Genomic DNA, 121,896 nt, shown 5'->3' with positions numbered 1-121,896 from the left:
AGTGTTAGGAGAATACGTATTTTTGTTCCTTATGATATTACATAATCATAGAATATTAAAAAATGCTAAAAACATAACCATGATGTTTATATGTAATTTAATTCCATATCCTACTTTACTTTGTATCCAAGATTGAAACGCAGTTTTAATAAAAGAGGAAAAAGTACTTACACACTTTTACACGGATGTTGGTAATTAAAATTTCCCGCAACGATATCAGTTTCAGTTTCACCACCAGCAGATGTCACTTTATCCCTACATAAACCAATCCTTTTTTTATTTAGCCCAAGGCTTTTCCGATTACACATTCCGAATTTGTCAAACTCGTTTAAGTGGTTTAGTTAAATTAGTTTTTAAGTTTGAAGTTTAATATTTTTTATCAAACGTATGGTAAGCTCCATATTTTTGGTTTTAGCTACTTTAATACGATTTGTCATGTGTCATGTTTGAAAAGAAATTAATTACGTGAAACATTTTAGGGAAAGGCTGGGTTGTCAAGCCTTTGCATGTGTTTTGGTTTTTCATTGTTATTTATATTTAATTTCCTGCTAACCTGCTATAACCTTTGTTAAGAAAATAAGTAATTTTATTTTGAAAAGTTAATATATGTTAACTCTCTGGTAGGGGTATTTATATCTGAAATGGAAGAAGATGCACATACATGTTTGAAAGTGCTTTACGATTACAATTACATAGCCAAGGATGGAAGGGGAGTATCTATACAAAAGGGGGAAGAATTACTTTTAATTAGGAAAACTACTGATGACTGGTGGCAAGTTATCCGAGATGGTGAAACAAGGCCTTTTTTTGCACCCATGAATTATCTATCAGTTCTCCAGACTGGTGAACTGAGTACTACTAACGAAAGAAATGAAACTCAGAATAACGTTTCTGATGTTAATGCTAACAATAGGGATGAAAGTACCACCCTTTCCAATCAGAATGACACCATACTGTTCATATCAAATCCACTATATTCAACAATGTCAGACATTAAACCTAACCACAATTCAAACACCCACTCTGAGAAAAACCACTCCACTGAGAGTAGTATAGATGAACAAAACACCGTTGGAGTTACTGTTATTCATATTGCAGGTAAAAAAAAATAATAATTTTTTTTCCTTTCAATGTACCTTACTATAAAAAAATAAATATTTGCTAGGCCCCTCTGCTTCAACTATTAAAATACCAGAAGATGAAGGCAATCACAGTGATGATTCAAAAACTAACGAATCTATTGACGAGGATAATGAGTACGATGGTGAAGAAGAAAGTAATGATGATGATGGTACCAAATCTACTGACAGTGCTTATAATGAAAGGCTACAAAAAGTTGTTGAAGAAGAGGATGATGTTAATCTCAATCAGATAGAAGCTGTTAGAGACGACGACGCATTAACTGTAGGGAATTTTGGATGTAAAGTTTGCTTTTGAATTATATTTTTATTATTTTATTATTCACAGATTGATCAAGAAAGTCCAATTTATGCAAATTTTCCTTTGCTTACTTCTGCAACTCCACCCAAACCTGGTCCTAAAGACAGTCCTATAAAGGTTTTATTTAACTCTTGGTCAGAATATCTTGACAGTAGTGGAAGAAAGTTTTACTACAATCATCAAACTGAAGAAACCACTTGGAAACCTCCAAGAAGAATGCCCGATTGTTTTGTAAGTTTTTATGTTTGTTGGAAAGAATATTTTATTTATTCTAACCTATTTTTTGTATAGATGGATGATGACAGTGTTAATAGTCAAGATGCTTATCTATTAGAAAAAGAAGTCCCTGATAAACCCCTACCACCAACCCCTCCCAAAAAACCAAAACCCAAATTAGTTAGAAGTAGCAAAAAGTGGTCAAAGAACGAAAATTCTTACGATTATAACACTGCTAGCAGCAACGATAGCTTAGACCAGTACGTTACACCTCCATCAAGAAAATCACCGTCGCCCAATTTACCCAGAGGCTGGGGTAGGATTGAAGATGTCAATACTGGTGACATACGTTTCATAAATGACCTAACTAAAGAAAAGGTATTACACTTTGAAAGAGATTTTATCAGGAAATCAAAATTTTGTTTTTCTTAACCAGTGGTTGAGGTCTTTTGATGAGAGTGGTCGAATATATTACTACGCTGAAAATAGTAATGAATCTTTCTGGGAATTGCCCGATTTATCGCAGGTATATGAAATTTACGATTAGGAAATTGTTATATTCACAATTCTTGAGTTATAGCAATGTGTTGCATTCCACGCTTATTGTAAAAAAGCAAGCTTATTATGTTTAAAGGAAACAAGCACCAAGAAGAATGTAAGCAGTATTGAACCATGTCGAGAGGCACCCCAGCCACCAGCAGCGTTGGCAGTCGCACCCCCGCAGGTGCCTCGTCACCTAACTAGAGCCCCACTCATACCTTCCAGTTTAGCAGAACGCAAGCTTAAAACTTACTCTGTAATGGAGCCCTCCTTTCAACCTTCTCCCCCTAAGAGTGAAAAGGGGGGTAAGAGTGCTTCTTTACCTAGAGGCTTAGAGCCACCTTCCGAGGAGCCCCTTAAAAAGTGGCCAGAATTAAGAGATGGCTGTATGGTACGATCTGCTTTGACACTTTTAATTTTTTACACTAGACTAATTTAATTTTAAACTGCATGCTATCAATAAATTTTATATCCTTTTATAATTTTTTATAATATAAGTGCTCATTAACGTTATCTAGGTGATTACCAGACAAGGAACACTAAACAAAACTAGTCTCCTAGAAGCGGGGAAGCGTCTGAAAAAAAATTGGATGCAAGTCCACGTCACTCTAACTAATCTCTATCTACTTTTCTATAAAGACATGAAATCAGCGCAGCAGGTATGTTTTTACTAAGATTATAATTTAATTGATGTTTAACTAAGTTTTGTATTATTATTTTGATAGATAAACGGTGGTTGTAAGCCCGAAATAACCATAGATCTTGGAGGGGCAGCCATTGATTGGGCCCCAGATGTGTCTCGACGCAAACATGTCTTTCAGATCACTACAGTATTGAATAATCAAATCTTACTTCAAGATGAAAGTGCCCAAACAAGCAAAGAATGGTTCAATGCCATTCAATCAGTCATTAGTAAACTCGTATGTTCAAAATGATTAATATTATGAACAGTGTGTGTTCATTGTCTATTTTTCTATAGCCTTCAACTGCGAACTTGTCAATTGCCACTGCTAGTTCACCCAAAGAAAAATCAAAGAAAGGAAGTAGGTTATCTAGATCAAAGTCAACAAAGCGTAAGAAAAAGATTAAAAATCCTAATACTTATAGCTCGAGATATTATCCTCTTTTTTTTTTTTTGGGAAGTTTCTTAATAATTTTTCTAAAAAACTTAGAAAAAGGTCGTGAAAATTCTGTCAAAGGATCTGAGGGATCATCAAATGTTACAACTTCGGTCCTTTCAGCCGTACCGGATGAATTAGCTTGCACTAGCCCCACAGAACGAAAAAAACGTATTAGAGATAAGCTGCGAAATTTCTTCCTTCGAAGACCTTCTATGGAGAGCCTCAAAGAAAAAGGGATCATTAAGGATCAAACGGTTTTCGGTTGCAATTTGAAAAATCTTTGTCTCAGAGAAAAGACAACCATTCCGAGATTTGTAAAGTTATGCATTGAAGCTATTGAGAGAAAAGGTAAAAAGTTTGTTTACAATTGATATGCTTGTAACGCAACTACTTTCATTGCAGATATGTCCGCTGATGGTTTATATAGAGCTAGTGGGAATTTATCGCAGGTTCAAAAAATTAGATTCCAAGTAAATCAAGGTATAAATATTTTTGCAGGCAAAAACATTTGTGTGTAACTAACTGATACAATTTTATGGATTTACAAAGAGGATTATTCTGGCTTATCTATGGAAGAAGATGTGCATGTACTAACTGGAGCTTTAAAAATGTTTTTTCGAGAGATGGAAGAACCGCTTTTCCCCTTCAATATGTATCATAAATTTATAGAAGCCATGGGTAAAGATTTTTATTAATAATATTAAAGTACCCACAATTGTTTTTGTAATTTTTTACTATAAATTTATTTATTTTCCTCAGCTCAAAATGATAAAAACCTGAAATTAACATCCATTACGAAACTAATCAGAAGTCTTCCAAAACCTAATGGAGATACGTTAGAGTTCCTTCTAAAACATCTTGTTCAGTGAGATTATTTCAAAATTTTATACCACCGTTTATCTACTTTTTTATTTCCAAATACCTTTGTGTACTTTATAGGGTTACTCAATTATGCGACCAAAACCGAATGCATGTTCAAAATGTTGCGATTGTTTTTGGACCAACTTTACTTTGGCCTGAAGAAGAGTCCATTGATCTGGCTGTTGATATGATGCATCAAAATCAAATCATTGAGCTTCTTTTATTGGAATTCAATCACATTTATTCGCGGTAACAGTTTCTAGCTCAGTTTCTTTTTGCTGAACCAAATATAAATATCTATCTAGCTACAGTATATATTGACATTTATATTCGTAAGCGTCGCGAGTATTAGGGAAATGTGTCAGTCACCGCAATTTTTACTTTGTAAATAACAGAAGAAAATTTTATTTTGAAAAACTATCACCGAACAATAGTACAGAAAGAAATATAAATAAACCACAATTCCCATCCGGTAATTTTTTTATAGATTATACATTCCCCCATATATGATAGGATAAAAAAAACTGATATTTTTTTATTAAAGAACTTTTTCCTAAGCAATAGGATAGTATTTTTAAAGGATTTATTGTAATTTAGTTTAGGTGTATATTTTCTTAATTGCCAATCAAAAACTTTCACGGACAACTTATATATATTATATACCAACTTCTCTCCCTCTCCTTCCCTCTGTTTATCATCCTTGCCCCTACTTTATTTTTTATTAGTCCATTTATTAAAATTCTACTTTTAATTCCATCGGCTGCTAGAGAAGAATTATTATAATTCTTGCCTCGTTTTGGCGTTTATATCTATTTTTTATTCTTGAAAGAAATTTTATTGTTAAAAGATAAAACTAATTGTTATATTTTTTCCAGTCATTTTCTTGTACAAAATGTTATAAAAGTGTTGGAAAGGTCCAATTTAGGTTATGAATGAAACTGGAATATGTTTTGAACAAATAATAAATTGTGATAAAACATTTAACTGCTTGAGATTGTTTTATTGATAATCTTATCAGTCAAAGGTCAAGGTTGTAAAGTGAAAAATGTTTTATAGGATCAAACAGGCTCACTTCTGCTTGTTAATTATTTAAAATGTTTTTAAGAAAGATACCCAGTCTTACATTTAATATGTCTCGCAGTATTGCTAATTATATTGAAGGACCACATAATTTTGTAAATGGTGTTAAAGTATTAGCAGAAAGTAATGAGTTGATGCCACTTTATCAACCTGCTACTGGTAAGATTGTGACTAATAGCTTTACATAACAATACGTTTTCTCTAATTAATTTTTGTTTTCAGGAAGAATTGTTGGTAATGTAAGGTGTTCTGGGGAGAATGATGTCAATGCTGCGGTTTCTGCTGCTAAGGAAGCTCATTGTTCTTGGTCCAGTCTATCTGGCTTTGAACGAGGGAAATTCTTAAGTGCAGCAGCCAGTGTAATTAGAGTATGTAATAATTCTCGAACAATTTGGTTTTTAGGTCTGACTCTTGTTTGTAATAGGAAAGGTTAGAGCCGATAGCTCAGATTGAAGTATTAGACACTGGAAAACCTATTTGGGAAGCGAGGGTTGATATTGCAAGTTGCGCTGATGCTCTTGACTATTATAGCAGTGCTGGAACCACTTTTGAAGGTAATTACCAACACTTAAATAGTTGGTGTACTAATTAAACCTGGGATATTGGTATTAGGCTCTTATCATAAACTACCTAATGGTAGTTTTGCCCATGTTATTAACGAATCTTTGGGAGTGGTATGCGGAATTGGGGCTTGGAATTATCCTTTCCAAGTCATGTCATGGAAAGTGGCCCCTGCTTTGGCAGTTGGAAATACTTTTGTTTTTAAACCTTCTGAACATACACCCTTATCAGCTATAGCTTTAGCAGAAATATTCAGTGATGTTGGACTGCCACCTGGAGTTGTTAATGTTATTCAAGTAATATTTAAATATTTTCTTTTATATAGTATAAAAATCTTAATATAATTTTCCATAGGGCGATAGCAAAACTGGTGAACTTTTGTGTAAAAATGAACATGTTACCAAAGTTTCCTTCACTGGAAGTGTTAAAGTTGGCAAAGAAATCATGAAAATGTGTTCCGAAGGGATGAAACGAATCACTCTGGAACTAGGTGGAAAAAGTCCTTTGATAGTGTTTGAGGATTCCAATGTCATTGAAGCTGTGAAAGCTACTATAATGGGGAATTTCTTGACTCAGGGAGAAGTCTGTACTAATTGTACCCGTGTTTACGTTCATAGATCACTTTACGATCTATTTGTTGAAGAGTTGGTCACAGCAACTGAGAAATTAGTCATTGGAAATCCAACAGATAAAGATACTTGTGTTGGTGCTACGATTACTAAAGAACACGCTGGTAAAGTGTTAAGTTTTATTGAACAAGCAAAGAGAGAGGTTAGTTCATAATAACAGAAGTTTAATTGTTCTCTAAGAGATATTATATATTTCTTTTATTGTCATTTGTTATTAGGGGGCTTCAGTAAAAAGTGGAGGAGAAAGAGTGTTTTTAAACCATTCTGAACTAAAAGATGGCTTCTATCTGAGCCCGTGTGTCTTAACAAATTGCACCGACCAAATGACCATCGTTAAAGAAGAGGTGTTTGGTGCAGTTGTTAGTATTTTTTCATTTGACAATGAAGAAGAGGCTGTTTCTAGGGCCAATAATACACAGTTTGGTCTAGCAGCTGGAGTTATGACAAAGTAAATTATTATTTTTAAATTTAGTTGTCTGTGCTAAATTGTGTATTTTTTCAGGGATTTAAAAAGAGCTCATCGTGTAGCGTCTCGATTGCAATCGGGTATTGTTTGGATTAACAATTACAATATTTTCCCAATTGAAACCCCTTGTGGTGGCTTCAAACTTTCGGGTTTTGGGAGAGAAAATGGCCTATCTCCCTTAAAAGATTATTCTCAAACAAAAACAGTGTATGTTGAAATGAATGAAATTGACTGTCCAATTTTCAAGTGTTAAAATAATAAAAAAATTTGGGTTTAGATTGAAATAATTTAAATAGTTTTTGAATAAAATAAAAAATTTTGAAATTGGTTTCTAGTTTTCTCCGATAGACAGCAGCACTGCATCAGCGAAGATTTCATTTCAAATATTTTTTTCTTTTTTTAGACAGCGCCTGCGCGGTTAAATTTTGTTGACCAAAAAATCATTCGGGCAAAGTAAACGGAGCGGTTTGACGCCAGCATGTGTTTCGAAAGTGTGATACGAACTTGGAGTTATTTTTGACTGGATATTAACGGATTTATTGGTGATTAATAATAAAGGGGTTTATTTGTTAAATTCTATCAAGTTTCGGTAATAAATCCGGCCTCATATTCGTAGGCTTTTGGGTTTCTGTCGCGTTGTCCGTCGTGTTTAGTTCGAAATGGGGAACATCGAGTCCAGCCCATCCAAGGCTGATTCTTTGAGGAACAAACACCACGCACCCTTGGATAAGATGCCAATGCCTGAACCGAACGAGCTTGAAAGGAGATTTACAAAAGTTTTGGTACGCAATATTTTGTTATTCATACACTCGTATCTTGGCTTCCTATTATTAGTACGATTCGCATTAATAAAAATAAGCCTAACCAAAGATAATAATGTAGAAGTAAGCCTAACGTAGTAATAGTTTTAAACTTACACGTACGGGACAAGATTCTTTGAAAATATTGTATTTGTTCGTTCTACAAATTAAGGTGCTTTAAAATTATAGTGTTTATTTCCAAAATTCCAATGTATTATTTTGCTGGTCGAGTAATGATTGCAACGTTATTGAAAGGAAATAAGGGGAGCGGGTGATGAGGTAACTTCATAAAGTAATCGTCGCGGGGTTCCTTATGTTTTACAGGATATTTAGCTCGTGGGGAATTCTGTCGGGTAGATTCTGGTAAACTCGAAATTCTCGTTAATTGAATCGAAATTTAACGGGGAAATAACTTATTTACTCACTGAAACCGGTAAAATATTTTTAAGTTGCAAAAATCGCGGTTTCTTTTGAGTGTAGGTCAAAATAGGTGATAAATACGCGTGGGGGAGTCTCGGCACTCCCATGATCTCACGCGATTTTCAGCTCAAGGGGGCCCCCCTAACATCCGAAGAAGATCCGCCCCGAAGAATAGAATTCCCGCTGCTTGCCGAATGTATTTTGTCTCCAGAGGATTTCATTCTTCTAAGAAAGGCAAAGTTTAGTCAGGAGCCGCGCTTATCCTTCTTTGGGAGGGAATGGACCCTAGATCTACTCGCTCTCCTGGAGAATAGAAGAAGGGAAAAGTTCATTGTTTCTTCTTTTCCACCCTTTGCTTTCGGCGGCCCTTAGCTTTCAGTTTCTCAAAAGCTCCACACGAGAAGACTTCGTTTTCTAAATTACGTGAAGGAATTTTAATCTCCGTCCCTTTTATTCTCGCGCCGTAAAAGAAATTTAATTGACCAAACGCTTCACGGTCCTTCGTTTCGTACTAATAATTATAAAAGGCGTTTAGTTACCAGGGGTACGCGTATTTTAGTAACCAAATCAAAACTATAGCTTTATTATTTTTACAAAGCGAATTAAAGTTTAGTCGAAATGTAGAGAGTTGACAGCGCGCAACATCTGCCAACTTGACTGTTTGAAACGCTTGGAAGCGTGTTGGTAGGAAGGCTGCGTGCCATCGGGAACTAGACGAAAAACATTGACCTTTTTATCTATCTTGGCTCTCAGCGACCTTTCGCGTGACGCGTATCAGACACGAGCGGGGCTTTTTTTTCATTCGGGGGTCCCTCACTCTTCACCGTTTTCACGGACGATGGATTCCACGATTTCTCCACAATCGGCCTCCGTGACCCCGTATTCTCTCGCTTCTATTATTTCTACCAATATTTCTATTCGGAGATAAACACTGGGAACTATCGTGTACCGTTTGTTTTGGCATCTTCGTGAAAACATAACCAAGACTGAGGTGTCTCTGAAGGCTAAACGAAATTAAGTTAAGGTCCATGATGAAATCTTCTCTAGAAGCCATTGACGTATCAGTTAAAAGATTGCGTAATTCTTAGATGAGTCTTCGGGTTATTTCATAGAGCTAAGAAAAAAAGTAGAACGAGATCGGGTTTGCGATGCCCTCGTTTTCTAATTTCGTGGCGTAGTCCGTACTCACCCTTTAGGGACAGCCGTGAAAGATAGGCGAAAAGGTCAGACAGGTTAACGTCGAAAATAGGCCAACATTCCGAGTAAATTTTCCGCGCAATAACCCGAGGTAACGCCGTAGAATTTATTTTATTATTTCCTCGAAAAATCGGAAGTTTTTTGTAATTTTTTTTTCACAACGTGATTTATTCAATATATAACTTGCGTTGGTATTGATGCGTTTACGCGGCCTATCACGTATCTAGTTGGTTTAACCTAACCTAACTTCGCGGTTAACTCTAGCGAAAACGCAAACCACAAAACTATTCTCCGACAGTTATTAAACTTAGTTCGGCATATTTTAATGCCCAAGAGAGAGAGAGAGAGGGGGGGAGGGGGGTGAAAGAGAGGAAAAGGGTTTATGCTGGTAATGGCATTAAATGGCCCACGCAATTTTTGGCTCGTCGAACCACGAGCTCGAAACGCGTACAGTCGTTACGCGGCCAAACCGAGTACTCGGCGTATCCGCCTACAGCGACGCTTTTCCACTGATGGAACGGGTGAACCATTTGCGTATTTTCACGCGTTTCGAGATTTTTCGCTTCCAAGTCTTCCCATCCGCCCTCCGCTTTTCCAGTAGTCATTTGAAAGCAAATCCTATCAGGCAAAGTGCTTCCAGACGTTATCTTCTCAGGACATTTGACGAGAATGACGCGTTCCGCGACACGCTCTTTCCCTCCCGCTTGGTTTTGGTAGTACCGCGAAAGTGCGGAAATCCTGGTTCACTCGAAGGCTTTTACCAGTGGCTTTCCCTTTATCGAAGCCCCAGACAGACAGTCCCCGAGCGGGAGAGGCTTTTCTAAAGAAGTCCTCAGCCCTAGAATGTAAAGACATATCTCCTTAACGGCGAGGGACTCTCGTATTTATGGAGTTTTTCGATTTAGGAACCGCTCGCTATTTTAACATTACGTCTATGGCATTGGGAAAGCCGGAAATGCAAATATCCCTTTCGAAATAAATGGTCGAATGAAGGATGTATGTAGCAACGTTGCATTGCCTTTTGCGGAGTATTAAGGACGTGGTTTTTCCCGCTACGATTTCCCCGTAATTTATGTATTCTCTATGAAAGCCCCTTATTATCTTTATGCAGATGAGTTGTCGGAACGGCGCGTCCGGCGTAACGAAAGTGAAGCTAACTTCGGGTTCGGTGAGATTAAGGTGGAAAGTAGCGAGGTTAACTCGCATTCGGTGTTTCGTTTCGTATAATGACACGGTACGTGTGCAAAATGGTGTAAGACCGGCGGAACCGCGGATCCACGCCCAGTTGAGGCTTTGCGGTATTTCTTGTAATACAGGTAGTCCACCAGGGGCCCCTCCTTTCTTTTTACCACCCAAAGAGGGGATACATTTTGGAGGCTAATCTTCGGTAACTGTACCCGGGAATAATTGTCAGAAAATCACGGACGGATGCCCTTTCGCGATCCACGCCAAGTGCCGGTGTAAGCGGGTTCGACCGACTGCCAGTTTATTTATAGTCGAGTTGCCTGGCATTTATTTTTTTAAACCGGTTATAAAACGCGAACTCGCCTACGTTGATTTCTTATTAAGTAATTTGTCATTGGATATGAGTCAGGTATAAATTATAGAGCGAACGGGATTAAAAAAATTCAAGGCTGCGGGGAACTATACTGGTATACGATACGTGAATCATACGTATATTTCTTCCCCGCCGCAGTCGCCTACGTCGCGCTATAGTTACGACATAAATTGTCGGTCCACTCAAGTAGGAAATGTCAGAACGCGGTTTCTTCCCGTCTTTTTAGGGCTCTATTTTGAGCGTAATTTGTCAGCCAAAATGCCCCAAACGAGAGACCAGGAACTCGTCTTTGTGTCGAGCGGACGCGCCCTTCGCTGGTCGCGCGGAGCTTTGTACGCTGATTAACAATGTCAGCCTTTTTCTCTCTTCGTAATTTAGTTATTCGACGAGGACGCCCCACTCGTCACTGATTGTTATCCGCTCGGAATCCGCTATTCAAGAAGGCCATTCGCGCTGACTAGGACCCCTAAATTGATTTTTGATTCGACGTCGGTTGTCGTGCTAGGAATTAACCAAATCTCGTCCCTTAGATCGCTATTACGACCTCGACAACGAGTCCCAGTCTAGTATTTATAGTCGAGTTAACTAGCTAGCGTTGTGGAAGCTTCAAACCCGTTTTAAAGCGTCTATTTAAAAACCCATTTCCAAACCGTAAAATAGCGGTTAAGGACGACGAGGGAATTTATAATACGATACGCCCGTTACGCTAGAAATTACGTTAAAATGCGCGAGTTTAGAACGTACGATTTGTATAAATTACAAAATAAAAGTTGCTTGTTTTGTTGTCCCTGGTAGGCAACTTATTACCGCGCTTCGGTGATCATCGGGTTAAACGTTTCTACAAGCGTGCCCCTTTAATGTATTTTTCTCGTTATTTTATTTTTGCGCTTTTTTGTGTACGTGTGGGATTGTAATTTATCTTGATCAAGTTCACCTAGAAAACGCGCGTATGATGAACCCCCGTATCTGCTTTAATTTTCGCCCGTTCATTCCGAAATTGAGTTGGACCCAAATTACAGGTTAATCTGGTCGCTATTACGTTTCCGCCCGCAGGTGTCAATTGAATATAAGAAGTCCTCCTTGTGACGCGAATGATTTGATCGCGGCGGCTGCTTCCTCCCAGCTTGAAACTGGCGCCCAAAGGTTTGTCGCCCGCCGCCCAGGGGGCCAAGTGATACGCCGCGAGCGAGCAGAAGCTACTTTGAAGCTGCGCTTTACAATTCGTTTTTTTTTTTGGTTTTATTGAAGCGTAGCGAGCGAACTGTACGGAGTATCAACTGATTTGAATAAATTTGTAACATACCAAGAACAGCTTATAAAATCGTTTCTAAGCCCCAATTTTGAGGTCAAGTTCACTATATCTGAGATTTGAGAAATTTGATTAAAGCGCGCGCACGGGGACAGTCATTACCGTCAGCAAAAGTTGGATTTAGTCGCGTGTCAGTCATTACAGTGTGCTAAAATTGTATATTAATTATTGAAGTGAAGCGAAGGAATTAGATTTTAATGACATTTTTATCGTAACAATAATCTTGGACTAATTATTGATGAAACGTTTTGGTAAGAGGAGACAAATGGGTTATGAAAGTGAAACAAGTACGAGAAGGCAAATGACGTGGCTTGGTTCACGTTCAGGTGCTATCATTCCTAGAGGAGGTCGGCGTTTGGATAAGAATTAATCACTTTATCTTTTTTTTTTCACAACCGACGATTATCCAAAAAATGAAATTATTTAATGCATGTTAAATCCCTTTCTATCCGTGGAGAATATCTATAAATAAACAGTTAACCCGCAATTTTTATGGTTAATCGATCTTTTAGCGGTTAATTTATCTGTTTTGCCCACCTCTAGTCATTCCAATAGATAGTGGCTAATAAACGTTTTATATTCATTTGCAATCAAGAACGTACGAAATGAATTTTTAAATAGTATCATAATTATGTTAAATCAAGGCTCACAATGTGAAGCTAATGGAATTATACGTCCTCGTCGATCAGTCGATTTGCAAGAAATCTAACTAGAAGGCTCTGTAAACCTCGTTGACACCCAAAACAATTCTCAGTTAAGAAGCTCTAATGTACGCAGCGAGCGAACAGCTTCCAGGTAAAGATCTTCGCCATTTAAATTTAATTGATTGATTATTAAAAAGCTTTCATAAAAAAATTGGCATTTATTTCTTCGAAATAACGACAAATTATAGAATCGGAACATAAAATTGACTATTATAAACACTCGTTTCGTTTGTGGAGGTACTTATTTTGAAATTTGAGATCCAAAACGCGTTTTCGTCGATATTTTACCAACCTAATCTGATAGTTAGGATTGTCCCAACAAAACGTAGCTGGTCCTCAGTAGCTTAAGTAGTGTTTCGTCCATGTATACGAGGTAATACGAAACGTCCTGAAAAAACCAGAATTCTAAATAGTTTATTTAAAACTACTTATATCTTTAAAGCTAGCTTCGCTTCAGTTTCGGATCGCGAGAGACAACTTTATGTTCTTTTTAACTTTCTCGTTTTTGTCAGAAAATCGATGAAACTGTTTCGCTTCGAGAGAAAACCACGAAACTGAAACGCTCGCGTGTATAAACAAAAAATTACAAAGTTTAACGAAGTGTCAAGTTTCCGCTCTCTTTAATGGCATAGTGACGGGGACCATTTTTATTCCTATTCCAGTTTAGCGTATAAAAAGCGTAGCATCCAAACTCTAAAGTCTATATATACTTTCCGAGGGATATATTTCCATTTTTTGTTGTTATACACTCCATTAAGCGGTTAATCAGGCCTTGGACTTTTGAAACCAATACCGTGAAAATAATTAACGTTTAGTTGATCGACGAATATAATTGAATACCTTCCACGCCTCGGCTACGCCAATACGCAATTATAGCGTCGAGAAATATTACGGCGCCGATTCTATCATGCTAAGTTTGCTGGAATCGAAAGAATTTTATTCCAATTAGGCCTACTTTTTATCGTTTTAGCGTGATCAAGAATGTATTTATTTATAGCAATTAGGGATAATGTATGTTGAGACGACAGCGTGCGCCATGTTTTCTCCCGTCATCAGATGCGGGGGGACACGGCACCCACGTGCATTTGAACGCGTCTAAAGACAAACGATGACGAATCCAATGAGATTCAGGACCGATTTGATTGCATTTTAAGGTGAATAGCGATATAAATGAATGAATGTCAAGCCCGTAATCACTTTCTTGGAGCTTTAGATCCTGGGAGTTAGCGGTATAAGTAGATAAACGTTGATTATTTTTATAAGCGCCATTTGTTATTAGTTCGGGTATAGGACAACGAACTTTTTCCGGAGCTCCCTCTCTATTCGCGGGACTGCGTGGAATCTGAGAAAGTTAGCTTTTTTCCGTACGTCGCTCAACTGTTCAATCAAACGGAATCTGTTCCATTATTTTAGCTCTTGAATCCGCGGTACGTGTTCTTTTTCCCATTCGATACGGAGGCCCCCTACTCGATTCCTCCGTCCATACACGGCGTCTCTTTATTTAATATTCTCGGCGGAACCCTTATCGCCAGTTATTATTAACGCGCCGATAGAGCGACCGATAAAAAGTTAACTTCCATCTTGCTCTTTTTGTTTCTAGCTGAATTTGTTGCTACAAAGCTGTTAACATCCGCCTCTCTATCTCGCTCTATTCTCAATATAGAAATATAAATATATATTATCCAGAAATTTATTCGCGTTAACGGAGAATACGTAACGGCCACTATAGCCTCTGTTTTCGTGATTCCCGGAAAATATTCCGCTATTCAAAGAGAGCCTAAGATTGTAGATGAGTGCCCCCCCCCCCTACCGGAAGAAAGGGGAAAAGATTAAGAGAGTAAAAGTAATAGGGCGTGGATTTTCTTCCGGGAATCACGAGGCGACGAGGGTGCTGCCCAGCTATTCTCTATCAAACCCGACTATATTCTTGATCCAATTTATATAGGATGCCTTCGACCGCTTCGGGCTAATATAGGTGCGAAAATAACTTCTATTCCTTAACTTCCACTGGCAAAAGGAAGAGACGGCATTCGCGGGTTGTAAGGCGGATACAACTGATATTGTCGGAAACCACTTCAGCAGGAGACCGACTTTCAGGGGTAAAGGGGGAGTTGAGATAACGAAGGACCGTAATAACCTTCTTCTAGTTGGTGGGTTTATCGCTATACTTTACGAGAAACGGTAACATTAGAACTTTACGAGCCACCTCTTCTTTCGGACTTCATTCGATACCGAAAATAAATCGAGTAAACGAGACGGCGGGGCGGATCGGTGTCTCGCTAACGGCGTTTCCCCTTAATTTGATCCTTCCTCTTCGCTACTGGTTGCTATAGCAACGAGACTCCTCTTCCGTGCTAATTGGTTCGCCAAACAAGCGGCTTAAAAGGAATTCCCAGACATTAATCCTTTTCCACGAAATTGGCGTTTGTCCGCTCTTCGCGGTCTCCACTTCGGCACCCATCGCGCGGGTAAAAGCGTACTTTCGGAAGTTTCCTTTTGCCTATAAACTGCGAAGATTAAAATGCAAATGTTAAAATTGCGTCTTTTAGCGCAAATAATATTAATAATAATAATAAATGATAACGGGAACATCCTCTCCAAGGTCCACGATAGCGCCTACTGTCGCGCTAATAATCCCCAACCGCCCCCGCGCCCCTATTTACACGCCGTATGCTCGTCTATTTTTACCACTCTCTAATTGAGAGGGTTAATTTTCTCTCTTCTCCCTTATCCCGCGGACTTTTACCTCTAATGGCTTTCATATCTCAGCGCTCGTTACGTGGACGAAATAAAACCCTTTCTCCGAATTCGTTTTAAACATGGTTGTAAACTAGGCCTATTATAGCGCGCTCATTATTTTTACATTTCGCCTATTAAAAAAAGAACTGCTTTTCTTCTTGAAAATGAACGGCTATTTCCCGTAAGCGTAACAATTTCTTAATCGCAATAACAAAAATAAATATACCTACTCGTAATTAGAAGAGAAAGTAGCCATTTATGGGCAGAAAAGTTTGGCTCGATCGTGAATGAAAGGAGGTAAAAAGGGCTAAATTAGTTGGTTAAAGGAAAAGTTTTTAATATAAAAAAAACTCGAAATAATGGTAGGTTTACATTATTTTCGTACGTTGGCCCTGATTTCTGACTATGGGTGCGCTCGTAAATATGGCGGGGGTAAACGTCGCGGTTTGCGTCTTTTTCAACAAAGGGACTTATTACCAATGCGTGATTGATAAAGAAGCCAGTTGCTGAAAATAAAAATCTTTCGCCTGTCTAGTGTCAAGTTCAACTCGTTTCTAACGCGGCCCGAAGTTGAACAGCCGGACGTCCTCCTCCTCCTCCCCCTTTTCATTATCTACCCCCCCGCCCTCTGGTAGCTTCTATCCCCGCACGTCGTCTGCTCAACATTTTCTACTGTACAGCCACCCTCACTGAGTAATATTATTGTAATAACCCTTCCTTCCCTCTGCCCCCGCGATTCGAAAGTAGTTTGAGACTTCGAAATATTTGTGCTTACCACGAAATATTTATTCCGCGCCTTATTAAACTTTAAACAGGCGAATTTGTGATGGAAAACAGGATTGTTGACCTTTTTTTCTCCCATTTGACCGCAGTAACTCGTGTACGTGCCGATATCTAGAAATAAAACAACGCCGTATCGAAATTCGAAGGCGTCGCGTCGCGTTGTCGTTCCGTGATACAGCTTTCTCTAGGAAAGGGGAGCTCTCCATTTTTTGCTCGCAGCTAACCATTCGTTCGAATAGTATCTAGTGAGACAGCCGTCTCACTCGTTTCCAGATGTTCTCCCTTCGTCATATACATATTTCTTTTTAACTCAAATATTTTATTATTAGCTTGTGGAAGAGGAACACCCGGGACGGGAGTAGATTAATTTTGCGAGAAGGACGTTTTTGCGTCATTATACCGTGAAGTGTTATTGCCCCTTAATTGCTGATCTTTCGTACTTTTTATTTTACTCTAATAGATATAAAGATACGTATCTCTTAATATTCATAATAATTATTGTTATTTCAGCTTTGGGCTACTGTCTAGTAATGGGTGTTACGCGCGACTAATTAACTTTAACCTTATTTTCGTGGCTTTAAGAGTGTGATCTGCAATTTTAAAGCTTTCGGTTCGCCCTTCTATCCTTATAAACTTCTGACCATGGTCTAAATTAGTCGCGAATTTTTACGATAAGAACATGGCGTCATAAGAATAATATGTCGTTTTTTTCTGCCAATGTTATTAGGCCGTAGAAACTAAATTACACCCACTCTTGCGTGTCTGGAAAACGAAAATATACATGTATATGTACCGGTACGTGTCTTGTATAGGATTTTCTTTTATTTTTTAAGAAAGTTTTTCTTAGAGGGATCTCACCAGCGAGGCTCGCGAAACTTGCCCCCCCCCCCCCTCTTTACAGATCCGGTTACACCCTTTTTCTTTTGGGATTTTCTTTTAACGTTCATGACGTATTTGTACAGCACTGTAAAATTAATATTGTTATAATTGGTCATTTGACTCATTTTACGTATCAAATATATCGGTGTTAGTTTTATCATTATAAAATATATGTATTAAATTTTCGGCGCCTTTAGTGTTTGTCCCTCTGAAGACTAATTTTCGAGTTCTGTCTCTGAGAGAACGCCTTAATTAGCGGGCCTCCACTTTTTGCGATATAAAATTATTTTTCAACCAACGCAACTCTAAAGAATACGTATCTTTGGTCGGCAAGAATACTTGCAATAACTTCATTTTAAATGCGGAACCAACAGACACATTCTTATCAATCTGGCAAGAACACCTATCTTCATTTAAATAAGGGGAAAATTTCGAATAGTTATTTTTTAATACCAATTGAAAATATTCGAACTGATAAAGTTTAAATTGATTTATCTAATTTAGCGGGTATTTTTTTCATTTTATTTATAGGACTTATTAATCAAAGTAAATTATCGTGTTGGGAGAAAGTGGGGTGCAATTCACCTGTTCATAATGGAATATCATTATATAATCCAAAGGGGTTTGTTTTTAGGATAGTATTCTTTTTAGTGTCCGCCTTGAGCAGCATCTGGCGGAAAATATACATTTTCGCAGGGAGCATGATCTTGAGAGCCTCCCAATTTCGTTAAAAGTGTCGTCGCCCCTTCGAGAAACTCGGCCCCTTTCTGCGCCTCTTACTCAATCAACATCTTTTCTTTCTATCTTTAGCAATATTTTTTTAAAAAATTAATTATTTCATATTGGAAAAAGTTTGGAAAATTAATATATCTAACAAATTCGCATACACTTCACAAAAATACAATTATTCATTAAAATATTCACAAGGGGTGTATGTATTTCTAGGTTTATTATTTGATACTGTCTACAAACCGTTATTTCCTTATCCTGACAAATCCTTACAAAGTATATACCGGTAATAGAATGCAGACAAGTAACTTAAAACAGGGGCGTAGCCAGAAATAATTCAAGGGAGGGGTTCAAATAAAGTAAAATACCTAAGAAGGGGGTGAAATTTTAGTACAGCCAAAGACACGCCCAAGGGGGAAGGGGGTTTGGACACGGAAACCGTCCTCTTGTCTACGACACTGAGTTAAAAATTTAGGAAACTGTAAAATCTCAAATAATGAAAACAATGAGTATAGTTATTGCAAAGCTATACAAAGGCATTCTGTTAACGTGGTATTGAATTTAGAAATCTTATTAGGTAACTATAATTTAAGGTAGTGAATAAATGAAAAAATATAAAATTATTTTATCTATTGGTTAGAAGAATATTCCACTGCTGGTAATGTTAATCAGAGCCTTGTTTAATTTCTATGTGCATTTTTTCCAGGCTGCTGTGGACCTTCCACCCGATAAAGCCAAAGTATTGAAACAATATGACAATGAGAAAAAATGGGATATGATATGTGATCAGGTAGCTATTTTTATTTAAATTTAGATTTTCTTATTGCCATGCGATTAAAGTCTCAGTCCTTTTCCTTATTTTTAACGTTGAGATTAATCTGAGGATAAATTAAAATAGTGACTCAGTTTCTGAATTTCGTAGCTTGCACGTGGGTGTGGTTTATTTTCGTTGCCATGAACTGGTAACGAATTTTAGTCGGCAGAACGCCTATGGTGGTCACGTGATTATTTTATCGCAGTTAAATGTAATGGCGGCCGTTTTAAGACGGAGCTTAGCAGCTGCTGTAACCAGTGGCGGCTTAAGATGGCTGGATCCCCAGGGCGGCCTCCTCGCCCACCCCTGCCTAGTGATGGCCCGCCACCCTAGGGAACTTTTTGACAGGCAAATGGCACCCCTAGCTACCCTGACACCAGGGGCGGACCGCCCCAATCGCCCAACCCCTTACGCCGCCACTGGTTGTTACTGTAACATATGCCAATGACACGAGACGAGCAAAGAGATATGTTCTCTGGGTTATCTTTGTAGGAAATTTTGAACTTTAAATTGTTAACTGTTTAATTTTAATTGGCCTTATATTTTTTCATTTCCTATATTTAAAAATGTTATAAAGGTTGATATATAAATGCAACACTTAATTATCCACCGAAAACCAGTTTGAAATATGCTAAACAGATGGGAAGTAAAATCTTCCGTTAATTAAACCAGGGCCAACTTAGATCCACTCGCTTCCTTGCATAGAGGATGAGGAAGCGAGCGGATCTAAGTTGGCCATTATTAAACACTACAGCAATTATCCAACATAATTGATGTTGGATTATTTTGGCTATTTTTCAAATAATTTAAGAATTCTTCTCTATTAAGGAAAGGGTGATGGCAAAGGAGTTGCCTTCTTTTTATCTGAGAAAATTAAGGACATATCTTGATCCCAAGGCATCTCGGAGCTCTAGAGTGAGAAACTTTTCTTAAGAAATAAGTTTAAGCTTAAACTAATTAATTATCCTATAATGTTTTACTGTATTTTAATTTTTTTTGTAATTTTTTTTAACCAAATAGCACTTTTTTAAATTGAAAACCATTTTATAACTTTTTTAATAGAAATATGTTGAGTAATAATTATTTTTGAGAAAAATATATTGACCGGATTTCTTTTATATAGCTGATTCATAACTACGTGACTTTGGTAAGCACAAATGTACGTTCTGTTCTCGGTGAAAGTGTGAATCTAAAGTAAACGTATCGCACTTTAATGCAAATTTTTGCAGTGTTTATGCATGTTTGCAAATTTTTGTTATGGACCAAGAGTTAGATTTATAGTGTATGCAAATTGTGCCACCTACCCCAACTCACATTGCAACCTTGAATGGGAATAATCACCAACATTTTTCACCAAAATGATTTTTAATTTATTTCACATTTGTTGTTGTGGCTGTTTAAATACCAATACCATATATGTATGAACCATTATTACTGTTTAAATTAACAGAGGCGAAGGACTTTAGGGGACACAACATCGACACAGATGCTAAGGGAGCTGGAAATTTCTTTAAGGACCAATAATATAGAGTTAGTGTTGAATTTTGCTCTACAATTATAAAATTTGGACATGTAATCTGACAAACAACTTTTTGCTCTTATAGATGGGTGAAGGAATTTTTAAATGAAGAAAATAAAGGGCTAGATGTTTTGGTAGATTATCTATCATTCAGGCTTGTGATAATTAGGTAATTGTAATTCATATTATCATTTAGTTTAGTTTGGCATTAATTTTGACAACCACTCAGAGTTTGTCTCTGCTTGGGATGTACACTAATGCAAAATTAAAGTGATCTATTGTGGAATGTTTTAAGTCTTATATCTGAAGATTTAGAAACCATCATGATCATATATTTTAGATTTTTTTTAGTTATGATTCTAAAGTTTTTCATTAATTTTCAGACATGAAAGAGTGTCAAGTTCCAGTGAAAATGGTGAAGCAATAAATTCGAGTGTCAATAGCGGTGGCACTCTTGCCCGTCCTTCCTTAGATATGGGATCACCAAAAGCCCGTCAATCAGCCAAACATTTTGCTAAGTTAAACATGGGAGAAGCGAGAGATGACATTCATCTGTGTATCATGTGTCTACGAGCTATTATGAATAATAAGGTATTCCAAAAAGTTTGAAAATGGTGTGACAATCATTGACCAAGTTTGAGTTAAGCTTTATGGCTTTGCTCAAGACAGTAATCGATGCAAAAGCAACCAAAAACTAGTGCCAGTCTCGAGTGATTTTATTTATTCGTGCATGCATGCTGTCGGACAATTAAGTTGCATTTTTATGGAACTAATATTAATACCTTTCTTTACATATTAAAGTATGGATTCAATATGATGATTGAACATACCCAAGCTATCAATTGTATAGCACTGAGTTTAAATCATAAAAGTTTAAGGTAGCTATCTTCTTTTTATGTTAACAACCATTTAAATATCTTTGTAATGTTTCATCTTATTCACAGGACAAAAGCCCTTGTTCTAGAACTTTTAGCCGCAATTTGCTTAGTGAATGGTGGTCATGGAATCATCCTCAATGCCTTTGATAATTTCAAAGAGGAATGTGGGGAGAGGAGGAGATTTGAAACATTAATGCTGCATTTCCAAAATTTCGAGTTCTTCAACATTGATTTTATGGTACTGGCTCTTTACTGATTTTGGTATAAGTTTTAGTACCCTTTGATAACTAGCAAATATGGATTTTAGGTTGCGTGTATGCAATTTATTAACATTGTAGTTCATTCCGTGGAAGACATGAATTTTAGAGTTCATCTTCAATACGAATTCACTCAACTTGGTCTTGATGCCTACCTGGAGAGACTCCGCACGTGTGAAAGTGAAGAGTTGCAAGTTCAGATATCTGCCTATTTAGACAATGTATTTGATGTAGCAGCATTAATGGAAGATTCTGAAACGAAGAACAGCTTTATGGACCAAAATGCTGAACTAACGGAACAACTCTCTAGGGTGAGGAATGCCTTTAAAATTTTCATGGTATTTTTTTAAATTAATATTGTGTATAATATGAACAGGCTCACGAGCAGTATCAACAAATGGAGAATGAATTTATGGCACGACTGGTGGAGCTTGAAACTGAATTGGAAAATATTAGGAGGGAAAACGGTGAATTAAATGTATGTATTGCTTTATGACTTTTCTCTTTAGACATTTTTTTACATTATTTTTGTATATAGGAACTTAGATTAAGAACGGACGAAGAATTAAACACATTAAGAAAGGTAGTAACAATGAAGGAAGAAGAATCAAAACATAGGCAATCTCTCTTAGAATCTAAGATTCAAGAACTTGAGCATCTAAGTGCCAGTTTGCCTAGAGGATCAACAATAGCTTCTTTGGGCAACAAAGAGACCATTACCTACAAGCCCACAGCATCTGTTGCTGTTGCGCCTCCCCCACCCCCACCACCCCCACCACCTCCAATCAACGCTACTCCCTCATTACCACCACCACCACCTCCTCCAATGTTTATGATGAACAATAATTTGAAGAACATTGTGGCACCTCCTCCTCCTCCAGGTTTAATGCAATCGCCTCTTGATGGTAAATACAAACTGGTTTCAACTTGTTCTTATTATAATTGGGCTAATTTAATTATTTATTAAAGCTATGACAATTAAAAAGAAATTTCAAACAAAATATAAACTCCCTACCCTAAACTGGATTGCTCTAAAACCAAATCAAGTTAAAGGAACTATCTTCAGTGAACTAGACGAAGAAAAATTATACAACGTGAGTAGTTCTCATCTCTAACTAACTTCGAAGTGTTTGAGTATTTGATTAACAAGTTTCCTTCCTTTCCAGATAATTGACTTTGTTTCATTTGAAGAAAACTTTAAACTTGGAACCCAAGGTGCTTTTGCTGATCGCACAGATGACATAAACAGTAGCAAACGCTTTAAGGTACTTTTATCAATAATCTTTATATATTGAAAATTTCCTTTAAATCAAATTTAATATCTCAATAGGTACCTGAAAAAGTTACTTTATTAGAGCACAATCGTTTGCGAAATATGGCAATATCAAGAAGGAAAGTTGAACTACCCTGTGATAGTGTAGTGAGAGCCATGAATGCTTTGGATTTGAAAGTATTATCGCAAGATTATGTTGAAATTCTCTTGAGGATGATTCCAAATGATGCTGAAGTAAGTTTTATACTTTTTTTTTTTCATAGATTCTACCCTGAAATTAATCTATTTAATCTGGGCTAGCTCTTTGCACCTTAAATTGTTACAATAATTTTCTCAATTATCCAGTTATCTTCCCATACTATTCTTCATCATGATCACTCTGTCTTCTTCCCACTTTTGTTCCAGTCAATATATGAATTTCAGGAAATAAGGGTTTTTCAAAGGGTAGTTGCTTATATCACATTTACAATATTATAGATGAAAGCCTACAGAGAGTATGAGCGTGATAGAAAACCAGTTGATGCCTTAACAGATGAAGATAAGTTCCTATTACAAGTAATGGATAGATCATTGAAAATGTGAACAATGCTTTGGTTCTAAATAAAATTCCATTTCAGTTAACTAAAGTGGAAAGGCTCCAACAGAAACTCAACATTATGAGTTACATTGCAAGCTTTCAAGAGAATGTCCAACTTATAACCCCTGTAACAAAATTTCATTTTTAAACATACACATTTTATTACTCTTAATTTGGTCAATATATTTTTTTAGCAAATCAATGCTGTGATATCAGCTTCGAGATCTGTAAAAAATTCTAAAAAAATTAGGAAAATCCTAGAAGTGATTCTGGCATTTGGGAATTACATGAACAGTTCCAAAAGAGGTCCCGCGTATGGTTTTAAACTTCAGTCATTAGATATGGTAAACATTACATCTTTGCTGTCGTTTTTCCCTCGCTAATTCTCCTGTTTTATTATCAAATAGTTGGCTGACACAAAATCATCTGATCGTAAAATATCTCTTCTTCATTTCATTGTGGAAACTGTTAACCGTAAGATTCCTGAAATATCCAATTTTGATTCAGAGCTAAGGTTCTTGGAGAAAGCAGCTTCTGGTGTGTATAATTTATCTATGCTTTAGTAAGTCACATAGTGTGTTAATTAACTAAAATATTTTTGTTTGTAAAGTTTCCTTAGAAAATGTTATGACTGATATTCATGAGCTGGAGAAAGGCATGGAACTTTGCAAGAAAGAAATGGCTCTAAGGAAAGAAGCCAGAGATGGGAATGTATTGAAAGAGTTTTTAGCAACTTCTGAAGAAAAGTTAAAAAAATTACAAACTGACAATAAGCAAGCACAAGAATTGTATGCCGATTGTGTGGCCTATTTTGGTGAAAGTGCCAGAACAGTTCCTGCTAACACATTTTTCACAACATTCTTAAGATTTGCCAAAGCTTTCAAAGTACACGTTTTAAGAAAGTAGACGTTATCAGGGGTGCAAACCATGTTGTGACCCAGGAGCCTGGACACTACTTTTCCCCTAATGACCAATAAATAAAAATGAAGTCACCACAATACTTTAACATATTGCCCACCCCACAAATTTATTTTTGTTTGCGCTCCTGAATCCTGTATGAAATTTGGCCATGAACGGGATTATACAATTATTATATTACATTACAGCAAGCGGAGCAAGAGAATGAAGTTCGTAAGAAACAAGAAAAAGCTGCCCTTGAAGCTCAGAAAACACCTCCAGAAAATGTTGCCAAGAAAAATTCTTTAAATCAACAGAAAAATAATAATCAGGTTAGTTTCAATGCATTTGTTTTCCAAAATATACTTTGAACATTTTTTTTATTTTTACTTGTAGCAAGATGCGGTTATCAGTGAGTTAAAAAGCAAAACAAAGTTGGTGAAAGAGAAAAGGCTATTGAAGCAGGATGAAGTGTATAATGGTGCTTTAGAAGATATTCTTTTAGGTATAGAAAACATTCAATTTCCAGAACCTTATTGGTTGGGATTAATTTTATAAAGCCGTTCTAAACTATCCCAAGGTTTGAAAAATGAGCCATATCGTAGAGCAGATGCGGTTCGGAGAAGTCAGAGAAGAAAACAAGAAAATATAAGACTTTCTAGGACAATGGATGAAATGGAACTTTAAAGGTATATGTAAAGTAAACCGCTTGTACATACTATATACCAAGAGAATCATTTATTTTCATATTTAAAAAAAAGTTAGTTTACTGATAAGTGCCTATTTTATGCTAAATAGACTTTACTCCTATTTGTATATATTTTTATGAAGTTAATCGCCCAAAGGTGCCTTACAATTCAAACTTGAAAAGTTTCTGTTAAGAATTGCTATTTTTGGTGCTATAAATATAAACAATAGAACCAAATCATATAAGGTTTTATTTTTTAATTGTACATACATAAGTGCGTGCGCAACTGCACTTTTGGACAATCTAAACAAATTATATCTTAATATAAAACAAAAAAAGTGGTTGAAAATAATGATATGTTTGATAGAATTGAATTTGAAATATTGAAATAAGGAATTTTTGTAAAAAATATTAGTTTACTTGTGTTAAAAAATGAAATTCCATTTTATCCTTCAGTCAGCCAATTATTTTACCATGAACGCTGGTTATGTATATCAGAAAATGTTGTGAACCTATCATTTTGAACCTTCATACTTTTCAAAGCGTCATTATCTTGGGTCATCATTCTGTATTAAGGTTGGCCTGTTATTAAATATTCTAAGAATACTTTGCAAAATTCAGTGCAATATATAATTTGTTGTTTAAATAGTCCCTTTTAACCATTGTGTTCTTTTTTACAATATTTCATTAAAAATGTTTTTCAAGGGACCATTTTTCAAAATTTTCTTTGTTCATTTTAAAACAAAGTATATAAAACTTAAATACTAGTGCCAAAGGTCTTATCTGGAGTTAATCAAATTTACTTTTTTTAATATAATTTTTATTTCTGAAGTTTTAATTTATTTTGTAATAAAATCTTTTAATGTAATTAAAATATAACTCGAATAATAAGACCAATATTTTATAAGATAATAATGGCTTTGGCAAGTATGCAAATGTAGAAAACAAAGTTTTTGTTTATTTAAATAAAAAACTTATTTCAATGGAATTAATATTTGAAACTGGCGCGCAAAGTTGTGATTGGATCATGTCTGAAAAAACACGATCTCATTCCTTAGCTTTTACCTCTTATTAAGATATTACTTTTACTTTAGAGTCAAGTGACCAAAGTTATCGGACTGGCTTAAAATCCTCGTCTTTTTATGACGTCAGATATAGTTTCTCTTAAAAAATTAAGGGTGGAGCAAAGGGCGATAAGTTCTACGTCTACGGTGAAGATTTTGCCGCTAGGTGCCGCGCGCCGTGACGTGATGAGTCGGCTTTAGTTGTCTTCACTGTCGCCAAGCGGCCATATTTTTAGCCTGACTCTATTCTGGCGCTTTCACTACGCCTCGAACAATCTCTTTCCATCCGTTTGAGAAACGAATTAAAATTCATGAAAACTATCTTATTGCAAAATATAACTTATTAAAGATTTTCTAAGGAAGTTTTACGATATATTCGAAATAAAAATATAAAAGAATCGGCCCATCCAAATTTCTTTAATTTGGATAGGCTAGGCCTAACTCTGAGTCGCCATTTTGGCAATTTTTCTTCGTCAAAGTCCATTGACTCGATAGAGAATTATTATTCAAACGCTTTAAAGTTTTTAGTCGTACCTTTTGCCGAAGATTATGAAATTTGTTAACACCAGTTACTGGCAAAATACATTTAGCGGAGTTTTTAGATCGTGTTTTCTAGAAAGAGAAAATGGCGTACCGCGTTCCCCTTCCAGCGGTGCTACGAACGTAAACCCGGTGTGTTCTTCCTAGGGTTTCACCCTCGCCCCGTAACATCGTCACCGAGGCTCGACAGACTGTGATATCATTTTGTTAAAATTTAAGGTAAAATTATTTTATTTTTTTAAATGCCATATTCTAATAATTTTTTTTTAGTTTCCAAAATGCCTAGTTCAAGATCAGGAAAGAGTGATGGTAATAAAGTATCATCGCACGGTCGCTCAAAATCAAGGCAAAGTCGAAATACTGAGAAAAAGTCTGAGAAAGATTTAGACAACAAAACCTCCAGTAGGCCGGCCAGCACTCATCGAAGGCATAGGAAATCTGCCCATAAAAGTCACAGAAAAAAGAAAAGGGATAATGCAACTCCTCCTCCGCCTTTGCCAGTTGCATTAAAGCCCTTAGTTGAATATGATGATGTTAGCACGGATGAATCCCTATCTTTATCGGAGACAGATTCACCAATTGTACCTAGTCCACCACCAGTACGCCGTGTACCGACTCCTCCACCTTCAAGGGAAAGGAGTAAAAGTAAAAAGCACTCTAAGACGAGAGACTCTAGTCCCACTGTGTCATCTCAAGTGAAAAGTGTATCAAGGCGGAATAGGGATCGCAATGATAAACTTTCAGTTTCTGAAAGTGACATAAGAAATCGTGATCGAAACTCCTTGTCTCAAAGAATGATGAGGGACCCATTATTACCGCCAAGTGCCTATGGACCTCCTGAAGATGAATATGATCGCTTATATTACAGGGACCCTTACGATAGTTATCACAGTATGCATTCCATGCCCGAAAGTTATCTTGGTGCGAGAGACAGGGTAAGGTCTGTATGGCCACCAATGCGTGAAAGTGAAAGGCCAGCTCTCCCACGTAAAAGGCTGGCTAGTCCAAATGACGATTACTCTAAGAGTAGGAGGTCTCAATCACCAGATGCGCCTAGAGCATACAGAGCCAATCGAAGTCCATCAACACTTGCTAGTCCACATAAACATGGGAAAAGTAGAAGATTATCCCCGAGTGACACGAGAGAAAGAGAAAGACCTCGAGAACTTTCTACAAGTCCTAGCTCTGCTGCTAATAGCAGGTGGTCCAAAAGCCGAAGCAAAAGTCCTAAACATAGGTGAGATTTATTTTTAACCAGGAGATTTTGTGTAAAAGCTCCTTTTTGTAAACGTATTAGTTTTCTCAATTTAATTTATGAAAGTGGGCCCTTGCAGAAGTAATATGTAGATTTTGGGAAAAAAATTATTCAAAATTAAATTGTTTTAAAATGGTAGAAGTATATACTAAATAGTTATGGGAATGGCAAAATTGAAGATGTTAAAAATTTTTTAAGAGTTTCATGCCTACCTAATAAATTAATCCTGGAATTCTTACTTTAAAACTGTTGATCCCCTATTAATTTATCCAGATGTAAGTTTCTAATACAGTAACAAAGTAATTGCTTTTGTATTTCTCAAATTCGTTCCGTCCAATAATTTAAAAATACAACAAGTTCACTAATATATACTTTTATACCATGGCTATTTGACACCATGACAAATGCTTTAATACCTTCCCGTTTTGGGTAAAAAATATCACCTTAAATAGAAATTTCCTCATTGCCATATAAATAATGATCCTCCGACAGTTTTTGGTGCCACATTAAAGTTGTGCCTGCTAAAAATTATACCACCAATCGATAAGTCTGCTAAAAAATAAGTAATTTTTATCATTGGCTTAGTTTGGTGGTAATAATCGTTTGCCTTATTTTCTTTTAATTTTTCTAGTGTACTGCAATAATTTTTCCTTTGAAAATTAGGTGTATCCCATATCATTTTAAAATTAATAAGTAAAACAACTGAATATTTATTTAGTTATTTTTATAAAGTAACGTGGCTTTCTTATTTTAATGTGGTCTCTTTTATAATTCTATGAGCGAGTAATATAGGTTTTTCTAGCGCATGTTCAAATCGCTGGGTCTTGTGAAGTAAGAGCAACATTTTAACAAGTTGATCACAACTACTTTTTATTTTATAAAATCAACTATTCATCAAAACGTTAAGACTATTATTGGTTTTCAATAAACTGAAAAAATCTACTTAAATTATTTTTGATTCGAAGTAGGCAATGCAAGAGACAACCGTCTAATATGCTGATAAATATATATACCCATACAGGGGTAAGAAGTGCTATGTTTAGTGTGTCATACTTCTACTTTACTCATTTTCTAGTGTTAAGTTTTTTTTAATTAAGCCTAACTTTTACTTCTGGATCTTTCACCTAGAATTTCTGTTTAGCTATGTTTTTTTACGTATACAGTGATTTCAGTATCACGTGACACTCCGTCACCTATGCTTTTTCCCATAGAGAAAAAATCCCGCACAAAATGGCGGCCATAGCCAAAGCTACAAACTGAAACTACTCTATAGAGTACTTTTTCTAAATAGCAGACATTCCGTTAACCTAATATTATTGGCTGTAATTTATAACCCTTTTGCGTGAATGAAAATGGTATTCCTTTATCATACATTTTCAACTTCACAGATCAAAGAAATCCAGACGTTCAAGAAGTAAAAGCAGGGGAACCAACAACAAATCAAGAAGTAGATCCAAAAAACGACATTCAAGAACTCGATCAAGAAGTGCATCACGGTCGAAAAGTCCTTATTCGGGGAAGAGACGATCAGATCGTAGTCCAAGTGCTACTGTGAATGATGCACAATTTGCTTCCAGTTTGGCTGCCGAATTAATAAAACATCGAAGAGCCCGCGCTTTAACTAGACCCACTAAATCATCTTTTGGAGCAACTGTTGCTCTAGTGCAAGAAAAACAAAGGGCTCTTGAAAATCTTCAAACTGAAGAAGTTGTTGCGTCTGCTGCTGCAAGTGTTACCTCACCTGTTCCAAAAATAATTGAAATAGTGGCACTCTCCCCGAACAAAGAAGCCACAGCGGAAGGTCCCATGACCAGCAAAGAAGGAAAAACAGAACTTGTTACTGATCCAGTGCCTGTTGTAACCACTCCAGTCCCAGAGATAGTTTTGGACAGCCCTAGAGAGCCTCCATTGCCACCAGTTCCTCCCCTTCCTAATGACAATTTACCTCCTCCACCTCCAATGCCAGTCTTAACTCCAGCTGTAACCTCTTCTGAAACAGCAACAAATGAAGGAGGCCACGAGGTTACAGAGGAAGAACAAGCCCCAGTTATAGACATGATACAATCCCCTATTGACTCTAGTGAAATGATTGCGGAAATTGTAACAGACATCAAAGTTGATTCTCCTAAACCGGCAATAGTGCCAGTGAAAGTGACCACCCCTCCAGTTCCAACAACTCCAACGAATCAAACTGTGGTTGTAAAAACTGAAGCTCCAACTCCCCATACCCCTGCTGCACCACCTCCAAGACGTGGTATTAAAGAACTACCATTACCTCCTGGTATAAAAGAAGAAGATATTAGGTCACCTGAACCAGATGGTGATGTTGATTTCAAGTCATCTAATTTAAAAATGGAAGTAGGCAAGAAGCACAAAGGAAATCATTCTAAACTACTTTCAAAGCCTTATTCAGAATATAAGCTATTTAAAAGGCCAAGGTTTGTCTGTTCTAGTCAACTAACCTTACAGAGATGCTTTACATACTATCTAAATTGTTATGTTTCTTAGTGTAATCCACAAGGGAAATAAAACAGCTGAAAGAGTTTCTGGTTGGGGTGAAAGATGTGTCGAGGTTTTTGATATTATATCCCAAATTGGAGAGGGCACCTATGGTCAAGTTTACAAAGCTAAAGACAAAGATACAGGTTAGAAATAATAAATATGAAAACTAAAAGATAGCATGTTTTACTTATGCATTCTTTTATTAGGAGAATTGGTGGCTTTGAAAAAGGTTCGCCTGGAAAATGAAAAAGAAGGATTTCCAATAACAGCTGTTAGGGAAATCAAAATTTTGAGGCAATTAAATCATCCCAGCATAGTCAACCTAAAAGAAATAGTCACAGATAAACAAGATGCCTTAGATTTCAGAAAAGACAAAGGTACCTTTTGACTTATGATCTTGCTTTTAACTTGAGTTTGGAGACTCACATTAAATCTTGATGAACTAGGTGCTTTTTATTTGGTATTTGAGTACATGGACCATGATTTAATGGGTTTGCTCGAGTCTGGTCTAGTTGATTTTCGAGAGCACCACATTGCTTCTTTTATGAAACAACTCTTAGATGGTTTAAAGTATTGTCACAAAAAGAACTTCTTACATAGGGATATCAAGTGCTCAAATATATTAATGAATAATAGGTATGAAATTGCCGTACCCTAAGACATAGGAAAATGTTTTTAACCACCTATTTTATTCCACCTTTGTAGAGGTCAAATAAAGCTGGCTGATTTTGGTCTAGCCCGTCTCTTTAGTGCTGAAGATAAAAGCAGACCTTACACAAACAAAGTGATTACCTTGTGGTATCGGCCTCCTGAATTGTTACTAGGAGAAGAAAGATACGGGCCAGCAATTGATGTATGGAGTTGTGGGTATGTCTTCGTGAGATTTTAGTAACTTTTGTTATATTCTGCACTTTATTTTATATACTGAAAATTGGTTTCAGTTGTATTTTAGCTGAACTGTTTGTCAAAAAGCCAATATTTCAAGCAAATCAGGAAATGGCTCAGCTAGACACCATAAGCCGCCTGTGCGGTACTCCTTGTCCAGCAGTTTGGCCAAAAGTTATTCAACTACCTCATTGGCACACCTTTAAACCAAAGAAACAGTATCGTCGCAAAGTCAGAGAAGAGTTTTCATTGTAAATAAATCTTTTATTATGAATTAAAATTGAATAATTAATTTAAACCTCTTCTTTTTAGCATTCCAGGACCAGCATTGGATTTGTTAGATCAAATGCTAGAACTTGACCCAGAGAAAAGGATCACTGCTGACAATGCCATAAAATCACCGTGGTTAAAAGATGTTCATCCTGAAACTATGCCTCCACCAAGGTATATCTCTAAAAAGTCCATCAGCTAAAGCAAATAAGGGTCATAAAGTAAAAATTGTCTTACGTAGTTTGCCACATTGGCAAGACTGCCATGAAATGTGGTCTAAAAGGCGCAGACGGCAGATAAAGCTGGAACAAGAAACAGCTTCCACAGCTGGTAGCCAAGTTCCTGGCGAAGTTTTGCCTAATGTAACTACTAATCCAGCGCTAGCCGCGACTTTATCCGGCTCTAATCCGCCAGTGCGCCCAAAAGGAAAACTGCCCGATGGATGGTCAGATCCAGGTAGCATGTCCGATAAAGATGGTAGCAGGAGCACAGAATTGAAAGGTAAACTATAAAACATGAAAGGGGTACTAATTTAGTGATGACATAATTTGGATTTTAGATTCGAATAAAGATACTGCTGGTCCTTCCCGGGAACAGCCAAGCAAAAGCGAGGCAGCTGCTGTAAATGCTCAACAAATCAGCTCCCAACTGCATTCACTTCTAACTGCGGCACTGCAGACCAAACCAACAGTGACAATAAGCCAACTTGCTGGTCTTTTAAATTTCAAGGTAAATAAATTGTTGAACAATAAATGTATTTTTTGAAACGTTTGTAATAATGCAATAAATATTTAAGAGTGATCCAAACATTGCGACTCAGCTTCTGGAAAACTTGAAATCTCAAATTCGCTCCAGCACTTCCAATAATGCCCAGGGTAAAGGCAACGAAGATGATACGAAGGAAAACCAAGGAGCAGAACCTATGGATTTAGGGCTTAGTCCTCAACCTTCCCCTCTAGCTACTGCGCCAGTGACTTGTAGACAGAAGGAGGAAAATAATCCTTATGGTAAGTTTTAGGGATTATTATCAGCCGAAAGTAATATTTGAATGATAAATTAAGCCCACCAATTTAGGATAAGTTTTTGTTGTTTAAAACTTGAGAGTCATTGGTATTTTTCCTCTACAAGATGTGGATGAAACTTCAGCGAGACAAAGCCACTTTCAGCAGAGTGGTCGCCACTTTGGGCATTCTTCATCAGAGAAAATGAGACACGAGGCACACCAATCGAACTCTCTAAGGCCAATTCCTACCAAGAAATCACCACCACCTATGCATTATCGTCAACACCGCTCTGTTAGCAATGATGGAGATCGACAAAAATATTCCAAATCTTCTGGACAAGGAAGTGTCCTGCCTCCTCCTCCACTTCTACAGCAAAGACCTAATTCGCCTTTGTTACCATTACCAACCGAACTTCCCATAAGCCCAGAATTGGGCCACCCTTTAATGGATAACTCAGGACAAAGAAATTCCCTGGGAGATAAAAGGAGGTCTTACGTCCCGAAAGAACAAATAAAGCCATCGGGAGGATTATCACATCCAGGTATTGCTAATTTTGAATTTGATATGAATACCTTTCCTAGTACTAGTAACAACAACAGCAGCCCACCCTTGGCTGCGAGCTCTCCCCAAAAGGCTGGTAGCCCCTCAAATACAGGGTCTAAAGTTAAGGAATCTCTTCTACCCACCCCAGATAAGGTTCCTAGACTAGACTTCAATAGCTCCCGACATTCGCAAGATAAAAATAGAAAATTCAAAAAGGGTCCGCGAATGAGAGGAGGACATTATTCCGGTGGCTTTTAATTATTGATTACCTCCCTTTCATAATACAATATAAAGTTGAGAACTTGGCTGTAATGTTGTGTGTTTGGGTGTTACAAGGGGCGGTAATCTTTAGAAATGCCTAAGGTGTAGAAAGTGATTTAATATCAATTTGTAATAAATTAAGTTCATTTCAAAGCTAAAACTATTTACTTTTTGTAAATATTTGCGTAGAATTTCAGAGTTATAGTTTTATTATCTAGCTAGTTAATTCTTTCCCTTTGAGTTTAGTTCATGCCTTTTAGGAAAATTTCCAAGTTGGGAATATGGTAAGCCGTATTAGTTTCTATTTGTCAAGAACTAAACTAACCTATTCCTGGATATATTTTGAATGACTAAAATGAAATGTTTCGATTCAAGAGGTTTTTTTATTATTATATAATGACATATAGGTTGAAAATTCCAATCATGATTCTATTAACTGTATAATTTATCTTTGAGGTAATGTTTCGCGAATTAGAATGTTTGCATCGCGTACTATTTGTAGTCCAGTTCTTGGTTACGCGAGGAGACATTTGTATGAGTTTAGTAATTGCAGTAAACGAAGATGTTCATATCTTAAAACAACCTTTTCACTGAAAAAGTAAGACTTTTATACTTTTCTCCAACTTTGAAATTAAGTCTCAATTATTTAGCTTCTGTTAAATATTTAATAAATTAAGATATTATATGTCACTGTAAACTATCTGAATTGGTCATTAACATAAACCTGTATGGAAAGTGAATTTTGTTTGGGGTACAAAATACAACCATGGTTGACACTAAATTAGGCTTATTTCGCAACATAAGACATAAAAGATCTTCGATAATATTATCTCTTCAAACTCATCCATTTCTATGACATTTTAATGGTCCTCAACCCACAAATTAGCCCTTAAAAAAGTTTGAGTGCGTCGGGGGCGGGGGATGCGTTAGTTTCGTCAAAAGAGGGGGGGGGGGGAGCTGGTACATATTTCGGGGGGGGGGGGGAGGGGTCATGGTCAGGATAGGTACTCTTTCTTTTGGTTTATCGCCGTTAATATTTGCTATCATGATTCCCGGAATTATGGTTTCATTATGGTCCTCCCAAAAGATGATTTGAAGTACTAGCCGCTTCATGCAACTCTTACCTGAGTCTTGTAGGGGTCGAAACACGAGGCGCCAAGGGAGGGAACTACTTCAATATTCTCCTTTGATTGGCATTTTAATTCTTTATCTGGCGCCAGAATAATGTGGCAGCTAGGAGTAACAAACACAAGGAGAACGCAGCTAGCCTTTAAACACCCTAGCGCAGTGTTGTGTACAAATTTCATTCCTTTACGTTGAACGTTTTACGGGCGGGGGGAAGACAATTTCCGATTTTTTTCCCTTCTGACGGCAGCAGGCTCGAAAGCGTCTAACCAATGAAAACTGTACACAAAAAAATGCACGACTTTTGACGGGTTGCGTTCTCCTTGTGTGTGGTGCTGTGTTTGTTGCTCCTAGGTGCCAGGTTTATTATGATCAGAGCTGCGTTGGGAAGAAGGTTGTAAAAGGGCACCGATCCCTGGTCGGGAAGTGACTCCAAATTAAATATCAGTCTTATTTCTTATAAACCTTCGAGCTGTTAAGCTACTTTTTTACTGCTTAAAGATAATCAAGACGCTTAGTCAAAGAGGGGGGTGCCCCTAGAACGAAACTCCTGGTTACGTAACTGAAGGGAATATAACCTCGAACGCGTTCTTTATGGAAAACGTCAACAATTTTAGTGCATTTCTGCAACAAACCACTACTAAAAAAAAAAATTGGAGGTCGCGGTGAACATTGGGGCGATAGGAAATACTAGGAATATTATTAATTTCCTTTAAGGTACTTTCTACATCCCTGTTCCTAGTTCTTATCTTTCTAACAGGTTGAGAACAAGACACCGCCCTTGTTTATTCCTAGAACACTCCTTTGCTTCGAAATAAATATTCCGACAAAAATTAGCTAGTCAGGGATAGGACTTAATAAATTGTCCAAAAACACAATTATGGCAGATCATGATTTTATATATTCAAAAAACGCGCTGTTGATAGTGTCATCCAGCCACCGCCAGGCAAATTTAAGAATGGGCTAGACATTTTACAAAATTACCACGTATTTTTGATCAATAAAGAATTTTTTTTTGAGCTGGTCTTGCAAAAAATAAATAATTATTGCAAAATACTCTTTAATGCCATATGTATTAACATACTATATATTTCACAACATTTATGTTACATTGTTTTCCTTTCTCCTTATCAGGTATAATAAAGAAAAAAGATTGATACCTTCAAGAATTTGATTGATCTTCCTGTTTTAAAGAAGAATCTGGTTTTTCTAATGACTTAAATCGATTAAGTCGATTCTCAAGTTGAGACCATGGATTTGTCAACATGCTTGGCTCTATGTACATCTGGATATCGAAACAAGACTGTTTTTTCTTACTTGTAGAACCTCGCCACCTTCCTTGAGACTGGGTTGTCTGAAAATGAACATTTTAAAGATTCTCAAACTGATTGTCGCGTGTTTTAATGTATGAGAGTTAATATTATGAAGAGTGATGTACTAGAAAATGTGAACTTCCACTTTCAAGACTTCGTATTGTCGTTCAAGGTGAGATATATTTTTGAATTTAAACTACTTTAAGCTATAAGGAGGAAATTGCCTTTCAAATTCCATAACTTGAAAAATGTTTTGAATTAATGTTTTCTTGTACTGTTATTATGGTATATAATAATTTGATGCTAAATTAGAAATGTGTGTTATTAAAATTGTATATAACTTGTTCTATTACCCTTTGAAGCCTGTTTCCAGAGTTGTCAGTTAAGCTTAAATAATCAGAAACTCGGCCATAATTTGTTTGTGGACTGTGAAAATTTGGAGAACTTGACCATTGTGGGTTGAATGATTGGTTACTTTGACGATAGGGACTTCTGTTGTCATTATTAGGCCTTGGCGTTTGGTATGGTGGTAAATGAGAAGAAAACTGATTTCTAGGTGAAGATGAAAACTGTGGCGAATAATGACTTCGAAATCGCGGATTACCACGGTTCATTGTTTCAAAGTTTGTTTTATATGTTTAATGGAAAAGGTTTGACAATGAAGTCTCTATCAGACAACGTAGCAGATATTTTTCCTGGTTATCCTATGGAGGCTGGAGCAAAGCCGAAATTTTAGCGATTCTATGAACTAGCTGTCGATTTGTTTATTTAAGTAAATATCAAAGGAAAATATATTTGAGGGCGGATCAACAATTTTTTTTTAAATTTTCTTCGAAATTTTCCTCAATCCAAAGAAGCAGTGATATAAATTACTCTCAATTGTTAAAATTTAAGAGTCTGGTCGAGCTGCCAGATCTCTTACAAAATTTAGTCTGCTTCGGATGCTTCCAGTTGTCGAAGCTACAAAACGCGTTTTATATTTATTATTAGTTTAATATACTTCAAGTTTTTGATATCTCATGATTTATCTACGTTAAAAGCTTGGTAAGGTTTTAGATAAAATTTTAAACAAATTAAATTGTTTACAAATTTAGGTTTTAAGTGGTGTGTTTATTCAACTAGATTTCTTTCTAAGCCTTAGCAGCTTGGTTAAGGCCAAATTCTTAAACGTTTTGATTTTGGAAGTTGCCATGATATATTTAAAATTATAATATCATAGCTTTAAGAAAATGACCCCAACCTACAAAGGCATTATGTTCAGTAAATGCTTTACTCTTAAATTTATTAAATAGAGGAGGGTAGCTATGGAATTTAATTTTCTTATAAGGTATTTCACAAATGCATTTTTAAAATAATAATGCCTGTAAATCGTGGGCCTCTTATTTTGTTATTCTTAAAATAACTAAGTGAATTATATGCATAATATATTCAATATAGGCAAGGGGCATATGTCAGAGTTAAGTATAGAAATATGGGTGCAATAAATTAGATCAAGGAAACCTTTGAAATGTAGAGAAATTGTTTCTGGCCTTGGCTTCTTAAAATCAAATGCATGAAAAGTCATTTATAAGGTTTCATACAACAACTCACATTTTATCTTTAAAGAATGCCTGACCATATTGAAGAATGCAGTGTCTCATCCTTTTTGGAAGCTCTGCTGTTGGCATCCGAAAAAGCAGCAAATATTGCAAGATGCTGTCGAGCGGAAGAGGATTTATTTACATTGCTTGTGCAAGAGAAATCTGATGACCAAAAAAACTCACGTTTTATACATGATTTCAAAACTTTAGCTGATGTAGTAGTCCAAGAAACTGTAAAGCATGATTTGTGTACTAAAGTATGCATTATTTTATTATAGTCAAAATTATTTACAGTAATATCTCATGTTGTATAATTTTATAATTTAGTTTCCAGCTATTGGACCAAGAGTATATGGCGAAGAATCTAACATTTTTACCAACACATTGGGCGAGACTATTTGTGTCAAAATACTATCTTCCGAATCTGATACTGCAGCTCTTTTGTGTAAAGTTCTGGATGGAAATGAAAAAGTTGCCGCCTTGCTTGCTAAAACTATATTTACAAATGCCTTGAGTATTCATGATTTGACAGCTGTTAGTGGCATTTTGAATTTAACAGAACTTGGTATTTGGATTGATCCCATAGGTATATTAAATTTTTATTTATTTTGGGTCATTTATGTAATTAGTTGAATGTTTTAGACTCAACATCTGAGTACATTCGAGGAAACAGGGAAGAACCTGATTCTTCTGGAATGGTCAGAAACGGACTTCAATGTGCTTGTGTTTTAATTGGTGCTTACAATGTGACAACTGGTGCTCCGCAAATAGGAACCATCAACCAACCTTTTGCGGATTTTGATGAAGCCCAGCAAATGTGAGTTCATTTTAGGCTTTAAGTTGTGTTTTTCATTCAAAATTGGCATGGCTTATATGAAAGTACCCTCAGATAATTACCGGACTTTTGCTAAAATAAAGTGGTATATGAGCTTAGGTAGCAAGATGGGTCACTCTCCCAATGTTGCAAGATTTCTTTTAGGAATTAGCTTGATGTTGCTTACTTTTAAACAAAATGTATTTTCATTGTTGATTGAAAAGTGTTTTCTTTTTTACCCTGCCTTTTATAATTATTTACACCTTTATAAGTTGGACTGGCAGATGTTTTTGGGGAATTTCATCTCTCCGATGTCATTCTGTTTCTGATTTTGCTGATCAGTCCTCTGCAATTTGGCGACCCCAACGGACCGTGATGGTCAGTGCGAGCGAGTCAAATTCCCTACTCACTCGCCTCCGAGAACGCTACAGAGTTCTCCCTGTGGCAGGTGCTGGTTATAAGTTACTAGCAGTTGCTAGAGGTCAAGCCGACTTCTATCTGCTCTCCAAAGGCTCTACTTATCGATGGGACACTTGCGGCCCGCACGCTATTCTTAGGGCATTAGGGGATGAAGGTGACCAAGGGGGTGTAGTCAGTTTTCATAGAGTGATGCAAACGGAAGTGGATACAATACCCCAAAAAGTTGATTCTTTGCAATTATTTTACCATCAGGGAGAAGAGGAAACCTCAGATGGACATGTAAATAGATGGTGTAACTCTGAAGGTATTTTAGCTTACAATAGCCTAGAAGGGTTAATAGAGATTGTCACTTACCTGAAAGCGTCTTACCATAAATATTCTGAAATGGAAGAAACGGCCCTGTGAAGAAAGTTCTGTGACCCATAACTGAGTTTAAATACTCCTAGTCTTCATTTTACCATTTAGATTCCTTAAAGGTACAGATACCACTTCAGGTACCAATATGGCATTGTATTAGGACTATATCAATTGAAATTGAAGCCATTCATTAAAATGCTGATTTTAAGTTGTGGCAGTATTTTATGATGAACTCTGTAGACGAGGCATATTAAACCAGGTTTAGTAAATTAAGGTTAATTTTTTAATCAATATTTGTTTGCTTTATGATCGTCTGAAGAGGGTATAAGTTTCCTAAATATGTACCATATTACATATACCATATTATCTAGTCATAAAATGCTTATCATGTGGCAATACATTTTTTTAATCCCTACAAATTCATGGTGCTTCGTTACAAAACCAGCCTTATAAATCTATTGAATAGCCCATTTTATAGTTCTTTTAAATAATTTTGTGTCACCCAAAAAGTACTTATTTTTGTTAAAGTTTTTAACACTTTGTTTAAATTTCAAATGATGTTTTATGTAATTTATTTAGAAGCGAATTAAATATAAGTACTATGTTGCTTTTATAATAAAGCTTTTAAGATAATTTTACGGCATTTTGTGATTCCAACAATTTTAGTAATTTAATAAAGTGTTGTAAGGAAATTCAACAATGTTTTAAAACCCAATTTAAATTACAGGTTCACGTTGGAAATTAAAAAACTACCCTAAATATTTGTTTCAATATCCTTATAGGATTTCCCTAATTAAAATATTTGAACACAGTGATTTTTGAAATCACTAATAACAATGTCGTGTTTGTCCGTTATTGCTATTCCTGAAATCCAACTAAATTGACCACTGTTGGAACCTTTGCTACCAAAAGCCCGGACGAATCGACCATCCGGTCGGCATATCTGAACGCGTCCATTTCCACTGTCCCCTATAAAGACAAATCCCATGTTGTCTACAGCAACGCATTCTGGGTGGATGAATTGCCCCCTGCAGACTCCCTTTTGACCAAATGTTAGGATGTGGCCACCAGTCGGAGAAAAGACGTGTATTCTATGGTTGCCAAAATCGCACACGACTACTCTCTGTCCGTCGGGAGAGACTGCAATGCCTGCCAGTTCGTGGAACATACTTTGTTGTCGGAGTGAGCCGGCTTCAATTTGAGATCTAGTTCCAATTTCGACGACGAAAGTGCCGTTGTTATCCAGTACTTGTATTCTGTTGTTGCACGTGTCGCAGACGTAAATGCGGCCATTACGGTCGACAGAAATTGATTCGGGGCTTCGAAAATGTCCAGGTGATCGGCCCTTGCTTCCTATTTGCTTCAGGAATTTTCCGTCTCTTGCAAAGACGTGGATGCAGTGTTTCCATTTGTCAGTGACTAGTATATGTTTATCCACCGGGGATAAGGCGATTCCGAACGGACACAAAAACTCCCCTGGTTTTTGACCTCGACTTCCGAAGGAACGTTGTAAGCGACCCGTTTGAAAGTCGAAGACAAAAACGCGGTGATTGTCCATCGCCACGACGAAGATTTCGTGGGACCACGGTGATACCGCGATACCGGACGGTCTCTGGATCAAACCCGCTCCTAGTTTTCCCTTGGGAACGAAAGATTTGGATCTGTAGAGTCGGGAATGTCCATCGGCGGCTTCTTTTCCGTTGATCTGCGTCGGTGGCGATTCTTGGTTTTTGAGTTCGTCCTCCGTGCTGATTGAAACGTCGCTCCGCCTGTCTACGGTAACTACAAATGCCTCCGATTCGAAAGATAACTTGCTTTGTTCGATCGATGACACGTCGGAGAGTGTTTCGGCCGAATCGTGGTGGAGTTTCACGAAAAACGACATCTTTAAAATGCAATATACCGTTACTTTAGTTGCAAGTATTTTTTTTTTTTGCATGGTTTACCTTATCGCTAGTAGTAGCTATTGCTTCGTATTCTTTTTCCACGGCCAATTTTAATCTTTCATAGGTGGTTTGCAGTTTGTCGTTGGCCTCCGCGCATATAGTTCTTTCGTTTTCCAATTCTTTATCCACTTCTCCCAAGAGCCGAACTTCAGTATCTTTCAATTCTAGAATTTTTTTCTTAGTGGTAGAAGTTATTTCCTCTTTGATCGTTTGAGAGATTTGCTTTAAAGATAAAAATATTGTAAAACCACTTAAGAAATATCGAAATTATTGTTTAATAATGTCTCCTAACCTGGAATGAATCTAAGCGACTCTTTAGTTTACTTCGAGAAGCGTCGAGTCGTTCCGCTATTTGAGTTAACTGATTTTTTAGTTCGTCCAAATGTGTGTCAAGACAAACCGAACAGAAGCTGTGGTTGCAGTGCTCGCATTCCAGCGCGTCGCAAACAGTTTGACAAACGTAACATCGGAGAAATTCGTCTACGACTGCGTAATCTGAATCTGAACAATAAAAAAACGTATGTGTATATATAAACGCTGTATTGTCACCATATTGTTATCATACCCAAGAGATCTAGAATTGACTGTAAATAAATATTGACGGGAAAGTCAGCCGCTCCGTCTTTGGAGGAGGTGTGCTCGGAGCGACATTGCGGACATTTTAATTTCGCGCCTTCTACGGTGCAATTTTGCAGGCACATCAGGCAGAAGGAATGTTGACAAGGAAGCATTTTTGGCCGGTTCATTCGGTCGAAACATATCGAGCAAGTAACCAGATCCTTCAAGCTCTCGGTTCCTCTTCGACTTAGAGTCCTTAGAATTCGCTTTTTGCTAGTGGTGTCCGTTGCCGTAACCATGTGAGGAGACGGGGGTGATGTTTTTCGTTTCGGAACATCTTCGACGGTGTCAGCAGTACCAGCCGGCTGGTCCGTTTTCGGTTCGACCGTGGTAGACATCTCTCATTCCTACGAAATTCGAAAAGTCTTAACTACAACGAAATTCTGTTGTATGGAAATAAAAAGTGCTCCAAACACTACGCTCATTTTACTCTCTACTTAATTTGGTATTTTAGCCGTAGAAAGAGGTCAGAGAAAGTCTCAGACTTTACGTCTGTCTCTCGAAATCGGTCAAGCATTATTTGGTTGTCGGGTATCATTCTCCGGAGGCAACCGAGCGAATAGCTGGCCGTTTTACGCCGGTACACGCAATAACAACAATTGAAATGACCGTGAACTCTATTTTAATTCGTACCCCCGCTTTTATTCCGCCAGATCCGGTAAACAGGCAATTTACCTTCCCGATACGGTAATAAGTCAAGTCGTATACCCCTCTTAATTTCAAATTATTTCACCCCCAGACTGTAGCGCCGTTTATAAGAATGTTAACGTTAACTACTTACGAGTTTGCGGTAAAATCACTTTTCAAGTGGTCGCTACGATCGGACAGAAAATTGTTTGTTTGCCCTTAATTATAAAGTGGAAGTACATTCATTTACTCAAGAACAGTTGTTTGGACTTTGGAGAAGTGGTTCTTAGAAAGTATGACGCAATTTGAACACTCCTTTTGGATAAAACGGGTTTTCCGAAATGGGTACCATTATCTTTCTATCGCAAGATTTTATATTCTCAGAATGCGCTCATCTTTGACGCCTGTAAATCTCGTCCTAAATTTCCGCTTCTTCTTCCTTTCAAATATTTCGTCGCTTATAAAACACTAACGACTAACAGGGTACCGGTAGAGTTGTGCAACGTATTAATGAGAATACTGTCAAAGGTTTTGCGTCGTTTACTACCATAACACTTTGTGTTTTTAAATTCAGACTAGTTTACGTTACAACTTTTGTTTATACGAGTTTGCGGTTTGTAATTACTTCATTTTTTAATTTTTTTTGGAAACTTTTGACGATGCTCGTACATTATCTTTCTAACTGGTTTCCTGTTTCCACATTTTCCCCTTCCTTGTATATTTCGCACTCCCACCCTTGGTAAACCACTCCGCGAACTGCGTGGGTGTTCACTCCCTCTGAACCTACAACACCTCCTTTTAATTCTCCACTTTGCCGTTCGCTTTTGTGTTTCGCGTAGATTAAAATTGAACTGGTTAATTTCTAAAAATGTTAGGAACGCGAAATATTGCTAATTTTTCTGGAGCTTTTCACCTTGATACCCTGCGGCGTTAATTAGATTTTCACTTTTTTATACGTTCCATATTATTTGAATCGATTGGTTTTTAGCTGTCAAACCTAACCTTTGAAGTAACAGGAAAAGCGACTTCATCAGCCAGCGGTTTCTGTTCAAGGCGAAGTCCCAAAATACGATATTATATCGACTTGCATCATTTCTCTCGTGTATACAAATTTTCCGCTTTCTCGAGCAAATTAAATTTAAGGATTTTTTTGGCGTTTTAAAGATTGTAAAAACACTTACCTTTTGAAGCGAAGTTTTTTTTTAAACTTTAAATTTGTCAAGTTTTATCTCAAAGACGTCTCATCATCTCTATAAAAGGAGAAGTCGCGTCTCTTTCGAAAACCACTCGAAGACACTGCTTGAAAGGTGGAAGATGATTATTATCCCCTTTTCGCATCCTCATTTTTTCCCTCGTGGTAATCTCAAGGCTAACCGCTTTCCCTTTCGATTTTTATTGGAAAAGTCAGGGGTGAAAAACTAATAAATTTCTTTCGCTTTTCTACCCAACGCTAGCCGAAGTTGGGAAACAACGGGGTCCCACCATCGGGAGAAAGAGACCCCTTCCCAACCGCGAAAAAGAGAAAGTTTCTCCGATGCGCGGAACGCTGTATGGCGTCGCCCTTTTCCCGCGATAGATTTGACAGATCTACTTCAAAGCCCGAATCCCACCAAAAAACGTCGAACCCCGGTTTTCGCTGAAGGCGGTGAAACTGGTTTTTACCTAGTAACCTAAATCATTCCCGTCTGGTTTCTTATGGCAACCACGGGGTTTTGCTCATATTAGCGATCTTTAATCCGCACCCCGGTTAATTAGGCTTTATTTATTATAAGTATTATTTTATTTAAAGTTGGGTGTGTTTTGTAACTTGGTTTTTAAAACTTAATTAAAAAAATAACTATGTAGTCGGTACTGTTGCATTTTTTCTTAATCTTAAGATTGCATCGGTCATATTTTAAAAATCTCTGGATCTTGTTGATTACTTTGGTGATATAGGTCGTTCTCTTGGGTAACGTCTTCGTTCATATCTTCGCAGTGGTCCTCCTCTTTGACTACCGAGGCTTGTTGTAGGAGTCGTTTCATCTCTTCGTGTTTCTTACGTTGGAAAAAACCAAGCTGACGAAAAAAAAATTGGGGAACATTAGAAAAAAGGATTTAATTTAAGCCTTTCAGATAGTAACCTGTAGGAGTCCAACTGAAATGAGCCCCAACAGTAAAAAGCCAGCGCCCGCGCTAACCGCTATGATCCAATTTGCCAACGGTACTCTCGGAGGCGGTGCTTTCAATACAAAGATCATTGTTACCTACATCGACGTGATAAAACAAAAAGTATAATTATTTTCTATTCTGCGAGGTATTTGTTTTTCGCATGGTACTTGTCCTTGTTGGTTGGTTTCTAACGTATAAAAGCTATCGGTGATGTTATCAACTATCTCTACGGATCCTGACGAAATATAAGTCATATTTCGAGTTAATCCCTGTAAATAAACCGACCGTTGAATTGGTTTCGTAACCATTGAAATATGATTATTATCCTTTGTAAATAATTACGTAGGTTGTGTTGAGCGCGGTCATGTTGAGTTGCGCTTTTATTCTGATCGTAGTTTCATCGTCATCATAGAGGAAAGGGCCAACGATACAAGTCACAGTTAAACACTTCGCACGGTCGCAATCCTGAATAGTTCAAATTGCGTTTGGAATAAGTTACTTACGCGGATAATGGGGGTTTAAGGTAAGACTTTTCCCGCTAGGATCCCTAAACAAACAAATTAAGATAAGTATAAAAAACTCCTTTCAATCGCGTAGAAGACCGCTAGCGGGAAACGTCATAGCTCACATTCCCATTAGTGTTTTGGATAAACCCCTAACCATTTTTAAACTATTTCCCAGAGCTTGGGTCTCTCCGTTAATTGAGATGACGTCCGGGATAAACTCCAACTTAGGATCAAACTCGGATTTAATGTCCGATGTTCCGGAGTCTAAATCCAGATCGGACAAAGTGTCGTTTTCCAGGTTACCGACCAGAAGGCTCTTGCTGCTCATCTTGTCTTTCGAGTAGTCGCAAAAACCCTTAATTGGACTGTTTCCATCCCGAACCTATACCATTTATCGTGGATTATCAGCCCAGTACTTTGTGATTTATTTTATTTGTTGTTACCTCAACGCTCTCAATTATCACGAATTCCGTATTTGATTCCTTGTCTGCAAATGGAATTTCAAAAGTTGCTTTCACCCGATTGACCAGAGTTGGTCCTACCTTCTTCACCTAAAAATATTATTGTAGCGTGTCGTTAGTTTTGTGATTCGTTTTTCCCACAATTCCCAACTTGCATAGTACGCGTGATTCACTGGTAGAAAACTTTCAGATCCTCCGAAAATAGTTAAAGGGGTGTCTGAATAACTGTAATTAAAGTTGATAATCCATAAAATTGAAACCAACTCGATCTAAAAATGTATTACCCTGAAATGTTAACGCTAGCGAGAGCATCCAGTCGCACTTTTAACTCGGCGCTACAATCTTCGCGACTAATTTCGTGGCTCGTAGTTGTGACACGCGCCTCGATTTCTATGACTTTTTGCGTGTTGGCCAAAGGAGAGAAGTCCAATGGAACGATTATTTCTCGCACGGTGTTCTTTCCGATGGGATTTCCAACATTACACTCCAATAATTGTTGAATACCTTCGTTTCTATCAATCGCGTTATTTTCAAAGTTTGTACACCCTCTAGGCAATTTCGCCAAGCGCGTGTTTTTCGGAATAACGAAAGTCATCTTAGACAGGAAAGCTGGCTCTCCTTTGTTTTCCACCTTCACAAAGACGTCTACACTTCGGTTTTGACCAAGGATGACGCTACGTTCGTTATTGAACAATTTCAATTTAATGGACAAATCGGAAGTGCACACGTTGTCGACCCCGCAATCAGTCGGGAAAGGAATCTACGCAGTTTTTCAACAAAATTTATTTAAAGCGGTTAATAATTCTCGAACGGGTTGGCGTTGTACCTCGAGGCTTATTAGAGATGGCGTGTTCGGGTCTAGCACTGGGCAGTCCGAACAAAAATCTTCGCGGCCTTTTTGAACGGGCTCTTCAAGAGTGACTGCCATCTCCAAATAAACGGGGGTGACGTAGTCTTGGTTTTCGCTCTGCGTTCATATACGATAAATAAACTCCCACCATGGTAAGACCAAGAACGTTTTTAGGTTACTGCGTGTCGGTCCGCCAGAAGTTCTACCTGGGCCTGACTACTTTCTCATTAACCGAAATACGTTCTTGACGCGTCATTTTAAATTAAGATCTTTACGGTACCTCAATAACAAAAACTTGCAAATCGAAGCATTTACTCTTTTCTCTGGCAACAAGGAGTTCCCGCGTCCAATTCTTGAGCTTTTTAGAAATAGAAAACACCCCTCTGTCTAATCCGCTTCTGGCATCTACTTGAATGGTCACCGAGAAATCTGTTTCAGATAAGTTGATTGTTATCTCAATTTTAAATTATATTGTCTTGAAACAAAATACTCATGTATTCCGGAAGATGCTTTCCATCGGCGTATACACAACTCGTGATGTTGAAACAGATAACACTTTCCTCGTAACATTTTCTGTTCATATCCCTGTCTATCTGAGCTACGCTGGAATTTATGGAACCGCGCAACTGCAATATGGGGTGTGTCCGTAACAGGAAAACCGTGGCAGAATCGTAAGAGCCGATAAGCAAGTCCGGATAGCTGTTACCATCTATGTCCATGCCTTTGGCGATGCTGATTCCAAATCCTTTTGCATATTTATTGTATATACTTCCTGGTATTATCTTTAGAGTTAATTGATTTAGTTCTATTACTGTTTAGTAGTACTTCAGTAGAAGGTTTATCCAAAGCTTACTTGAACGTAATCGCTCCTCACTCCCTCCTTAAATCCGTGATAGATGTACACGGAACCGTGATCGTTTTCGTAAGGAGCTCCCACCGCTAGATCTAACAGACGCCAGTAATCAGTATTGCCTTTTATTTTTACCTTACATTTCTAATCGGTTATTCTCGAACCATTAAAACCGTCCAAATTGACGTCCCCGATGCAGGCTAGGACGGATCCGAAACGGGCGTTTGTTGTTTTTTGGCCCGTCAGAAAGTTTCTCCATTGTAAACTCTGTCCAATAAAATCCTTTTGGTATTTGAAGAATTAAGATGTTAAAAATTGCGTTATTACTATTCCATCGCTGGTATAAACGCTAGCTTGTCCTTCATCGCCGCCCTGTTCGCTGGAGAACAAAGGTGCTCCCACTATTAGGATGTGGAAATCGTCGCTGTCCGAAATCTTCATAGTTAACAAGGAAGAGCCGAAATAAGAGCCAAACTGTTCGCGATGGTAAAGCAAACGATTTGACTTTAGAATTATCTCTATTTTTTACTTTCGACTTAGGATAGCCTATTTAATGACCTGGTCTCCCATTAAGGTGTTTCCGGGTTCTAACAGTCGCACAAATTTTACTCCTCTTCCATTAAGTGGCGATACGTATACCTAAGAAGCGAAACTTATTCCGTTTTCAGTGGGCACGTATACTCTATGATATAACTTACTTTTCCGAAACCATTTGCTGATTTGGGGGCACCTAGAACGACTGACGGAGATTCATTACCTTCAAAGAAGTAACCGGTAGCGGTTGCGTATCCTGAAAACTTTGAATATTAAAATCGCGTGGCTTTTTAGCGTTATTCTACGTTTTTTTTTCTCGGTAAATACGATACCAGTGTAAATATCGAAGTCAGTTTCCGGCGGAATGAAAGCTGAAGGACTCTTTAGAAGCGAACTTCCCTTTTGGTTTTCGTAGAGTACTACTCCACCTGATATGTAAATACTGTTACATTATCCTTAAGATAGCCCCTGCCTTAAACCCTAAGCCGATAAGCTTAAATATAACGTATGCGGTCTGCTGGTCGCTCATTAACTTGAACAAATAAACTATTGGACCCGAATTTTGATTGCGCGCTTGGTCCTTTTAGAGGATCGCCGTGGTGTCCGCTACTGGACAGATTTACACCCAGATATTAAACAGGCGCGCAATATAAGCGCATAACCTTAGGACTAATATCTATAGTACGTCATCTAACATTGCACGTTGGGTAGGAGCCAAGGCCGTGTTTACTTAATTACGGGCTTTAGGCTAAAACCTACAAATGGGCCATAAAAATCATTCAAGCTATTTCTTACCATACAAACCACGACATTTGTCATTCGCGTCCGGGAAGAGAAGAGACAGTTCCCTTAACTTAAAGTAAACGAAAACCCGACTCCTTTCTGGGCGCTAGGCAATTGCCTACCTTGCCTAGTCAGTAACACGGCCTTGGTATCAGCGGGCGATGTAATTTGGAGAATGGGATTTTTTCTTGTGATTCAAGTCCATTAGTTTTAGTTTATAAACTTTGTGTGCCATGTTTCACCCTTGTAATATACCTATCCACTGGTAAAATCCCGGAGCTCCAATATACAGATCTTGCGTGTCCTTCATTTTCAATAATGATAATATAATTAAAAGCTATCAAGAGCGTCACATTTAGCAACGAACCTCATTAAATCTAACCGACATTCCACCCAAAGCAACTGCTGCGCCTATAATTCTTCTGGTGTATGTTGCTGTAGGGCTATCTGTAATTTCATAATTTTTAATTAGTTCTAGAATATCAAAAGCTACAGTCACACGACCGGTTAAAACGTTTCTGTAGTGTGTTTGAAAATTTGAGAACTATTTCCACGTTTAGTCTAAGTAAATCACACAGACTTAAAAACATCCGATTGGGGGTCTACCATTTTGTTCTGTAAAAACAGGGTTCTAAAATGCAGTCCAATAGGCTTTTTACCTTTACTGTAGTATCATCCAATCCGTCTTCTACCCTGGATTATCAAAAAGCTAGCTAGTTATGTCGTAACTTCTAAACGAACATTAATCCGCGTTGGTGTCGAACCCTCTTAACCCGCGCACGAATTGGTTCGAAACAAGTAAGTTTCCTACTTGTTTTATACCATGTGGACCGAAAGAGGTTAAGGCCTAGTTTTACTGGGCTTTAACTATAGTGTGACCGTAGCTAATATGATTGGCAATATTTTCGTACAACTATAGAACGGTAGAAGCTTTTGTACGTCGTTTTGGGAAGAGCTTCCTTTCGCCATAATGGTTTCCGATGAAATCCGATAACACACACCGACCATCGAATATAGTTCCATCGTAGTTTTATAGTAATCAGAATTCGGACTCATCCATCGATGTCCGCAAACCTACAAAGATCCGTGTCAACCGAATATATTGTACAATTGGATATTAGTTGGTTCTTACGACAGTGTCGAAAGGCTCTTTCGTTTGAGTATCAAGGGAGACCCCTAACCACATGCCGCGGCTACCGTCGATTTTATATTTTTTACCGCTCTCCTTGTCAACTCGCGTGTAATTTAAACCATCTGAAAATGAAATTTCAACTCGTTATTCTTCATTTTTCCCCCTTTTTTGCAAGTTCGCTCTTACAGGGCTCAACGACCACTTCCGTGCATTTTTCATTCCGAAAATTACACTTGTAAAGGACACCAGAGTCACTAACTATGGAATTTCCCTTCGGTGCAGTTATCAATACGCTGCTATAAGACAATTAAGCACGCTATCAACGTGTTAAAAGTCCCGGTAGTTTTGTTTTCGTGGTAGGCTCGAACAACCATCTTTACCACATCTACGTGGTTTTTGTTTTACAAATGGTACCTACCTGTTGTCCTTGCTGTTGAAATGGAAGCTAGTTGAGTAACCGAAATAAGTACCCTTTCCCTTTGGGTCTTCAAATTTTATAGCGTTGTTAGTATTAATATTAAAACCTAAAACGTTTACCGACTCCCAATAAATATATAATATCAAACATTTTATTCCCAGTAGTAACATCTTTCTGTCTATGGAATATTTAGCTTACTGCACCGTGAGGTTTATAATCTTTGACACTTTTTCAAATTGTTTTCAAGCCTGGAAAATAAAAAAATTGTAGATTCCGGAGAAAGAGGAAGTTTGCAACCGGAAGTAGCTCCCTTTCGCACTATAGTGCCTGTGTTAAATTCCCCCTACGCCAAATTCCCAATAATTTCATCCTTTAATGTATATTTTCGCAGCAGAATTTTTGTAGGGAATAAATTACGGCCGAGCCTGTTCCGTTTCATTTATGATAATAGTGCAACCCCCGTCGTCGCGCCGTGTTCGGGTGTCTTAATTCGAGAAGGATGACTCTCATTGCGATATGTTGTGGAACTATTCAGACTGAAAAAAGGCAAGGTTTTGAAAAGCAATATATACTAGTTAAAAATATCGAAAAAAGTCTTTATTGTCACACAATACGCTTTTTGGTATGGTAATTTGTTTCCTAGGAATGTTTTTTTTCATCACCTCTAAAAACTCCTCCATAGTTCGAGAAAATAGTTGTTTCCATTATGTACACTTTTTTTCATCTAAAAATAGCTTAATATGCGTATATACAGAGACAAAATAAATAGTTTTCGGCTAAACTAAACCACGTGCATTGCCACGATCGCGCCGGGAAAATATTAGCGCCTTTTCACGTGTTGGAGTTAGCGAAATTTATATAATCGAACTCGTCTTTGTCCGCGTTGCTATCGTTGTCGTTGTCGACCGATTTTTCACTAATTAGAGACGCTTCTTGCATCATTTTTTGCATATCTTCCCGTTGCTTCCGGCGGAAGAAACCCAACTGAAATGTAAAAAGATAAAATTTAGACGCCTGTTTTTCAGTGTCTTTAGAATCGTGTTTTACCTGTACGAGGGCCAGCAACAAGAGCGCGAGCAAGAGGAATCCGGCGCCGACGGCTACGGCGATAATCCAGTTGTCAATCGATCTTGTCGGTTGATGGGGAGAGATCAACGAGGTTACGGCCTAATGTGAAATTTGAGTTGAGATTTAAAGATAACGATAGCGGGAATATTATTAGAAGCCGATAATTGAAAATAATGGTTCAAGGCGTGAAAGTCCGTCATTTTCGGCGTGGAGACGCAGCAAAGAAGCGGGACTGCATGGTGTTTACTTTATTACATATACACCGAAAATGGCGGACTTTTTCGTAAATAACAATTAATCTTTTTCGGCGTAGTTTTGACTAGGATTATACTCACGTTATCGTTATCCGGTCTATGATCCGGTGGTTGGGGTTTATAGTTTGGATCGCGAATCCACACCTTTCCTTCCGTCACGAAAGTTATATTCCCCGTATCACCCTAAAAATTCGACCCGTTTAGTCAACTGTTTTCGAGGCGACATTATGACGCGGTATACTCACTAAAACCGTTTTTATCGCAGTCATGTTGGCTAAAGTTCTAATCTTGACGGTCGCGACCTTATTGGTGTCAATGAAAGGACCAACTGTGCAAACCAAAATTTTGCATATCATCGTCGTGCAATTCTGAGTAATCAATATCGTAGAGATCAGTTAGTTGTAAGTCTATTTTCCAATATTCACTCGAGAACCTACCATGATGAAATTTTTATTGCCAGTTTTCCACCATTTGTCTTCCCTCTTTTCTCTGGGCGACGTTTTCGTTTCAGTCGGGCTCATTGCGTTTTTCGCGATTAGGCTCTCGTCTTTCTCTTCGACGCTTCTCTTAGCTCTCTCGTCCAAATCATTGATGGTATTGGGAGCGTCTTTTCCACCACGGTCTTCCACGTATATCGGCGATTCGCTGTCGTAGTCGTAATCGAATCTACTCTCGACGCTGTCAGCCAGAGTAAGGTTGCACGTTCCTGTCACCGTTGATTTACCATCTCCAACTTCGACTCCTTGAATAGTCACCATTTGAACCCCCGTACCTTTATCGGTCAGAGGCAGATAGATGGCGACACCAACCGATTTTATGGGACTGGGAAGGTATTTCAATATCTAAAAGAGAAGTGATATTAGCCAAATTCGCGCATCGCTGCCATTTTATTAACGCTTTGATACTTGCCACGAATTTATGGATAATGGGTATCAGATCGGCCTTAGATTCGTACACTATTTGTTCTCGTTCGGCATGTCTGCGAAAAAAGATTGACGTGAACTAGACTGAGTGTATTTTTATTCAATTTTGACTTGTTAAAAGTAATTGTCAAAGGAAAACGATTTGTTGAGAAAAGAATGAGTCTCACCCGCGAATGGTGATATCGGCCAATGCTGCAAGCGGAATTCGAAGATAATATTTATTATCTCGGTAGTTATACTCCTCGCTCGCCGTTTTGGCAACCATTTCCAGAATTATCTCCGTTTTGGTGTAATCCAGTTTGGAAATGTCCAATTTTATTTGGAAAATGCTCTGCGAATAATTTAAAAATATTTTAGGTTTATCGAAATTTAAAAAAACCGGAAATGAAACGGTCGCTTACGGTAACTCCACTTGGAAGAGGATTCCCCAATTTACACTCTAGACTACTGCTTCGTTCGACTTTGTCGACGGCGTTTTCTGCGCCGACCGCGTCGTCTTTTCCGCTGCCTTCTATGAAGTCGACAATGTGACAGTGAGCCTGATTGATAATTAAAACTTCCTCTGGTAATTGAATGAATAAACTGGACGCGTAGGCGGCTTCGCCCACATTTTCCACGTGTACGTCGACGGTTATACTGTCGTTGGCGCCCAAGATGATCGGTTCGTCTTCCCTACGAATTCCTCGGGAATTATTTAAATTTATCTAGGCCACGAGTCGCGGATGTCGCGACCCTTTTTAAATTTTATTTTACTTACGGTAGACCAACAACCGAGGCTCTCACTTTGAGATCCGAAGTGCAAGTATTATCATCTCCACATCCCGTTCGAAAGAAGATCTTCGCGCGGGATTATTAAAGTTTAAGTTGAGAGATGTTTTAATGAAGTTACGTGACAGTAATAATACCTCGTTTGTGATGGATGTTTGGGTGCCAGGGTCTAACAAAGGGCAAGAACTGCAAAAGGCTTCTTCCGGTTGATTGTCACTCGCTAATGAATAGTTCATTTGAAATATCATCGGGCTGATAAAATCTTGAATGTCATCCTGTAATATTAGACGCGTGTCGCGTAAGTACTTGTTCAGTTAACAATAAGGCTTTTCTTTCCCGACACTTACGTGAACGTGAACTAAGCGTTCGAAGCAGATATGTTTTCCCAGCACTAATCTGACGCCTTCGAGTAGAGTAGTGGTCACTCGGTTTTCGTGATAAAAGTAACCCCTCTTTGGTCTTTGATTCGCTTCCTGACCCACATCGAGATCCAACTTTACCAAGAAATCTAGTTTTGTAAGTGTGAAAGATCACCGTCATTTTAACGTATCTATATGGCAGAATGTAGGATGAGAGGGTAGCTAACCTATGTCCTCGGAGACGTGTTTTCCGCTATATTTGAGACAAGCGAGCACTTGAAAGCAAGATACTTTACGACCTTTATACTGGCAAAAAGTTCTGTTGACGTCAATTTGAGAAATGTTGAACTCTACCCTGGCAGACACTTGAATAACGGGACGCGATCTGCAGCGAGGAGTAAATGGAATTAAAAACAAAAGCAGCAGCGTTTCGGATAAATTAAGTCTCTAGTGGCACGTGATAGAAACTAACCTCAATAAAACAGCTTTGTCTGAACTGTAAGCTCCTATTAGTAAATCTATAAATTATTTGGAATATATTTAAGACGTACGATCTTCCAAGACTTTGACTATAGGTTAAAAACACTTACCGGGATAAAGGTTATCGTCGATGTCCATGGCCCTCGATATACTCGAACCGAACCCTTTGAGACCCGAATTCAAATCTTTGGCCAAAATCCTTTGGGAATATTGCGGTTTCAACCCGCCTTTTGTGCCGTGGTAGATATAAACCGCCCCCGTTTCGTCTTCGTAAGGAGCTCCGATGGCGATGTCTATGACGGAAAACCAGTCAATATACAAACTAACAGTAACGAAATCAATAGCGTACCGATGAATCCGTCTTGATTAATATCCTTAATGCTGGCGATGGACGATCCGAAGCGAGCACCTGCCTTCTTAGCTCCCATAATTACGTCTTTTTGCAATTGGAGGCCCTGCGTAGAGAATAATCGGTCGTTAACGGGGAGCGCGTTCAGCAAAGTAGCGCGGGCGATCCTCGATGAGGCGATTGAACTTACTACTCCGTCGCTGTAATATACGTAGATTCTGCCTTCGTCGCCACCGTTCTTGAGAGAGTGCAGGGGCGCCCCGACAATTAAATCCGTGAATTCGTCGTTGTCTATGTTCACTCCGAGTAGAGTGGCCCCGAAGTATTCTCCCAACTAGCGCAGTTATACAAATTCGGTAAATATTATCCAGGCTGGATAAGGTCGAATCCCTTACCTGTTCTCCTTCCATTTTCGTTTGCACGATGAATTTCTGGGTATAAACGCCAGATTTTTGGAAAATGTAAACCTGCGTTGTTTAGAAACAAATATGATAAATTTTCGGGAAATTTCAGGGAATTGAAACGTTTCCTACTGACCCTTCCGTTGTTTCCGGCATCCCTGGGCGCTCCAGCAACGTAATAGGTTCCTCCGATTTGAAAGAAGCGGCCAGATGTGACGGAGTATCCGATGTAGGACTCGGGAGACACTTTTTCCACACCCACAGTCTGGGGCACTTTGGGCTCCAACTTTTTGCTGGTGATGAAATACGGAATTTTATATTCGACCACTGTCCCCCGCCAATCGTGGTATCCAGGGGCTCCGAGTAGTAAATCTTCGCCACTCTCGCTAAATGCTGCTGATGATCCCGCTTGGGCTAGGGCATACAAGTAGATGCCCGGTGGAACGATACTTTGTTTACCTGTGGATTTTACATCGTTTTAGCTATAATTCAATTATTAAGGAGCTAATTTTGTTAAAAATTATACTTCTTTTGATTAAGGGTAGTAGTTTCTTGGACGTAGTTAGGTTTTGATTAAGTAAGTAGCAGACGCCATTAGCCAGTAAATGGTCAACGTATATGCTGTTCTTCCACAGATGACCGCATACCTGTTAAGAATCAATATTGTTAAAACCTTCTCTTATTACGGGTGTTAATTGTTTCGAATGGTTACTAACCACGACGTGATGCGGCTCCGTGGGTTGAGTGTCGAGACTAACGCCCAACCACATACCATCCTTCATGTCCTGGTAGCTTTCCTCGTTGTTTGGTTTCACCCGCGTGTTACCTAAAACAATGCTTAATAAATTATTCGGCAAATCGTGAACGTATCCGGAAGATGTGTGATATCGGGGCCACCCGCAATTTATACGTATTATTGTTCATACTTTCACGCTCGATCGCAACGGATTTTTGATTGCGGTTTGATAATTTTGCTTTCCGGCGGAAAGTTTCATTAACCACGCGAACCCAAATATACATTGGTTCGATTTCGTTTACTAAAATAGAAGTTTATCAGATCGTTTGATTGTTTTAATCGAATTAATAATAAGCGCGAGTTCGGCCGCCTTCCTCGTAGTAATGGTCGTTTTGGCATTCGTCATGTCCATTAGTCAGGGGATTCGCGTTTGGAATATTACGCAAACACAATTTATACGCGCTTCGACAAAACGCTTACTCGCCCCGCTCTTACCTGTTTTATCGACGAGCACTTCTTTGCATTTTGGTATCGTTGGCTTCATAGGCGTAATGGGACACTTGTACAACACTCCCGGCTCTTTTATGTCTCGCAGAATTGACGAATTAGCCTTAGGCCCAGCAACAAGCGCTCTGTTTAGATTATATAAATGAAAATAATTCATTTACAACGGGTGACAAACTCCTTTGTCTTTTAAACTAATATGCGCAGCATTTCTTCTGTATTTAATAAAGTTATCTTTAAGTCGATCATTAAAGAAGTCGACTCCGGTTTATTTTAAGACAAGAAACTATACGGTTATAGTTACAATACCGGTATTAAAAATAAACTTTGGTTTAATAAACTATAAGTTAATTTTGCCTCGCATAAAGGGTATTACAGTTATTAACTCATATTGAAAAATTCTCTTTGGTTTACTAAACCTGATTTAATATGCCTCGTCTGCCGATACGCATATGTGTAAGCGTGCTCTGTAAGTTTAGATTTAATTAATTTTGAACTAAGAGTTATCATTTACCCTGTCCCCTTAAAAATCATATAGAGAACTAACACTCCGTAGCTTTGACCGATTTTTTTTCACTAGGAAAAATCATGGGTAACGTCGAACTGTTAGCTCCATATTGAGCTGTCCTTGTTATCAAAATTATGAAGAAAAACTTCATATGCGCACATCTCAGTATTAAATATTAAATTTAATATCTGGGTAATATAGCTAATATATAATTATCTTCTCGAATATTACCTATAATGGCAGATTTTGCAATAATATTCCCGATAAATATCCATTAATATGTGATATATCACCGTTAAATGATAATGGACATTAATAACTTAGTTTTATTAAAAATAATGTGCGTAGGTTTCTTTTAACTATATCTTTTGGAATGTATATAAACCGCGGGTTCCGGAATGACATTTCAAGCGAATATTTGATCAGGTGACTCATTTCTGATGGTCATATTGCGCAAGCCGTAGTAAGCGTCATTTCTGATCTCTCATCGTCTAAATAGCATTCGAATTATTATTCACTCGGAACTCGTTTTTACCATTTTACTTTTTCTTAAATATTTTTTTAGAACTTGACTTTTTAATGACTAGAGACGTTAAGACCCGTACACCCGAAGTCTGAGAGAAAATCATCAAAAGCCTATAATGCCCAGCACCGCCGGTATTACATTTATTCCGTAGTAAAACTAAAATAAGTTAGTTTGTTCAACACCTTGTCCTACTTTTAAAGAACTTCGAGGTTCTTGTACGAACTTCCAACAAAATATTGGATAAATCACCTATTCCTACGAAATTCTTCATTGCTATAGTGCCGTTTTATTATTTTAAACCTTTTTGTTCCTCAATAATAGAATACGATTATTGGTAAATTTGGTACAGTTTCAAATTACAAAGAAAGAAATAAATAAATAAAACTTACAAATATCCTTCGTTATTCTTGTGCAACGCGACGGAATATCCAAAATATTTTTCCGTACCATTAACGGACATATCATATACAATTGGGAATTTAGTATCCACGTTAAAGGTCAAACTCAACTGGACACAACAACATAATAACCAGCTAACAACACGTCTGGAAATCATTTGGGCGTTTCGTGAACGCGTCAAAAACAACATTTTACTAGTTTGAAATATTTAAAAAGGTTTCGTACTGAAATTACTTTTGCGCTATAAACTTTTCACGCTTGTTCCTTATATTTAAAATATAATATATTTCAATGTTCGTAAGGCACTGTGGTTAAAAATGTTTGGCGCGTGTAGAACGCTTCTCGAGAAGAAGAAACACTCCCAAGTCTTTGTACAACGTTCGTTTTCCCCTCCGGAACCGCGAATGAGGCTGCTGAAGCTCGGAGCTCTTTTCGCAGTTCTCTCTGTGGAGGAGAAAACTATACAAAACCGGACTTTCTTTTAATAAAGCGATGACGCTATGCGCGGATTCTACTACGTCACAATACGTTTTACCGCGAACACTTGGATAGAAACAACGTATTTAATTATTCTTTTTGGCGAATCCCGTTTTCTATTCCGGAAACTGAAATTAGGGACGATTTCGGCTTAAGAAATTCGTCAATGTTTATTAAAATTTTTGCTTATTATCGTTTCTACGCCTCTTTAATATCATAAACATTTATTCGAACGATTAATTTTCTAACAGGCGTATAATCTATGGCCTACGACTATATCGCAACGTGATAAAAAAGTTGAACTTTAGAATAAAAACTTTCAAAGTCAAAAGTCGAGTTAAAACAAGAACCTTTTTTTTTAATGGAATTGAATCTTCCATGTAGCCCCAAAAATCTCCACGGGTGTCCCGAGCTAGAGCTCTGTGTACCCGGTTTTTGACCAAACTGAAGATAAAAATCCCTTTTCTGTTTGGGCTTGTTTATTTTTTGTCACTGCTCTGAGAGGCAAGGGGCTAAAACGTGTATATGGATTCTTTTATATGGCTCCTTGGGGGGATGGACTATCCTACGGGATACCAGAATTGAAAAGGAGTTGTAACGGACCGGGAAGAATTCCGAGAATTTATGGCTCATGGATTTACGGGAAAAAGTTTATCCGATGGCCATCCCCCTCTCGCCTAGGGCTCTAACCCAATGGCATTCGAAAGGTAATAGTATAGCCTTCACTAACGAGCCTCATTCCCCTTTGAAGAAAGAGTCAAAATTAATAATTGATGGGAGAATAGGGAAGGTAAATTGTAGCGAATCGCCGAATGGGTGGCGCGCAATGAGTCAATTTTTTTCTTTTTTCTTTCGTTTCGGTTCAGCCGCAGACGTGTAACAAGTGTTTTGTTGTGACTCATGAACTTGACACTTCCTGCGTTTCCTCCCCCTTTTCCTTCAAAATCTAACACTCGTAACCATTGGCTTATACCGTTAAAAGCGCTAAAGACTGGCACTGTACTATTTAATTCGCGCCGCGTGTTTTTTAATAAGATAAATTAGGGAAAATCGGTACCTATCTACCTAATGAATGCCGAGGGTTATAGCTTTAAGATGCTAATAATACAGTTGGCTAATATAAGCATCTACAATACTAGGAGGCCAATAAATTAGGGAAAATCGGTACCTATCTACCTAATGAATGCCGAGGGTTATAGCTTTAAGATGCTAATAATACAGTTGGCTAATATAAGCATCTCCAATACTAGGAGGCCAATAAACCTTTTACAAAAAGACGTCGCGTATGGTTTGAGATTACCAGCGGTTCGCAAAAGGTGTTCTGCGAAACCCTGGGGTTCCTTGGAAGGGTCACAGGGGTTCCAAGAATTCACATCGCGGCCATTTTTATTTGTGTCAAGAGTCTTTTAAGATAAGTAAAAAAATAAGTTGGGGTTCCGCTGGTGTTTACCATTGCGGGTTAGTTACCAAGCGCTGGAACGTTATTGCAAATTTAATTGAAAATGGTCTACGTAATCTAGAAATTTTAGAAAATTAAAATCAGATAACTTTTTTTTAAATAAAATTGTTTTTCAATAATGAAAAAATATCTTAAATAGTTTTAATAATTCTATTGAAAGCCTAATTTATGTGGCTTTCACGAAGCACAAAGTTACAAACACAAGGTTTTTTGAGCACGAGATATTGAATTTTTTTCATATGGTATATGCGAGAGAATATATAGGATTTTATATTTTAACACGAATGTGTGTATGTAGTTCTTGGCAAACATCCGAACACTTGACGTAATTAGAATACTCAGTAATCCCAGTGCAGTTAGTCGAAAGTGTTGTTATTCATTCTAGGCACAGATATACAAAGATAGGATTTGCATAAGCCATGGTAAAATGTTTTGCTTAAAAAAATAAGAAAGTGACAAGCTCATGACATTAGCCAAAAGCGTTTTGTACAATTTAAATTCTCACAAAGAAATTTAATTGTTCGCCAACGAATGATTAATATTTTTCTCTTTTGCCTATTTCGTTGAAATTAAATTTTGGGGTATTTTTTCATTTCCTAAGTGAAATCTAATACCAACTGGCCTTTTGGGGGAAAATAAGCGTATCATTTTTTTGTCAGGGTTGAAAAATCTGTTGTCATAAATCGCAATCCGTAAATTAACTTGGGGTGCGGATTCCAAAGAATGGCTCTCGCTTGGTGGTTATATAGAAATGCAGATTCTGTTATTTTCTTATTTAAGTAAACCGGTATTAAATTACCTCTAGTTTTTATTACAGAATGACTCGATTTAATTAGGTTGTATTCTGTTATTAGCAATGTTTTTATTATTATTGGGGCCCAAGCGTAATTAAATAACGTTTACAAGAAAATGACGAAGTCTTATCACATTTCCTATTTAGGAGTTAAATTTTGCTCTCTATTCCGTTTGTGTTTTTTGTTGCTTTGTAAATAAAGATTGATAAGAGATGGGGGAAACAAAAGTAGATCTTTAAAATCAAAGATGAACTGTTTTATTATCTGGAAGTAGTAATATTATTCTTTTCTAAATGAACTTACATAAACCAATTGGTTACAAAAATATATTAATTATTTTCACAAGTAACATTATAAGTAAGTATGACACTTTGAATTCTTCCGATGCTTATTTTTAATGAAAGTCCGCCACCTCTTACTAGTCTATGGAAGTGTCCAGTAACAGTTCTCGAGAAATCGTCGCTTATTTGAAGGAACAGCCAACACCTATTTAACATTGAAACGCTTGAAATCGTTGAGTGTCATACTCATATTTATTATGTTACTTATGCTATTCGTAACGGTATTTCCCCCGGAGAGGATTAGAGGAACGGAAGTTTTAAGCCACATATTCTCTAGAGCGGAGGAGGATGCGTTAAAAGATAGCGATTCAGCTAATAGTTTGCGGAATATTTTTTATACAATTGCATTTCCCAGTGAAATGATGTTGAGCTATCCTAAATAAGGAGTGCTCAGTAAAATATATTTTACAGAGAGAGTTTTTGGGAAAAACGAGTAATTTAATACCTTGAATATGATTCTTTCAATCTGGTTCTCAAAGGGCTGCAATCAGAAATTTATAATAAAACGTCTTCGGAGAAACTATTGTACTTCTTATTCCGCCTATGTTAAAGTGTAAAATCCTTTTTGCAATTTTGACAAGCGGCGTAAGAATAAGATGTCCCCGAAATATTTTTAGAAAGCCTAGGGCCCCATGTAGACGGCATTGTCCACGCGAAAAGAAATTAATTGGCGAAACTATAAAATAAATTTAGTCTTAACCAACTTGTTAAAATTGGAAAACAAAAACACGTGACTACCATATCACAGCCAACTTCCTTTCGGTAACTCGTGTTCATAGTTGTCCGTGCGACGGTAAAGCAAAAATAATTCCTTCCAGATATTGCAGACAGCTAATGAATTTCCACCTTTCTATTACAAGATGCAGGGCTTGCCATCACCCTCCTACGCATAGTAACCCGGCCACCTGAATTAATGGCTTCAAAAGTCGCATGATGACTTAGGCCTATGGTGGTGCCTTGGGTATTAGCCTAGCTGATTATTATTATTATAATAATTAGACGAATTTGTCAAAATTTAAATATAAATAAAATGAATAATAGTTCGCATTTCTTAGGATAGATGGCGCTGCTGTTCTCCAGAAAGTCACGTGTTTACCATCTTTTCAGCCCCCCCCCCCCTGGACTTTATAGTTTCGCCTATTATGTCTTATATTTAAAAAAGCAGCTACAGTATATTTAAAAAACCGTTCGTTTTGAATATTTGCGTCTAAAGATTTTAAAACATGACCGCTCTTTGTGATACCATCGCAGCTGCGCAGTCGCTCTTATGCTTATTTTCTCAATAGAAGTGGTTCTAGCTTGGTAAATGAATTATGTGGCAGCAAAACGTGTGTGGGTCATTCCATGTCCAATCGAGAGGTTGGGAGGCACTACCTCACCGATTTTTATATGAATTTTTTGTGTTAAAGTAGGCTTGAAATAATGACAATTCCCAAAATTTGGGCCCTATCGGTAAAAATGGGCGTTTTATGATTTATTGAAATTAACACTCAACGAAGGCTTCCCAACCCCAAAAATTCAAATATATGACCATAACTTGCAGTGAAATTACCCAATACTAATATAAATGAGTCACTTAGTCACATATTCGACAAGCAATTCGAATCTGGCCATGAAATTGGAATTGTCGAAGATATTAAGGTATTAGGGGCGTTCATTTGACCCCCAAAAATCGAAAATGACGTCACCTTCGATTTTTTTGATTTTTTTATATGTTAGTACTCTTGACCCAAGTAACTTATATTAACAATGAGAAACACTAAAATCCTTCAGATTCCCATGTTATTTTCAATGGAAATAATTCCAAATCATGGTGTCAAAAACGTTTTCAGTTGCCATGGCAAAACGAAAGCCCGTCGCAACTTTTCGATTGCAGGTTTTTCAAGGTACATAGAGGTGTACATTATACCCGACTTTGAACAGAATCGGTGATTATCACCTCGGGTCGTCTCCTTGTTAGTTTATTCAATTTGAAAAAAATATTTTTAATTTGAAATGTTGCATATAGAGGTCGCTTTTTCAATAAAACGCACTTTATATGTTTTGTTTTTATTATAAATAAATTTTAATTTTTAATATTTATTTCATTTATAATTGAAGCATTAAAAACCTTTCAGGGTATCTTAATTTGGCGCCGAAATGTGTTTTGGACCATTATTGTAGAAGACATTAGGGGGTCCTCTAAACGGAAATGAAGTCACCTTCGATTATTTCGATTTTTTAATATGTTAATTCTCTGGGCCTAAGTAGCTTATATTTAAAATATCAATAATGAGAAACGATTACTCTTTGAAATGATTAGTTAGGGTTTGTAAATAGAAAAATAGCGGCTTCGAGGCTTTCTTTTTTAAACTTGTATTCTGTGTTGCTAATAGCTGTCGGGCGTTCCATTTGGCAAAGAATTCTGCATTCAGGTATCCAACACAGATCGTCTCTCCTTGGCCATTTGTATGATTGCACAAATCCATGAGGGTGCAGTACCTTAATGAGAACTTCGTCCTGGTCTTCTCCCAGATCCAGAACAACGCCAAAGTATAATTTTGCCCCATATACGCAAGCCGAGTATTTCCCAGGTTTGAGACTGTTTAAAATTGAAGTTCCTTTCGGGGCCTTGTTACCAACAGAAACCGTGAAGTAGTCGTTATCTCCGGAAATGCTAGAAATCAACATATGATTTAAATCCTTTGGTTTAAAGGAGTGGTGACTTGTGCTTTGAACTGTTCTAGCTCCTTTAAAACGTTCTTCGAGAAGTTGACCGTGAGCCGAAATCTCCTCACTGCTGACGAAGTAAAATGTCATTCCACTTATGTTCGTTTTTGCCCATTTATAAAGATCCATTGGTGTGAGTATTTGATTCGAAAGTTTATTTTGGAGGCTTGACCTTGCTGCTAGCCTCTTCACGGTACCTCCAACGCCATTACAAGGACTCTTTCCGTGGCTTGTAGCGAAAAAGTTCCATTCACCAAGAATGCCAAGGTCATTTTCGTGATGGCAAATATTTACGAAATTTTAGCAATTCTTATATTGTGCTGCAGAACCGTCGCTAAAATAATGAATTTTTCGTAACGTAGGAAGGCGCTCTTTTAGATAATTTATCATAACCGACTGAAAATAATTCACAGCTACTACGTCATGCTTTAAAACTTCGCTTATTATAATATACTACAAACGGATGAATTGTAGCTTGGCTATTATCCCAGTGATATGCTTGTGCTGAATCTTGAATAATATACGAATAATTTTCGGCAAAATCAAGAAGAACTACCGCCTCTCCTCATAACTAATTTATTTTTCAATTCTCGCAAATATTTAGCCTGATGTTTAGCAATGAAATGGTGCGTTACTAGTTTCTCTGTTTTGTCAGCCAAGTCATTTAAAAAATCTACTAATGTGGTTTCAAGAGAAACTAAAGTTGTTCGGTCCGTCGAAACCCACTGCTTGTAAGAAATTGTATCGTCAGCTTCAATGTCGTGAGCAACAAAATCAAGCATGGATTGCGTAAAATTATCTCGCCCTGGACAGCTGTTACAGCTATGTAGCATGCACTCCTTCGAGTCAATTGAACACACGAACATCACGATAATTTTCATGTAGTCAGTAGTCTGATATTCCTATAGCAGTCAGCATCAACTTCACATTTTGATGTATGGTACAAACGCAAACCGAGTGAGTTCCTCTACTAGAAACTGTCACACAGTTTTTTGGTCGGAGTTCTGCAAATTTTGAAATTCCAACGTTAAAACCCCGTTTCCTGTTTGAAAATTTGATGAAGCTCATTGATATTGGTCAGAAGTAGTCGTTTTTGTTCATATACTTTCGAACCATGTTTCAGAATTGCAACGTAGTCCTTTTCTGGGCACAAGCGGCTTACTTCGTCACTTTGATAAAAACTATCTATTGACGACACAATATCAAAGGAAATGGTTTTACCCTTTTTCAAATCAGGCAGGGATAATATTTCATTAGCGTTTTTTAGTTTCAAGGCTTTATTTTCCATCTATTGGGAAACACCAAATTCCTTCGCGGTTTTTGAAATTGACCATCTTTCTGGAGCGAGAGTTAAAATCTGAAATTTTTCACGATTCGAAGCGACTTTTAGTTTTTCTTTTAAGTCAACAACTAAAATATCTAAATCGGAACAAATTGTGACATTTTTCATGTGTGTTCTGGAACTCTTCTGGGTCGTGGCCAGTGGCGACTGCGACCTTATCTGATAGCGCACTACTTAGGGCAAAAAACTTACGTTTTCCGTAACTTAGTTTTTTACCGTCAGATACTCTTGAGGCTTTAACTGGTGAACAGCCCAAAAGGGTAGCGACTTCGTTCAGGTGCTCTATTTCCATAGTGTTTTTCAAAAAAATTGATTGTGAAGACTGTGATGATTGTGGGGTTACTTGGGGGCCACTCTCAACAGTATGTGATGGCTCATAGTCTGGTTTATACTTATTACAAGTTGGGCAAAGTTTCCAACCAGGCACAATTCTTTTTTGAGATAGTTCTGACAAAAGTTTTGACATTCTTATTGATATTTCTCGCAATCCATTTTTGACTGGAATTTTGTGTAAATCAAACGGATTAAACATTTTTTTTATTAAATTCATTCGTCGTATATTTCCTCGGTGAAAAAAATAATCAAACCCACGATACTTTAAATCACAATATTATGCTTGATTATGAAGAGTATCAAAAAAATAAAATAAAACCATTGTCCCAATGTTAATTACACAATCAATTTTCGAGTACGGATAATAAAAAACAAACATATAGTATAGTATGTATAATTTATAACATATAATATGAAGAATGTATTTATTAATATTTAGTATAGGCCTAGCATAAATTTTTTTTAAATCGAAGGTGACGTCATTTTCGATTTTTGGGGGTCAAATGAACCCCCCTAATACCTAAATATCTTCTACAATAATAGTCCGATTTAAATTTCATTGCCAGATTCGTATGTCTTGTCGAATTTGTGATCAAGTGACTAATTTTTATTAGTATTGGGTAATTTCACTGCGAGTTATGGTCAAATATTTGAATTTTTGGGGCCGCGAAGACTTCGTTGTGTGTAAATTTCAATAAATCCTAAAACGCCCAATTTTACAGCTAGAGGGCTTAAATTTTAGGAATTGTCATTATTTCAAGCCTTCATTCACACAAAAAATTCATGTAAAAATCGGTGAGGTAGTGCCTTCCAACCTCTCGATTTGACATATTATATTATTTAGTCATACAGTAAACCAATCACATAGAGTGGAAGCTACATGTAGGAGCAACAAACACAAGGAGAACGCAGCTAGCCTTTAAACACGCTAACGAAGGTTTGTAGCACCTTGATCTAGCGTCTGCTACCGACAAATTTAAAATTCATAAGAACGGTTTTTCTTAAATAAACTTATAAAAACATAAGCAAACGATGCAAAAATTATATTAAAATACAAGTATCATTATTTATAAAGTAAAATTTACGTATAACGATGAGAAAAACTAATAGGCGCTTAAATAAATCATAATCCCAGGAAATCGCCAAGAAGTAATATTTCCTAGAGCCAGGACCCGCAAGTTATTGTTTATATAGTGCTTGTGGAAATAATGGAAACTTTTCATCTGTAAACAGAACATCGTGTTTTTGTCAAGCCTTAATATGTCAAAAAAGCTACCTGGTTAAAAAGGAACGCCATGGGGAACGCTTGTTGCTGCCGTAAAGGTGAAAAGTTTCCATTACTTTAACAAGCACTATATAAACAGTTACTTGCAGGTCCTGGCTCTCGGAAGTATTACTTCTTGGCGATTTCTTGGGAGGATGATTTATTGAAGCGTCTATAGCGTCTGCTATATCCGCTACCTATCTAGGTTTCACTGGCGAACCTATTGGGGCCCAATGGGTTGCGAATAACGGCCCATAAACATATCAATCTTACGACGATAAATTAATAGCTCACCATTCTGGCTCCAAGCCGGCAAAAATGCTTTTTAGTCATTCCCAATGAAAGTCAATAATAAGATGCCACGGACATTTAAGTTCACACAATCCCCCCCATGTACTAAATATATTTTAAATATTAAATTTAAATTTGAAGAAATTTCAAATCATCTTGTACATTAACTTAAAGGAAAAGTCCAGGTTGGGTAAAACTTGGGTCTATTTGAAAGATCATGTTTTAATAAACTCAAAAATACCAGTCGTAAAATTGTATTTTTTTTAATGACGAGAAATTAATTTTTAAACGAGCCAAATTTACCCGCCAAGCGATCTGCCATTTTGTTTCGCGGTGACGTTTTAGGACTTCAATCACGCGCTGTTCGCGCTAGCCTATAACAGCGCGCTGTTCGCGCTAGCCTATAACAGCGCTCTGTTCCCTGCGCGCGGTCTGCGGAGGGAAGGCGAAAGAAAATGGCAGCTCGCTTGGCAGGTAAATTTCGCTCGTTTAAAAATTAATTTATCGTCATTAAAAAAGATTCAATTTTACGATTGATATTTTGGAGTATATTTAAACGTGATCTTTCAAATAGACCCAAGAAATAGACTTTTCCTTTAATAAACCTAAGATGCATTTGAACGAAAATGAATTTTTAGAGTTATCCGGTTTTGGAAATAAGGTAGCGAAACGTGAACACGTTAATTTAAATTAATTTTTAGAGTTACCTGGGTTTTTAATATTTTTTTAGGTAGTGAAACGCGACGAAGTAGATGGCGCCGGTATCAAATTCAAATAGTGCATGTGAGATCTCGCGATTTGGCCATAAATATCCATATAGATAGAAAATATACACTCTAAAATAGTACAGGCAAGGGCGCCTGCACATACTCATCAGCTGGAGACGTCGCGTGCACTTGACCGCGTGAAGCGGCCTTGCATGGATTAAACACGTGGGTTTGTTTGCCCCTGGATAGAGCGGAGAGAAAAATAAATTTCCGGTTTTTCGGACCCGCGCCACTAGGTGGCGACGTGACAGGGCATTTGTGTGTTTTTTCGCCCGTGGAACATCCTTTAGTGTTTAATCCATGGGCCTTGCATACACTATTTGAAATCAGACGTGTAATAAGGATATAAAAGAGTGTATAACTTAAAATTCTGATTTTTAAAGCAACCGGAAACTTAGTTAAAACACCCTGGTTCAGAAATGATCAGTACTAACATAAGTCTACCCTTCCATAAATTGCAACCTTGTACCTCTTCGTGGTGGAAGGGAGTAACAGGTGGAGGGGCAACCCTCCATGCTGGCCAACTAAGGCTCTGCTTCTTCCTTAAGCTAAGGTGTAAGGTATCGTGCTGAGGGCAGAGTGGTACCGGGGAAGCGAAAATACGGTATCATGAACGATCCCCTCGGGGAACCAGGCGAAACCCCGTTGTAACTAGCCTTCCGCCCGGACAGATGATTAAGGGCGTTGACCTTTTACTTTCCTCTTTTCTCGTGGGACCAAAATGGAAGCACAACAAAACAAATAAAAACAAAAACCGGGCAAGGGTTCGAAAGAACCCAACCCAAAGCAGGGAGAGGGTTCGAAAGGACCCGACCCAAATTAGGGGGCGGGTTCATCTTCGGATGTTACACCCCCTGGTCTTAACCTTGAGGGGGGATTTACCCCCACAGGAGCCCGGCCTAGCCTTCAAGGGTCTGCCTCTGTCAAGAACCAGTCGGTGAAGCAAGGGTTCGAGGGGGATTATCCCCTGAACAAAACCCAAAGGAGGAATCGACGCCGCAGGGAAAAATTGAGGCAAGAGGAGGTCTCTGGTAAGGACGACCCCCCGCCATCACTTCCAAAACGATCTAGGGAAAATGACTCCCCAAACCTATAGTGAAACCTTAAGCTCCTTAAAGATGGCCATCTACGAAAACCATCTACGCAGAGGAGATGTGCAACATTCAGCGTATAGATTCAGGAACCATGGACAGCCAATGGCAAGATACTTGGTCTCCATAGCGCAGGTAATATATTCTTTGATTATAACTCTGAAAAACCAAGAGCCTGTGTGCTGATACGCAAGGGCATTCATGCGCTTCCACTCCCGGCATACACCTCTAGGGATATTTCTACTGTAAAACTCATTGTTTCATCTACGGATGGAAGTGGTGAGTTTGCAGTAGCCTCGGCATACCTTCCTTCTGACGATGCTCTTCCACCTCCCCCGCAGGGGCTGATCAGTCTGGTTAGCAATTGTGAGGGTTTGGGGGATAGGCTGGTCATAGGGTGTGATGCCAATGCTCACCACCATATTTGGGGTAGCTCAGACTGCAACCAACGTGGTAATGACTTAGTGGAGTACTTGGTTGGTACAAAACTACAGGTCTTAAACAGGAACAATGAACCAACTTTTGTTACAGCAAACAGAAGTGAGGTAATTGATCTTACTCTGTGTACAGAGAATGTCGCAGACAAAATTATGAACTGGCATGTGTCTAACGAACCGTCTCTCTCGGATCACAGACACATTTGCTTTAACATATCGGTCAAACCCATTCGGGTTAGTACCACCATTCGCAACCCCAGGAACACAAACTGGCCTGGTTACAAGGATGACCTTGGTATGTTCCTAATGGATGACTAACCGAGGCTCTCATCGGTGTTGGGTTTCGATCTGGCTGTTGATCGCATTCAACATGCCATTATCGACTCCTATTACCGCAATTGTCCCGCGAAGGTTAGTTCCTTGGTGGTCTAACGAGATTGGCGGTCTGCGCAAAGAAACTCGTAGGCTCTTTAACAGAGCAAAGAGGGGAGGTGACTGGAATGCTTATAGAAGCAGCCTCACTTCCTACCATAAGGCCATCCGCGATGCTAAACAAGCTTCATGGAGGAACTTCTGTGAGAACATATCTGATGTTCCCAGCACGGCCAAGCTAATGAAAATTATGGCACATGAAAATACCAAACATCTAGAAACCATTAGTGTGAAAGATGGTAGTTTTTCCACATCCGGAAAGGACACTCTAACACACATGTTAGATGTACACTTTCCGGATTCAAGTATCACTAACCGCTGTGATACTGACCCCCTCCCTTTAAGAATCAAGCGTACTAAAAGGGAGGATTGGGCGGTGGCGAATAAAGTCGTCACGCACTCTAGACTTATATGGGCTATAAAGTCCTTTAAACCCTATAAGTCCCCGGGCCCGGATGGGGCAATACCCATCCTCCTACAGGAGGGTATTGATATTCTCTGTCCCTTATTATTGAGAATCTATAGGGCTTGTATCGCCCTTGGGCATATACTTAGCACTTGGAAGCTCTCGCGGGCCATATTCATACCTAAGCCTGGTAAGTCAAATTACCTTGAGGCTAAGGCATTTAGGCCAATTAGTCTCACCTCATTTTTCCTAAAGATTCTGGAAAAGTTGGTGGACAGCTATATCAGGGGAGAGGTTATTAGTAGCAATCCCCTGTCTGTCGCTCAATATGCTTATCAGAAGGGAAGGTCTACTGAGACTGCCCTTCATGGTATTAGCAGCTGCCTGGAAAAGGCAATCGAATTCAAGGAGATAGCGTTAGCGGTATTTCTTGATATTGAGGGGGCCTTTGATAAAGTCTCAAGTGCGGTTATAATGAAGGCTGCTAAGCGATTTGGTATAAATTACACGTTGTGCCTTTGGATCAAATCTATGCTAACTGACCGGAAAGTGATGTCCTCCCTGCCGTGGCTGCCCACAAGGGGGAGTTCTTTCTCCTCTGCTGTGGTGCCTGGTGGTGGATTTACTCATTCGGAGGTTGAACAGGGGAGGCTGTCGTTGTTTCGGCTATGCAGATGATATTGCCATCATCATAACCGGGAAATTTACCAAGACAGTTAAGGATGTAATGAGGAGGGCCCTAGCATCAGTCGAAAGCTGGTGCAATGAGGTCAACCTCACGGTCAATCCTAATAAAACGGTCCTCGTTCCCTTTACTCGTAAAATGATTCCGGGGTCCTTTAATGATATTTCCTTATTTGGAAGTAATCTTGCGGAAAGCACCGAGGTGAAGTACCTCGGTGTTATTCTAGATAGCAAATTAACATGGAAGCCGCACCTTAACCACATTGTCAAGAAGGGCAGAATGCTTTTTTGGCGTATAAGAAGTACCGTCAGTAAATCTTGGGGTCTTAGGGTTGTATACTGGTTGTATACTATGGTAATCAGACCCATCCTGTCTTATGCAGCTGTAGTCTGGTGGCCAAGGGTCAAACTTAAGACCGTGCAGTCTGAATTGCGCACTTTACAAAGGCTGGCTTGCGTTGGCATCACAGGAGCTATGAGAACAGCCCCAAGCGCTTCTCTTGAGATTCTCCTGAATATTCTTCCCCTGCACTTATATATAGAGGAAGCGGCAGTTTTGGCCCTTTGGGTGCCTATAGGCTTAACCAAAATGGTTGGTGGAAGGCTAATGATTGGGAAAATAGCCACACCAAACTCTATAGAGATATCTCTAGTCAAATACCGATCCTTACAATGGGTTCTGACATGATGGTTGCTAAATTACACTTTAGTAAACCCTTTGAGGTTAGCTTCCCTAGCCGCACGAAGTGGTCCTATAGTACCCTCGGTACCAGAGGGGAGGTTGTCTGGTTTACCGATGGGTCCAAGACTCGCTCAGGTGCAGGCGCGGGGATGTATTGCCTTACAAATAACTTCGGCTTTTATGAAAGCCTTGGGATATACGCAAGTGTATTCCAGGCTGATTTATACGGATAGTCAAGCCGCCCTTAATGCTATCAATCAGTGCAGCATTTCTTCAAAACTGGTTCTTAGTTGCCTAGATCTCCTACATGCTCTTGGGATATACAATAGAGTTTTTCTCTGTTGGGTCCCTGGCCATAAATTTAGGGGTATCAGGGCAATGAGAATGCTGACGCCTTGGCTAGGGAGGGTGCAAGGTCTGGGCTAATTGGGCCGGAACCTGCAATCCCCATTTCCCCGGGTTTGACGCGTGACTTGGTTTCCAAGCATATGGCAGGTCGCCAACTAAAGCTTTGGCTTGAGATGAGTGGTCAAAGGCAGGTCAAAGAGTTCACTCTAGGCCCGTCTCGGAAGAGGTCGAGAGAGTTTCTAACTCTCTCTAAAACCAACATTAGGATGGTCACTGGCCTACTAACAGGCCATTGCCAACTCAACAGACACTTAAGTCTCATAGGGGTTAAAGATAACCCAATCTGTAGGGCATGCTCTACAGAGGAGGAAACCGCCTCTCATGTACTCTGCAGCTGCGACTATTACGCCGCGCAGAGATTCGAGCATCTGGGTATGCATCGGTTGGAGACACAGGATGTCTCCAACATTTCCTTGATTTTGTCTCGGCAATAGGACTCTTTTAGAGTTAGGGCTCTGGGGACGCACAATGGACCTTAGGTCGAAGTGCTTTGTTCAACCACCCCGTTCAATAATAATAATAATAATAACATAAGTCTATAATATTGTTTCATAAGTTTGTAACTTTGGGGAATATTTTACTGAGAGCTAGTAACGTAGTGATGTCATCGCAAGAAGAAAATCTCCTCCTAGCGAAGCTCTGTCAAAGGCTACGTGTGACGCATTAGTAAGCGGACGCAAAACGGCGACGAAGCCCCTAATGCAGTCTGTCTTGTGAATAGCTCCCAGTAAAACTTTTGCATGTGAAGAATAGGAAGTGCCACACTTATGTAATAATATTATACACCTATGGTACTAACCATAAAAATATAAATTTTCTATGTATATAAAGTATGTAGATTTAAAGTAAAAAAATAACTAAAATGGGAAAATGAACAACACAAATCCCTCACGGATTGTGTGTAAAAACTGTAAAAAAATTGTATTATCTATCCGAGTTTTCCGACAGCACTTGAAATGTTGCAATGACAAAGAATTGGCAAGCAGTTTTCAAGATTTTACCTCTCCTAAGATCTAGATATTTACTCCTATATGAATCTGGCTTTACTAGCTAGGTGAAAACTATTCACAGACGGAGTTACCAGTAGTTCGGTTCATTCGAGGTCAGCAGTGAGAGGAAATATGGCATGTCTAGTACTAGTGGCGGATGATATTTACTACCAGTATGACCTCATAGCCTGAAATCATCCTTGAGGTTAATGGTATTAGTTAGTGTAGGGAGCTGTTGGCTCATGTGGCACAAAGGGCTTGCCATCATACTCCTAAGCATTATAACCCAGCCACCTGAATTAATGGCTTTAAATGGCCTAGCTGATTATTATTTGATTATTGTACATAATTTGGAGCAGGACCGTAGCCAGGCTATGGATGTAGATCGGTCGAACTGTAATTTAGAAGGGGCCGGTAGTATTCAGTGCCGTCTTTATAGATATAGTACTGCCCCCCCCCCCCCCCCCCGGCTATGGGCCTGATTTGGTGGTGGTGAAGACCAATAAACAATAAATTTGGCATAATCAATTGGATAGGGATGTAAAGTGAAATATTTTACATACACAAAACAATGAACTCAATTTTATTTCCATTATAATTTTCTTCACATATCATTACCAAAAACCAATTCAGTAATAAGACATTAAATTAAAATATTAAGTTTTTAAGAATCCCATCTGCTTTTTTTCTTTCGTTGGGAATTTTTGCCTGACCCTGGTGGAGCCATTGTTTGCTGGCTCCCTGGATTAGATTTGTCAGCAGGCAAACCAGACTTCCAAGAGGTATCAGCTGCTGCACAAAATTGACTTTTATATTGGGCCTGTGAATAAATTTTATTAATTATATATTATTTAACTGATGCGCTTAAATAAGTAATTTACTAACGCTGAAAGCCTGTTTCATCGCTTGCATGCGATCACTTTGAGGTCCTTTATTCTTGGCAATTGCCGAGATTATTGACTCCGATTGTTGCTGAGGTCTTGAACTTGCATAGTCAGACGTCATAAAACTATTGGTCGCTTGCTAATACATAGCAAATTTCAATTTAAATATGCAACTTTTTAAGAAAAAATAAGCAAATTACCTCGTTAGAATCAGCTCCCAAACCCGGTCTCTCTTTATAACCTAGACCTCTAAAGCTCATATTAACTTTTTTAGCTTTTCCTTGTTTATACCGAGACTTCCTGAACCAGGAACTCTGATTAAAAAATATTTAAGAGAGGGTAACAATTGATAACATGTTTTTGAAATCTGATATGTAACTGTTTACCTGCATAGCTAAATCTAAAAGTGTTTGTGGTACAGGTTGATTAGCTCCTTCTAAATTTCTCACCAAATGGCCAGCAAATTCTTTATCCTTTTCCGTTACTAAGGTGTATGCAACACCCTTTTCACCAGCTCTCCCAGTTCTGCCAATACGATGGGTATGGGTATTAATATCTCTGGCGATATCGTAATTTACAACTGTTTTTATATGAGGGATGTCCAAACCACGAGCTAAATAAAGAACAAAAGGAATTCCTTAGGATTTTATATGGCAAAGGTGATCAGATATAAAACTAACCAGCTACATCAGTAGCGACTAATATTGGAAATTCTTTTCGTTTGAATGAGGCAATAACTTTGGTACGTTCATTTTGATCAATATCGCCATGAATGAGCGCAACTGAATAAGTTTAAAACCTTTTTAAAACATTTAGATTTATTAAAATTATACTCAACCAGAAAAAATACCATCAAAATCTTTAGCTTTCAAATTATTGGATAGTTCTTCCGAATTGGTTTTCTTTGTCACAAAGATGAGCACACTGCCCACGGAGGTAAATTCCACTAATTTACTAAGTAGCCAATTCCATTTGTATGGGCCTGATTGGGTGACTAGAACAATTTGGGACACATCTTCGTTGGCTTCACCCAATTCCCCCTGTATGACTCTGATAGGGTCAGTCAAAGCCACTCGGGCCAGTTTCTCTACCTTTTTCTTGAAAGTGGCACTAAACATAAGAGCTAAAACAATAAACTACTTTATCGAAAATTCAATTGACCCCTTTTTTTTTAACTTTCATACTTTGCCTGTCAGGTCGCACATGGTCGCATATGGATTTGACCTGAGGACCATAACCAATGTCAAACATTCTATCAGCTTCATCTAAAACTAAGAAAGTAACTCTTTGAAGGTTGGTAGCTTTTGCTTTGATGTGGTCAATCATTCGACCCTGAAATCATCATTGGAAATCAGACAAAAAAAAAAATAATATTAAAACTGAAATTGAAAAGGGGTCCAATTTTAGTGGCATAGCCAGGGTTGGCTCATGCCCCTGAAACTTTTGGTTGTAGGTACAAATATCTTTACTCAATGCCTCCCCCCCCAACACAAGATCCTGGCTACACCACTGGCCTAATTAGAAATTGAAATGGAAACTAACCGGGGTGGCCACCACAATTTCTGCTCCTTCTTGAAGGGCTTTGGTTTGATCCCATTTACTTCCACCACCAAAGCAACAAACCACTCGGATGCCGTATACTTTGCCAAATTTTTTAGCTTCCAAATAAATCTAATTGAAATATAAGTACTTTATAATTTCAAATAAGTTTCTTTTCAGTGTGTTTGATTACTTGTTGGGCCAATTCTCTTGTTGGCGCCAAAATTAAACCAATAGGTCCTTCATCTGGCTTTAATTCCCTCTAAAAAGAATTTGAACGTGTTTATTTTTACATTAAGTTAAAGAAATGATTGATTATTTATACTTGATCCATGATATGAACCAGCATTGGCCAAAGAAAAGCTGCGGTTTTACCAGATCCAGTTTTAGCAATGCCTATCATATCCCTTCCTCTCAAAGCTATAGGAATTCCCTAGAGTAATGATAATTTAGAATTTTTCATTTCCCTTTTCACTGCATATAAAAAAATCTTTACTTGTGCTTGAATAGGCGTAGGTTGTGTGTATTCAGATTTTCTGATTGCTTTCATGAGTTTTTCATCGAAACCAAAATGTCCAAAACTAGTAACTGGTTTGAGTGGGTCAGCTCCTGTGACTCTAATACCCAATTTTTTTCTTAAATCTTGTACATCAGAGTCTGGTAAATCAACTATATCAGGATGCTCTTCGTAGAAATTCTTTTCAAATTCATCATATTTGATTTCTGAATGGTCTATAGGTGGCAAAGGGTCAATATACTGTAAAAACATGTGAATTTAGAATGTTTTGCAAAAATTTTTAGGGGGGTTTAGTTAGTATTTGCCTTAATTTTTGCTGGTGCAATTGGGTTTCCATCTTCGTCATATTCTATTTCAGCGTCACTGTCATCTTTATCTAAGCCAGCATTTGGATTTTCTTCTATATATCTGTAGTAAGATTCTTCATCGTCTTCATTTTCTATATCATCTCTTATTCCTCTAAACCGTTTTCAAAGGGGCATATAAGTAAAAATTTCCTCTTGTCATATTCGATTAGCTTACTTTGATTCTTTCATTTCCTTGAGTTCTCTGGCATTTTTTAGTTCTTTTTCTTGGGCTTCAGCTTTGTCCTTTTGAGCTTGCACCTATAGGAATACAGCCTTGTATTGTACCTCAATTTTAGTGATTTTTTTCATATTTATAAGGATTGCACTTCTAAGTCTGCCATGAAGGCATCTAATGGGTCATCTTCACTATCGTCCGAATCTGTGCCAGGTTTCATGTTTCCTCCAGATCTGGCTTGAAGAGTTGGACTACCCGGAGCAGGAATGTACTCGAGGTTAATTTCATCTTCATCTTCGTCAAAATATCTTACGGGTTGCAAATAACGTTGTAAATTCAAGTTATAGTATTTTATTTAAATACCATACTCTTCCTCTGTTTTTGGCCGCTTTCTGGGATACCCATAGGAAGCATCCATAGCATTTTGGGTAATTGCTTGAAGTCCAACATATCCTTGCCGATTTACTGGAAGTTTTGGTTGTGATTCAGCTAAAGCACTCTCTCCAAGTGGAGTTTCTTGTTTCTTGGTGGCTAAAGAGAAACCACCAAAGCCAAATCCTCTTGGTTTACCATCTCCGCCTTTATGGAACATTTTTTCTTAAGAATCAATAGAAAATAGTTTTTATAGAATTAGAATTATAAAAGAAAAATATGAGTTCATTGAAAACAGAAAGGGGCTTCTGTTTCATAGTTCTTACATGGGAAATAATTCTATGGCCTAAGTTATTTTGTAGTTTATTTGCATAATTATTTTGTTTACACTTTTTGATTGAAATATTAAATTTTATGTATTTTTGAATTTCTAAGCCTGCAAATTTTAAATTTATTGAAACACGAAAAATTATGTAAATTTCCGCAAGACCAACGCGACCGATTAGACCGACCAGCGAATGGTTAAAATCCATAGATATAGGAAACGTATATAAAGGTCTAGATAAAAAATTTCAAAGGGAGTGAATACGGAGGTGACGGTGACAGCTAGCAGAAACGCGTAATTTCTGCAGGCTATCCTTATAAGGCGCTATCTATCGGTAAGAAAGCTCGTGCTATCATCGCTAGAGCCATTGTCTCCTGCTTAAAAATTATACTAAAAGTCACCAACAGATGGTGTCTAAAGACTACGGCTAGTACTAAAATGCTAAGAGAGCTCGCGCTCTTGGTCACATGCCTTCCTCGGTAATAATACTTTATTGTCAGGATAGAGAAAGTGAAATACACTTATTGAGCTCCTGAGTACGCACTTATATTACGTCAAAGATAATTTAAACTCGTACCCTAGATTCGAAATCACTCTCTCGCGCGTTGCCGATAGCGTTTACCCACTTCCCGCCGGAACTCAGAAAAAATTCGCTCCATGGTTTGCGCCTTACCGCAACCACAGCCAACTTCGATCACGCACTGCCGCGTTATATAGCTCGGCAGCGCGTGATCGAAGTTGGTCGTGCCACAACCGATGGAGCCCGATTTTTCTGAGGTCACGTGCCGGAAAAGGGTAAACGCTTCGTAACAAAACCGTCAATGGGAAAGCTCTCAGTATTCGAATCTAGGGTACGAGTTTAAATTATCTTTGATTACGTACACCAAGCATTCAAACATAAAACAAAAAAATACAAAACAAGATTACCAACACAAGACAGATATAGATAAAAAATAAACATAGGGAGCGAGGGGTTGATGAGACGGGAAATAATACGGATAATAAGAAAACTAAGCGGAACAGTATAAAAAAAATTTGTACAGTGTCTGCTAGGTGTCAATTCCGTATTTTATGTTAGGCTTAGACGCCACGAAATTTATCTAGACCTTTATATACATTTCTTATAACTATGTTAAAATCCTTCTGCCGGACGGTGCACTTGCTGTGAGCATAGAGGTAGAAAAGAAATAGAGGCACTATTGTATCTGGCGAAGTTGACCGCGAGTGCCGACCCCCTTTTCGCCAATGTAGGAAGCCATGAGATGGACAGATTACGTGGCGCCATCGACGCGCGGTGAAATGAAATACATTATGCCTTTTTGAAAACCAACTGTCATTTGATGTAAACAAAGTAAGGATAGATGACGTTGCAAATTCTGCCTAGATTCGTTTGGTCGTTAAAGGGGCTCCAAAGTTCGGTGGGCAAAATGTGCGTAAAGTCAGTAAAGTACGAAATTTACGGTTGACTCTGCCCAAGGTTGGTAAAATACTGCGTATAATCTAGAACCATTAACCCCTGGACGCGGTACTCAATGTTATAACGCCGTTTTAGTTTTTTCCACGTGGCAACACCATCAAGCGGAGTAAAACGGGGAAATTGGTTCTCAGTTGCTCGTTTTCCCCACCCCCCTTTTCTTGGCTGCGAGCGTTTCGTGCTCCTCGCAAATCGTTGACGAGCTCTCTCTTCGTCAAGTTCATCGCTTTCGACGGGATCGAGTTTTCACGCGGTACCTGAGCCTGCTTCCGGAAATTAGGGTATTTTTCACTAGGTCTTCGAATGCAAATTTTACTACATCTAACACAAGTATATAAATAAAATATTGCTATTAATTTAATAAGTAAAAATAAATATTATGTATACATACCTTCAACACTTTCCCAAAACCCTTTAGATGGAATTTCAATACTGTACGCTATTATCGGTAAGCCTTGGCGCAACGCGCAACTAACGGACGGAGAAAGAACGCAAAATATTCTGCCGAATGCCGAAGAGCTTAGCGGTAAAACGCCGCACGATAGGAGAGTGAAGTGAATACGTTTCGTCAGTTCACGTTTTTACCAAAGAGAATCCGCTTATTGCCAGTGGCGGCGTTGGACCCAGCCGCGTCGCCTATCTAGTACCGGGTCCAGGGGTTAATGGTTCTAGGTATAATAAGGGGTACGTTCAGTAACAGTCAACGGAAAAAAACCCGATGGATTTATATTTTCCACCGATGAGCTTTTTCGTCATAATGACGTTAGAAGTTGCTGAACGCTTTTATTCAGTCATCGGTGTTTTTTAAAATGCCGTAGCTTTTATAGTAGTTGTACGTCAGAAATGACGTCAGTCATCGGAAAAACCGACTCTTCCAGCCGATGACTTCGGTGAGTAACCGATCAGCTAGGCTAGGCTAATACCCAAGGCACCACCTTAGGCCTAAGTCGTCAAGCGACTTTTGAAGCCATTAATTCAGGTGGCCGGGTTACAATGCGTAGGAGGGTGGTGGCAAGCCCTGCATGCCACGCGTTCGAGCCAACAGCTCCCTACACTAACTATTACCGTTAACCTCAACAAGTTTTTATGGAAGGGGAAACCGAAGATCTCGTGACGTCAAAACCGGAAACGCGAAAAAGCGTACAGTAGGAAACCGATGTCAGCGATTAGTAATCGGTGAGTCCGATGAGCGCTGCTGAACGTACCCAAGGTTAGCTCTTTCGACGGGGTCTGTAGAGAAGCGCTTCAGCGGGTACGTTGGGGGGCTTGGAAACTACCGGCCCACCTTCAGTGACGTCGCTGGTTGACAAGAAACCAGAAACAAGCCGCGGGGAGGGTAGTAGAGCGCGAAGAGAGGAGAGACTAGAGAAATCAGTCGAATTCCTAATAAAATAAACCAGAAAAAATGCGGTATAGAAAATAAATACGTGCGGTCGTTTTCCCTTCAATTTTACACTTGTTTTTGGCACTTTATATAAATTTCTGTAAGAATTATATTCTCTAAATTATTAAAACTTCCAGTATTAGCTGACATTAAACCCAGAACTCTTATAAGCTTATAGCATAGGGCCTAGGCCTAATATTATTACAAATTAATAGTGAAATTGTAAAAGTTATAGTTTTAAGGTAAAGTTGGAAAGGAAATTAAGATTTAAATTTTTATCAATAACCTAACTAATGAACGTATGCCATTATTTTCAAAATATCCAAGAGAGATTGTTTTTTGTTATTTAAAAATGAGAACTAGAATTAAATATTTAAATTCAAAAAGTATTACTGAGGCCCAAGACAGGAAAAAAGATAAGAAAACTAAATAATAAGTAGTTAAGTTTAAATAATAAGCTGCCTTTTTGTTCAGTTGACAGATTTAAACGGAACAATATAATAATTTTTTAATGAATTTCAAAAAGTGCCTTTTCAATATTAAAATGTTCCTATTTTTTATTTTAATAAAAGTTTTATTACAAAATATAGTTCTTTCTTCTGACCACGTCCGACTACAATAATTGAAAAACCCAAAAATAATTCCAACGTATTTTTATTCTTTCACATTCTCCCAAGATAATGCAATTTCACCACATTTTTGCACAGTTTTTTTTTACCCATGACAGACAAACTACACGGTACTTATAAGACACCCTACTCTCCGTGTCTACGGGAAAACCGTCAACCAGCTACGTCACTCGCGCGGTAGAAAGAGAGCTACCGAGTTTTCTCAAAAGGAACGCTGGGCAAAAACGCGAATGCGCTCCCTTTGGACTCTGCCCGCCTCTGCCAAGCGAGTGAGGGGTTGGGGGGAATGAAAAGCATGATCAATTTTCTTTTTTTGTCACCGAACTTTGGAGCCCCTTTAATACAAATTGCGGGAGAGTATAGCAACCAAAAATGCACGCATATATTTCTGTTGAGTTCGATAACTTGACGAAAACTCCGTAGATAGGAACTGGTCGATTAGGTACTGTGGTGGGTGTCTGTTTTGACGTAGGTTGTACCTAGGTTCAGGAGCGTCGCCAATCCTCTGTTCCTAACGATGTCGGTCAGGAGACGCCAAAACGTATTTGCCATTTCGTCTACGTGTGTGTCGGGAAATGTCGTTGTCAACCCCAGCTGGAGGTTCATGTAGAACCTTTCCGTCGAAATGCTTGAAGAAGCTTTGGTTCCTTGTGATGGTTCGAGTCATATTTTCTGCTCTTATCAGTGAGTCGTTTATTTTATTAATAACAAGTACACTCTGTTTCAAACGACGGAACTAGTTTTCCACTGGTCTTTGCTTTTACAAGCACTCTGTCGCCCTCAGGAAAAGTATGAAGGTCGTGGCGGTAACGTTTATCGGCATGATATTTCATCCGATCTCTGTGAAGCGGGGTGGAGAGTCCAGTCCAGTAGCGGCGCTAAGGGTGGGCTGAAGTGGGCTATGGTGGTTGAACGGACCATTTCTACGATAAGAAACCGTGAGTAGTCATCTACGAGTACGAGGAGATACTCTCCAGAAAGTAGAGGATCCGCAAAGTCTTCGGAGACGTATTGCCATGGCTATTGCGGCAAGGATGAAGGAGCTATAGGTGTTTTGTAACGGCATTTCCCGGTGTGTAGCGCGGGTGTCGGAGATCAGGTCTCTACCAAGGGACAGTCGACTTAAGCGAACCCCTAAGGTACCCTGCTACAATAAAAAAACCAAAAGGAGATAATAATAAATGAATACACCCGGGACTACTCGCGTAACGTTATATGATGGAGTTAGCGAGGGTCCTCAGTAATGAATTGGTGTCTATGAGAAATTTGTAATGAAACGTATTAAGCCAGTTTTTTTTTTATAGTTACAAAGTGGTGTCGGCCCGAGGCCTTAGACACCAAACACACAATAAGTTACAGGTACACATACTATTGACCACCGACCCCGGGCAGGAGAAGGCAAAGTGGGCCAGATCACCCTCTTCCCGGCACACTGGGCAAAAAGGAGAGGGACGCAATCCGAACCGATGCAACACCGCTGGAACAGGAAAGCGATCAACCCGAGCCAGAGAAAGGAGGCGTTCCTGGAACCTAGACAAGTGACAATCCCAAACCGGGGGGCGGGCCGGAAAATCTTGCACGGAAAAGAGAAAGCGGCCCGTCTGTGAGTCTGCCCAATCACGCTGCCACAAACGGAGCAACGCCGAGAAGCATCGGAGACGGATAGTCAAAGTGTCTGGGAGCGGAATATACAGAGGAGCCGCCGTGTCATTAGAAGCAGCGTCTATGGGTGCGTCCACAATAAACGAAAACGGGCATTGGGATAAGGCAATAGCTTCCCCAGCATATTCTGGACCAAGGGATCCACAGAAGAGCCGTCCGCAAAGATAGATAAAGCTGAGAGGGAGTCCGAGCATATAATCGCAGTATATATTTCATGAGCAACAAGCCATGACACCGCCATGTACAAGGCGCACAGCTCGGCTCGAGAGATAGCCAAGTGGGAGGGGCATCGATAACGACGGCTAACACCCAAACTCGGAATAACAAATGCGAATCCTCCAAAATCGGAGGACGGGACGAGGGAGCCATCAGTATATACATGACACCACCAAGAATCCATTTAGGTACCATAAGAATATGGGAGAACCGCGATTCAATACCCGTCCTCGCAAACTTTGTAGCGAAAGTTCGTCGGCTTCGATATTTCGAGTAACTCACTCCTGCCATCTATGATAAACCCGCGCTACTACACGACCTTGACATATTATTTTTTGAGTAATTGAAAATGGAGCTGACCAAAAAAAGAACTACGCGTAGAAATGTTAAAAATAATACGAAATCAAAAGCCATTATTGAAGCAAATACTATTTATTAGAGAAAAACTACCTTCGGAATTATTATTTAATAACAAACTAGAATTAAGATCTTTCAACCCATTGTCGTTAATAAAATTATTTACACTAATTTCCGCCAAGGAAGAGAATAAATCCGATTTAAACCCATTTCTTGACACCACTCTAAGGGAAGAGAATCGAGATGACAGTAAAAGGCTTAAGCCAAAGAGTGGGAGGTATAATCTGCTTTTGGTTCTGGCAACCAACGTATATCGAGGACGAATGGAGACTGTGTACCCGGAGGCCAGGAGGAGCATAAAGACTGCGGGACAACGCTGTGGAACAGGTCCTCCAGGTCCCACCTTTGCGCCAGGAGTGTGACAGTACCCCAAATATGCATGTACGGCAATGCTTGTTCACGAAACCAACTCTGAGTCAAATGGGAAGGTGGGGCCCGAAGACAATACAAGGCGTATTGCAAACACTGTGAATCCCGCCGAAGAGAAAGCGGAGGGATGTGCGATAAAATAAAACTAAAACTATCGCGGATTTCCGGATTATGCCAGTTTTTAAAGCAAACATTTGGAGGACGAGCCCATTTTCAATTGAGAATACGTAATGGTGTAATGGTGTGTCAGTTGACAGTTACGTAGAAACCCACATAGAGTTATCTGAGTTATGATAAAGATGAGCTTATATGAAAAACTAATAGTAAATTAGGAAGTTTAATTACTAAATTTCAACATGCGCTAAATGTTGGTAAATTAAGTTATAGAATCGTTTAAAACAATGAAAACCTCGGTTCCGGTTCCGGTTTCGGTTATCATTTTTTTACAAATATCGGTTCTTGTTCCGGATACGGTTATCAAATTTTTATATTATCGGTTCCGGTTCTTCTCGGTTCCGGTTATCCTTTGCATCCCTAAAAGATAGTAAAAGGCGGCTTCAAAGTTAGTCCAAGATATTGTGTTATTATTCACTCATCAATAAACTCAACATGGTGTCAAAAGTAAAGTTTCCCTAATATCTTTTCTCCTTTATCTCCCGAATCAAAATTTTCGGTTCTCAACGATCAATATAATAAAGTTTATTAAACAGGAAAAGAAAGTTTACACTTATTGCGCCCTGCTTTAGTTAGGGAATGGAGATAATATAAAATACCATTAATTACACAAAAATAAGAATGAAATAACAGCAATGACAAAGGAATGGCGATGGATATGGCAAAAGGTACAGTTAGGAAAAGTAAAATATAAATAATGTTTTTTTTTCCGTTTTATACAACTATATACAAGAAAGATATTTACCACCCGTAAACTTGTCAAGCCGACTCTTAAAGGCAGAACTAGACGATTTAATCTTAATTAGCGAAGGGAGGGCATTCCATGAGTTTACTACTCGCTGTGTGAAGAAAACACGGCGCGAGGTACAAGCATTACGCTCCTTACATATTGTAGGAGCTTTCCTACCCGTCCAGCGAATGGTCAAGAAGGAGGTAGCCGGGGCGTCATACAACTCATAAATTAGTTTGAAGGCCTCAACCAATTCATTTCTCAGACGCCTATTCGAAAGGGACAAAAGACCAAGGCGCGCAAGACGTTCAGGGTAAGACATAGAACGAAGGCCAGAGACCATCTTGGTGGCCTTGCGTTGCACTCTCTCAAGCCTCTCAATATTCTTTACCAGATGACGGGACCAAATACTCGAGCAATAATCGAGATGTGGGCGGACATAAGATTGATATAATACCTTAAAGAACTTGATAGAGAAATAGGAAACGAACGTTTTAAAACATACAGGGCACGTAAGCCACGGGCAGAAGCCACCCGACTGTGAGTGGTGCCCAACATTTTTCCATCCAACATGACGCCAAGGTCACGAACAATTTCGCTGGCCTTGATGACCCGACCACCCAACCGGTACTGGAAAAGGGGATTGCTAGGACCACAATGGAGGACCGTAGATTTATCAGGGTTAAAACTCATCCCATTTGTTGAGGCCCAGGTGTCTAAAGCGTTTAAGTCACTTTGCAACAATAGACAATCGTGGGATACTTTGATTTCGCGCCCAAGTTTGGAGTCATCAGCAAACACTACAGATATTGACCGTACATTATAACAGAAATAATCTACATGTATTTCCTGCTTATCCTGTCCCTTAATCCTTAGAGCCGCGCGATTGGCCATATAAAGAAAATAATATGAATAATCAGCTAGGCTAATATACCGAAGGTACCACCTTAGGCCCAGCTTGCGACTTTTATTGCCTTAATTCTGGTATCCGGTTTATACTGCATAGGAGGGTGGTGACAACAAAATGTTGTTTCTTAATTTTGCTCCAATAAAACTTACAATTGTTAGTTATTATTTTTCAAAACTTATATCAGAAGTTTAAAGGGCAACACAACTTGACGCGCAGACGTGTCGTGGAAGTTGTGTGAGAAGATAAATGAAAGCACCACGCCCATGCTTTTAATTACTTCCACCAGAAGTTATAAAATATATCTTACGGGAGAAGAAGCCCCAAGGCAAATTCCATTAGGCACGAATTTACCGCCAAAATATGGATGTGTACACCACATCACGGCTCAAAAAAAAACGCGTTAATTAATTCGTCAAACGATTAAAAATTTTAATTAACCTTACACTCCGTAGGATGTGTGCTTATTTATAACTCATACTTGCTCGACATAATAGTTTAAAAAATTAGCTTTATGGTGTATTTCGCCCCGCACTTTTCTATCTCCCGAAACGTCTGTGAAGGTACATGTTTCAAAAGAATAACATTAGCAGTAAAAGAAGATGAACACATATTTCGTAAGAGATATATTATACACTTCAGCTTCCACCCATCAAGTTATATTGCCATTTAAATTTATAGTAACTTACGGGATAATTTCCTAAATCATTTGACATAAATCTTTTGATTAACTAGTTCACATCATATTTCAAAACTACCGCCCAAAAATGGTGCTTTATGTTGTACCCCCAAAATGTAATTCCTCTTGGAAACCACTACATTGATTAGGAGTTTTACCTCTGCCGTAGAATTGTCAGCAGTTGGGGTTATGAGTAGAGTCAGATAACCATAACTCCAACTCCACAATTTCAGTGCCATATGTAGTTGGAGAAATGAGCAGTGGGAGAAATGAGCAGTGGGAGAAATGAACAGTTGGAGAAATGAACAGTTGGAGAAATGAACAGTTGGAGAAATGAACAGTTGGAGAAATGAACAGTTGGAGAAATGAACAGTTGGAGAAATGAGCGGTTGGACAAATGAGAAGTTGGAGAAATGAACCCCACCCTTATTGTTTAATACTTGAAACACATGAAAATAAATAAATAAATAAAATAAAAGGTGAAAAGAAGATTCACTGTAACTTCAGGGTAACATTTTTACCTCTCAGAGGGGACTTTGTACCCTAGGAGGGGTTATACAACCACCGTGTCTGTCTGTCTGTCAGGCCTACGAACGCGTACGCATTTTCGGGGCAAAGGGTAATCACTGCGTACCCAGTTTCTTAGAATCAGGGAAAAGGTTTTTCCAAAATCGCCCTCTTTTTGTCATTGGGTGTAGTATTATTTTTTAATCGGCCGGGATTCGAACCCGAGTCCTCTTGCGCGACAGGTGAGCGTTCTACCGCAGAACCACGGATACAGTTACGCTTGCCAACTTGTTTATTAAATAATATTAAGTTAAATATATTATAAGCGAAATAAATTATAATTTTAGGTTTCAACAAGTTTTAAGCTTTTTCGTCTTTTTAAACCTAGAATAATATTGTATATTTAGTAAGGGCCGGTTTGTGATTTTATCTGACTGAAATTTTTTTCCATAATAAAGGTACAAACCTGATCAGAAATCATCCTCCTTGAAATGCAGGCTGCAGACCATCTATCTTTTACCTATTTAGTTCCAAAGATGTACCTAAGCATCTTTTATCTTCAATTATATTAGTTTTTAGATTATTACTCTTAAAACTAATTAGATTTACAGAAAATACTACCTAAGAACGGTTATAAACTCGTGAATTTGCTATATATATATACTATTAATAAAGATTTGTTATTATTAAAGATTTATAAATTTTAAGAGGGACATTATTTACGCGTCAAAACGCTCTAAACACCTCTACAGCCTTCAAAACTATGTATTCTAATATGGCGCCTTCGCGTAAAAAAACGCGTCTCTTTTTCTTCATTTAATATTTATAAGGTAATATTTTTTTTAATTGTTAATTATACATAAATATTGCGAAAAGATAGTTTAACTTAGTATACCATGTTTTTTCTAAATAGGAAAGTGGAAAACCGAGGAAAAAACATTTTTCCGCGATTTCGCTTGTATTCCCCGCCTTTGGTGATAGTAGGTTTTTGGTCGTATGTAGCGCCCCTATCGGAATTATTCATACACGCAAATTAACATTAGATCCGAGGCGATTTACGGGGCCGCTAAAGCGCCGTGCCTTAGCGGAGTAAGGAGTTGCTCAAAGACTATATAAATCTTCGCTTACATAGACTGGCCCAAAGACTATGTAAATTCCTACTGTAGCGATAGCTTACATAGTCTTTGGACTGGCCTGTGCTACGGAGCATAGGTTGATCTTTTTTTATGTCGTCAGCGGCGAATTGAACTTTTACAATAAAAAATACTGGCTCCATCTCGTGACGAAATTTCCAGTTCTCGCCTCCTTGCCGCTTAGATCATTGGCCGGAAAGCCATGGGTACGTTCAGTAACAGTGGTTTTTACGCCTTGTTTTTGAAGCGCGACAGGAAAGTGTCCCCCTAATAACTGTCCGACCCTCACGTCGTTCGGTGCTCCGTAAGGAACCATGGTGGACGTCAGATACTGACTCTGTACCCACCATTTCTCCCCACCGCTCCACTAATATATGACCCATCAAAATAATATTACCTAGATCACGCGCGAATCACCTGTAGTTTGAATTTTGGTAAGATGGGTCATCGCCTGATTTAAATTAAATTTTAAATTGAATGTAGGAAAGTAACATGATCAATCACAGTTATTTCTGTACCACAGCAACAGTACGATTCAACATAAAACATTAAAATTCTGAAGTCGTTTGCTATTTCGAGCCCCCTCTACAATTAGTTGACAAGTATTAAAGCAGATGGCGCTGTTTTTCCAAACCAGGAAGGATTACCGGCTAGTAGTTTGCCCATGGGCTAAATGTTCTAGCGCGCGTCACTCAACTTTCGGACCATTTGAGACGTAAATGTTTTAAAAATGTACTATGACGCGCGCTAGTGGAAACTTAGCTTAAATCCTTATTTATTTAAAGCAAGTCTCGGCTCTATAAAAAAAGTGAAAAAAGACGTTCTTGGCATGTGTTGCTACCTAGTATTAAAAATCGAAACTAATTAAAAGCTATACTATCGCCATCTGGATTTGAGACTCTGTACCAACATTATAAACAAAACAAGCTGATTAAACGGTTTTTGTTGAAATTTATCGTGCTGCCATGTCAATTTATGGAAGGTAAAGAAATTAACACAAGTTGAAAACAGTTTGTCTTGCAAATGAAATTGTACGATAAAAATAAGATTTATAATAAGGCTCAACAATTTATCATAGTTTATTTCCTGTATTATTGATACAAAAACAGATTTATTATAATCATGTAAATAATAAAATGGCGATAAAGGAAAGTGTATAACGTTGAATGTATTCTTTTGTATTGCCACGTGTTGAAACCATAAAATTATTTACGCTGAACATCATAGAATAAATTTATTTACGAAAAATATGCACAAATTTGTATATACTGTATACAAAATATTATAAAGAGCGCTTAGTTTTAGTTTCTTTCAATCGAAAGATGGCGCAAATAGTAAATTTCAGCAAAAACTTTATTACCCCTTCGCTCCGCGCGTATCGTTTATATTACGACGTAGCAATGCGTTGATGATAACATAGACGAAGAACGGGTAAACCCTGGACACGCTACGTACGCCTCTCTCCGCGAAAAAATGTTAGTGCCGTTAGAGGCGCTGCTTGTTCGTTTGCTGGTTTATTTAGGGAAAACACACAGTAAATGGTTGATTATGCCTAATAATAACACACTAAATTCAAGACTGATTTAAACTCGTAGGATAAGGCTTACAAAACGGCGCGACTCACCTCACCTCGATTATGACCCCGAGACCGGAAATTAGAGAGAAACAAAAGTTCGCGCTTGCGCAGTAGCCGTTATTTAGATGACGGCCACTAGAGGCGCCAGCGTCGCGCCCCAGCAAATGGACGCTTCAATATAAGATACTCGGTTACTACTCCCCTCTCCAAATTCTTCTGGGAAGGAGCTATTTCCGGTCGGTCGGTTAAACGGTTAGAATGGCTAGCCACAAAGTCATATTTAAGCAAAGATAATTTAAACTCGTACCCTAGATTCGAAATCACTCTTTCGCGCGTTGCCGATAGCTTTTACCCACTTCCCGCCGGAACTCAGAAAAAATTCGCTCCATGTTTGCGCCTTACCGCAACCACGGCCAATATATAGCGCGTGATCGAAGTTGGCTGTGCCACAACCGATGGAGCCGATTTTGCTGAGGTCACGTGCCGGAAAAGGTTAAACGCTTCGTAACAAAACCGTCAATGGGAAAGCTCTCAGTATTCGAATCTAGGGTACGAGTTTAAATTATCTTTGATTTAAGCCATATGGAGACGCGTTTTTGCCCTCGTGAGCATTTTGCGTCAGATAAGAAACGCGTCGGCTCACGTGTATAAGGAACAGACTAATGTTAATTTTCGATAATATATTTTAAGGTAACATATATAATGTTTTTAAAACTAAGTATAAGAAGATAATATTATTATTATTATCATCCTCTTATGGTATAAATAATTAAAATTATATGTAATATTTTTATAATACCAGGCAATTTTAAAGCTTCTCATGGAGGCAGAGTTAATTCATTTCGTATAAAATTATCTTTTGGAAAAAGATGAAAACTCATTCCTTTAGAACTAAACATATTTCGTTTGCAGTACGGTATGCAACAAGTGTTTCCTTTTAACCAGGTAACTTTTTTGGCATGTTAAGGCTTAGCAAAAAACTGATGTTACGTTCGAGAAAGTTTCCAGCTTTCTAATATTTCACCAAGCACTATATAAATAATAACTTATGAGTCCTGGCTGTCGGAAATATTACTTCTTGGCAATTTCTGGGAAGATGTTTTATTTAAGCGCCTATTCCGAACAATTTTCAAAATTATCTCTCTACTGTGGAAGGCATACGTCGCGTGTCCAGGGTTTACCCGTTCTTCGTCTATGATGATAATACGTAAAAGAAAGATGATAATATCGGACAGTGATTAGGATACTCAATGAAACTTTGATTGAAATGCTTTTATTGATAAATATAAAATATCACAAAAATGAACAATATAAACGAAAAGTTAAAAAAGGGACTTCTTACATAAATCAGGTGTATCCTCGGGATACCTGGCAGCCATGGTGAGGGTTAGAACTTAAAGTTGGGGCGGTAAAGAAAAATAAAGAGAGAACTTGCGTTAGGCGCTTTAATTTACTTGGAGATTTTTGATACAATTTTATAGGGAGAATAGCTCTAAATTAAGAAAAGCGTGGTGACGGTACAAATCGGTTAAGATACTGTTATGGGTTGGGGGCTCGGTTTTTATACTGGTCGGGATAAAGGAGTAATATTTGGGGCTCTCGACACGGGGTGTTTCTCGCTCGCGGGACAGGAAATTAACAAAACACTCGAACTTGGTATTAGAGGAATCATTGGGGAGTATCGATTTAACATGGTTTTAGGGGCTCTAAACTCAATAAGCGACGTGGACGACTTTATTTCTAGATAAAGAAGGGGACGGTACCCAGGTATGTCCTTTGCCAGTTTGATGATACTTCGACGACAGTTGGGTTTGGAGGGGTGCCTTTAGTTCACTCGATCTGCTGATAGTTTTTCCATCACGGGGAAAACGTTCTTTGATTTAAGGATTCATTGGAAAATTAAACGCGATGGGCATTTCGCCTCTTTTGGGTTGACCGTTAATTTTGTGCATTATGCATCTTTTATTTTACTACGTTCTTGCACGGACGGTAAATCTACTATCCGTGGTTCTTGGGACATCGCGGCCTGAGCCCGGACTGGGATGGGGGTCTCTCCTAGTTCCGATTCTGTTCGAGCTCTTCCTGTTAATTCTTGCTGTTTCTCTCGCGTTCTCTGTTCTTCCGTCTAGGGGGGGGGGGGGAGTCGGGTGTCGGAAGTGTAGGCTTGGTAGTGGTTTTTACTTGCAGTTATGGTTTCTTGGGGGGTTGGAAGGCGGCGCTATTTTCTATCGGAGGGGTCTCTGTTTCTACCCCTTTGGATGACTTTCTATTTTTCGTCCTTGGAAACTAAGTTTGAGGGATTTTTCCAGAGTCGAATATGACCTTTCACACTGTCATATAGCATGGACTAATTAATTAGTCCATGCATATAGTTTGCGTGGAAAGGGGGGGGGGAATTCGGACGCTCCTTCTTGTTTAGAACTGTCGCCTCATGGTACAATCTGACCTTCTGGGTGGATTTTCTATTTTTTTGGGCGCCGGATTGTCTATCTGGGGGAAGGTAACACTAAGGTGGGACAATGAATAGAATAGATTCGCTAAATTCTGGTTTTAAATAAACTTTTCAATTTTATGGATTTTTTAATTTAATTTTAATATTTAGAATTTTAAAATTATATCCATTTTCTGGGATTTTTCTGGGGCTTTCTAACCATACCACGCATGACATACCAAGTATAGTAGGGGTTAATTAAGTGTATTAAAGGATTATAATTAATTGGGGATTTTTGATTATATTTGTTGTATACTATACCAAATATATGATTATGGGATACACAAAACGAATGATTTTTAAAAATACAAAAGAAATATGAACCGAAAAACTCTCTCTCTCTCTCTCTCTCTCTCTCTCTCTCTCTCTCTCTCTCTCTCTCTCTCTCTCTCTCTCTCTCTCTCTCTCTCTCTCTCTCTCTCTCTCTCGTGCTCGTTTTACAAAGTTCGCGCTTTTTAACGCTCCCGATTTTTAGATAATTTTTATAATTTATGAATTTAACTTTCAAATCGCGTGCCATGGCGACTGGTTTTAAACCTAACGCCGTGATTTCTTCTAATACGATTCATCCTAACCCTACTCGATCTACATTTTCAACCCGATTTTCATACTCCAGAGCAGCCTCTAAAAATATGCACTCATCCGACTCGAACCAAACTCCTCATCAACAGCCCAAGAAACAAGTGTTTCGATCCCGGCCAAATACGAACAACCAAGCCAACAAGAAAATTACTGCCTCGAACGGTATTTTAATTGACTCAACAATTTATTCCTATTCCAACAAAGAATTAATCGATGCCGTCAAAACTGCCACCAATCCCGCTCATGTATACTCCTTTGCGAGGGTTCAAGGAACTTTCCAATTATTCTTCACAAACTTGACCTGGGCAACGGATCTAATAACCAATGGTCTCGTTATGCCTGACGCGACGCTCATTCAGTGCCATGCGATCGGCATTCCTCCAACGAGAGTAGTCGTTTCGGATGTTCCTTCTCACTTTGAGAATTTCGACTTAAGAGATCTAATGTCCGGCTACGGAACTGTGGTCGGCCCAATTAAGACCTTGCGTGCCTCGTACGCAGACCCGGATCTTCCATCTTTACAAAGTTTCCGTAAATAAGTCATGATGAAATTCCCTACCACGAAAGCCCGTGAATCACTTCCAGAACGTCTGTTTGTTGAGTTAGACGATATTCCCTACACCTTCTTCATTTCTACGGAAATAAAATGTCACCGCTGCCATAAAGTGATACGAATTTATCACCCGCTCCACTTAGTGATTTATCGCTCGTTAGTTTGCTCGACTCAATGTATCGTTCAAAAATCCCCGTCCTCGTTCACGTACGTCAACACACCGATTCTCCGCTGGCTCTCCTTAAACAACTCGGAACAGTCCGCAAAAATGACGCCGCGTATCGAAAAAGTCCACTCTCCCGTATGTCCAAGCAAGCTATTTATCAGTGGGAGCGAAAGATCATGATGGAATTGAAAAAGGAAGCGGAATCGTTCGTATAAGTTTTCTATTTATTTTATTTTCGACTTTTCTTAAACTTTAATGTTAAGATTATTTTGGATTTTTAATTTTATGTTCTCCATTTACTCTTTAAATGTGAGGGGTATTGGCACCCCCGAGACCAATACCCGCGCTCGTTTATTTATTCAAAATTCTAATCCTGATATTGTTTGTTTTCAAGAAACTAATGTTAAAACGGATTTTGGGGCGTCATACCTTTGGAAACACTGGTCGTTTTCTTTCGAACACGCTTTTGCTTCTAAAATGGGTTCCGGTGTTTCCATCGGTATGAAGCCCCAAGGGCCCAATTCCTCCCTTTCGTTCGTGAAGTCAAAATTAATTTAAGTTATTTGGTTTATATTCGTTTCGAATTCACCCCTCAAAATTTCACTCACGTTTTCTCTGTTTATATTCCGTCTAATGACGATCAAGTTGCGTTAGGCGTCCTTGATCATTTAAAAGTGCTAATTGAAAATTTACCTGTTGGTGAATCAGTTATTTTAAATGGTGACTTTAATTGTACTCTTGATGAATCTCTTAACCGCCGCGGCTGTATCGACCGTCGCGTGAACGTTTCGCAGACCCTCCGTTCCCTCGTAAACGGCCAGGATTTGCAAGATGCTTTTAGAATATTCCAACCTAATACTCGTTCCTATACTTGGACTTCCGTCCCTCAGCGTGGTCGTGTCTTTCGGGCACGCTTAGACCGTTTTTACGTCGACAGTGCCATCCCTGTTAGAGCGTGTGTTCACGAAGTTTGCCCATTTTCAGACCATTGCCCAGTTATTTTACGTATCGACCATCCGCTTTCTTAAGTTCGGTCTAGACCGACCTTTTGGAAGTTGGATGTTAAAGCGCTTGAAGACCATGAATTTGTCATAGACGCTAAAGCGTTTATTCGCGATTCAGTAAATGAACAAGCTTCAACCACCACTAACCGCTCTTGGTGCCAGTGGTGGTTTGATGATTTCAAACCGAATGTCCGCGCGCTTTGTCGCGAATTCTGCAATTATAGAGCTAATTTAGAACGGTCTCGTTTACGGGACCTGCAACGAGAAGTTCACGCTTTTAACGACCCAGAAAGCCCTGATGCCAAAGAACTTCGGTCTCAATTGAACGACTGCCTGAATAATCGTGCCAAGGACGCGCTCTTAAAGTGTCGAATGACTCACGTTGCCAATGTTGACAAGCCCTCCGAGTTTCCTCCTCTGCGAAGCCAATGGATAGCGTCTTCGACTTAAACGGTGACTTAATTTCCGATCCTCCACGTCTACGCGAAACTGTCATTAATTTTTATTCCGATCTCTACTCTAATCCAAATTCTAATTCTGCTCCCGCTTCCGCCTTACCTCCTTTATTGCAAAATTTACCTAAGCTCTCTCCGGATTCCGCTGAGTCCCTCAAAAATCCGTACTCTTTTACCGAAATTTCACAGGCCCTCAAATCTATGTCTCGAGGTCGTTCTCCCGGTCTAGACGGCCTCCCTGTGGTATTTTATTTAACCTTTTGGGACGAAATAGGTCAAGCCTTATTCCAAGTTTACCGTGAACTCCTTCGTGATATGAAAAATTCGTCATACATCAATGCTTTCTCGAAGTCTGTCGTGTGTCTTTTGCCAAAGAAGGGTGAACCTCGCGATATTCGTAATTGGCGTCCCCTTTCTTTGACAAACGTCGACTACAAAATTTTCGCTAAAGTCCTTGCCCTTCGCCTTAATAAAGTTCTCACTGATATTATCTCCCCCTCTCAATCTTATTCGGTTCCTTCTCGCACTATCTTTGATAATTTAAACGTTCTTCGAGATCTCATTGATCTCGCTGACGCTAAAGATGAACCCCTCGCTTTCGTGAACATAGACTTCGAGAAAGCATTCGACTCTATCCTCCATGATTATCTTTTCAAAACTCTTCTCGCTTTCGGATTCCCTTCTGAATTTTCTGGCCCTCTCGCTATGCTTTACTGCAATTCGTCGTTTCACATCAAAATTAATAACTCGCTCACCCCATCTGTTAAATTTAATCGTGGCATCCGCCAAGGCTGTCCACTATCTGGTGCTCCATTCTCGATCGCTATTGAACCTCTCATTCGCTTTCTTGATCTTAAACTCGCTCGCCCCAACGAACTGGTTCCTCACCGGAGTCTAACTAATGTCACGTATGCTGATGATTTAACCGCTCTTCTGCGTGAAAACGTGGAATTTCCAATCCTAAGAACGTGTCTCGATACATTTTGCGCCTTTTCCGGAGCGCGCGTCAACAATTTAACAACCGTTGGCCTTTGGCGTGGAACGTGGCGTGGCCGCGTTGACTCCCCACTAGGATTTTGTTGGTCGTCTGACGGTCACAAGTTCTTGGGTATCTATCTCGGTAACAGTCAGACTGTAGTCTCTAAAAATTGGAGTGACCTTGAAGAGAACTTCCTTCGCGTTCTCGCGCGTTGGCGTCCAATAAAACCCCATTGCTCGTTATATGGTCGTGTGAACATCGCCAATCAGTTGGCTGCCAGTGTATTATGGCATAAATTGAAAATTTTGTACCCTCCAACTGATTTTGTATCTCGTTGTAAAAAAGCACTCGAAGCGTTCGTTTGGGACAAGGTTCATTGGGTAAGAAACGAATACTGTCTTCTCCCTAAACAAGTTGGAGGTCTTGGACTGGTATCCATTGCGGAAAAGATTCGTAGCTTTCGCGTAGCGTATGTAGCGAGCCTTCTAGAAACTGACCCCTCCCAACCTAATCATGTTATCGCATTCCCTTACTACTCGTTTTCTCACAAATAAACCTCGTCTTACCAATTCGACATTTTATAACTCTTTATCCGAAACTTTCTCCAATCTTGATTTTAAACTTTCTCTTGTAAATTCGAGCGTGGATGTTTTGTCAAACATCCCTCTCTTTGATAACCCCGCCATCACTGACTCTGATAAGACCCCTTTTTTAGGCTTACTCTTTAACCGGTTTATCCATGATGGTTTTTTCTTTCGTCATGGATCTTCTTGAATCCGACTCTCTTTGGTGGCGTCGGATTCCAAATTTAGTTTCATCGCCCGAATCAGTCTCCCGCTTAACAGTTAAATCTTTTAAGGCTCTACAAAAAGGCGTACTGGACGCTTTCCCTGACATTTTTGATGATTTCGGAGTTCGAGATAACTTTATTTTTGGGGAATCTCTATCGCCCACTATCGTTCTAAATTTACCTGGTTCTTATCGCACGTCCCTCTTTCTATCTGATATTGGTATATCTCGACTCGCCTACTCCCACCTCATTCGAACAATGAGTAATTTTCCAAATCCAATTTTCCCTTCAGACCTGTCTATTCCAATCCCACCAAAATTCTGGAGAATAAACACTATCAGTCCTCTATCGGCTAGTCATGAAAACGCAACCCATTGGCGTTTACTTCATGATGCCCTTCCCGTTCCAACACGACTGCACCATTACGACCCTGACACTTACCCGACGTGTGACTGTCCCTAATGCCCATCTGTAGGGAACGTCGTGCATATGTACTACTCGTGCCCGATTGTCACGACCATCCTGATCGACGTTCAACTACTTCTCTCAAAATTGTTAGGCCATACCCACAGTTCCCATCATTATTGGTTTTTAGTTCCAAATTTTCACTCCCATCGCGCTTGCAACCTGCCTACGTTCTACTTAAAGATACCCTGTATCGTAACGGTCTGCGAGACGGGTACGCCAACTACTTTTCCCGTCCTCTGCCTGAGTTTAAAAATGTCATATTTAATCGTGTTCGTCGTAGATTCATCTCCCAAATGAAATTAGCCCAGAAACATGATAAAATGCAAGAACTTAACTCTATCTGGCGTGTAAATTTGAATGAATTTAAAAAAATATGTAATTCTGTTGTTATTTGAAAAAAAGTTACTCGTTCTTAAAGTGCGGTTACGCGTCTTTTTATGCTCCGCGTTTTTTGAGTGATTTTCGAGAAAAAAGTATAGTGCGACCCAAATTTTGAATACTTTCCGGTTCGTGAACTTTCGCTCTACGTAACTGTGCGTTTTTTTTCCGGTTTTCTCCGGTTTTTCCGGATCCCACTACCGTTTTCCGGTTGGTGGGTCAAGTCGTATTTTCCCGCTTTTAGGTGTTTTAAGCCTAACGCGGTTTCGACTTTTGAAATATTATCTTTTTAACGCGCGCGCGCGTTAAAAAAAACTTTTTCAAATCGCAATGGAATCTAGCTTCGCGCCGGGCGCTTGGCCGTCTCTTCCTTCAAACGATACTCACGAAACCGATTCTTCCATCAGAACTTCAGCCAACCTCAACCGATCTAACGATACCGAACCTCGTCTCTATTCGTCCACCCTCAACCAATCCCGTTCCACAACAACTACCAATATCCGTCGCCGTTTTACATTCCGATCATCCGCCGCGTCTTATTCGTAATCTCGCACCGGTCTCCGCGCTCAAGTTCCACTCAACCACGGACTCGTCATCGAAGCTTCAACTTTTCCCTACTCCACACAAGATTACATAAATGCCATCAAGAAAGAAGTGCCTCCTAGACAACTTCACTCATTTTCAAGAGTTCAAGGTCAGTTCCAAATCTTTTTCAACGACTCCTCCTGGGCCGCGCAACTCATATCCGCCGGCCTTTCGATGCCGGATAATGTCCTCGTGCCATGCCATCCTGTCGGGCAACCGCCTACCCGAGTCACCGTTTCGGACGTTCCTTCATACTTCGAAAACCGCCATCTACGATAAATCATGTCCGAATATGGCCAAGTTATTGGCCCGATCAAAACTCTGCGAGCGTCATTCTCTGACCCCGATCTTCCGCCAATGCTGAGTTTTCGCCGGCAAGTGAATATGAAGTTCGCGACTTCCACCGCCCGCGACACGCTCCCAGACCGCGTGTTCGTGGATTTGGACGATTCACCACTAACATTCTATATCTCAACCGCAATCAAATGTCACCACTGTGGCGTCTCCGGCAATGTCCGCGGGAATTGCCCTCAACTCGAATCTCCTAACCGCGAATTATCCTCCCGTCCCGCCGATGATGTCGTTCGGCCCGATGCCGAAGCCGTACCCTCTAACGATTTCGACATGACACCGATTTTGCCAGTATTGGAACCAGTTTTTCACAACCCCTCAACTGATTCATCTACAATTCCAAAGACCAACACATTCACCGAACCAATAATCGTCAACTCTCCGACTAATTCCACTAAAAAAATTCTTCAAAACTGCCAGTCCGACAAGTAAAACGACCATCATTAAACCAACTACCCCAATCGTCACCCAAGAAATCCGCTCCATCCGAATTCACCGTTCTCACACCCAAAGCCAAGGCCCAATCCGACACCCATTCCGTGATAAGTCAATACTCCGATATCAACATGGATGATTTCGTGGATGCCAGCGATCTCGACCCGACCGCCGACCACCTTTCGCAATCCGACCTCGCCTCTCTTTTCGACATATCTTATCGTTCCAAAACTCCGATTCTCGAACACGTTCGCACCTACACGAATAATATTCCGGCCTTAATAAATCAACTGGACGCCATTCGACACCACGGCCCCACACACGCGAACAGCGGCCTCTCCAATTTCACCCCAGGCGCCATCTACCAGTGGGAACGCAAGGTCACCGCTGCCCTCAGGGCGGAAAGCGCCCAGCACCCACCTAAAAGTTAATTTTCTAAATTTTCCTTTTTTGTTTCCTTTTTGCTATTTGTTTTCCTTAGAACTCACATGTTTTTTTCTTCAAAATTTTTATTTTTAATGTTATCGGTTTTATCGCTTAACGCTCAGGGTGTCGGCACCCCAACCCCGAACACTGCTGCCCGCCTTTTTGTTCGAGATTTGGCTCCCGACATCCTCTGTTTGCAGGAAACCAATATTCACGACGCGTTTTTAAAATCTCCTCTTTGGTTCGATTGGTCTCTACAATTTATTCACCTACCATGTCCGACCCCTTCCGGGTCGGGCGTATCAATTGGTTTTTCCCCGTCTTTATTCTCAAGTATCGTTCTCAGAGACACGTTCGCCTCAAACGGCATTTACGTCAAATTGGCTCTCCCTTCCCACTCTTTCATTCACATATTTAACATTTACGTCCCCGCTCGTCACGACCAAGCCGCCCTCGATTTGGTTTTGTGGATCTCAACCCATCTTGCCAACATTCCAGGCACTGATCAGGTAGTCCTAGCCGGCGATTTCAATTGCACTCTCGATCCCTCTATCGACCGTTCCGGTTGCGGAGAGCGTCGCGTCGCGTTGGTCCGCTCCTTACGCAATCTTGTCAATTCATCTAACCTTCACGATGGTTTCCGCGTTCTAGCACCATTCACGCGCTCATTTACGTGGCACTCGGGCGATGCCTCGTCTCGATACCACGCCCGTCTTGATCGGATATACTTCGACGCCCTTACCACTCTTCGTTCCGCTATTCACGTCCCGTGCGGTTTCTCTGATCACGATGCTATCTTCGCGAAATTTCAAACCGCAGTCCGAGTAGGTAAGCCCCGCTCAACGTTTCATCCCTCGAAGACGAGGCTTTCATCAACGACACGCGCAATTTCATCAGCGAACTTATCAACTCTCTCAAGGTCGGTCCCAATCCCCACGCTTTTTGCGCTTGGTGGTTTTCCACTTTCAAGCCCAGAATACGCGTTTTTGCTAAAGAATATTGGTTCGTCCGCGTCGCAACTGAGCGGAGTCGTTTTCGCTCCCTCGAACGCGAATTAGTCATCATTTCCGATTCAAACCCCGCTCGCTCAGCTGTCTTACGCCGCGAGCTCGCCGATATCGTCGATCGCAGAGCGCGCTCAGCCCTTCTCAACTCCAGGGTATCTTTCACGCGTCACGTCGATACGCCATCAAAAGAATTTTTTCGCTGGTGCTCCCGTTCGGCGCAATCTACGACGATCGACTCGCTTTACGACGACAACGGCGATGTCGCAACGTCCCCAGCGGCCATGCGCGGCATTATCACCTCTTATTACGAGGACCTTTACAGCCCTACCTATCAGCCATTCGTCGACTCACCACCCGCCCTAATCAGCGAAATTCTCGACGATTTACCCCGACTTTCGGAAGCTTCGGTCGATTCTCTCGGCCAAGCCTTACCACTCGATGAAATTACCCACGCTCTAGGCACGCTGCCGCATGGTCGCGCCCCCGGCATGGACGGAATCCCCACGGAGTTTTACTCAAAGTTCTGGGACCTCATCGGCCCAGTTTTGTTCCAAGTTTATCGCGAACTGCTCTGTAATTCCGAAGACCGTCGTTACGCGCCCCTTTTTACAATCTCGGTAGTGTGCCTGCTTCCGAAAACGGGTGATCAGCGATCTTTGCGCAACAAACGCCCCATATCGCTGCCTAACTCTGACTATAAAATCTTCTCAAAGTGTTTTTCCATCCGTTTAGGACCGATCCTCCAAGAAGTTATATCCCCGACACAATCGTGCTCCATACCAGGTCGTCGTATTTCCGATAACATCCACGTCCTACGCGATGTCATCGATTTGGCCGCCTCCAATGACGAACCATTGGCTTTGGTCAATATCGATCAGGAAAAAGCGTTCGATCGCGTCGATCACGCCTATCTCCGCCGCGTGCTCTCTACAATGGGGTTCCCTTCTTTCTTCATACACGTGATTACCACGCTTTACACAAATTCCCGCGTTCACGTTCGCGTTAATGACAGCCTCACAACTGCCGTCCCTTTTGGACGAGGCATTCGACAAGGTTGCCCCTGTCGAGCCTACTCTACGTTCTCGCATTGGAACCTCTTCTCCGTCTTTTAGATAGACGCCTTTCACGACCTCTCTCTCCCAAACCACATCACGATTTAACCAATTCCACCTTCGCCGACGACCTAACCGCCTTAATCAGGTCGGACCCCGAATTTGCCATCTTACGCGAATGCCTTGATGCTTATTCCTGAGTTTCAGGTGCGCGCGTCAATAACACCAAGTCCACCGGACTGTGGTGCGGTTCTTGGATCGCCAGGAGCGATTCTCCACTCGGCCTAACTTTTAACTCAGACGGTTGTCGCTTTCTCGGCGTTTTTCTGGGAAATAACGCGGCATTCTTGAATCGCAACTGGACCGACCTCGAGGAAAAGCTTTCTCGAGTGTTAGCTCGGTGGCGCCCTTTAAAAGTTCACTGCTCCCTATTCGGCAGAGTTCTAATCGCCAATAGCCTTGCCGCATCCGTGCTTTGGCACCGGCTCCAAGTTCTCGAACCACCAATTTCTTTTACCCGTCGCTGCCAACGTCTCCTAACCGATTTCTTGTGGGACCGGGTGCATTGGGTCGCGCGAGACATTTGCGTCCTGCCCCGCGCGACCGGGGGTCTCGCGCTCGTCTCCTTGCCGGAAAAGGTTCTCAGTTTTCGAGTTTCGCAGTGCCTACGCCTTTTCGACTCATTCTCCATTTCCGCGCCATGCGCTATAACCACCGCATCCATTTTTAAAACTAATTCCTTGCCTCTTTGTCTACTATCTCGATCATGTTCCCCCGTCCCGAGTCATTATTTCGCGTCACTAATTGCCTCCTGGTCAACTGTAAATTTGCGCATTAGTTTCGACGCTTGCGATCACGACGCCCTAGATCTCATTCCCATATTCAACAACCGAGCCATCCCAGCCAGCAACGGTCTTCCCTTCGATAGCGCCTTGCACTCCCGCCTGATCAACGCCGGTCTTGTTACCGTCGCCAATCTGCTTGACCCAATCACACTCTGGTGGCGCCCGTTCGGCGATTTTATTGAAGCCGATGGCCGTCCCTCACGATTCCTAGTAAAAGCGCACGCTAACTTACGAACATCACTCTGTCGCCGCTATCCCACAGTTTTCGACACCAACGGCGTTTGTACCGGCTTTGTATTTGGAGACAACGTTTTCCCGGTTTGCCAACTCCCCGCCAAAAACGCAACTCCCTTAGTTGGCAAAGGCGTTGCCCGCTCGATCTATCACGACGCGATCATACGTGGGGTCGTCCTAGCTGCTCCTTGTCGCCCACTCGGCGCCGTTGCTCCCACAACCTTTCGATTCTGGGACGTAACCCGAGTTAGTCGCCTTTCAACCCGTCTCGCCAACGCCACTCAGTGGAGATTGTTACACGGGGCACTGCCGACACCGTGCCGCCTCATACATTTCGATTCCGAATACCCATCACCATCTTGCCCATACTGTCCCGCAATAGGCGACGTTCCTCACATGTACTTCTCGTGCCCTCTCATTTCTGAAGCGCTCCAACTTTTCCTCAATTTTTTACGACACCTTACCAGTCATGAACACAGTATGATCGACTATTGGTTCCTACTGCCATCAGCGAACCATGGTCTCTGTAACTTTGGCTTTATCATTTTTAAGGACACAGTCTATCGTCGCGGTTTAGAAAGTGACTGCTTCCGCAACGGGGCTCCCGATTTCATCCCTTCCATCCGCCGGCTGTTCTGCCAGGCCCGAGGCCGTTTTATATCAGCAATTCGCACCGAATGGGGCGTAACTGCTCGAAATCTTCAAAATTATCTGTAATACCGCCGTTCCTAACTCTTAATTTTTTAAATATTCAAAATCATCCGACTTAAGGTTCTCCACTCCCGAATATGATATTTCTTTATTTAATTTTAAATTGTCTCTCTCTCTCTCTCTCTCTCTCTCTCTCTCTCTTTCTCTCTCTCTCACTAAAATAAAAACAACATGCAAATTACGTTCGTTTCGCGGAATCACGAGGGGGAACAACGCGGGCTCTCTCTGTCTCCCTCTCTCTCTGTCCCTCTCTCTCTTGTATAACTCTCTCGTGCACGGTCGCGTGAATTTTTGCTCGCGCCATATTTCAAATTCGTTTTTAAAGTATTCGTTTTTATTTGTTAGGCTTAATTTTTTGGTTTTAAATTTTTAGGTTTTTTTTTTACTTGAGTTACGCGCTGATTTTTCGTCTGCATTAACCGACTACAATCTTTGAGGATGAGCACCGTAGTCAGCAAGCCCCACGTTATCATGAAACCATGCCCACATTGTGGCAAACTCTTCAAAGGAGACCAAGGAGTAAGAGTTCATATATCTAACTCACATAAGGAAATTTCCCGTGCTATGGTGGCAGCAAACTATCTTGCCAAGCAGCAGAAGAAGAAAAAAGGACCTACCGATAGTCAAACAGATAGCTCTCAGGTTCAATCGACAACTCTTTGTTCGAATTCTGATTCAAGGAATACCGGAAATCAGTCTTCCAAAAATCCCTCGAGTCAACATTTGAACGACGTTAACCAAATGGTTGAAATTGACAACGCCACTCCGAGATTGTTTCCTGAAATTAGTGACCTTGAGGCACGCTGTTCGGCTTTAAGCTCTGATGTTGATAATAATGCGTTGGATTCCATCTGTCGCGATCTTCAAGAATTTCTGGCCTCGGTTATTTGCCGCTTACCTGGTCCGAAACACCCAGCGTCGAAATTTTATGCAGCTCGTCAGCTTAAGAAGGCAAAGGAAAAGGATAGAGGCTATCGGAATTCAAAGAACCCGGGACGGGAGCGTAAGAAGAGATCACAACGCAGTCAAGACGAATATAACTATGAAAAAGTTCAATACGAATACTACAACCGACGGAGGAAAGCTTGGAGAACTGTTACTAGGAAACAGTCCGATGTAACGTGTCAGGTTCCAATAACGGAAATTCAAGAACATTTTGAGCAACTATTGTGTCAACCGAACCCTCATACCAGGGAGCAGTATGGAGCACCGCTCACATTATCCAACGACACTGAAGTTGATCAACCTTACTCGGTCGACGAGATTTTCGCAGCCATGAAAGGTGTGGCGATCGATACGGCACCTGGTCCAGATAGGGTATTAATGAGGTCAATAAAAGAAACCAATAGCGCCAAAATTATTGCCATGATTGCTACACTGATGGAACAATGGTCTTACGTGCCTTCGCCGTTAAAGGTTGCGAGAGCAGTCCTACTACCCAAAGGAGGTGACCCCAAGTTTCTGAACAACTGGCGGTCAATCTCAATATTTTCAATTATAAGAAGAATTATCGAACGCGCTTTCGATAAACGACTTAGAGGACAATTTCAACCATGCGCTGCTCAAAGGGGGTTTGTGCCCACACCAGGTACTCACATTAATTCGTCATTAGTTAATGGTGTATTATGTCACGCTAAAACAACCGCGTCGGACTGCGCTGTGGTGTTTTTGGATGTCGCAAAAGCATTCGATAATATTGGTTATTTGCATTTGGAAAAGACCTTGGATGTCCTCCCATTCTCGAAGAAGCAACGTGATCTTCTCCTTCTCCTCCTAACTGATAACGAAGTGCAAATTGAAGCCAATCGAAAGAAGACCGGAAAGATTAAAATTAAACGTGGTGTCCCGCAAGGGTGTCCCATATCTCCAACATTATTCAATATTGCCATCGACTTTATCTTAAAAGAGTTAACTGAGGAGACGGTAGCTAAGACTCACGGGTATGAGCTAGTCCAAGGTGAAAAGCCATTATCAGGCCTGGGCTTCGCTGACGATACAACGGCGATAGCGAAAAACAGTGACTCTGCTGCGGTTCTGGTGCAGATGATTATGGACGGTCTACGAGAAATTGGACTTTCAGTCAACTGCAAGAAAAGTAAAGCCATACTTATAAAGAATGGACGCTTGGACGTGACCTCAGAGTTCTTCAAATCGCTTAACGGTGATCTAATCCCTACCCTTACGCACGATGAACGGGTAAAATACCTGGGAATTGACTTCAAGGATGAGATAGTCCTTGACAAATTCACCGTCCTGAAAACCGTGGCCGAGAATTTAGATCTGTTGACATCTACCCCGCTGCTACAGCCTAGTCAAAAGTACAACATCATTAATCAATTCGTATGGCCAACAGTCGTTTATCCTTTGCAAAATGCCCCGTTGAAAAACTCGACCAAACAATTCTTGAAGGACTTAGATGTCTCAATCCGTGGCGCTGTGAAACAAATAATCTTGATTCCTAATGATAGCCCAGATGCTATGATCTACTCTCCACGACGGCTAAGAGGTCTAGGAATAGTCCGCGCTTCGTGGGAGGCCTACCTCCAACATTACAGCATCACGCTGAAACTGAGAAGCATCGATGACCCAGTTCTACAGGCTTGTCGGGACTTCGATACGGAACGTTTGGAGTGTTTGGAGAAACTTCATATTCAATCAAACCCATCAGAGACCGTACCTTCATCACAGAAACTGCGAGAGCTGTTGCGAAATAACGCTTTCGATGATTGGTCGAAGCTTCCAGGGAAGGGTATTGGCGTTGCACAATTTGCCGAGTATCCAAGAGCGAATGCGTGGATGACAACCGGAAAGGGACTTTCTTCATCACAGTGGACCTCCGCGATCAAGATGAACTCCAATTGCTGCGCCACTCGGGGAACGAAAGGCCGTTCTGATAGCACAATCTCATGCAGGTATCTCAACTGCGTGAAGAAAGAAACACTTTGTCACGTGCTTCAGGACTGTCCCCATTCTAACGAGTTGGTAATCGCGAGACACAACCGAGTGGTCAATTTGATTGAAGAGAGCTGCTTATCCACCGGACTCGAAGTCCATAAGGAGGTTCATTGTAGGGACGAGAACGGGAGCAACAAACGTGCGGATTTGGTGATAATCGATCGCAAATTTCAAGTCTTGCGAACCGATCCCACAAAGCCCAACGCAAAAGAGCCACACGGTTACATACTCGATCCAACTGTACGATTTGAGCAATACGCGGACCAATCTAACCGTGTTAATAAAGAAAAAAAGGACTATATGGATACGACACACGCGTATTTCCGTGAGAAATACCCAGACGTGGTGGAATGGGAAACTATTGGCCTATATGTAGGAGCTCGTGGTACCATCACAACTTTTTTTGTGGATTTTACTCGAAAATTCAAACTGCCAACGACATTAATAGAAGACGTCACGGCATCAGTCTTGCGTGACTCTATTAATCTACTGAATTTTCATCTATTCTCATCAAATACGCTACGATGAGTTTAGTTTTTTTTCATTAGGTAAATTCCTTAACTTAAAGTATACAAAAATCTAAGCTAAATTTTAAAATGTTATTTGATAACTAATTGGTACACCGTGCGAAAGCAACCCATGTTATGTACATAGGCAGTTCTATTTTTCAATAAAATAGTTCATCATCTCTCTCTCTCTCTCTCTCTCTCTCTCTCTCTCTCTCTCTCTCTCTCTCTCTCTCTCTCTCTCTCTCTCTCTCTCTCTCTCTCTCTCTCTCTCTCTCTCTCTCTCTCTCTCTCTCTCTCTCTCTCTCTCTCTCTCTCTCTCTCTCTCTCTCTCTCTCTCTCTCTCTCTCTCTCTCTCTCTCTCTCTCTCTCTCTCTCTCTCTCTCTCTCTCTCTCTCTCTCTCTCTCTCTCTCTCTCTCTCTCTCTCTCTCTCTCTCTCTCTCGAACCGGAAATAAACAAAAATTGGGCCTATACGGCACTTTAAACTCGAAAAATACTTAAAAAAATCGGGAGCGTAATGAAGCGCGAACTTTATAAAACGAGCACGAGAGAGAGAGAGAGAGAGAGAGAGAGAGAGAGAGAGAGAGTTTGAGTTTTTAGAAAAGCTTTAATTATCAACGATTTCAAACAATACTACAAAACAAATATTTCAAAATAATGATGGTTACCATACAGTATCATTTCCCGGACGGTTGCGATACCCCGTCGTGTCACTTCTGCCCGGCTTTGGGTGACCTAAGTCATATTTATTTAACTTGCCCTCTTGTTGAAGCTGTAACTGAAATGGCTTTTCTTTGGATCGAAGAGCTTTGTGGTCATAGGCACTCAGCTTGTGATTATTGGCTGCTCGTCCAAAACCGGGAACATAAATTTTGTAATTTCATCTTCATCATAATTAAACGTGTGCTTTTAGAGTACTACTATTCCCTTTCCAAAGAAAATATAATGATTTTTGATAACTTTTCGATTAACGAAAAAACTGCAAATATTTTTAATAAAATTAAGCGCATTGTGATAAGCCGTGTCTTAATACTCAAAGAACGTGAACCTAGTCAAGAAGCCTTTCTAAAAGAACTTGGCATCACAAAGAACTTACCCTAAGTAATTTCTAAATTAAACTGTATGGTAACCATCATTATTTTGAAATATTTGTTTTGTAGTATTGTTTGAAATCGTTGATAATTAAAGCTTTTCTAAAAACTCAAACTCTCTCTCTCTCTCTCTCTCTCTCTCTCTCTCTCTCTCTCTCTCGTGCTCGTTTTATAAAGTTCGCGCTTTATTACGCTCCCGATTTTTTTAAGTATTTTTCGAGTTTAAAGTGCCGTATAGGCCCAATTTTTGTTTATTTCCGGTTCGTGAAGGCCCCATATACCTTCTGGTATAAGTTTCTTTCCGTATAAACCGATATTTTCGGTTTTAGGACCGTTTTTCGAAACGGTACCTTCGCCTGAAAAGTCGATTTTTCGGCTTTTTAGACTTATCGTCTTTTGAAACTTTTTATTTCGCTCGCGCGAAATAAAAATTTCAAATCTCGCGCCGATGGCTACTAAGCCTAACGCCGGGATGCCCGACTCGTCACCATACAAAACGGCTTTCTTCCGAAACCGTTTCGGCCAATCCAACTCAACCGTCTCCAACCGAAACCAAACTAAACCAAAACAAGACCTCCCGATTCAACCGAAGAAAACCATTTTCCGATCCCGACCCAACGACTCATCTTCCACCGGCACGTCCAATAAGAAAATCACCGCTGCTCACGGTATCCTTATCGACTCTTCCATCTATACCTACTCGAACAAGGAACTGATTGATGCTATCAAGACCGCTACGAATCCCTCCCAAATCTACTCTTTTGGCCGAATACAAGGTACATTTCAACTGTTTTTCAAAAATCCGACATGGGCGACTGAACTCAAGACCAACGGTCTCCCGATGCCCGACCACTCACTGGTGCAATGCCACGCGATTGGTACTCCTCCAACGCGGGTTGTTGTATCGGACGTGCCTTCCCACTTTGAGAACCCTGATCTACGGGAGATGATGTCGACTTACGGTTCCGTCGTCGGGCCCATCAAATCTCTGAGAGCGGCATACACTGATCCTGATCTCCCTGGATTGCAAAGTCTTCGGAGACAGGTGATGATTAAATTCCCGACCACTAAAGCTCGAGAGAGCCTACCCGAAAGAATTTTTGTTGAGTTAGATGATGTTCCCTACACCTTTTTCGTTTCCACCGACATCAAGTGTCACCTCTGCCACGACATCGGCCACACGCGTGAGTTCTGCCCCAAAAGGAAAGACTCCGCTGTTTACACTCCAGAAGGTGAGACTTCCACAAGACCAAAGGAAGTAGACGAAATTGAGAGGCCCGTTTTAGAGAAATCGAAGTCATCCTCGTTCACTGACGTTACTATGACGTCCGTTGAGGAGACTGTTCCACTTTCCATCTACCCAGGCTTGGATATGACCCCAATAACGGTCAATTGCAATGAATCTGATGGCGTAAGTTGGTTTCGACCTCCGGCAGCCACTCCTGTATCCAAACATCCTCCTGGCTTAACAGTTCTTTCGAAATCAAAACGACAGTCTCCAGCACCGCAACATTCAACACCTTTAAAGAAGCAATCCATCGCCCAATCTGACATACCCAAGGCTCTATCACAAAAATCAGCGTCTTCTTATTCAAGCGTAGTCTCTGACACCGACCTCGCCGACTTTCTTGATTCGGACTTTTCTCAAAATTCTTCTAGCACCGCTCCGCTTTCTGATTCTTCGCTTGTAAGCCTATTTGACTCCATGTATCGCTCTAAAATTCCCATCCTCGATCATGTTCGCCAACATACTAATTCACCTGTCGCTCTTCTTAAACAACTCGAAGGTATTCGAAAAAACGATACCACCTACCGCAAGAGCCCGCTTTCTAGACTTTCAAAACAAGCAATCTATCAATGGGAACGAAAAATTATGCACGCTTTGAAAAATGAATCTGAATCATGTCATTAATTATTTTAATTGATTTCATGTAACCGTTTTTATATTTTTATTTTATTCCTTGCATTGTATTTAAAATTCGCCGTTTTAGCTTAATGTTTTAATTTAATTTTAAATCTGATTCGATACCTGGTTTTCCTTATTTATGTGTACATGCAAAATTTGATATATTGTACATTTTTATTAATTCACATATGTTTATCTAATTTGATCCTGCTAAATAAAGCATTTTTATACTCTCTCTCTCTCTCGTGCTCGTTTTATTAAGTTGACGCTTTTTAACGCTCCCGATTTTTTGAGTATTTTTCGAGATTAAAGTGCCGTTTAGGCCCCATTTTTGTTTATTTCCGGTTCGTGAAAGTCCCATCTACCTTCTGTTACAAGTTTCTTCCCGTATAAACCGATATTTTCGGTTTTAGGACCGTTTTCAGAAACGGTACCTTCGCCTGAAAAGTCGAATTTTCGGCTTTTTAGGCTTCTCGCCTTTTGAATCTTTTTTATTTCGCTCGCGCGAAATAAAAATTTCAAATCTCGCGCCGATGGCTACTAAGCCTAACGCCGGGATGCCCGACTCGTCGCCATACAAAACGGCTTTCTTCCGAAACCGTTTCGGCCAATCCAACTCAACCGTCTCCAACCGAAACCAAACTAAACCAAAACAAGACCTCCCGATTCAACCGAAGAAAACCATTTTCCGATCCCGACCCAACGACTCATCTTCCACCGGCACGTCCAATAAGAAAATCACCGCTGCTCACGGTATCCTTATCGACTCTTCCATCTATACCTACTCGAACAAGGAACTGATTGATGCTATCAAGACCGCTACGAATCCCTCCCAAATCTACTCTTTTGGCCGAATACAAGGTACATTTCAACTGTTTTTCAAAAATCCGACATGGGCGACTGAACTCAAGACCAACGGTCTCCCGATGCCCGACCACTCACTGGTGCAATGCCACGCGATTGGTACTCCTCCAACGCGGGTTGTTGTATCGGACGTGCCTTCCCACTTTGAGAACCCTGATCTACGGGAGATGATGTCGACTTACGGTTCCGTCGTCGGGCCCATCAAATCTCTGAGAGCGGCATACACTGATCCTGATCTCCCTGGATTGCAAAGTCTTCGGAGACAGGTGATGATTAAATTCCCGACCACTAAAGCTCGAGAGAGCCTACCCGAAAGAATTTTTGTTGAGTTAGATGATGTTCCCTACACCTTTTTCGTTTCCACCGACATCAAGTGTCACCTCTGCCACGACATCGGCCACACGCGTGAGTTCTGCCCCAAAAGGAAAGACTCCGCTGTTTACTCTCCAGAAGGTGAGACTTCCACAAGACCAAAGGAAGTAGACGAAATTGAGAGGCCCGTTTTAGAGAAATCGAAGTCATCCTCGTTCACTGACGTTACTATGACGTCCGTTGAGGAGACTGTTCCACTTTCCATCTACCCAGGCTTGGATATGACCCCAATAACGGTCAATTGCAATGAATCTGATGGCGTAAGTTGGTTTCGACCTCCGGCAGCCACTCCTGTATCCAAACATCCTCCTGGCTTAACAGTTCTTTCGAAATCAAAACGACAGTCTCCAGCACCGCAACATTCAACACCTTTAAAGAAGCAATCCATCGCCCAATCTGACATACCCAAGGCTCTATCACAAAAATCAGCGTCTTCTTATTCAAGCGTAGTCTCTGACACCGACCTCGCCGACTTTCTTGATTCGGACTTTTCTCAAAATTCTTCTAGCACCGCTCCGCTTTCTGATTCTTCGCTTGTAAGCCTATTTGACTCCATGTATCGCTCTAAAATTCCCATCCTCGATCATGTTCGCCAACATACTAATTCACCTGTCGCTCTTCTTAAACAACTCGAAGGTATTCGAAAAAACGATACCACCTACCGCAAGAGCCCGCTTTCTAGACTTTCAAAACAAGCAATCTATCAATGGGAACGAAAAATTATGCACGCTTTGAAAAATGAATCTGAATCATGTCATTAATTATTTTAATTGATTTCATGTAACCGTTTTTATATTTTTATTTTATTCCTTGCATTGTATTTAAAATTCGCCGTTTAGCTTAATGTTTTAATTTAATTTTAAATCTGATTCGATACCTGGTTTTCCTTATTTATGTGTACATGCAAAATTTGATATATTGTACATTTTCATTAATTCACATATGTTTATCTAATTTGATCCTGCTAAATAAAGCATTTTTATACTCTCTCTATCTCTCTCTATCTCTCTCTATCTCTCTCTATCTCTCTCTCTCTCTCTCGTGCTCGTTTTATAAAGTTCGTGCTTATTAACGCTCCCAATTTTTAGAGTATTTTTATTGTTCAAAGTGCCGTACAGGCTTTATTTTTGTATTTTTCCGGTTCGAGAACGTTCCTGCTTGCTTTTGGTGAAAAAAGTTTCCCAAAAGAACCGATATTTTCGGTTTTTCAACCGTTTTTCGGTTTTCGGTTTTTCCGCCAAAAAGTCGATTTTCGGCTTTTTAGGCTTCGTAGCTTTTGAAAGTTTTTAATTTCGCGCGCGCGCGAAATTAGACTTTCAATTCTCGCGCTATGCCTTCAAAAGGTCGCGCGCCATCCGATTCAATCGCGGCGAACGCCGCTAACCCTACTCCATCTCCAAACAACCCGAATCCATCATATCCGAACCGACAATCTTTTGCCAATGTCACCGTTAAAAATACACGCCAACCCAACACGAACCGATCCAACCGCACCCAGCCAAAACGATACGTTTTTCGCTCCAGGACGAATAATACGAACACGACCAACAAGAAGATGACCGCCTCGAATGGTATTTTGATTGATTCCTCGGTTTATCCATATTCAAACAAAGAGCTGATTGACGCCGTCAAGGCGGCGACGAACCCAAACCAGATCTACGCTTTTGCTAGAATCCAAGGTACATTTCAAATATTTTTCAACAACTCGACGTGGGCTACGGATCTGAAGACCAACGGTCTGCCCATGCCTGATAACACAATCGTTCAATGCCACGCCTATTGAACCCCTCCAACGCGTGTGGTGGTTTCTGATGTGCCACCCCTCTTTGAAAACTCAGACTTGCGTGATATTATGTCGGACTTTCGCTCCGTTGTCGGCCCAATCAAGACACTCAGAGCTTCGTATGTAGATCCAGAGCTCCCTGCTTTGCAAAGCTTCCGTCGCCAAGTTATGATGAAGTTTCCGACCTCTAAGGCTCGTGAGATGCTCCCCGAGAGACTTTTCGTTGATCTTGATGACGTCCCGTATACTTTCTTTGTTTCCACTGACATCCGGTGTCACAATTGTCACGAGACTGGCCACACCCGTGATCATTGTCCAAAAACTCACGCTGAAAAAGATCTAGCCGGTGAAAACAGTTCTACCACACCGAAAGTGGTTGAAAACGCTGCCGAAATTGAAATGGATGTCACCATGGCATCTCAAAATGAAGATGTTCTTCCCGTCTTGGACATGACTCCAATTGTGCCTCGTGTAGATGATGAAGATTTGGACGTCTTCAAGACTCCAATTAATTCACCGACCCGTAAACATCCTCCGGGTTTCACCGTCCTCAATAAGAACAAGAGGCATTCGCCAGCAATAGAGGCTTCCTCTGGCCCGCCAATGAAATTTTCCATTATTGAACCTACTTCTCCTAAAGCGAGATCACAAAAATCTGCTTCTTCCTACTCCAGCGTCACTTCAGAGAGTGACCTGACAGACTTCCTTGATTCTGATTGTGACCCGAAATCTTCAACGTCCATTCCGCTCAGCGACTCGTCACTAGTCAGCCTTTTTGACTCGATGTATCGATCCAAGATCCCCATCCTTATCCATGTTCGTCAGTTCACAAACTCACCAGTTGCTCTTATCAAGCAACTAGAAAGCATTCGAAAGAACGAAGCCACGTACCGAAAGAGTCCACTTTCTAGATTGTCTAAACAGGCCATCTACCAGTGGGAGCGAAAAATCATGAAGGAAATTGTAGCGGAATCGTCTATTTAATTTTTATGGGTATTTTACATTTTTGTTTATTTTTCCTTCGTATTTTACGGAACTTTATTTATTTTTCTATGTACTGGTTAATTTTAATTTTAATGCTTTCTATTTATTCTTTAAATGTCAGGGGCATTGGTACCCCCGAGACCAATACCCGCGCTCGTTTATTTATTCAAAATTCTAACCCTGATATTGTTTGTTTTCAAGAAACTAATGTTAAAACGGATTTTGGGGCGTCATACCTTTGGAAACACTGGTCGTATTCTTTCGAACACGCTTTTGCTTCTAAAATGGGTTCCGGTGTTTCCATCGGTATGAAGCCCCAATTCCTCCCTTTCGTTCGTGAAGTCAAAATTCATCTAAGTTATTTGGTTTATATTCGTTTCGAATTCACCCCTCAAAATTTCACTCACGTTTTCTCTGTTTATATTCCGTCTAATGACGATCAAGTTGCGTTAAACGTCCTTGATCATTTAAATTTGCTAATTGAAAATTTACCTGTTGGTGAATCAGTTATTTTAAATGGTGACTTTAATTGCACCCTCGATGAAGCTCTCGACCGCCGCGGCTGTATTGACCGTCGCGTAAACGTCTCGCAGACCCTCCGTTCCCTCGTAAACGGCCAGGATTTGCAAGATGCTTTTAGAATTTTCCAACCAAATACTCGTTCCTATACTTGGACTTCCGTCCCTCAGCGTGGTCGCGTCTTTCGCGCACGCTTGGACCGTTTTTACGTTGACAGTGCCACCCCTGTCAGAGCGTGTGTTCACGAAGTGTGTCCTTTTTCGGACCACTGCCCAGTTATCTTACGTATCGCCAATCCGCTTTCGAAAGTTCGGTCTAAACCGGCCTATTGGAAGTTGGATGTTAAAGCCCTTGAAGACCCTGATTTTGTCAAAGACGTTAAAACTTTTATCCGCGATTCAGTAAATGAACAGGCTTCAAACACCACTAATCGCTCTTGGTGCCAGTGGTGGTTTGACGATTTTAAACCGAACGTCCGCGCGCTTTGCCGCGAATTCTGCAATTTTAAATCTAATTTAGAACGGTCTCGTTTACGGGACCTGCAACGAGAAGTTCACGCTTTTAACGACCCAGAAAGCCCCGATGCCAAAGCACTTCGTTCTCAATTGAACGACTGTCTGAATAATCGTGCTAAGGAGGCGCTCTTAAAGTGTCGAATGTCTCACGTTGCCAATGTTGACAAGCCCTCGGCAGAATTCTTCCGCTGGACTTCACGAGTGTCTTCCTCCGTGAAGCCTATGGATAGCGTTTACGACCCCAACGGTGATTTAGTCTCCGATCCTCCCCGTCTTCGCGAAACTGTCATTAACTTTTATTCCGAACTCTATTCTAATCCAAATTCTATTCCCGCTCCCTCTTCCGCGTTACCTCCTTTACTTCAAAATTTACCTAAACTTTCTCCGGATTCCGTTGAATCCCTCAAATATCCGTACTCGTTTGCTGAAATTTCTCAAGCCCTCAAATCTTTGTCCCGAGGTCGTTCCCCTGGTCTAGACGGCCTCCCTGCTGAATTTTATTTAACCTTTTGGGACGAAATAGGTCAAGCTTTATTCCAAGTTTACCGTGAACTCCTTCGTAATTTGAAAAATTCGCCGTACTCCAATGCTTTCTCGAAGTCTGTGATGTGTCTTTTGCCAATGAAAGGAGACCCTCGCGATATTCGTAATTGGCGTCCTCTTTCTTTGACAAACGTCGACTACAAAATTTTCGCTAAAATCCTTGCCCTTCGCTCCGTCTAGTGGAACTTTTGCACCTCTCGTTTTCAAAGAGAGACCTGGTTGCGGTAACCGTTTCCAGTTACTCTGATTTGCTTTGCCGGAAGTTTCTAGCTCGGCCAAAACACGCAGCCAATAATATCAATCCTTCCATTCCTGGGGCTTTATATTCTTTGGTTCTAATCACTCCCAAGGTAAAAATATTTCTCCAGCTGCACGAGGTAAGTAGAAAATCATTTACTAATTTGGCTTAAACCGTTTAAAGGTTGCAACCAACAAAGGCAACAGGGCCATATGCAAGGGCTCAACAATTTCTTGAGAAAATAAATTCAAATCTTGATAAGCAAACTAAGATAATGGAAGATCAGTTGGAAACTTGGTGCCATATAGCTAGTTCTCAAAGGGGAATTTGTATTGTAAAAACTATTTGAGTTTCATATGCTTAGTTTTAAAACAAAGTAAGTGAAAAATTCAAATTTTTTATTTTGAAGAATCTTTTACAATTTCACTAATAAAGTTTTGAAAAGAAAAATAGTTGTTTTTCTGTTACCTATACACCCTCATACTTACCTTTATATTGAGAAGTTAATACTCAAAACGTACCTTAGGAATGATCTCTAGAGTAAGATATCTTGAAACCATTGATGCCTTGTATATGTGGGCATCATGAGTACGCCCAGGAAACTTGGCTTTGACATTAAAAATTACCATATCACAATTGCAAACCTATAAAAACTATGTAAATTTTTGAATGTACATGTATATTATTTATATATATAAATAAAGCTTACCAATTGCACGTTTAAGGAATGGTATCCTTTCCTGTTAATGTACAAATGTTCACGATAATTTGAATATTGTGAATTTGGAGCAACATTTGCAATATGCGTACAATCTATTGCAGCAATGGCCCCCGGGAAATCTGGTCTTCTCCATAAATCTATACGCATTGTTAAATTAATATTTATCTGCTATGAGAAGATTTGATAATTACCTCAACTTTGTGGCTTCCCTTTACTCAGTGGAAATTTTTTCCATTTTGGCATTAAAATGCTATTTATTGCATCGGTTTCTTGATGCAGACAGCGACTGACCGTGGCCTGACTGACATCAAGAAACAAATCTTTTCTGGTAAGCACAAAATCGAACAGCCACTAACGCCTAATGAACCATATAATTATTAAAACGCTAATAATTACGAAATTTAATTCTTAAATTCATGGCTCACCTTTGAGTCTACAGGGAGATCCGTAACTCTTACGTTAGACGCGTTTGACTCTAACGTCGCTTTTAGAATGCTCACAAATCTCTATTACTAAATACTTATCTAGGTGAAATAAACTTCTAAACTAATTTTCCGAAAGTTCAAAAGCTTTTGATCTATCTCTTAGAACTCTCTCCCACCCCAAACTCTTCGTTTCTTCCATTTCTGACAGACGCCAAAACTCAAAACATGCGAGCTGTAAAGCAGCCATTTTGAAAATACCGCGATTCGAAGCGAAAAATGACGTCATAACGACAAAGAAACGCGATTCCGACATCCCCAGCCCTGTCGTTATAATTCGCTGGCGATACGGCGATGTCGAAGTGAGTTTTGGAGACAAGAATACGGTTTTCGCCGGTCGATGTCGTTATGGCGATATTTTATCGATTCCGTCATAACGACATGCGTATCGCCAAGACAAGAATAGGCCCCCAGACCACACGATCCCGGCCAACTCAATAAGAAAATCACCGCCTCGCACGGGATTCTTATTGACTCGTCGATATATCCGTACTCGAACAAAGAATTCATGGATGCTTTAAAAATCGCTACTAATCCGGCCCAAATCCATTCGATTGGAAGGGTACAAGGTACTTTTCAATTATTCTTCTCAAACCCGTCCTGGGCCACTGATCTGATCACCAATGGCCTTCCCATGCATGACAAAACACTCGTCCAGTGCCATCCAATTGGAATTCCGCCGACTCGTGTAGTCGTGTCCGACGTTCCTTCTCATTTCGAGAACGCCGACCTCAGAGATCTAATGTCAGCTTATGGTACCGTTGTAGGCCCAATAAAAACTCTCCGGGCCTCTTTCGCCGATCCGGATTTTCCCGCCTTGCAAAGTTTTCGCAGGCAGGTTATGATGAAATTTCCAACCTCTAAAGCCCGAGAAAATCTACCCGAAAGAGTTTTTACGGACCTTGATGACGTTCCCTATACGTTTTTTGTTTCTACCGAAATAAAATGCCACCACTGCCAGAAACCGGGTCACACACGCGACCAGTGTCCGCGACGCATCCGTAACCCGGAAACAGAAGAAACCGTTCCTAAAACTGTGGAAATCGTAAAAGAGTCATCGAAGGATGTTCCGATGACTGACCCAAGTGATTTGGAATCTCCCTTTCCTGAACTCGATATGACCCCTATCATACCGGTCTCCGAAAATAACGAAGATAACATGAGCGTCTTCAAAACTCCTATCAGCTCTCCAGCTAAAACACTTCCTCCAGGTTTTACCGTGCTCAATAAGAATAAACGTCAATTGCCTCAACCGGAATTGTCCGGTCCTCCGAACAAAGTTTCCGTAGTACAGCGCGATCCCCCGAAAGCGATGTCGCAAAAATCTGCGTCATCTTACTCCAGCGTGGCCTCCCAGAATGACTTAGAAGACTTCCTCGACTCTGACTCCAATCAACTTAATCAAGACTCTGCTCCACTATCCGACTCATCCCTCGTTAGCCTGTTTGACAGCATGTACCGATCAAAAATTCCAATTCTTGAACACGTAAGACAGCATACCAACTCTCCAGCTGCTCTCCTAAAACAACTAAATGACATCAGGAAGAATGACACAGCCTTTCGAAAAAGTCCCCTGTCCCGAATGTCAAAACAAGCTGTGTATCAGTGGGAAAGACGAATTCTCAGGGAGCTCCAGAACGAATCGGGATCGTCGAAGTAATTTCTTGGACTTTTTATGTATTTTTGGTTAAATCTTTGTTTCCTTGCCCTCTCTAAATTTAATTTCGGTTCTCGATTTGTTACGCGCTTTTTATTTTTATTTTCATTTTTCATTTTTATTATAATGTTTTCCATTTATTCTTTAAATGTGAGGGGTATAGGCACCCCCGAGACCAATACCCGCGCCCGCCTTTTTATACAAAATTCTTCCCCCGATATAGTCTGTTTCCAAGAAACTAACGTTACGAGCGGTTTTGGTGCGTCTTACCTCTGGAAACACTGGCCGTATTCTTTCGACCACGCTTTCGCTTCTAATTCTGGGTCAGGTGTTTCCATCGGTATTAAGCCTCATTATCGCTCTTTCGTTCGTGACGTCAAAATTTATTTGAGTAATTTAGTATATATTCGATTTGAATTTTCCCCTCAAAATTTTACTCATTTAGTTTCTGTATATATTCCGTCTAACGACGATCAAGCCGCGTTAGACGTTTTCAAACATTTATCCAATCTAATAGAATCTCTACCTGCCGGTGAATCCTTTATTTTGAACGGCGATTTTAATTGTACCCTCGATGAAGCCCTCGATCGTCGAGATTGCGTTAATCGTCGCGTAAACGTTTCGCAGTCCCTCCGTTCTCTAGTCAATGGCCAGGATTTGCAAGATGCCTTTCGAATTTTCCAACCTTACACCCGTTCTTATACTTGGTCTTCCGTCCCTCAGCGTGGTCGTATCTTTCGGGCACGCTTGGACCGTGTTTACGTTGATAGCGCTACTGTAGTCAAAGCCTGTACTCATGGGGTTTGTCCCTTTTCGGATCACTGTCCGGTAGTTCTGCGTCTCGCGAGTCCCTTTGCGAATGTCCGCCCAAAACCGGCTTATTGGAAATTAGACGTCAAAGCTCTTGACGACCCTGACTTCGTTAGCGACGTGAAACAGTTTATACGTGAATCTATCAGTGAACAAGTCTTGAACTCCACCGACCGCTCGTGGTCGTGTTGGTGGTTCAATGTATTTAAACCTAAAGCCCGTGCAATTTGCCGTGACTTCTGTAACTATCAATCTAACCTAGAACGCTGTCGCCTCCGCGACTTACAGCGTGAAGTTCACGCTTTAAATGACCCTGAAAGCCCTGACGCTCAAGAACTTCGATCCCAATTAAATGATAGTCTAAATAAACGCGCGAAGGATGCTCTTTTGAAGTCTCGTATGGCTTACGTAGCCAATGTTGATAGTCCCTCCGCCGAATTTTTCCGTTGGACTTCTCGCGTTTCTGCCGTGAAACCAATGGAAAACGTTTTTAATTCAAACGGTGACTTAATATCCGACCCTATGCGAGTTCGCGATACCGTTATTAACTTCTATTCTGACCTTTATTCTAATCCAAATTCTGAAACGACTCCTTCCGCTCTACCCCCTTTTCTTCAAAATTTACCGCGGCGCTCAAATCCATGTCTCGGGGTCGCTCCCCGGGTCTGGATGGCCTTCCAGTTGAATTCTACACTACCTTCTGGGATGACTTAGGTCACGCTCTTTTCCAAGTTTACCGCGAGTTACTTCTCGACTTGAATAATTCTTCTTTCTCCTCCGCCTTCTCAAAGTCCGTCATGTGTCTGTTACCAAAGAAAGGTGACCCTCGAGATCTTCGAAACTGGCGCCCCCTTTCTTTGACTAACGTTGATTACAAAATTTTTGCCAAAGTTCTCGCTCTTCGTCTTAATCCTGTTCTCTCCGATATCATTTCTCCATCTCAATCCTATTCGGTCCCTTCTCGTACTATTTTTGACAATTTAAGCGTTCTTCGAGATCTCATAGATCTCGCTGACGCCAAAAATGAACCCCTAGCTTTCGTTAACGTAGACTTTGAAAAAGCCTTTGACTCTATTTACCATGATTTTCTATTTAAGGTCCTTTGCGCTTTCGGCTTTCCCCCTGAATTTTCTGGTCCTCTCGCTATGCTTTATACAAATTCGTCTTTTCATATTAAAATTAACAATTCTCTCTCCCCTTCCGTTAATTTTGACCGCGGCATTCGCCAAGGTTGTCCTCTTTCCGGCGCTTTATTCTCTATCGCTATTGAACCCCTCCTTCGCCTTCTCGATACGGAACTATCTCGCCCTCATGAGATGGTCCCTCACCGACGTCTTTCCAACGAGACGTACGCGGACGATCTCACTGCCCTCGTTCGTGATGACTCGGAATTCCCTATTCTAAGAACTTGCCTCGACACTTTCTCCGTTCTCTCTGGAGCCCGGGTTAATAACCTGAAATCTGTCGGCCTGTGGTGTGGCACTTGGCGCGGTCGCGTTGACTCTCCCCTAGGTTTCAACTGGTCATCCGATGGCTGTAAATTACTAGGGGTCCATCTTGGTAACAGCCAAACTGTCATTAATAAAAACTGGACTGATCTCGAAGAGAATTTCCTTCGTGCTCTCGCGCGTTGGAGTCCCATAAAACCTCACTGTTCTTTGTATGGCCGAGTCAACATTGCCAATCAGTTGGCCGCTAGTGTCCTATGGCACAAACTTAAAGTTTTAAATCCTCCACCCGAATTTGTTGAACGTGGCCAAAGCGCTCTTGAGGCGTTTGTTTGGGACAAAATTCACTGGGTAAAACGAAACTATTGTCTTCTCCCCAAGCAAGTCGGAGGCCTCGGCCTGGTCTCGATTGCGGAAAAAATCCGGAGTTTTCGCGTGGCCAACGTTGCTAGTCTCCTACTTTCTGCCCCGACTCAACCCAATCATATCACCGCTTCTGCATCCGTTCACGGCATCTCCCATTCACTTTCTATTCACTTTTTAACTAAAAGTCCCCGTACCTGCCCTTCTAAGTATTATGATTCGTTATCTACCGTCTTTGCTACTGTTAATTTTAATCTTTCGCTAGAAAATTCTGTCTTTGAAGTTTTATCCAATGTCCCTCTTTACGACAATCCCGCCATCACTGACTCTGATAAAACTCCCTTTTTAGGGTATTTATTTAATAGATTCGCTCGTGACGGTGTTTCCACCGTCATGGATCTTTTAGACCCCATCTCCCTCTGGTGGCGTGGCGTCCCAGATCTGATATCATCACCAGAATCTGTCTCCCGTTTGACAGTTAAATCTTTTAAAACCTTACAAAAATTAAGGCGTCCTTGACGCCTTTCCCGACATTTTTGACAATCACGGAATTCGTGACAATCATGTTTTTGGTGATTTACTTTCCCCGATCATTGTTTTAAATCTTCCAGGCTCTCTTAATACTAAACTCCATCTTACTGGTGTAGGCCTTTCTAGAATCGCGTACTCTTACCTAATTCGTACTTCTCTCAATTTTCCCCACCCAATTCGTCCACCTGATCTCACCCCTCCGAATACTCTTAAATTTTGGCACGTTAATTCGATAAGCCCGTTTTCTGCCCGTCATGAAAATGCAACACAGTGGCGTTTACTCCATAACGCCCTCCCGGTTCCAACTCGTTTAAACCACTTTGACCCAGACACTTACCCGTTTCGAGACTGTCCTTATTGTCCCGCTGTCGGTGACGTCCTACATATGTATTTCAACTGCCCGATCGTTACGACCATACTGATTGACGTTCAAAATTTTCTCTCGAAACTGTTAAATCATTCCCATAACTCGTATCATTATTGGTTCCTTATTTCTGATTTTCGCCACCACCGCGCTTGTAACCTGGCCTATGTTCTTTTGAAAGACACCCTGTATCGTGGGGGCCTGCGAGATGGTTACGCGACCAACCACAGAATTACTCCAGATTATTTTGCAAAAAGTACCTTCAATGGTTTTCGCTCCCGGTATATTTCTCGTATCAAATTAGCCTTTACGTGGGCTCTTCAACACGATAAATTAGTTGAGTTTAATGCTACCTGGTGTGTAAATTTGCAGGAATTACAAAAATATTTATAACCGTATTATTCCAGTTTGATGTTCAAAACATTTTATTTCAATTTTAAAATTTGTATACTGATTGCCACTTGTAATTTATTAATTTATTCAATTGTAACCAACTTTAACCTGTATATGTATGTATGTACGAAGATATTTCTAATTGTACCCATTATTTTTCCAGCTTGATTTTCAAAAACATCTCTCTCTCTCTCTCTCTCTCTCTCTCTCTCTCTCTCTCTCTCTCTCTCTCTCTCTCTCTCTCTCTCTCTCTCTCTCTCTCTCTCTCTCTCTCTCTCTCTCTCTCTCTCTCTCTCTCTCTCTCTCTCTCTCTCTCTCTCTCTCTCTCTCTCTCTCTCTCTCTCTCTCTCTCTCTCTCTCTCTCTCTCTCTCTCTCTCTCTCTCTCTCTCTCTCTCTCTCTCTCTCTCTCTCTCTCTCTCTCTCTCTCTCTCTCTCTCTCTCTCTCTCTCTCTCTCTCTCTCTCTCTCTCTCTCTCTCTCTCTCTCTCTCTCTCTCTCTCTCTCTCTCTCTCTCTCTCTCTCTCTCTCTCTCTCTCTCTCTCTCTCTCTCTCTCTCTCTCTCTCTCTCTCTCTCTCTCTCTCTCTCTCTCTCTCTCTCTCTCTCTCTCTCTCTCTCTCTCTCTCTCTCTCTCTCTCTCTCTCTCTCTCTCTCTCTCTCTCTCTCTCTCTCTCTCTCTCTCTCTCTCTCTCTCTCTCTCTCTCTCTCTCTCTCTCTCTCTCTCTCTCTCTCTCTCTCTCTCTCTCTCTCTCTCTCTCTCTCTCTCTCTCTCTCTCTCTCTCTCTCTCTCTCTCTCTCTCTCTCTCTCTCTCTCTCTCTCTCTCTCTCTCTCTCTCTCTCTCTCTCTCTCTCTCTCTCTCTCTCTCTCTCTCTCTCTCTCTCTCTCTCTCTCTCTCTCTCTCTCTCTCTCTCTCTCTCTCTCTCTCTCTCTCTCTCTCTCTCTCTCTCTCTCTCTCTCTCTCTCTCTCTCTCTCTCTCTCTCTCTCTCTCTCTCTCTCTCTCTCTCTCTCTCTCTCTCTCTCTCTCTCTCTCTCTCTCTCTCTCTCTCTCTCTCTCTCTCTCTCTCTCTCTCTCTCTCTCTCTCTCTCTCTCTCTCTCTCTCTCTCTCTCTCTCTCTCTCTCTCTCTCTCTCTCTCTCTCTCTCTCTCTCTCTCTCTCTCTCTCTCTCTCTCTCTCTCTCTCTCTCTCTCTCTCTCTCTCTCTCTCTCTCTCTCTCTCTCTCTCTCTCTCTCTCTCTCTCTCTCTCTCTCTCTCTCTCTCTCTCTCTCTCTCTCTCTCTCTCTCTCTCTCTCTCTCTCTCTCTCTCTCTCTCTCTCTCTCTCTCTCTCTCTCTCTCTCTCTCTCTCTCTCTCTCTCTCTCTCTCTCTCTCTCTCTCTCTCTCTCTCTCTCTCTCTCTCTCT

At 39.9% G+C, this 121,896-nt stretch overlaps 9 protein-coding genes across 18 annotated transcripts; 5 read left to right on the top strand and 4 right to left on the bottom strand.

Moving 5' to 3' along the window:
• The first annotated feature begins 303 nt into the window (after positions 1 to 303).
• On the top strand, positions 304 to 5,101 carry LOC149932514 (rho GTPase-activating protein 12-like). Of its 3 annotated transcripts, none has more exons than XM_090156342.1 (15): positions 304 to 390; positions 625 to 1,098; positions 1,166 to 1,404; positions 1,468 to 1,671; positions 1,732 to 2,034; positions 2,093 to 2,182; positions 2,291 to 2,587; positions 2,715 to 2,855; positions 2,922 to 3,116; positions 3,176 to 3,239; positions 3,369 to 3,665; positions 3,720 to 3,797; positions 3,867 to 3,995; positions 4,077 to 4,182; positions 4,257 to 5,100. In XM_090156342.1, the coding sequence occupies exons 2-15, from the start codon at positions 642 to 644 to the stop codon at positions 4,429 to 4,431; spliced, it is 2,775 nt and encodes a 924-aa protein (XP_090012468.1). In that variant the 5' UTR covers positions 304 to 390; positions 625 to 641; the 3' UTR covers positions 4,432 to 5,100. The 3 variants fall into 3 exon arrangements, with proteins under 3 accessions (XP_090012468.1, XP_090012467.1, XP_090012469.1); XM_090156341.1 differs by having other exon boundaries at positions 3,176 to 3,269; XM_090156343.1 differs by lacking the exon at positions 2,291 to 2,587 and having other exon boundaries at positions 3,176 to 3,269; positions 4,257 to 5,101.
• Positions 5,102 to 5,211: 110 nt separating this feature from the next.
• Positions 5,212 to 7,241, top strand: LOC149932513 (4-trimethylaminobutyraldehyde dehydrogenase-like). Its single transcript, XM_090156344.1, has 7 exons — positions 5,212 to 5,417; positions 5,481 to 5,626; positions 5,683 to 5,812; positions 5,871 to 6,115; positions 6,174 to 6,590; positions 6,667 to 6,896; positions 6,951 to 7,241. The coding sequence occupies exons 1-7, from the start codon at positions 5,273 to 5,275 to the stop codon at positions 7,165 to 7,167; spliced, it is 1,530 nt and encodes a 509-aa protein (XP_090012470.1). The 5' UTR covers positions 5,212 to 5,272; the 3' UTR covers positions 7,168 to 7,241.
• Positions 7,242 to 7,331: 90 nt separating this feature from the next.
• Positions 7,332 to 25,865, top strand: Frl (formin-like protein). 4 transcript variants are annotated; one of them, XM_090156338.1, is made up of 24 exons: positions 7,332 to 7,456; positions 7,531 to 7,696; positions 18,739 to 18,822; positions 19,675 to 19,761; positions 19,970 to 20,005; positions 20,297 to 20,376; positions 20,451 to 20,534; positions 20,749 to 20,956; positions 21,167 to 21,243; positions 21,310 to 21,481; positions 21,551 to 21,811; positions 21,877 to 21,978; positions 22,039 to 22,405; positions 22,470 to 22,594; positions 22,667 to 22,765; positions 22,831 to 23,007; positions 23,251 to 23,328; positions 23,391 to 23,477; positions 23,545 to 23,694; positions 23,758 to 23,887; positions 23,961 to 24,235; positions 24,457 to 24,579; positions 24,644 to 24,752; positions 24,828 to 25,865. In XM_090156338.1, the coding sequence occupies exons 2-24, from the start codon at positions 7,574 to 7,576 to the stop codon at positions 24,932 to 24,934; spliced, it is 3,141 nt and encodes a 1,046-aa protein (XP_090012464.1). In that variant the 5' UTR covers positions 7,332 to 7,456; positions 7,531 to 7,573; the 3' UTR covers positions 24,935 to 25,865. The 4 variants fall into 4 exon arrangements, with proteins under 4 accessions (XP_090012464.1, XP_090012465.1, XP_090012463.1 ...); XM_090156339.1 differs by having other exon boundaries at positions 7,344 to 7,696; positions 19,970 to 19,993; positions 24,828 to 25,864; XM_090156337.1 differs by having other exon boundaries at positions 7,344 to 7,696; positions 24,828 to 25,864.
• A 342-nt stretch (positions 25,866 to 26,207) lies between these two features.
• Positions 26,208 to 33,965, top strand: Cdk12 (Cyclin-dependent kinase 12). The gene is made up of 13 exons (XM_090156271.1): positions 26,208 to 26,758; positions 26,810 to 27,776; positions 29,183 to 30,232; positions 30,303 to 30,439; positions 30,503 to 30,673; positions 30,743 to 30,932; positions 31,002 to 31,163; positions 31,238 to 31,432; positions 31,494 to 31,625; positions 31,693 to 31,952; positions 32,011 to 32,180; positions 32,248 to 32,458; positions 32,580 to 33,965. Exons 2-13 carry the CDS (start codon positions 26,818 to 26,820, stop codon positions 33,254 to 33,256), a joined length of 4,314 nt encoding a protein of 1,437 aa, XP_090012397.1. The 5' UTR covers positions 26,208 to 26,758; positions 26,810 to 26,817; the 3' UTR covers positions 33,257 to 33,965.
• A 1,483-nt stretch (positions 33,966 to 35,448) lies between these two features.
• LOC149932510 (uncharacterized) lies at positions 35,449 to 36,456 on the bottom strand. The gene is made up of 2 exons (XM_090156278.1): positions 36,051 to 36,456; positions 35,449 to 35,738 (listed from the first exon to the last, which is right to left on the bottom strand). Exons 1-2 carry the CDS (start codon positions 36,309 to 36,311, stop codon positions 35,547 to 35,549), a joined length of 453 nt encoding a protein of 150 aa, XP_090012404.1. The 5' UTR covers positions 36,312 to 36,456; the 3' UTR covers positions 35,449 to 35,546.
• Positions 36,287 to 39,264, top strand: Ipp (inositol polyphosphate 1-phosphatase). 3 transcript variants are annotated; one of them, XM_090156276.1, is made up of 5 exons: positions 36,287 to 36,741; positions 37,303 to 37,534; positions 37,605 to 37,863; positions 37,920 to 38,094; positions 38,364 to 39,264. In XM_090156276.1, the coding sequence occupies exons 2-5, from the start codon at positions 37,304 to 37,306 to the stop codon at positions 38,914 to 38,916; spliced, it is 1,218 nt and encodes a 405-aa protein (XP_090012402.1). In that variant the 5' UTR covers positions 36,287 to 36,741; position 37,303; the 3' UTR covers positions 38,917 to 39,264. The 3 variants fall into 3 exon arrangements, with proteins under 3 accessions (XP_090012402.1, XP_090012403.1, XP_090012401.1); XM_090156277.1 differs by lacking the exon at positions 36,287 to 36,741 and adding an exon at positions 36,978 to 37,024 and having other exon boundaries at positions 38,764 to 39,264; XM_090156275.1 differs by lacking the exon at positions 36,287 to 36,741 and adding an exon at positions 36,987 to 37,024.
• A 76-nt stretch (positions 39,265 to 39,340) lies between these two features.
• On the bottom strand, positions 39,341 to 43,630 carry LOC149932508 (uncharacterized). Of its 3 annotated transcripts, none has more exons than XM_090156273.1 (5): positions 43,241 to 43,630; positions 41,380 to 41,779; positions 41,107 to 41,315; positions 40,815 to 41,036; positions 39,341 to 40,753 (listed from the first exon to the last, which is right to left on the bottom strand). In XM_090156273.1, exons 2-5 carry the CDS (start codon positions 41,768 to 41,770, stop codon positions 39,662 to 39,664), a joined length of 1,914 nt encoding a protein of 637 aa, XP_090012399.1. In that variant the 5' UTR covers positions 41,771 to 41,779; positions 43,241 to 43,630; the 3' UTR covers positions 39,341 to 39,661. The 3 variants fall into 3 exon arrangements, with proteins under 3 accessions (XP_090012399.1, XP_090012400.1, XP_090012398.1); XM_090156274.1 differs by lacking the exon at positions 43,241 to 43,630 and adding an exon at positions 43,062 to 43,137; XM_090156272.1 differs by lacking the exon at positions 43,241 to 43,630 and adding an exon at positions 42,214 to 42,302.
• A 226-nt stretch (positions 43,631 to 43,856) lies between these two features.
• LOC149932507 (uncharacterized) lies at positions 43,857 to 57,693 on the bottom strand. Its single transcript, XM_090157136.1, has 45 exons — positions 57,007 to 57,693; positions 55,575 to 55,711; positions 55,060 to 55,169; positions 54,870 to 54,990; positions 54,480 to 54,802; positions 54,338 to 54,409; positions 54,133 to 54,276; positions 53,943 to 54,048; positions 53,704 to 53,886; positions 53,586 to 53,631; positions 53,341 to 53,498; positions 53,102 to 53,262; positions 52,892 to 53,029; positions 52,744 to 52,823; positions 52,388 to 52,658; positions 52,154 to 52,317; positions 51,973 to 52,042; positions 51,501 to 51,905; positions 51,309 to 51,431; positions 51,145 to 51,246; positions 50,789 to 50,908; positions 50,576 to 50,725; positions 49,742 to 49,863; positions 49,510 to 49,619; positions 49,324 to 49,445; positions 49,103 to 49,265; positions 48,559 to 48,638; positions 48,447 to 48,495; positions 47,741 to 47,836; positions 47,573 to 47,664; positions 47,433 to 47,513; positions 47,202 to 47,348; positions 47,039 to 47,141; positions 46,878 to 46,969; positions 46,515 to 46,806; positions 46,305 to 46,453; positions 46,001 to 46,141; positions 45,459 to 45,934; positions 45,330 to 45,399; positions 45,157 to 45,264; positions 44,868 to 45,095; positions 44,550 to 44,672; positions 44,375 to 44,476; positions 44,180 to 44,302; positions 43,857 to 44,114 (listed from the first exon to the last, which is right to left on the bottom strand). Exons 1-45 carry the CDS (start codon positions 57,204 to 57,206, stop codon positions 43,947 to 43,949), a joined length of 6,621 nt encoding a protein of 2,206 aa, XP_090013262.1. The 5' UTR covers positions 57,207 to 57,693; the 3' UTR covers positions 43,857 to 43,946.
• A 14,795-nt stretch (positions 57,694 to 72,488) lies between these two features.
• On the bottom strand, positions 72,489 to 76,278 carry LOC149932506 (ATP-dependent RNA helicase DDX42). The gene is made up of 16 exons (XM_090155764.1): positions 76,083 to 76,278; positions 75,753 to 75,981; positions 75,536 to 75,692; positions 75,385 to 75,467; positions 75,168 to 75,321; positions 74,842 to 75,102; positions 74,671 to 74,778; positions 74,539 to 74,607; positions 74,349 to 74,477; positions 73,991 to 74,138; positions 73,657 to 73,929; positions 73,487 to 73,588; positions 73,193 to 73,419; positions 73,007 to 73,120; positions 72,808 to 72,945; positions 72,489 to 72,742 (listed from the first exon to the last, which is right to left on the bottom strand). Exons 2-16 carry the CDS (start codon positions 75,974 to 75,976, stop codon positions 72,587 to 72,589), a joined length of 2,343 nt encoding a protein of 780 aa, XP_090011890.1. The 5' UTR covers positions 75,977 to 75,981; positions 76,083 to 76,278; the 3' UTR covers positions 72,489 to 72,586.
• Between the last annotated feature and the right edge of the window lie 45,618 nt (positions 76,279 to 121,896).

This window comes from Leiobunum rupestre, chromosome 8 (genome assembly GCF_980474605.1).
Source record: "Leiobunum rupestre chromosome 8, qqLeiRupe1.1.hap1, whole genome shotgun sequence".
Taxonomy (NCBI): Eukaryota; Metazoa; Arthropoda; class Arachnida; order Opiliones; family Sclerosomatidae; genus Leiobunum; species Leiobunum rupestre.
Note: the sequence above shows the minus strand (reverse complement) of the source record. Positions and strands in the feature narration are given on the sequence as shown.

Coding starts and splice junctions, on each gene's coding strand:
- LOC149932514 (XM_090156341.1), top strand. CDS start 642: ATGGAAGAAGATGCACATACATGTTTGAAAGTGCTTTACGATTACAAT. Junction 1,672..1,731: donor GAAGAATGCCCGATTGTTTT/GTAAGTTTTTAT, acceptor TTTTTTGTATAG/ATGGATGATGACAGTGTTAA. Junction 3,666..3,719: donor TGAAGCTATTGAGAGAAAAG/GTAAAAAGTTTG, acceptor CTTTCATTGCAG/ATATGTCCGCTGATGGTTTA.
- LOC149932513 (XM_090156344.1), top strand. CDS start 5,273: ATGTTTTTAAGAAAGATACCCAGTCTTACATTTAATATGTCTCGCAGT. Junction 5,418..5,480: donor ACTTTATCAACCTGCTACTG/GTAAGATTGTGA, acceptor TTTTGTTTTCAG/GAAGAATTGTTGGTAATGTA. Junction 5,813..5,870: donor TGCTGGAACCACTTTTGAAG/GTAATTACCAAC, acceptor TATTGGTATTAG/GCTCTTATCATAAACTACCT.
- Frl (XM_090156338.1), top strand. CDS start 7,574: ATGGGGAACATCGAGTCCAGCCCATCCAAGGCTGATTCTTTGAGGAAC. Junction 20,377..20,450: donor TTAAGGACCAATAATATAGA/GTTAGTGTTGAA, acceptor TTGCTCTTATAG/ATGGGTGAAGGAATTTTTAA. Junction 23,695..23,757: donor AACTTCAGTCATTAGATATG/GTAAACATTACA, acceptor ATTATCAAATAG/TTGGCTGACACAAAATCATC.
- Cdk12 (XM_090156271.1), top strand. CDS start 26,818: ATGCCTAGTTCAAGATCAGGAAAGAGTGATGGTAATAAAGTATCATCG. Junction 30,933..31,001: donor AATATATTAATGAATAATAG/GTATGAAATTGC, acceptor CCACCTTTGTAG/AGGTCAAATAAAGCTGGCTG. Junction 32,181..32,247: donor CTGGTCTTTTAAATTTCAAG/GTAAATAAATTG, acceptor TAAATATTTAAG/AGTGATCCAAACATTGCGAC.
- LOC149932510 (XM_090156278.1), bottom strand. CDS start 36,311: ATGAACCGTGGTAATCCGCGATTTCGAAGTCATTATTCGCCACAGTTT. Junction 35,739..36,050: donor CTGGAAACAGGCTTCAAAGG/GTAATAGAACAA, acceptor GTTCATTTTCAG/ACAACCCAGTCTCAAGGAAG.
- Ipp (XM_090156275.1), top strand. CDS start 37,002: ATGGAATTTAATTTTCTTATAAG. Junction 37,025..37,302: donor GAATTTAATTTTCTTATAAG/GTATTTCACAAA, acceptor TTATCTTTAAAG/AATGCCTGACCATATTGAAG. Junction 38,095..38,363: donor TTTGATGAAGCCCAGCAAAT/GTGAGTTCATTT, acceptor CACCTTTATAAG/TTGGACTGGCAGATGTTTTT.
- LOC149932508 (XM_090156273.1), bottom strand. CDS start 41,770: ATGTCTACCACGGTCGAACCGAAAACGGACCAGCCGGCTGGTACTGCT. Junction 41,037..41,106: donor GTCGCTTAGATTCATTCCAG/GTTAGGAGACAT, acceptor TTATCTTTAAAG/CAAATCTCTCAAACGATCAA. Junction 40,754..40,814: donor TAGCTACTACTAGCGATAAG/GTAAACCATGCA, acceptor TGCATTTTAAAG/ATGTCGTTTTTCGTGAAACT.
- LOC149932507 (XM_090157136.1), bottom strand. CDS start 57,206: ATGTTGTTTTTGACGCGTTCACGAAACGCCCAAATGATTTCCAGACGT. Junction 50,726..50,788: donor TGTTGCTGGCCCTCGTACAG/GTAAAACACGAT, acceptor TTTACATTTCAG/TTGGGTTTCTTCCGCCGGAA. Junction 47,837..48,446: donor GGGATTTTACCAGTGGATAG/GTATATTACAAG, acceptor TTTACATATCAG/GTGGAGTAGTACTCTACGAA.
- LOC149932506 (XM_090155764.1), bottom strand. CDS start 75,976: ATGTTCCATAAAGGCGGAGATGGTAAACCAAGAGGATTTGGCTTTGGT. Junction 74,608..74,670: donor TGGTTCATATCATGGATCAA/GTATAAATAATC, acceptor AATTCTTTTTAG/AGGGAATTAAAGCCAGATGA. Junction 74,139..74,348: donor AAATTGTGGTGGCCACCCCG/GTTAGTTTCCAT, acceptor TGATGATTTCAG/GGTCGAATGATTGACCACAT.